The sequence below is a fragment of the Phodopus roborovskii genome, unplaced genomic scaffold (genome assembly GCF_943737965.1).
Source record: "Phodopus roborovskii unplaced genomic scaffold, PHOROB, whole genome shotgun sequence".
Lineage (NCBI taxonomy): Eukaryota > Metazoa > Chordata > Mammalia > Rodentia > Cricetidae > Phodopus > Phodopus roborovskii.
The window spans coordinates 2,665,655-2,790,801 of record NW_026125264.1 but is presented as its reverse complement, the minus strand read 5'-3'; the positions used below and the strand labels follow the sequence as shown (position 1 = coordinate 2,790,801).

Genomic DNA, 125,147 nt, shown 5'->3' with positions numbered 1-125,147 from the left:
GCACATGGCAGAAAAAGTTATAGCATACTGTGTTCGTTTTTTAAAATTTGTTCTTAGAAAGTTTACACATGGATGTGGTTCAAAGCTGTGAAGGTAGAAGGCAAAGCTTTTTTTGTCTCACCTGCTCAGTTGTCCCCTGAAGCCTCTGCACACACGTGTTCCCCCCTCTGCCTTTATCTGTCTGTCTGTCTGTCTGTCTATCTATCTATCTATCTATCATCTATCTATGTTTTTTGAGACAGTGTTTCTCTGTGTAATAGCAGGCTGGCCTTGAACTCACAGAGATCCGCTGGCCTCTGCCTCCCAGTGCTGGGATTAGTGTTGTGCGCCACCACTGCCCCACCTGCATTTATTTTTATATACAAATTGCATCACTCTGCTCTTTGCTCTTTTCAGGGTGTTGTGGCTTTGAGTGATGCAGCTCATGGACTACCTTGAGCATGTCTGGAATATGGAGCCTCAGGGGAATCTAGTGACAAGTGGCGGTCCTGAAGCACAGGGACAGATCAGCAACACCTGGTCTTGGCTTGGCTTTGTTGAGCCCTGAGGGCTTGCTTGAACCTCCTTCTCCTGTTAGAGAAATTTACTCATACAGAGCTCCTTATTAGCAGAGCTGGTTTTGACCTCACTGTGTAGCTCAGGCTGGCCTTGAACTATGATCCTTTCTTATCCTCCCAAGTGCTAGGATTACAGATGCTTACCTCTGGGCCATCTCCAGCATTTTCTGTGAGAACTACCAAGATGTATGTAATATATATATATATATATATATATATATATATATATATATATGTGTGTGTGTGTGTGTGTGTGTGTGTGTGTGTGTATGTGTATATATATGTATGTATGTATGTATATATATTTATATTAAGGGATGCTAAAGGGCAAACAGACTCATGGAGCTGGGACCAGGGAACAGGGATGGACCACATGCCATTTCAAACCACCTGAGAGCATTTGACCTCTATCTCCCTCCCTCTCTCTTTTTCTCCAAGATGCCATGCCCCAAGGCTGGTACCACAAAACTATTGGCAGAATGAATCCCCACAATACCTTCCCTTTTTGTCTAAATAAGAGGTTCTAGACGCAATACAAGACTATATACAATATACAATCAGAACAATTATCAAGTATTGTCCAGGAGAATGAAAAGTTAATAACATACACAAAATGGAACTACAACCAACAAGAACAACATCAAACAAGAAACAACATATTAAATGTCCAGGCTATAGGTAATTGGCAAATAACAGAGATTAGTCCAGTAGCTGTCCTATCCTGAAGAGTAAGATTTGTACCTAATATGCCTTAACTAAGATATGAGGATAGTAACTGTGACTAACTGATCTTCAACCTCATCAAAGACCTGAGAAGGAAAATAATGTTACCTGGGTAAGCAGGAAGTGCGAGCAAGTGACTTAAAAAAAAAAAAAAAAAATGCAAGAAATGACAGGCACAGCTGGCTACCTAGAGTGGCACCCAAAGTCTTCAAGGGAGAGAGACAGAGTTTTGACAACAGTCCCTACATTTCTGGTTTCTTTCTGCTCCACACCAAGCATCACTCTTTCCAGTCTCTGGGGAAGCTCCTCAATGCTGACAGTGGCAGTTAAAAAAGCTGTGAGCCACGTGGCTAGGCTCCTGTTTCTGCAGAGGCTGCGTGTCAGTCTGGTGGCATGGATCCTGGTAGGAGCTGGTGGACATTCTGAAGCCTGAGCTGCCATCTGCCTTGCAGCCTGCTGGGACGCTCATTTTAGACAACATATAAAGTTTCCTGGAGACAGGACAAACCCAGGCCTATGGAAAGAGCAGAAAGGTACTTTGAGTAGTGACGAAGGTGTAACCAGGGAGCCGACATGTTTGCTCCAGGGCCAGGAATTCCAGGACAATTTGTTACTCAGCTAAAGCCAATGTGGCTGCTACAAAAAACACCAGGGTAGAGCCATGGGTCCCTTGTTCCCCCTGCTTTCTTATTCACCCACTGCCTCAGTGCTGTGTGTGTGTGTGTGTGTGTGTGTGTGTGTGTGTGTGTGTGTGTGTGTGTGTGGTGGGGGGGGGCAGCTGATATTGACCAAAGCTGAGCTCAGGCCAAGCCATGACTTGAGTGTTGTGGTTCTGGGCTCCCTGAAAGAAGTGTGCAAATACTACCATTCCCTTGGAGAAAGTGTGGTTGCAGAGTCAGAGACAGCAAGCAGGCTGGAGGAGGGTTGGGTTTATTAGGAAGGAAGCCTATCCCGGAGGCAACTGCCCTCTCTTCAGAGGGAATAATAATAATACTTTACTGGGGATGTTCACCATTCCCGATTTGCAGAGCCTGGAATAGCTGCTATCCCCAGTGCTACAAGCAGGTGTGTGGGTATGCCAAGAACCATGGCCAAGGGCCGTGGCCCAGCCTATTTGGGCTCTGATGGTATTCTCGGGTCTTCTTTCAGGGGCAAAGGTCAGAGAAGAAGATCTCAGCATGTCAGACTACTAAACAGTAAACATGAGAAGCAGTTTGGGGCCACGCTGCTCATCTGTGCCTGGTGGTAAGGGAGATGGTAAGGTGTTGATGGTAAGCTTCCCAGGCTCCTGTTGCCTTCCTGCCACAGCCACATTACACAGATAGGTAAAACTTTGGTCTGTTTTTGTCTAAAATATAGTCAGTCTCTCCCCTAGCTCCCCCTCCCTCCATGTCCCTTCTTTGTTTTTATTTTTATTTTGGTTTTTTTGAGACAGGGTTTCTCTGTATTGCTTTGGAGCCTGTGCTGGAACTAGCTCTGTAGACCAGGCTAGCCTCCAACTCACAGAGATCCGCCTGCCTCTGCCTCCTGAGTGCTGGGATTAAAGGCGTGCACCAATGCTCGGCTCCCATCCCTTCGTTATTAATACCATACTCTGATCACACTCATACTTCATTAATAACAGTTTTAACAGCAGCATGCTACTCCATTCTGAGTTTGCTTCTCCCTGGTGAAAATGCTTGCTCTGTGAAGGATTGTTCTGGGCTCTATTTATAAACAGTATTGTCTCCCTTAATGTGTCATGTCTTTTTATCTACTTTGAATTGTTATCTTCTAGTCCACCTTGTGAGTAAGTTATAAGCTTAAGACAAAAGAAACAAACAAAACAACAAAAAAACACCAAAACAAAAAACACCAAAACCAAACATACCCTCTGAATGGGCTGGGGAGATAGCTCTCTTGGTAAAGAGCTTGCCTCACAAGCATGAGGATCTGAGTTTGATGCCCAGAACCCATGTGAAATAAGCCAAGTGCAATCGTGAGCCCTTGTAATCCTAGTGTTGAGATGTAGGCAGGTTTTTTAGGACTTGTGAACCAGCCAGCTTAGCCTAACTGATGAGCTCTATCTAGGTCAATTGAGAGACTGTCTCAAGAACTGTGGTGGGCTGGAGAGACAGCCCAGTGGGTAAAAGTGCTTGCTACCAAGCTCTATGACATGAGTTCAATCCCAGGGACCCACTTGATGGAAAGAGAAACTGGATGGACTTCCCCAAGTTATTCTCTGACCTCCATATGCAATGGCATGCATACATCTACGATAAGTAAATAAATGCAATATTATTTTTAGAAGGTAAGGAAAAAGATTCCTCTTATAAATAACAAGGTAGAGGGTGCCCTAAGAAATGACACCCAAAGTTGTCCCCTGGCATTCACATGCTCCCAAACACACAAATGTGTATACACAGAAACACAAGTGTCCCTAAAGGCTACCATCAGGGATAAGGTTAGACAGAGTTGATAAAGCTCTTGTTCTCTAAGCATAGGAACCTGACATTGACTTCTGGCCTTTACACACACATGCACAAGTGTACACATTAACTGACACAGACAAGTACATGCAACACTCACACCACACAAAAACACAGCCAATAACATTATTCTGGCATGCATACTTATTTGCAGGTTATTCATAGTTGCAAAATGGAAAGCTGCTTTTAGCTAACAGAGTCAGCATTTCTGACACCCGAGCCCAGCAAAAGCAAAACAAACAAACAAAAATGTATTGGCACTTAGTCAAGCCTTCCTGGAAATAATTCTAGTTATGTTGTTTTAAAGCCTTGCAACTACATTTTCACATTGATGTCCAGTGGACATGTCCCCAGGCTTTCAGGTCAGATTGGGACTTTTTTACTCTGGAGGTTGTGATGTGTCATTTGCAAAGTGGGAATAGATCTTATCTCAGTTCTGTTGCTGACAAGTGACAGTCTTCAGTACATTATTCCCCCTTCCCACCTGTCAAGTAAGGTTGAGTCAGGACAATGCATAGGGCTCCTTTGTCTTCCGAGTTTTCCCTAGGTCATTCCTTTAGATGCTGCAGTACACTCTCATGCTTATGCTCTTCCAAAGCCTGCCGCTGTGTACTGCAAGAATGCCTCTAGCTCCCAGCCCTGCTTCCCCACGTGCACGTCAATAAAGCATGCTGGAGGCCAGTATGCTATCTTGTTGAGGACTTTCCAAGGGCTGTTCTGGAAGCAGAAATCTAGCCCAGATCACTCCAGGGGACTAATCCCTGAATAATGTTGTCCTCTGACACACACATATTTTCTGATGCTTCTCTTGACCTTGGAACTGGCTAAAGACTGCACAAAATGTTCAATTACTAACGAACTCCATGAAGGTATCTCTTGCCCCATCCAAGACGTGATTTTTTTTTTTTTCTTGGATATGGTTCTTCTGTTGTTGAAGATGGTTTTAGTATATCACAGTAGAACTGATATTTCATCTTGTCCCCCCCCCCCACTGCACTTTGCTTTTTGTGGCATTGGTGGCTGAAGGGAGTAGTTGCTTTGTATTCTTATACAAAGTCCAGGAGAAGTATAAGGTAGTTAAACAAATCTGATATTAGGGAATTGGGAGTTGTTCCTCTGGCTTCATGGACTTCAATCTCATCTTAGTTGGAGCAGTAGGGGGTCGGAGTGTGTAGCTCAGTTGGTAGAGTACTTGCCTGGCATGCACAAAGCCCTGGGTTCAGTCCCAAGCTTCTTTGTTAAACCAGGCATGGTGGCAAATGCTTGTGACCCCAGAACGGGAAGTTGGGGCAGGAGAAGCAGAAGGTCATCTTTGGGCTGTATCAAGCTTGAAGCCTGCCTGGCTAGAAAGACTCTGTCTCAAAAAGGAAAAATGATGTTGAAGGTGGTTGGAACAATGTGTCCTCTCCTCCAGCTTGGTGAAGGGGAATTTTCTCCAGCTCTGAAATGATCCTAGGGACTGTGGACACCAATGGTGACTTCTAGCTTCTGTGACCATGACCATGCTTAAGTCACATATTCAGTATTAGTTGTCACCAGCAGTGGCCAGAAGCCCCTGCTGCTTACCCTTGGCTAACAGCCGGACAGGACAGGCTCAGTGGCCCCTAGTTAGCAGCCAACTAAAGGAAACCAGGAGCCTTCTCGGTAAGGGAGGAGGATCGTGAGAGCTTACACAAGTGAGCGGAGCAAGGGATGGTTGAGCTGAGCTGGTGGTAACTGTCCTGCTGGCTGGGGGCTGCTGGCTGCTGTCTTGATGGTGGGCTCACTGAGCCTGCGATGACTGTTCTCGGCTTCCTTGCACATGCACATTGGCCTTTCTTTCTCTTTCTTGAGGTTTGTAGTGATGTGATGAAAGGCTGGCGCAGGACGCAGTCAGCCAGCATGGTGGGAAGTGAGTGTGCCTGTGTTTTCTTACATGCACCAGCTCTGTTATCTCCTGCCACAAGCTTCCTGGCAAAGGGAGGCTCAGCATCCTGGCCTGAAAGCTTTCTCCATGAAGCCATAGCATGAGCATCACCCACAGCTAGAAATGCAAATTCACCATCCTCATTCTGGACCTGATGAATCAGACACCCTTGGTACAGGTCCAGGCTTATGTGTTTTTGTGAGCCCTCCAAGGGATATATTGCATGCTCAAATGTGGGGATCACTCTGCCAGGGAAAGGACCATCTGATCCTGACTCTCATTCCCATGGAGCTGGCAGCCACTCACTCATGTGACCCTAAGTGCCCAGGCTAATCAGAAACTCCCAGGATGAGTACACTTTCCTCCCTACCCAGGGCCCTGTGGAGTCCAGCCATTTCTGTTGCTATGTTCCTTGAGTGGGTGTTTATCTCTTCAGTAAGACTCCATGCCTAGGAGGAAGATATAGGACAGAGCCTTTCCACAGATTCTTCCAACAAGTCACATGACAGACCAGAGACTTTTTTAAAAATGCTGCTGGAAGTGGCAAGGTCTGTGTACCCCCAAAGTCTCTTGAGAGCCTGTGCATGGGTGTGGGTATCTTCAGAGGCTCCTGGAGGGTGAAGCTTATGAGCTGGGGATGCCCACTGAACTCAGCATTGTGTGTGTGTTGTGGAGGGGACTCCAGCTAAACCTCTCAGGCTGGGGCAGGTCCTTTCCTTTTAAACCTGCCCCCCAGAAGAACAGGCATCCCCTCAATGTGGGCCAAGTCCTGCTGGATGTACGGGCTTCTGTCAGGGACGTGGCAACTTCTGGTCATTGAAGCCATAAACCAGCAGGTCTCAATGATTGCCAGAGTGATCCAGGTGTCAGGTGGGCTCTATCTAGGAGGAGCTGCCTCGGCTGTTCACTTGGGCACCCTTACCTTCTCAGGCAGGGCCTCCTCCAGCCAGCAGCCCCTTGGAGATTGCCAGGCATCCCCTCAATCTTATGGTGACCCAGCTTAGTTAGCCAAGAGACCTGGAGCTTTAAAAATAGCACAGAGGCAGGCCAGGCCAGGAGCCGCCTGGCCACATAGCAGGACAGAACACGCATTCCCCACTTCTGGAGCCATTTCCTGGGATCATGTGTTGAGAATAATTCCCAGAACAAAGCCAGGTTACTAACTCCTGGGTCTGCACCCTGCACGGCCTGCTTCTCTGTGACACATCCATGTGTCACCCCACTGCCCCCATCTTCCCGTGCACTGTGCTCAAGCCTACTCCAGGGACATTTCCTGTTCTTGGAGCAGCTGCACCGGACTGGGGTCCCCTCCTGCTACTTGATCCTATAGGGAGGTGTCCAGTGGCTGTGGGCAATTCTCAGATGACCTTGTTCCTCTGACGTCATTAGGAAACTATTTTTAGCTTTGCTGTTTATGCCGCACAAGTTGGACTAGGGTGGGGGAAGGAGTAGAGGAGGGGCTGGGCTGGCTTCTCTTGTCCCAGAGCCATGCCAAAGAAAGAGTATTTATTCTTCCATATTAATAGAACTCCTACTGGGGCCACCAGTTGATGACAATGTCTCAATATTCTTATTTTGTTAAGTAGGGCTTCACTATGTAGCCCGCCTCTGTCTCCTGAGTGCTGGGATTAAAGGCGTGTGCCACCATCCCCGATTCTCAATTTCTTCATACAGGATTTTGCTTTGCAGTGGCCACTGCTTCTGGAGCCTGGTAGAAATATAGTCCGTGGGGGAAGTTTGTGTTAAATTCTGGCTCTGCCTCCAAAGCCTTGAGTCGGTTTCTCCTCTGCCTCAGTTTCCTCTTAGGAAGGGGAATGGTTATGACACCTACTTTATATGGTGAGGGGCGCTAACAACGACCAGCTCTGGCACAGAGTCAACACATCACAAACGTCAGTGTCTGTCACTGTCAACCACACAGCATCATGTACTGCTTGGGACACAGGGTTGATGGAGACGTGGTCCCTAACCCTGGGCTTACAGAGTTCTCAGATATGGCGATGCGCACACCCGCAACCCCTACAAGTCAAAAGTAACACCTGCCACATGTGTCACTTTATCCCAACCCTGGAGGGATTTCAAGGCAAAGGAAAAGCAGTTCCTGCCGCCAGGGAAGCCCCTGACTGCACCTCAGATTCTTCTGGGGAGATGTCCCCTTCCTCAGGCTCTGATCTAATTGGCTGAGTTCGAGGAGCAGGGACATCACAGGTTATGGAAGCCACACAGTGCTTTTGTGTGCATCTGGACAAAGAAGCATGGCCTCACAGGACAAGGATGTGTCCTCAGAGATTCCCTCTGACTGTACCAATGTGACTTACCAGGAGACAGCCTGTGTCACGGCTGGCCCTCTCTGGGCTGTCTGGCAATGCCTTCCAGTGAGCGCCTCTCTGGTGTGGTAATCTTCCAACTTGGGTTTGCATACATACCATTCGAAGCACTGCTCAAAATGACAAATTCCTGGTACCCCATCCCAAGAAGCCCTTGTCTGAGACCAACTCCAGGAGCTTAGGCATTGAGAAAGCTTGGAGCAGTGGGCCTTGTGCTTTCTGCTGAGAGCTCATCCCTGGCCACCCGGCCTCCAGACTTTACTTTCCTGTGTTTCAGACCTCAGCATCACCCTTACCATGCTTTGTCTGTGCCCTTTGTGACATGTTTTTTTTCCCACTTATTTATTCATCCAATCATAACTACAACAGGTCATTGAAAAGAAGCCACAAAATCCAAAGGAGTAAGAGACACTCAGAATGCCCGCTGATGTCTCTCTTTCACCAACCTCAGCAGGAAGGACGGGGTCTGTGGCAGGGACAGAGCTTTCTCACAGGCCTGCCGAGTGGGAGAGGGCAGGGAAAACAATGTGCTGATGACAGCCCCGGTGGCTCTCAAAGAAGACTTGGAGTGGACACAGCAAAGGAAAGGCCATTGCTCAACTGCCTGGATTTTCCATCACAGCGGAGGAAGGGTCAGGTGGGGAGCTGCTCCTGAAGCAGGTCCTTGTAAAGCCTCTTGGACAGACTGATTTCCTTTAGGGAGCCAAGAAGCAGTGTTGGGTGCAGTTAACCCCTGCATTCCCAATGAGATTGCTTGAAGATGGGCAGGACCCAGGAGCACACGCTCCTGGAAGGTAGAGCTGCCCAGGGCAAGTGGCCTAAGGAGCCGTGAACTCTGGCTAGAGAACCCTTCCCTCTGGCCTTGTTAAATCCAACAGGCATAATTGCATCCTGCTGACCTTAATTCCCCTGGCGGATTTAATTGGGCCTGGCACTGTCCCACTTCCTGCCTTAGCCCCACAGAGGCAGAGGGCATCTGCGCAGCTGGCACGGGCCGGGGAAAACCCCTTCATGAGTTAGGTGGGCAGGGGTTCTGGCAACTTCTTGCAGGGTTGAGGAGGTTCCCCCTGTGCCCCTCCTCTGCGCCTCCAAGAGAGTGCTGAGAAGCCTAGGGACTCCCTGTGAGCAGCTGACAAGAGCAGGTCATCCCACACATCAGAACCATGCCCGCCTCCCATCCGGGCAGAAGACACTCTTGGTAGAGCCGGCAAAGAAGCTGGGCTCTCTGTCTGCAGCGGTCACCACATTACCAAGTGCCAGGCCCCCTTCTCTGCGCCTAGTGCTTTACATGCACAGGCTGGGCACACATTCTCAGCCACCCTAGGTGCTCACAGGTCTCTGAGCACTTAATCAGCAGAGGAGGAGACCTCTGGGGTGCATGCCATCCTCATAGCTGGTGATTGAGAAATGCATTGTTCTGCTCCTGACCCTGACCCCGAAACCCTACAGGGCTGCTTCAAGACTAAAGCCGTTCGTTCCTGGGGCCGAGGAGACCCACTCCGAATAGAACATTGCCAGAGGCCCCAGAGAGGGTCAGCTGTGAGGCAGAAACAGTCTGTATGTATAGTGCCGGTGTCAAAAGCATGAGGACCTAAGTTCCATCCTGGGCACTCATGTAAAAGCTGGGTGTGGCTGCACTAGAGGGGCAAAATCCTGGGGGCTCTCTGACCAGTCAGCCCTCTGTGACAGACCCTGTCTAGCTTGCTCTCTATTGCTGTGATAAAACACCGTGGTCAAAAGCAACTTGGGGAGGAAAGAGTTTATTTCATTCATTTCAGCTTATTTATTTATTACAGTCCACTATGTAGGGAAAGCAGGGAAGAAACAGCAGGAACCTGGAGGCAGGAACTGAAGCTGAGGCCATGGAGGGGTGCTGGCCACTGTCACAGAGATCCGCCTGCCTCTGCCTCCTGAGTGCTGGAACTACAGGCATGCACAACCATTACCCAGCTTCAGCCTGCTTTCTTATATAACCCAGGACTCCTGTGCTCTCCCACACCCATCACTAATAAAGAAAATGTTACAGGCTAATCCTACGGAGGCATTTTCTCAATCGGGGTTCCCTCTTCTAAGATGACCCTAGCTTGACAAAGACAAACAAAACCCACATAGATCAGGTGGAGCAACTGAAGAAGACGCCCTGGCATCAGCCTCCGCTCCCACCTCCATCCCTCACAGTGCTCCTCAAGCCTGGCCGGGCTTTGTCAAGCTAGTTGTTCTTATGTGGGAACCCTAACAAGAACAACAGATTAGAATAAAAGCCTGTTGTGATGAGAGGTGACTTTGAGTTCAAATCTGACAATTCTAAAGCCACTCACTGGGCTCAGGGGCTTCGGGATAAGCTGTTTACCTCCCCCGAGCATTGGTCTCTGCATCTTATGGCAGGCATGTGATACTGGGGACACACACAAGTACCATGAAGCCACACCTATGCTGTGAGCTCACCATGGGAGTAGCCTGGGGGGGGCACCAAGGAGCATTGGGGGGTGGAGATAGCCAATATTTCAAGGCAAGCCGAACCATGCTAGAGAGATAGCCAAAGACAGAGTCATCAGTGTCCTGACACAGGTAATGGCAGGAGACATTTTCCACCTTCTGAATGCCATGGAATGTACATGGCAGAAGGGAGTGAAGAGTATCAGGCATTCTACTAACCTCTATCTCTATCTTCTCTCTGTTGAGGGCTTTAGGGAAGTCACTCATTCCTTTAGCACCCATTGCCTTCATCCAGAAAATGGGGTGAGTGTGGCCCACAGTTACTACCAATGAGTAATGAGAAGTTGGAAAACGCCAGTAGGAGGTGCTTGGTGGCTGGGACTCCCTTCCTGTCTTAGGTGGGGTTAGGTTCTTAGGCAGCCCAGCCCCTCATGGGGAAGAGCTACACGGACATTGATTAGTTTTGCATCCTGGAAGAGACATATTGTCTGCTGAACCTTGAAGAAGAGAAACAGTGAACAGGCCCCGCCCAGAGTGGAGACCAGTCAAGATGGGGAGGGACACCCCAGCACTAGCTTCTGTTAGCTCGTGTCAAATGCCCTCCATGTTTACCTGAAATTCAGTACATTCTCAAGCCCCAGGAAAACAGTAACAGTCTGAAGACGAGAGTGACCCGTCTCTGCCGCCTCAGCAGTTTGGAGGCTGAGGCAGGAGGATGGAGGATTCTAGGTTACCCTGAACCACATAGCAAGACCCTGTCTAAAAATAAAAAATAAAATAAAATAAAAATAACAGTAAGAAGCCTTGATGGCTCCCTTCCACCCAAGTTATGGGTTTCTTGTTACCTTGCCATAGAAGTTTGCCCAAGTTACAGACCCTCTGTGCTATTTTGCACCTGATTTTTCCCTCCTTCGGAGGTGACTTCATATGTGCCCCTCAGCAGCTGCCTGATCCATTTCACAACCACAAATTTCCCCTACTGCGTTCCTGGCAGCCTTCATCCTTCCTCTATAGGACAGTGGCCAGGGCTAGCCATGGGGAACCACTGGAAGGTTTGCCTCAGTTGGGATCTGGACCCAGACACCTACCTCACAACCTCTTCAACACTCAGCCTTGGCCAGTGCTCCTGGCCCCTCCCAGAAAATTGTGGGTCGATGGCGACAGCCACTGGACAGTGGGAGAGGACCCTACAGCCTGAACACCTTGAGCTTGGGTCCCCCCTCTCTGAAGAAACTTCCCATCAACCCCTTCTTGGGGGGGCATCTAATACTTCCACTGGCCTCCCTGTGCAGCTCAGCCAAAATTCCATGGCCCCCAAAGAAATTGGGAAAAAGGTTTCCCCCAGTGGAAAAAAAAAAATGGACCTAAGGACAATTAAGCAAGTGACCCTGGCATGATTTCTTACCCAGAGATGATCTGAGTAGATCCGGATACCAGGGGCACAGAGCTGAGCCCTGGGGCCACGGTGACTCTCCCCAAGTTCCTGGGAACCCCAAGAAGTGTGGCATGGAGGTGGGCAGAGCCAAACCTGGGCCTTCAGCCCCGTCGAGGGCCCCTCTTCTTGTAGCCCCTTCCCTTATTCTGGCTACAGGGGATGCCCGGCGAGGCCTGGCCGCAGCCTGCTCCCCGGGGCCCAGGTGCCCCTCCCTTTTTCTTCCTGATGGTTCCAGCGCTATTCTACCCCATGTCAGGCCGTGGGAAGAATGCCGTGTCCTCTGAACGGGGGCCAAGAGTGACAGGTGGTGGCAACCCACACTCCATGGCCCCTGGTGTCAAAGATCCTCCTCTTAGTCTCCACCTCCACTGCCCACGCCCCTGCCTCCGCCTCTGCCCACCGGGCCCAATCCCTTACAACCACCCCAGGATTGCGCCTGAGCAGCCGCTGCAGACTGCCGGCCACCAGGTTGCCCCTCTCTGTCCAGGTACATCTCTCTTCTCAGTTGCCTGGTACTGGCCTTCTCTCTACAAAGCTGGAAAAGAGGGAGGCATCTGACAGCCTGATACACTTCACTCCTCTTTCTGCAGCTAGAAAGACTTGAGTTAGACAAGCAGAAGCACACGCCTACCTACCTCATGGCTACAGAAAACGGAGCAGTTGAGCTGGGAATCCAGAGCCTGTCAGCAGGTGCCAAGCCGGGGCAGGAGACGGAGGGAGGAGCTTCAGAAGGGATGTTTTTGAAGCCAGGGTTGGGCAGGTTCCTCGCAGGGAAGTCTGTGCCCAAGGTTTTTTTGCATGGTGCATGAGGGATTTGGGAACGGGGATAATCTGTGGGTGGAGTTGGACTGGGTCCAGCGCCCGCATGAAGCCCTTGCTGGAGGGACGGGGGAGATGGGAAGCCTCCATCAGTGGCCCTTGGGGATTCACTTCGGGGCTAGTATGCAAGGAGTGGTGTGAGGGACAGCAAAGCCCATGCAGAGGGGCAGAAGCTGGCACACAGCCCCCAAGTTCCTGACAAAGTTGTTACCAAGCAGCTCCAGAGGCTTGTGGGACAGGCATTGACAGGTTGTTCCTGGGTAGTGACCCAGTGCGGGTGTCTGTCTGGCCTGGCAGGGAACAAAAGAAGGGGATATTGATTGGTGTCTCCCTCCTTTGCAGAACAGACACCTAAAGGTGCTGCAGGTGATGGATCTTCAGCAGCAGAGAAAGACCCCGGCCCCCCAGCCACAGAGAAAGACCCCGCCCCCCCAGCCACAGAGAAAGACCCCGCCCCCCCAGCCACAGAGAAAGGCCCTAGCCCCCCAGCCACAGAGAAAGACCTGGGCCCCCCTAACACCAAGAAAGACCTGGGCCCCCCAGCCACAGAGAAAGGCCCCAGCCCCCCAGCCACAGAGAAAGACCTGGGCCCCCCTAACACCAAGAAAGACCTGGGCCCCCCTAACACCAAGAAAGACCTGGGCCCCCCTAACACCAAGAAAGACCTGGGCCCCCCAGCCACAGAGAAAGGCCCCAGCCCCCCATCCACGGAGAAAGACCCCAGCCCCCTAGTCACAGAGAAAGACCTGGGCCCCCCTAACACCGGGAAAGACCCTGGTACTCCAGATCCAAAGAAAGGTCCTGATCCACCTTCCCTGAAGAAAGATGCCAAAGCCTCTGGCCCAGAGAAAAAAGATGACCCAGCTCCAGCTCCAGCCAGCAGCCAAGGCCCTTCGGGAGATGGGGAGAGGAGTGGGGGGCCTGCTGAAGGCAGTGTGGGGCCTCCTGCAGCCTTGCCCCAGCCCACTGTCACAGCTGAGGCTAGCATCCAGAATCAGGGTGCCAAGCAAGCACCCTCGGGCAACCAGGGACCCGGAGAGCCCAAGGCAGGCAAGAAGGCAGCAGAGTGTCGAGAAGCAGGAAGAAGAGGCTCACCTGCCTTCCTCCACAGCCCTAGCTGCCCTGCCATCATCTCATGGTGAATGCCCCTGTTTGGGGAGGGAGAGGGCAGGTAGCTCCCTTTTCCAGGCTTAATCTTGGCTTGAATACTGGGTACTACCACAGCTAGCGCTGCAAAGACAGTTCTGTTCCAGGCCCCCCTTCTATCATCCTGTCCCCGAAGAAACCAGGAAATTACCTTCATCCAGAGAACGGAATGTCAGACAGGAGATGTCACCAAAGGCCACCCAGGCTACATGTTGTTTTTCTCTAGTCCCCAGCTTGTTTCACGAGTGGCGAGCTGGAGGGAGTAGCCCTTCTTAATTTAATACGAAAAGGCGACTAACAGTTCATTCATAAGCTGATGCAATCAGTTCTGCACTCCGTGAACTGTAGCCACAATAGGACACTTCTCGCACCAGTCTGATAGTAACACAATAATGGCACTTACACGCAACAGTTTTTTTATGAATCAGGAGCCTTAGAGCTTCCTGTCGGCCGGTAGGATTAGCCACATCATGGCAGTCAGATTCTGTCAATGTGTTGTGAGTTGGCCTTTGAAGGGGATGTAGATGTATTTGGGGCATGGGAGTGTGTGTGGGGCACACAAGGTTGTCTTAGTTCTAAATGGCAAGTGAGGTTTGGAAGCCTCTAACCTGTGTGAGGTGTCTCACTTTTTTTAGCTCCGAGAAGACACCGGCTGGGAAGCCCTTAAGCGAGACAACGGAACTCATCTTTACAGGGGTATCTGTGACCCCCGACTCCCGAGATCCTGGGTCAGCCAAGGCAGAAGGCGGGGCCAACACCCTGGAAGAGAACCAGAAAGCAGAGGTGGAGAAAGCCCCAGGCCAGGCTGGCCAGGCTAAGGTGCAAGGGGACACCTCCCAGAGGATTGAGTTCCAGGCTGTTCCCTCAGAGAGAGCGGAGGTGGAGCAGGGGCTCTGTCCCACTGCCAGGGAGGAAGACTGCTTCCAAATTCTGGGTAGGTAGTGGCAGGCTGGGCCTGGAGTGTGCTGGGGATGGGGGAGGGAAGGGATGGGATAGTCCCAAGTATCTTTCCTTATGCGGGGGGCCTGGACTACCCTGATCCAGGCCCCCCTGAGGCTCCCTGGTTCAAATATCACAGGACACCAGGTAGTGTTTCTTTCTGATAGAGATGGAAAAGGGAAACTAAATGTCCAAAGGTGAAGACTGGCTCAAATATCTACTTTTGGTTTTCTTTTACTTTGGCTCACATGGAATTAAAAAAAGAAAATTACACAGATGAGCGGAGCAACACAAACTTGCTGGGAAGTGGATTTGGGGTTCTGTCTGAGGAAAGGTTCCAGTCCCAGGTGCTGGGAAATGAAATGGTGGAGGGCAGGGTGTCAGAGCCTTAGTGGTTTCATGAACTGCACAGGTGTTTGTGTGGGGGGCCAGTAGCCGGGGAAGCTGGGGCAGCACTCCACAGGTACTCGGTGAGAAAGCCCTGGATGGCTGGAGAGTCAACTTGAGCAGCAGGAAGAGGGAGGGGGTCCCAGCAGGGGGTGCCATCGGGCTGGGGGGGCGGTGGAGTGACATAGGGCCATGAGAGCCCAGAGTGTCCTGATACCCCCTTCTCCAGACTGAGGTGCCCTGGGAGACCGGCCAGTCTGCCTGGCTCACGGCAGAGTGCCACCCAGACAGGGTGGGAGGACCTGGCGGCTGGGCAGTGGCCAGGGGCCCTGCCTCCTGCCCCCGCGGCGACAGAGACCTCCGCCCCGCCCAGAGATCACATCCTTGGCATGACAGGACCTGAAACACCTCCAAGGGCTGTTTGATTTATCACCAGAGTGGCTTCCCTGCCGACTCTGACTATTTTTAAAGGTTTCCATTCCGATGAGTCAGCCTGCTGGGCTTCGAAGCTGGATGTCCCCATGATGTCCACTAGGTGGCAGCATGTCACCACCGAATTGCTTCGTCCCTAGGCGCCCCACCCTGGTGTAATCTTTACCCACACCATCACCAAGGCACAGCAGTCCCACTGTCCGGGATTCCATTTCACAGCTGCTGAGGGGCTTGTTTGGGTGTTTGGGCTTTTTTTTTTTTTTTAATGGAAACAGCCCTCCCTCCCCCTTAGAGCTTGTATCTGAGTCCAATCAGCTAGCTGCCTCGTGGTTCTGCAGAGACCCTGAATTCCCCCTGATGGAGACAGATTTTTGGATGTACAAAGGACATTGTGGGTGTACACGGCAGAACTAGAATTGGAAACCCAGCCCCGTTCTGACCAGGTTCCCCGTCCCCCCAGGCATCACTTGGTAAATTCAACTTTCTGAGGGGAAGTGGGGGCAGATCAGGAGGCAGGAGGCAGTGGTGTCAAAGACATTCTCCAGAAGTCCTTCCCCAACCCTGGCTCTAACAGCTCAACTCTGTCTCCTTAGATGATTGCCCGCCACCCCCGGCCCCCTTCCCACACAGGATCGTGGAGCTGAGAACCGGAAATGTCAACAGTGAATTCAGCATGAACTCAAAGGAGGCACTGGGAGGGTGAGACAGGGACCCAAGCCTGAAACCATGCATGGGCGAGTATCCGGCTCCGGTGGCCCAGACACACCACTAGGACATGGCCCACAGATGCCCTTGCTTCCATCGCATCCTGAGGTGTAGGGACTGTGGCCTCTTTCCCGGATGTGCCGTTGGCCATCCCATAGGAAATGCACGGTCTGTTCCAACACGCGCCATGCTTGTCAGTCATCATCTTGGTAGAAGTTCCTCCACTTCAGGAGGAGTTAGGGCTGGGGGGCGGCGGTGAATGCTCCCATCTCTCCCAGCCAGAGTCACCATCAAGCCTGGGCCAAGAGGAGAATGGGGCACAGGTCCTTGCTGACCCTTGGGTCTTGGAAGTACCCTCACTCCACCCTTTTCTCTTTCCAGTGGTAAGTTTGGAGCCGTGTGCACCTGCACGGAGAAAGCCACAGGACTCAAGCTGGCAGCCAAGGTCATCAAGAAACAGACTCCCAAGGACAAGGTAATGGGAGAATGCTGGTCCTACCGCAGGGAGATGTTCTCAGAGTGGCCACCTCTTATCTACAGCTACCCACAGTGCTAGGCTGGGGCCCTGATGTGAAAAGCTTGTGGCATTAGAGATGGCCACAGCCTTTATGGGGTCCCAGCCATAGACAGCACACTTCTCAGGGGCTCTCCCTTCTGGGCCCTCTGTGATGCTCAGCACGCCTGGGGAGCATGGGTGTTGGTTTAGGCCCTGGGACAGCACTGGGGATCCCAAAGTGCAACACAGGTGGCCCCTGTCCCCAGGAAGCCTGTGTCAAAGAAAGAAAGCTCAGTGGAGAGTTTCACATCTCACTCCAATGTGGTCTGCACTTACAGCTCTAAGCAGGTCTGGTCCCAGAAGCAAGCAGCTATGTGCAGGTTTCCATGGATTGAGGGCCAGTGGGTGATGTGAGGTCTGCCTGGCAATAGGTACCAACAGAGCAGTGTCTCCAGGGAGCTGTGGGGAAGGGAGGCTATGAGGAGCAACAAGGGAGGCTCCTGCCTCAGTCCTGGCTCGAAGACGCTTCCTGGACCAGCTTCTACAGAATGAAGGTTTTGCAGGCAGAGGGTTTCAGTGGCAGGCCAGGGGAGACTTTCAGGCTGTGGAAATGAGACTCAAGTAGAGCAATTTCCTGGCATTCTGGGTTTGCTCTAACATCACAGAGATGGAAGAAGGGAGGAGGGGCCCAAGAGCCAGAGATCGCAGGAGCTGAGGTTACCGGGTGTTGTAGGCAAAGGTAGCCACATGTGTGAAAGACTGGGTCCCACCAAGACCATAGTAGCAGAACTATAGTGCTACAGAGCGGACAAGTTTTCTGTGTGGCTCTATGGTGCTCCAGTGTATGGGTCTTTTATTTATATATTTATTTATTTGAGATGGGGGGCTCAAACATCCCAGAGTGACCTTGAACTCCCTTTGGAGAAGAGGCTGGCCCTGAACTCCTGGTCTCCCTGCTTCTACCTTCTGAGTGCTGGGATTGCAAGCGTTTGCCACTACGTGGATCTGAGGATTGAACCCAGGACCCTATACATGCTAGGCAGGCACTCTCCAGACTGAGCCACACCCCCAGCCTCAGATCTATGCTTTTGACTGATCTTCACTGGCCTCTATCACAGGATCTGGTTCAGCACGAATGCTCAGTGTCCATGCGCCGTGTGAAAAAATTGGAGCCAGCTGTTGGTTAATTGATCATGGAACACTTTTTTTTCCTCTGCCTTCCACTGTACCAGGTGCCAGAGAAATGTCACAGGACTGAAAAAGCCCCCCACCTCATGGGACCAGCACATCAGAGAATAGGGACAGATAGATGACTAAAAGCTGGAACGAAATGACGAGCATGACACCAGGTGTTGAGAGGTGCAGAAAGGAAAAGAGAACCAGGATGGTGCTGGGCAGTTTGATCAGAGGGACCATGCCGGACGCGGGCCTCCCTGGATGAAGGGGGGCGGGGCGAAGGGAAAAGAGGTGAAGCTGGACAGTGTTGCACCTGTGCCTAGAGTGCATGGAGAGGCCTGAGACTAGCACCAGCCAGTTTCATCCCTACCACAGCCTGTGTCAGCCTCGCAGTGTGACCATTGGCTTGAAAGTGACAGCCTTTTAGAGTAGAAAGAGGGGATGCGGGATGGCTGAGTTTCTAATGTAGTTTAAGGCAGAACTGTGCCAAAGGTCTTAATGATGGGCTATCATCAGTGGGCAATCAGAGACCATAGCTTCTAGCTCTTTGTCCGCAGTGTTTAGGTGAAGCTTTTTTTTTTTTTTGTTCCTGATGGCTGCTAGCATGTCAATCACGGAGAAGGGTTGGTACCAAGGACTTAGCACATAGTGAATCTGGGGCTTTCTTAGATCCCTAAGGGAAATGGCAAAGATGGCCTCTGGATCGATTAGAGCCCGGAGACGAAAGCAGTGTTCACAGGCAGTGCTATGTATTTGAAATCAATCCCATTTTAGGGGTGGTGGGTGGGTGGGGGGTTGAACAGGACCTTACTGTGTGATCCAGGCTGGTCTTGAACTCTCTGGACCCTCCTGCCTCTGCCTCCTGAATTCTGGGACTACAAGTATGTGCCACCCCCACCACACATGGCTTTGGGAACTGATTACATCTGGACACAGCCTAGTTATGGATTTGATGCAGGGGCTCAGTCACGGTGAGGTTACAGGGAGAGAGTGGTGGAGGCAAGCAGACCAGAAAGGAGGAGGTTGGAGGTAGGGGCGTCGGTGCCCAGGGGCTCCCCTTGACTTTCCTGCTTCCCAGGAAATGGTGATGTTGGAGATCGAGGTCATGAACCAGCTGAACCACCGCAATCTGATCCAGCTATACTCGGCCATGGAAACCTCCCATGAGATCATCCTGTTCATGGAGTAGTGAGTGCCCACAGTGGGGGCCGGGGCTGGGCGGCAGGGCCAGCTGCCCAGGGCCAGTCTGCAGAGGGGTCTGTGCACACAGCATCGAGGGCGGAGAGCTCTTTGAGAGGATCGTGGATGAGGACTACCATCTGACCGAGGTGGACACCATGGTGTTCGTCAGGCAGATCTGTGATGGGATCCTCTTCATGCACAAGATGAGAGTCCTGCACCTGGACCTCAAGGTAGAGGTCTGCTTCCTGGGCCGGCACTGGCCACATGGTGTCGCTGTTGTCCCCACTCATATCTCCAGCTCCTCCTATCCCTCCTTCTCCATCCCTCTTTCGGTTTATTCAAGGCGACCCTGAGTGCTAGGTTCAGAGAGGCAGAGGTGGGGTGGGAGGAGCAAGCCTTAGTCGCAAAGCCCATGAGCTCACTGTCTGAACAGTAGCTACCTCCGTGTTGGCTTGTGGCGGGTACTGCCGGTGTATACTCCTTACTCGGAACGAGAGCCTGGTGTTGGGGGCCCACTTCATAGCAGCCCCATGTTCTGGGAGTCCTCTGTGGAACTTACTGAGAAACCTGATACCAGTGTCACAATGCATAGGAGGCAGATGCTAACGGAGTTCCTTGCACATAGCTGGACAGGTTCTACACAGTACACTCACTCCCATCAGCACCAGTGGCTGCCAGGAGCATAGAGACACCCGCCTAGGGCATGGAATGGGGAGGAGAGACACAAATTACCAGGTCTCTCCTGTCCCTGTGGCTGATGCTAGTGAGAACTGAGATGGAAAGTTAACGAGCTCTCTCAGTACAGGGGTGGTACCTGTGTTCATTCCCTTAACTCACAGTTGCTTAGTACCACCCTCTGGGCCTCCTTAGGCTGAGAGAATGCAGGCCTGATGGATCGCTGACTTTCACCTAAGGATCTAGTTCCCTGTGTGGGGCCTCAGAAGGGACCAGGGTGGAACTTGTGGGAAAGGAGGGTAAGCTGGGTTAGAGGCCAACCTGGGCCATCCCTGTCTCCCCAGCCAGAGAACATCCTGTGTGTGAATACCACTGGCCACTTGGTGAAGATAATTGACTTTGGCCTGGCACGGAGGTACCAGCTGGGTGGGTGGGAGGGTGGGGCCTGGAGGTGGGGTGGCCAAGGGGCTGGATGTTTCTGGTGGCAGTTGGGGACCTGAGCCCTCACTCTCTCTCCCAGGTATAATCCTAATGAGAAGCTGAAGGTGAATTTTGGGACTCCGGAGTTCCTGTCACCTGAGGTGGTCAATTATGACCAGATCTCCGACAAGACTGACATGTGGAGCCTCGGGGTGATCACATACATGCTGTGAGCCCTGGGGGAAGGGCTGGCTGAAGTCAGCAAGGGCACAGGGCGGGGGCAGGAGAGAACAAGACTGATTTTGGGGTTATGGTCCCTCAGCCAGGCTGGTTTATTTTGGGGGGATGCTAGGGAGAACCAGAAGACTTTGTACCCATTTTATACTTGGAAAAACTAAGGTCCCTTAAAAACACAGCATCCCACCCTGGCACAGACTCTGGATAGCAGATTCCCCCATGCCCTGGGGTGGGGACAGAGGGACAGTGGACATCTTTTTGCGTGTGCTCACTGTATGTTTCACACTCACTATTCCTCATCTTCACTGCAACCCTGGGAAGCTGGGGTGATTGCGCCCATTTTACAGATGAGAAGAGTGAGGCTCAGAGAGGGGAAGTGACTTGCCCAAAGTCACCCAGCCAGATTCAAACCCAGGTCTGTCCCAATCTGGAAGCGCGGGGTCTTTCCAGCACATGCTGGCTCCTAGGCTCTTTCCCACCCCGCTGCCTCACTCTCTTGCCCCCCTCTCCTTCCCTCTAGGCTGAGCGGCCTCTCCCCCTTCCTGGGAGATGATGACACAGAGACCCTAAACAATGTCCTGTCTGCCAACTGGTACTTCGATGAGGAGACCTTTGAGGCTGTGTCAGACGAGGCCAAAGATTTCGTTTCCCATCTCATCACGAAAGACCAGAGGTAAGGCTTACCCCTGCTGGGAACCTTGTACCTTCAAGGGCAGAGTGCATGTCTGGGCCACGTGGGCTGGCGTGGGCCTGCCCTCACCACACTGCCCCTCTGCGCAGTGCCCGAATGAGCGCGGAGCAATGCCTCGCCCATCCCTGGCTTAACAACCTGGCCGAGAAAGCCAAACGCTGTAACCGCCGTCTGAAGTCCCAGATCCTGCTTAAGAAATACCTCATGAAGAGACGCTGGAAGGTACCAGAGCTGGGGTAGAAGGAGGCAGAGGGCTGAGGGGTCCAGCCCTACCAGATATGCTTTGGCAGGCTCTGTTGACTGGCCTGGCCTTGTCTGGAAAACATGGAATTTTCGCTGGGCCCTGGGCTAGCTCCCATTCTGAACCTGAGCTATTCAGCTACCCTGCCCAGAAGAGCATCTCTGAGCTCTCTCCTTCATTTCCCAAATATTTATTGAACAGCTATTACTTCCAAATGCTCCTGAACGCTGCACTGCTGAGGTGGGGACCGGAGGCAGGAATCTGAACTTGACCCAATGAAAGTAGAGCGTTCTTAGGAGGAGAGGGTTGGGAGGGCCCAGTGAGGAGGAACAGGTGAATCAAGGCCTCAAGGAGACAGAGAAGGGGGAGGGATCCAGGCAGAGGTGCAGCCAGTGTGAAGCCCCATGGCAGACCCTGGATGGCAGGTGTGAACAATAGGCAGCAGGCTGTGTGACTGGAGGGGGGGGGGAGTCAGGCTACAGAGCAGGGGTAACTCCGTGACCCTTTGATACTGTTCCTCACGTTGTGGTGACCCCCAACCATAAACTTATTTTTTGTTGCTACTTCATAACTGTAATCTTGCTACTGTTATGAATTATAATGTAAACATCTGTGTTTTCTGATGGCCTTAGGTGACCCTCAGAGGGATCGAGACTCTCAGGTTGAGAACCAGTGCTTTTAGAGGGACTCAGGGATTAGTGGGGAGGGGGTGGTGACGGGGGTGGGGTGAGGGGTGGGGAGATCTCTTTTTACCTGGACAAATAATGCCATGGCACTTTTTATAGCTGGCTTGGGCACTGTGTCTCCCCGGCCCTCCCTTAATGAGGGGAGAATCTTTTAAAAGGCTTTAAAGTTTTTTTATTTAACATTTATTTACTTATTGTGTATATAGGGAGGGTATAGAGGACACACTCATGCGGTGGCCTTTGTGTGGCGGTCAGAGGATAACTCTGGGGGTCAATTCTCTCCTTCTACCATGTGGCTCCAGGGAACTGAACTCAAGCTGGCTGCAAGCACCTTTCTTTATCTGCTAAGCCCTCTCTCTGGCCCGAAGGGGGGGCTCTTAGGGATACTCCCACGGCTCTCCTTTGCTGCAGTGATGACTGGGGTTCCTCTCTTGTCCCCCAGAAAAACTTCATTGCTGTCAGCGCGGCCAATCGCTTCAAGAAGATTAGTAGCTCCGGGGCACTGATGGCTCTGGGGGTCTGAGCCCAGAGCAGCTAAGCCTGGACGCAGCTGCACAGTGGTCAAGGCTGAAGCCACACAGCTCAGAAGGCCAGAGAGAGCCGGCCAGATCTCTAGAGGAGGCTGGTCAGAGCAAAGTCGCACCAGGCCAGGAGGCTTGGGGCTCGCCGGGCCCTTATTTGATGCTGCTTCTCCTATGTGAACATGGAGTGTGGCCTGGGATCCATCTTGCTACCGCCTCTTCAGACAGGGCTGTGGCCCATCAGCCCCACCCAGACTCCAAGGACGTCCAGGCCGTTCCCTATTCTCTCCCTAGCTTCCCCCCTTTGAACTGCTGCCCTGGAGCCTCTGCTTTGCCCCACCTGGGGCACCCTTGCCTGGAGTGGGATGGCTGGGGGTCCAGCAGGTGGGCTGCTGTGGTGGTGGGTGGGAAGCTTCTAGTAGGGTAAGAATGCAGCCCAGCTGCTAGTGGAGACAGAACAGGCTTTGTGTGAGAGGACCTCCATGCCCTGCCTCACACTCCCAACGGATCATCTGACCTCCTGGCCCCCACCCACTGTTTCGGTGACCACCAACACACAGGAACTCTGTGAGAGAAAACCAGCCCAGGCCTGGAGTGGTGGTGGTGGTGGTGGGGAGTGGAGAGAGGCCTGGGAGACATGGGACTACCCCCAAGTTCACCTGAGGACCGAGTCTTCCCAGCCTGGCTACTCTGTGCCCCTCCCAGGGGCATTTACAACCCCAGATGACAGGAAGAACTGGCCCATGAGGAGTATGAAGCCACCAGGAAGTCCCCAACCTGCTCCCAGCTTGTGCCTTGTAAATAAATACACAGGTTGGAGGCAGCCTCCTTCCCTCTGCACGTGTACATAACCCGTGTGAGATCACTGCATTAATCGTGCACCTACTATGTGCCAGACACTGAGTTCACACATCTACACATAGTGTGGTGTTCGCAGATGCAGGCTCAGGAGCTTGACTTCCAAATGTGTGCAGTGTTCAACTGACTGCCTTGCTATGTGTCACTTTCCTCCCCATGAGAGGGTTGTTACAAGAGCTGAAGTACAGCCGGGCAGTGGTGGCACACGCCTTTGATCCCAGCACTCTGGAGGCAGAGGCAGGCGGATCTCTGTGAGTTCGAGACCAGCCTGGTCTACAGAGCTAGTTCCAGGACAGCCTTTAAAGCTACAGAGAAACCCTGTCTTTAAAAAAAAAAAAAAAAAAAGAGTTGAGGCACAGAATGACCTGTGCTAGACTGTAGTCATGGGCACCATGGGGATTAGATCGCTGAACTTTGGAGTAGGATGGTGAAGTAGACATGATTTGTATTTCACAGAGGGAAACTGAGTCAGGTGGTGAGACACAGGTAAGGGCTACCTCACAGAGAGGAGAGAATGACGGTATGTTGGTGAGATGGAGACAAGATGTTGGCCCAGGGAGGAAATGGGAGCGGTCCTTCTCCACACTCAATAGGAATGGAAACTGAGACTCAGAGAGAGCAAGGACGGAACTTGAAGTCTGCTCAATAAGTCTGGGCCTGGGGCTTGAAACAAACTTTTGCCATGAGCTCAACATTGATCAAAGAAGGAACAGAAGACAGGTCATCCAGGAAAGGCTACTGGGTCCCACGGCCTGTGATGTCTTTACCCTGCTACAGTAAGCCCTGCTTTCTGCTCACACAGGCCTCACCCAGGCCACCCGTACAGGCAGGGGCAGCTGCTGGAGGGGCAGCCAGGAAAGCACAGCAGAGCTTTGACTGAGAGGTGACTAAGCTCCAGGTGAGGTGGCTTAGTGTGAGGTGGCTGGCCAGAGTGGCAGAGGCACCAAGGGACAAGTGTGGAGCACCAGGGTCCCAAACCTGCAGTGACCATCGTGGAAGATGGAGAAACTGACCAGGCGATGGTTTTGTTCTGGCTGCTGTTCTGCTACCCGATCCCGAGGTTTGGGCCTCGGGTGTGACCACAGACTGAGACCTCAGTGATGAGCATACCTTTTCTGCCTCCGTGACTACAGAGTCAGGCCCCTCGCCCCTGACTGCTCTGTTTGTGCGGCAGCAGGTACCACCTGGGGTGTGAGGTCTGGGACTTGGGGGGTGGCCAGAATCTAAGCCTTAGCACTGGGAATTGAAAGTTTCAAAAACCTGGTTTGGGCCGTGAATGGCAGCTGTACTAATACTGTACTAATAGCAGGGCCCATAGAACCACATACTGCTACCTCTGCCCATTGGCACCCTGCTGCCTCCCCCAGCCCCGACCTCCGCCAGCTGATCTTGTGTTTCCATTGAGTGGTCCTTCTTGCCTCACTGGCCCCACCCTGGCTGAGCATTGGGCCACACAGAATGATGATGAGATGATGAGGGAATGAGTCACCCCTGAGAGGGGAGGAAAAGGAATGATGTTTAGCCTGAGCAGAGATCCAAGGACTGAATCTGGCCAGGGAAACCGAGGCTACAACAAGGAAGGCCCCTCACCAAAGACTTCAACAGTTGGAACTAGAACCTTGACTCCACGCAAAGCTTATTTCCTCTTTTTGTTTGTCTGTTTTTTTTTTTTTGTTTTTTTTTGAGGCATTGTTTTGTTTTGTTTTGTCTTGTCTTGTTTTTTTGAGGCAGGAGCTTTCTCTGTAGTTCTGGCTGTCCTCGAACTTGATATATAGACCAGGCTGGCTTTGAACTCATAGAGATGCTCCTGCCGCTGCCTCCTGAGTGCTGGAATTAAAGGTGTGTGTCACTACGTCTGGCTCTGTTCCTTCTCTATAACTTGATCTTTCTTCTGCAGCTCCTAGGGCCGTCATGACAGTTGAGAGAGAGGATGGGGCTCATCTATACGTTACTGGTGAGGGAACAGGTTCAGAGAGGAAAGATGACTTGCCCAAGACCACACTTGTGCAAGAAGCCCTCCGAGAACCACAGGCAGGCATGATCACTCTCCGGCCCCAAATCTACCCTGCTACCTTCATTCTCCCAGAGACATGTCTGCATGAATAATCAGACACCTTTGGTCTCCACCTAGAGGTGGAGAACATAGACTTGCCAGCACCGATGGGAGAAGGGGTTTCATAAGGACCCCTCACCCACCCAAGACAGTCTCACTATGTAGTCCCTGTCTATCCTGAACTCACCGTATAGACCAGGTTGGCTTTGAACTCAGAGATCCTCCTGGCTCTGCCTCCTAGGTGCTGAGACTAAAGGCATGCACCATTATGCCCAGCTTCATGGGACTTTCTGGTCTCTCAAAACCTTGGCCAATTGCAGAGCTGTGTCTGCCCCCCTGGAGACTAGGACCCAAGCCCCATTGCTCTCAATAGGGTTCTGTCCCTGGCTGCCACTGGGAGAAAGGAGTCAGTACCCTAGAGCTGCACTTATCAAGGCAGGAGTCCACAGCTGACTGAGGACTCCCGAGCTGGAGCCAGACCTGAGTGTAGTTCATGGCCAGGGCTCTGGGCCTGGGGCCCTGACATCCACACCATGCCAGACTATGAGCTTCCCAGACTCCAAGAAGAGCATATCCTGCTCCTCACAGTCCAGGGGCATGGCTGATCCTGCACAGAATTTGTCTCAGTGACAGCTCAGTGGCTGTCCCCTCTGTTACCGATGTGTGCCTTCCTTTGCCTGGGCCTGGGCCTAGATACTCCTTGGACCAAGAAGAGTTAAGAGCTTCCAGTGGACCCTCCTCCTAGCTGGGCCCAGCCCAGAGAGTGTTCCTCCAAGGCCATTTCCTGCCTCTGGGCCTGGGCCAGGCCCACAGTGACCACCCCCTGGGTCTGGAAGCCACCGAGGCCACATCTGGTTTGGATTACACCAGCACTGGTGACGTTGCCTTTTCCTGTCTGAGTCTAGTGGCCTTGAATTCCTCTGGCCACCTTGAACCCAACCAGGCAGTGGTGGGAAAAGATGCAGCCCTTGCTTGGCCGCCCAGAGGGAGCAAGGCCGCCAGGGTTGTTCTGCGAGGTGGGGAGGCTGGTTCCTGCCTTTGAGGCAGCTCTGCACCTGCTTTCCCCCCTCTCCTCGAGAGGAAGCACCTCCTGAAACCCAGCATTGTATTGAGAAAATCCATGTGTTGACCATCTAGCATTTCACAGCTAAGAGAACCGAGGTTTGGGGTTTTCCAGTGAACTTAGGACATGAGTGGGCAGCATGGGTGATGTTTCCTTGGGCCAGTCTCCAGGGAGGGGCCACAGCCTCTGGGACCCTAGAGGAAAGGTGGGGGGCTGGAAGAAAACTCAGGCAAGCATGGGGCCAGAAAGGGGTCACCAAGCTGAAGCCTCATCTCTCTAGGAGTAACATTCCAGGCGAAGGCACAGGAAGAACAGGGTTTTCTAGGGTAGTGGGAGGACAGCATAGAAAGCCTGGAAGCAAGCTCACCTGACCACATTCCAGAAAGGGTTTGCCTATGTTGAAGGCAAGAATTTTGGGGGAAATAGTCAGGCTGACCCAGGGTAGTAGGGAGCCACAGAAGAGCTCTGCGCAGAGGGAGAACATGGTAATATCCATGTTTCAGACTGACACCTGCTGTCAGGCAGGTGAGTGAATGGGAGAGACTGAAGGCAGGGAGAGCAGAGGAGGCTGCATCCAGTGGCATTAGCAGAGACAACAGTGAATCTAATGACCTCATACCTCAAGGTACACAGGGCAGTGATAGACATGGAATCCCAGGTTCGAGTCTACCTACTTGTTCTCTGTGAGCCTCAGGCTCCTGTCTGTAAAGTGGGCTATTGACTGCTTCCCAAGGTCAGTGCCAAAGTCACATGAGATGCCCGGGCAGAGCCTAGTGCAGGCTCCTGAGCCTGCATTTGGCTATTTCAGGAGCCCCTGCTGTGTTCCACATATGGTTGCAGTTGCAGGGGACATCAGCAAACGGACAAAGTCCCTGGTCTTCAGGGAGCTTCTAGTGGGCAAAACACACTGACCTTAACCCACACTGGCTGGGGGGAAAAGGGGACAGTCAGTGGTCAGGGAGTATTCATCTGAGGATGCTTGATGGAAGCTGGCAGAGAGGCGAGAGCCCTGTGAATAGTGGTGGAGGGCTGTGCAGACAGAAGAAAGGGTGGGCATGAAAGCTACTTTGAGTCAGTGAAGGGAGAGGTCTCAGATGCTTGCCCTTACCCAGAAGCCCTCGGGTGCCTTCAAGTGAGTTGGGGAGTCCCTGGGCTCTTTAAGACAGCACACTAGGAATGACGAATGGGTAGCTAAAGGCACCATCTACTTGGTAAACATTCACCACATCCCTACTGTGTTTTAGTCACTGAGGAAGAGAACAGGAGATGTGAACAGGGGCAGGCACAGCCCCCACGCTGTGTTCTAAGGGGAAGATACATAAGTGCAGACCCTACAGCTGTGAATGCCTCGCAGTGGGGCTTCGTGAAGGCAGCATGATGCTGTAGGAGAGGGAATGTGCAGCATCGTTAGCCGTACTCAGGCTTTGGGGGCTCCTTTGGCGTATGCTGGCCAAAATGGCAGGAACTGTATGTAGGAAGCCTCCCTGCAAGGAGGGGACACTCTGGAGGGCAGGCAGCAAGACAGAAGCTGAAAGCAGAGCTGACTGCCATCGAGGAGGACGCACCAGCTGCTCTCCCTGTACCTAAGAGACAGACACTGGGCAACCTTGGGACTGGCCCAGAGGACAGTGACCTGGGGGCATCCCTGGCCTTCCTGGCTAATGAGTGACTAATGGAGCCTCTGGTCTGCTTTTAGCCATGGAGCCACTTCCTTCTGCCCACCAACTGTCTCCCTGAGTCACCCACCCAGTTACTAACAGGGTGGGGACAGGCACCTCAGAGGAGCCTCCAGGAGCCTCTCTCTCTCTCTCTCTCTCTCTCTCTCTCTCTGTGTGTGTGTGTGTGTGTAGGGGCTGAGAGTCGGGGGACTTCCAGTGGGGATACTTTTTACTCTAATTTCATCTTTATTGACCAAATTATACACGAGGATGCAAATGGGGTTCCATATGCCAGGCCTGGGCATCAAAAGACAGCACCCCATTTTACAAAGGAGGAAACTGAGGCTCAGATAAGCGAATCCACATAGCAAGAAATTGAAAGGACAGAATTTAAGCTCATAGCACCGTTTAGTCCTCCCTCTACATTCTGTCTCCTTCTTCTGCAGCAGCTAGACTCTGTCTTGGTGGGGGATATGTCACTGTAAGGGGATATGTCAGCCCCCAAATTCATTTAACTATCATTTATATTGCAATTCTGAGTGTCAGGCCCTCCCTTAAGCACTTTGCAAATGCTAACATAATATCCTCACACCAGCCCCATGGGGATGAACACTGCATTTGTATCCTGAAGAAAACAGGGAGAGGAAGTGGCTTTTCCCAGGCCACACAACTAGGACAGCGCCGAAGGCAGCCTTGCCTCTGGCAGTCTGGGCTATGGGGTGATGGGAGCTTGGTCAGAGAAGGGATGTTGGGCCTGGATTCCTGGGCTCCTACACTCCCAACAGGCAGATGTGCCAGGCCAACACAACCTCCCCCTGCTTTCTCATCATTGTGGCAGCTGCAGGAAGCCGCCCTCTGGGGGAGAGGGTCTCTCACCAGCCAAATGCTGTCTGGGGGTGTGGGAAGCCTGAGTAGTTTGTAACTCAGGCAGGGGAATGCCTTTAGCAGGGGAGGAAGCAGCGGGGAGGAGGCAGGCCTGTGATAAGCACAGTGGGGGAGTCTGTGAGGGAGGTGGGCCCTTGGGGTGTGGTGGGGACCCCGTCCATGCCCCTCTGAAGGCAGGTAGACGCTCTGACCTTGGGCAGCCAGACCAAATGCCAGCAGGTAAAGACAGTCCAGTAGAGTCGCTGTGATTTTTTGGAACAGGCCCTCCCTGCTTCCCGGAATGTACATAATGTAAGAGGGTCAGCAGACACTGTCAACTGTGCATTCCAAGAATCTGAGCTGCTGTGATTAAGAACTCTGGGAATATTCTTAAATCCCGATTCTACCATTTTAGGATTTGATTTGGTCCCTGGACCCATTCTGCTCTAATTTTTTGAAGAGGAGGAAGTGGTCCCTGGCGTCAGGACTGGAGACAGATGAGCTTCCACTGCAGGGGTCTCCAAGGTGTCACACCCCACATGCCTGGCCCTAAGAGTTGAATGGGTGGGTTGGGTAGACAGCTCTGTTGTGCCTTGCTGTGTGACCTGGGCCTTGAGCGTCTGTATCAAGATGCTTTATCTAGGCTGACCTAGACGAGAAGCTCTTACTGGCTCTACACCCCATCTCCCAATAGGAGCAGTCAGGCAAGAGGTATCTGTTGGCCACAGAAAGAACATGAAGGGTGGATGCCCCGTGGGAAGGTCCCACTGGGTCCTGAGCAGAGGGTAACATGAGATCATGATGTCCAGGCCTCCTGGCCAAGTACCTCAATGGATGGGACTACCTCCAGCGATGGGATGTCCCTCAGGCTGCCCCCATCCCCAGGCTGGATACTCCCCCTGAGACCCAGATACAGAATCAGATTGTCCACTTCCTACCCCTTGGACAAAGAGCATAAAACCAAGGCCCAGAGGGATGGGCCTGGCCCAAGATTATATCCTGGGTAGGCCTAGACCAAGGAAAGTTCTACTTGGAAACATCACCATTTCTTGACAGACAAGTTAAAGATAGAGGGAGGTGTGGTCAGAACTGAGTTTGGCTGTCTTTTTTTTGGCTTGGTTCCCAAGGCCCAAGCATGCAAGGCCTCAGTCTGGTTGTTCACAGACTCTCTATTAGCTAGCTACTCCCTCGGGTGGAGACCAGTGGTGTGGTGGTATGGGCTGCACCAGCTAAAGGAGCGGAGAGGAAGCAGGGTCTCACGGTCCCCCCAGCACGAGCACTGGGGGGAGCAGAGGCAAGAGCCTTCTTCACACTGCCTCAGTCTTCTCTCCTGGGACATGGGCCCGGGCTCAGAGCCTGAACATCCTGCTGGCTTCCCATCTTCCTACCAACTAGGATACAGGCTGAGAAGGGACTTGGGGTCACCAGGGCTCCAGAGGAATGCAAATCAAGGAGCAGTGCCCAACCGAGGCCTCTTTCCCTGACCCAGCCGAGAAAGAATCACCAATGGGGATTGTGCCCTGTCTCTGACTGACTGTGTCTCCCCAGCATATCCACTCACACACTTCCCACATGCTGACCCCACGCCACATGAGGGTCCCCTTCCTCTGTGTATCTGTGCCCCTCGCTACACAGGATCCTGCTATCTTCCCTCCCAACAACCCACTGTTTTGCTGGTTGGGGTGCAGCAGGTATGGCTGGGAGGGAAAAATGGGAGGGGAGGAGGGAGCAGTCCACTTCCCCCAGCTGGTCAGGCATTTTCCCACCAATCATGGCAAGCTTGTACCCCTCAGGTCCCCCTCCACCTCAGTTCTGGAGTCTGTGGGAACCAGACAGTTCAGTCAGGCCAGCCAACTCGGCTTCCTCCAAAGCCTCAGGGGACCTGTGAAGGGAGGAGGGAGCCACAGAGGCTGAAGTTGCTGGTTAAGCTGCCCAGGGAAGGACTTGGGGAGGAGACTAGGCCACCTGCCTGAGAAAGGGCAGCTACTGGGTACCACCTCTTGGGACATAGGACTTATGAGCTCTCTGTAGAAGACGAAAATGGGGGCACACTAGCACTTTGGCCCTCTGCCTCAGCCCATAACCATGATGTAGAAGAGGAGACAAGACAAAGCCTTTTGCTTCTGTTCCTTGCAGTTGCTGGGGCAACAATGAGGTCTCAAGTTTCTGTCTGTTCCTCTGGTGGGTACCATACAAACAGCCATGCCATTCTTCCTCTTCTACCCAAGGGAAGAGTTAGTTCATGGCAAAGCTTGGAGTTCAGTTGCCTCTGCTCAGTACCTAGGGCAGCCATGATAAATGTGTTCATAACAAGTCATGGGAGGGTGGTGAGATGGCTTAAGTGGGTAATGGCTCCCGAGAATCAACTCCCACAAGTTGCCTCTGAGCCCTGGGTGTACACACATGGCACACACACACTCACAAATAAATGTAACATGATTTTGTCAAAAAGTCACCAGGAGACCTCAGAGACCTAGGGATCCTGGAGAGGTCCCATTACTGTGGAGAGTTCAAATAAAGATGGGTGCTGCCTTTAAATCTTGGATTCCTTGTCTGCACAAGGATGAAGGGGGTCTCATCTGCCCTGGTGTTCAGAAAGGCTCAGCTCCTCCTCTGGGGCCACCCTATGCTATCTGGAGCCAGCTCTCTACCCTGCACCTTCCCTCAGTTTGAGTCACAGTTACCCAGACCTGGGTACCCTTTGTTCTCTGCCAGTCCTTTGGACTTCCCCTGGAGCTGGGGTGAGCTCTGAGCCTCAGCTCCTACTGTTGTAAATGGGGCTGATAGTCCATAGAACCCGGGCAAAAGGGCAGAAACGAGTCTGGAAGGGTATGGCAGTGGGCATGATGAGGCTTTATAAAGGGTGTCCAGCTAAAATTCAAGGACGGAAAGCAGCCTCTTAGGCCAGCCCAGCTTTCTCATACTCCGTGGATCCTGGCTGTACCTTCCCTCTGCCTGACTTCATGCCCTACTTTCCCTTCCTGGGAAACTCCCCAAGAAAGTTCCCAACAGGAGAAAGTCTCAGGCAGGACCTTTTCACACCCCACCCCTGCTGCGCACCCAGTATCACAGTGCCCCACCCCGTAGAACCCAGAATCCTGGTCCTTAGCCCCAGCCATTCAGCAGACAGACCCTCACCATCACACTGGCTTTATTAGCCCTGAGGAACACAGAGTACCCCGAGGGCCCCACACCCCTTCATCCCAAGTTTGTCAGGAGGCCCCCTGGACCTGGCTGACTGCTCACTTCTGCCTTCCGGTCTTCACAGTCCTTGGCCTGCCAGGGCTAGGTCCTTGAAGAGTGCCCTAGGTTCCACAGCTAGACTGAGTCTGCAGAGAATAGTTAACAGAGGCCGTGCAAAGCGACTGCTGCAGTCAATCACTCGAAGAAGAACATTCCTGGTGTCCGGTAAAGGCAAGGGGGTAACGCCAGGGGGTACCCGGAACCTCCCTGGACAGGGAAGTTCCCAGTCACCCAGGGTTCCTTGGAGTCAGCTGGCAGGGGCAGTGGGGCCCTGTGAGAGGAAGGAGTCGAGGGTGCAGGGGTGGGTACTGCAGAGGCCAAGAGGTGTTCGAGGCCCGAGTCAGTTCCCATACAGAAATTCAATGCTTGCATCCGGCACTGGTAGCTGCTCCCGATGCCCTCAGGGGCCACACCAGGTGTGGGGGCCTTGCTGAGACTCTCGGCTTCAGAAAAGGCAGCTGAAAAGCCGAATGCTGGGCACGGAGAGGGCGAGGCGGCTTCGGTGAGCTCCCTTGGGCCTGTAGACTTGGGCGAGCACATCTCTTTGGGTCCAGTGGGCAGCAGGGGCCTGGCGTCACTGGTTGCAGGGCATATGCTGGCTGGCAACGACCCCATCAGACCCCCAAAGTTTAGGCCCTTGGGGTTTGGCACCTCCGGTTGGAATGGACACAGCCTGCCAGTAGTGGTGTTGGGGGCTCCTGGGTCTGGGCTGGCAGCTCTGAGGAGTCTGTGGCCTGCCTTGACAGGGCCCTTGGTGCCCTGGGCACCTGTGCGCTTGGTGAAGCGTCTGCGGCGGCGGAGGAAGCTGCCATGTTGGAACATGTCGTGGCAATCCGGGTCCAGGGTCCAGTAGCTGCCCTTGCCTGGCTTGCGGTCATCACGGGGCACCTTGACGAAGCACTCATTGAGAGACAGGTTATGGCGGATGCTGTTTTGCCAGCCCGGCCGGTTGTGCCGGTAAAAGGCGAAGCGGCCCATGATGTAGCCGTAGATGCCACTGAGAGTGGCCCGCTGACCCGGTGAACTCTGGATAGCCATGGCAATCAGGGCTATGTAGCTGTAAGGGGGCTTGGTGGGCTCTGCAGAAGGAGCCAAGGATCCTGGGGACGGTTGCTGCTGCATGCTGACTGTTGCTGATACTCCAGAGCCAGGCACGGCATTCAGGGCTGGCGATCTGCACAGGCTGCCCAGGCCGTTAAAAGAGCCACTGGTCCAGCCTCCCAGCCTAGAAAGGCAAAAGGAGGTGGGCCCACCACACTCCCTTCCCTCCTCTCTCAACGCCCTTGTCAAGTCTAAGGAGGCGGGCAAGACAGGCCAGCAGTGAGCAGCTGCAGGGTGAAGAGGAGGGAGGGCAGAGACAGGCTCTGGCGGTGAGTGAGACAGGGGTAGAGAGACAGACGGTGGGATGGACACACACACACACACACACACACACACACACACACGACAGACATTCAGAGACAGAGAGACAATAAGCACACACAGAGTGCCAGTCACAGTAAAGAAAAAGAATGAAGGAACCTGTAGACAGACAGAAGGACTGCAGAGACACAGGTATGACCAGAAGTGGAGAAGGGTAGAATCTAAGCAGTGTTCTTGTGGAATGGGAAAAGCCACATGGGCTTCTCAAGTACCTTAGTGTCTGCCACCTTCTTCCCATACTGTGGAGCCCTTGGGCTACACTATTCCAGACCCTGGTCATAGGCCTGTGGACTTTGGAGGACTGCAAGGACCGTAAGGTTGCTCAACACCGTTCCCCTGAGCCTTGGCGCCCTCTAGTGGCTGGTGTCAGGAGAATAGCCTTGTGGGCCGAGTTCTCAATCTCCCATCTCTAATTTTTTTTTTTTTTTTTTTTTTTTTAAGATTATTTGTTATGTATACAGCATTCTGCCTGCATGGATGCCTGCAGGCTAGAAGAGGGCGCCAGATCTCATTACAGATGGTTGTGAGCCACCATGCGGTTTTTGAGAATTGCACTCAGGACCCGTGGAAGAGCAGCCAGTGCTCTTAACCTCTGAGCCATCTCTCCAGCCGGTCCCATCTCTAAAATGGAACTGCCAAGTTGTCACTGTCCATGCCATGGTGAGGATGCTGGGAACCCAGGAGAGCCTAGTGCAGAGGAGGGGTTGGATGTCTTGTGAAGTCAGGCTCCCCTGACCTCAGCCTGGAGCTGGGGTACAGCAAGGACCAGGACAAAGTCAGCTTTCTCAATGTTTTCTCTGCCTCCCCTTCCTCCCAGTCAGATGCCACCTGTTGTGGGCCTGGCTAGCTCATGCACCCCATCCACAGTCACATCTTACACCAAGCCTGCTGCAGAGATCTTCACAGGTGAGGGATGTCCTGAGGTTGCACATTTAGTGAACGATAAACTTGGTTTTAAAATCAGGTATTGTGCAACTCCTTAACATCATCCAGCCATAGGGCCTCAGCTGGAAACAGGCCATGAGTCCCAAGCACCTAAAGACCATGCTGGCTTGCTCTGTCCCCCATATGCAACACTCTGCACTGGAGTACAGCAGCAACTCAATAAATATTCCTGGGATGACTGGGGGAAAATGCAGTGAGCTTCGGTCCTCTGTCAAATCACATCGTTTTCTCTGCACAGAAGTGACTTATTGGCTGGGGGGTATAGTTCAGTGGCAGAGCATATGCTTAGCATGCACAAGGCCCAGAGTTTGATTTCCAGTATTAAAAAATAGAAAAAGAAACAGGCTCATCGATGTGTTATTTAAAGAGATTTATTATGTTGGATTCTGCTTTAGAGCTGTGTTCATTTTCCAAAGACAGAATCCCACAGGTACTGGTGCTTTAGCTCCAGGCATTCAAAGCCTGGAGCTAAAGATTCAGGGCAAGTGCTCTGCTTGAGGGAACCCTTGGAATGTAAATGACAGCTGGGACAAAGGGCCTGAAACCCAGAGCACCTGGGCAGTAGGGCTCTTTTTGCTGTTGGCTGACCCTACTCTAAACAGTTCTTAGGGTCTAATCACTGGGAAGCAGTGCTTTAAACAAGCCAGAAGAGCTCTATGGCAGGGTAAGGCTGGCTCTAAGAAATGAGCTGTAGTCACATGGGACCGCTGACAAGTCATTTTGTCCCACATCTGCTCCAAATTCAAGTTCCAGCTGACCCCTACGCCCAGCTGCCAGTCACTTCCTGCATTCCAAGGCTCTAGCCTCAAGGTGGGGTGGGGGAGGCTATCTTGGACTTTGCTGTCCAGTGACTGGGGCAGGTGGACTGCTTTTAGTAGATGTGAGGGAGGAAGCAGCTGACTCAGGAGTCATTCTGCTGTGCCAGAAGGTGGGAGATGCTGCGGGGTGTGTGTGTGTGTGTGTGTGTGTGTGTGTGTGTGTGTGTGTGTGTGTGCTTGGCTGGGCATCCTGTGAGGCCTCAAGGTACAGATGCTTCCAGTGCCGGAAGAGCTCGTGAGCCAAGCCTGGCTCCCCCTGGGGTAACATCTGATCACAAGGCAGCCCATTCCCCACATTCTGGGTTGGACTCATGCTCACTTTTGAGTCACACAGACCAGAGAGTGGTATGGCGTGGAGGCGGGAGCTGGGAATAGGGGGAGCTAGGTTGAGGGACCATCAGTGAGAGGCCATTTGGAAGGGGTTGGAGAAGAGGGAATGACTCACAGGAGCCATGGTAAGCCTCTCCTCTGGCAGGTCTGGAGGACCTGGGTACTCCTCACCAAAGCACAGACTGATCTGGTATTCAGGCTTGGGGTGGCTGTTTTAAAGGTGAAGCTCTGGGGGGCGCAGAGACTATGAGAGTGGGGCAAAGAACTTTGCACTTTGTGCTCATATTCCACACCTACACCCCCTGTGTGCCTGTGCCCTGTGCCCACTTCCATGCCCCTATCCCCACCTACTCCAGGACTGTCTACTCCACACTGCAGTGTCTATGTCCCTTGCCTCCTACTCCTATAGGATCACTCCATGCCTTTGTACCTATCCCTTGCCCGTTGCTATTCTCCAATGCCTGTCATGTGCCCACTGTCCCTAATGCCCAGTGCCCAAGTCCTGTGCTCTTTTCACCTCCAAGGACCAAAGCTGCTCCTGTCTAAGCTCCCTATATGCCCAAAAGAAAGCCTGATACCCACGTTTTTCCCCTCATCTTTGGTGCCTCTATGTGGTCTCTAGTTTCCAAGTGAAAATCACTCAGAGACTGCCCCTCCCGCCTGTGGCCATGATCACGAGTGAGCTCTCTCCACTCCAGGCCATTGTGCTCACATCGCCGCGGCACATTGTGAACGCTTACCCTGGAGGAGGCTGTGCGCCTCCAGATGCTGGCAGGCGTGCTCACTCTTCATTTGGGCCGCACTAGCACAGATGCTGGGCAAATTCGGGCGCCACCTACAGGAGCTCTCGGGTGCGCCCGGGCTGCTGCCTGCTCCAGGATGAGAATTTGCTGGAAGCTAGCGGGCACCCCAGCAGTTGTCCTTGCACATGGTGGAAGAGCTGCATGTGCAGCCAGAAGTCTGTGGGGACAGAGAGACAAGGGACTGGGGAGCCCTGGCCCGATATTCACAGCACCCTCCTTCTTTGCCCTCAGGCTCAGCAACATTGACAAGTCTGTCAGTAGGAGTAACAATAGATCCCATTGTAGAAACATCAGTAGTCTGGGGACTCATTTGGTACAGGGTTCCTCTTGTGGGCATGAGGCCCTGGGTTTCATCCCCAGCACCACAGACAAACCAGGTGAGGTCTCAACTCTTCACAAAGACCTATAGGCAACTAAGGAATGCTGACAACCGGAGAAATAGCCCTCCACAGGGAAGAGCACACCAATTAACTATCCAATACCAAATGATAAGCCCTGAAAACATATACTTACAAGTATACATTATACAGATTGAGCAGGTTGTACTTATGTATTAGTAATATACGCACCACCACCACCACCACCACCACCATCACCACCACCACCACCACCACCATCACCACCACCACCACCACCATCACCGCCACCGCCATCGCCATTGCAAAGGGCCTGGCATAGGGAGGCTTCTGGCACCCTGCAGAGACACTCCTTGTCCTGTGTGGTGGTGGTGGTGACGAGTGCAGATGTATTGAAGACAGGTGATGACCAATGTCTAGAATTCTCTGTTCAGTGCTTTGCATATTGATTCTGGACATGAATAAAGATTTCTCAACTTGAAAAAAAAAACAGTAAGATGACAGGATATAAAATAGGGGCAAATTTGATGTATGCAGAACCAGGAGGCCACATCTCTTCCAGTTGCCAGGATGGTGTTTGCAGCAGCCACCACCACAGACAATACCACTGGGAATTCCCTTAACCAATTCCACATGTACACAAAGCACCTAGCACAGACGCTGGCACACAGTTACAGCCTCCTTTAACATTTATTCATGCACAGAGGGTCCTCCAACTCACAGGCAATTTGGGCTCACACAGGGTACCTGCGACATGACCAGAGCAACTATTGTTTTCTTCACCACTGTGGCCGCAGCGACTAAACTTGCCTGACATGGAGGGTGCTCAGCCAGCATGAGTCGGATGAGTCAAGCTTGACTTTAAAGGTAAGTAGAAGGCCGTGAGGTAGAGTGATGTTCCTGGACCAGCCCTGGCAAAGTCCTGCTGCTGTGGAACGGCATGGTACATTCAGGGAACAGCTGGGCATGTGTGTGAGCTGGTTCTCTTACTCAACATTGTTTTGTTGTAGGGAGTCCTGTTAGGTTCATGTGAGGTTTCGGGTACCATTGTCACCAACCCATCACTCCATACTCTTGTTTTGTGTTGCTGGTTAGAATACCGCTGCACATAAACTGTGGATTCACGAACCAGTGTTAACTCCTGCAAAAGCCTGTCTAGTACAAGTTCACCCAGTGAGGTATGACATGGCCTTCCTGCATCAGAAGCATGAGCCATCACTTCACACTATGCTCAGGGCCATTCTAGATGACGCAACCCCCCCCCCCCAAAGATACCTGTTTAAAATGTGGCCTTGCAATAGACACCTGTTTGTAGTATGAGAGCTAAAGTGAAGGTGGTGTTTCTTTGTTTATGCTTAACTCACAGGATTCAAATTCCTTGTCAAGAGCTGGGGTCCAGCATATGCAGCTCGGGGATAACACCCATGCCTACTATGCCCAAGGTCCTAGGTTCAACCTCCAGCACCACCAGAATAAAAACCACCAGCCAATCTATTTTTTCCCATTATGCACATGCCTAAAACTGGCATTGTGAAGAAGGAAGCATTTAAAAACTTCCCCAACCTTTCCCCTGAGACACGAATAACCAACTGCACATCAAGCCCTCCATCACCCTAAAACCTAGCCTCCTTCTCCTAAGCAGCACTATTCAGTGCCCCCTTCATGAACTCCTTCCCAGACCCTCCAGTCCTGGCCCCTTCTGACTCCTGCCTTTTTCGCCTGGTTTAAGGGTTACAAACACATTATAGGTATCAGGGAAATATGCAGATCCAAGAGGGAATCCGTGTGGTGGGAAAAGGAGAACAGAGATTAAGGAAGAAGAGATAATTAAAGGCCCATCATGACTGTCCTTGAAGGTCAAGCTTTATCCATGGGTGGTGGGACAGCGTGAGGATTGAGTGAAGGTCATGTGTGCCCTGATGAGTGGAGAGGCAGGGGGCTGATAGGATGCCTCTAGAACACTCTTCTCCAAATAGCAGCATGTAACGTTTAAGGGGCAGGTCATGCGATCACCCATTCAACACTTACTGGATGCCGAGTGCATGCCAGGCTATGTGCTCAATGTCATCCCTCTCAGGCAGATCATGCTGTGGCAGAGGAAGATGACAGGCTCATTCTAGGATGGTGGGGTAAAGCAGAGGCACAACTTGGGAGAAGCAGGGAGTTAGCGCTTGGTGAGTTCCCTGCACCAGAGAAAGCTGTCTCCAGGAAGAGATGGCTAAGCAGAGAAGCAGAGGAGTCTCTACTGGTGAGATGAGAGTGAGGAAGCACTTAGAAATGGAGAGAAATCCAGTTGGAGATGAGAGAGAGGCCAGAGATAAGGCCTGGGAGAGGTACTTCCTGTGGCTTCTGTGGCCAGGGTGAGTAAGGGACTATAGCAACTGGACTACGAGGAGCCATAGACAAGTCCAAAGAGAGGCAGGTTTTGACCATCTCATCACTAGAAAGAACCTTCTAAGGGCATGAGGGGATTGCTAAGGGTGTGTGTGTGTGTGTGTGTGTGTGTGTGTGTGTGTGTGTGTGTGTAGTGACCTAAAGAGAGATGCTGGACTTAGATAGGCAGGGAAGTGTGATGGTCTTGATACTTGGATGAGATTCTGGTCAGCCAGTGAGAATATTTGGAGTAAGATGGATCCACCACATGGGGGACCATCCTGGTGAAGGCTAGCATGCCTCCTTCTTTGAACTTGGAAGCTAGTGACAGTATTAGCAGTAGGGATAGAAGCCAGATGGAATGGGGACTAAAGAAGTCGGGAGGAAGGAATTAATAGGGGACACTGTTTAAGTGCCTCAGGAGAGGGGAGCTGGAGATGACCTGGGTATTTGTGGTAATGACAGTGGCCTGATGTATGCAGTTGGATGGTTGTGGCTCATGGGAGAGATTTCAGAGAGTTTTAACTGCCCCTTCAAAGCAGCTAATTTCAGAGAGTTCATGATGCCTGAGCAAGAGGTATCACTTGCAGTAAGTCCCTGAAAAGGTATTTCCCAAGACACGGAGGTTGGCTGTTTTGGGGTGAGGGTTCCAAGAGGGGGTGCCTTCTCATTTCTTTGTGGGGTGGGAGGAGAGTTCTCCAAAGGATGGAGAGGTCACAGGTAGCTTCAGGCTATTTATGTTATTTATGTTATTTTAAGAGGGTGTGGAAATCTCTCCTCTATATATTGGGGAACACTACACACAGCCTTGAGGCCACGTGGATGGTTCAAGGCCAAGGCTTATGGGCCAGTGCCTATGCTCCAGCAGGGTACTGAGGCTTTGTGAGTTCATGCCTGCCTGGCCAGGCTTTTCCAGGACCCTGCACCTTACCCAGAAAATCTCTGCATCCTGCTGTGTCTGGTAGGTAACCTTGCTGAGCTGTGGCCTTCCAGGGGATACAGGAGAGGGTATCCTCTACATCCTTCCAGCACCAAACCCTCTGTGTGTACCGCCACCCAGTCCTGGATCCCCTGTTCTTGCCATAGATTTATAGATTTCCCATGGACCAAATCTTTCCTAGGCAAAATGCTAGAGACAGTGCACTGGCTGTTTGAGCTTGAGGAAATTAATTACCAGGTCTGGATGGAATACAGACCCCACGGCCCTTTCCTTTCACGGATCCAGGTCCTGGAGAGTGAGGGATGAGAACAAGCTCCCAGAGTGCAGTGGGGATGGAGGTTCGGGGGGGGTAGGGGTGGGAGGTTGGGTGGGGCTCTGGCCAGGATTCTGTGGACGGAGGAAGTCCCCAGCAGAGGGGCAATCTTGCTCCAGCCCAGCACCTAGCCTCTGCTTCTCTTAGCCCACCTATTTTTGTTTCCTTTTTCTGGGACATCTTGTTATGTTACACACTGGACTACGAATCCTGAACTCCAGAATCCTCCAGCCTCAGCAACCCCTACAGAGTGGGGCCACACCAGGACCAGCTGTCAGTCTTTCATCAGGACCTGTGGACGTTGGAAAGGCAAAGTGCTTCTCAAACCTGTTCCTTTGACAAAAGGAGGCGATGACTGGCTTCAAAGGTACACCGGTGACCTCCATGCAACCTTAGAGAGGCCCAGAGATCAGGATGCTAGCCAGCTTCCCACCCTCATTCCCATGCGGGCAATCCATGGATTGTACTTGTCCCCTCACATTTTGGAATTGCTCATCCTCCTGCCGGCCTGGCTGAATCCTTCCCCAACAGGTCTTTGGGCCTTTGGTAACTTAGGACTTAGGTTAGGAAGTTCTGTGGCGCCATCAGGGATAGCTGAGATCCAAAGCTCTGTGCCTGTGCCTCCTTGCCACCTCCTAAGAACTACATCTAGAATTCACAGGTTCCTGGTGGGGTCCAAGAGCCACTGAAATTGTATGGAGACATTTTCACATTGATATATTTTTTGGAGGAGGGTTGGTGTCTTTAGGAAGAGGAGAGGTTGAAACAGGGTCTCACTATTTAGCTCAGGCTAGTTTTGAATAAAAATCCTCTGCTTTTGCCTCCCGAGTGTTAGATTGTAGACATGTACCACCACACCTTGTTCTAGAATTTGTCTTTTATTATCAAGAAATATTTGCAATTCGAAAGATGTTGGGTAGCTCAGGCTGACCCAACCTTTGTGTATGTGGCAGAACTGGGGCTTTGAAGGAAAAAAATCCCTAGTGCAGTGGCTAGTGCAGCATGAACAGAGGTGAGGAGTGAGGTCTCCCCTTCATACGCACCCCTGTGACGCTGTTTGTGCTCACTCTCCTCTGCACCCCACCCACCAGCAGCTCCCATGAGACTTATGCAGCCACAGTCCACAGTCCACTTCAGACCTGTCAATTCCAGAGGGGCACAAAGCATTTCCTGTGATTAACATGAGTAGCAATTAATTGTCCTTTTATATTGGAGAGGGCTTGGTTCCAGGACCCCACTGAATGCCAAAACGAATAGCAAATCCCTTAAACCAAGTGGTGGACTATTTACACAGAACCTGCAAGAATCCTCCTACATACTGTCTCTGACTACGAAGAATGCTTAATCCAAAGCAAATGTTAGAAGTTAGATTGTTTAGGGAATAATGATAAGGAAAAAAAGTCTGTAGCTGTTTAGTATTGGTGGGATAATTTTCTCAACTATACTCCAACCGAGCCTGGAGTTTAGAAGCCAACCTGAGTTGTCCTGTCCATCCAAGCAGCCTCCTTGGTGTCAAAGGAGCCCTTGACTCTTTCCAGATCACAAAGGGTAAATAATGAAGGGTGGGGTCTACAGCCAGGCTGCCCGAGTTCACATCCTGGCACCATCCCTTGCTCATGATCTGGGGCACCAGCCTTCATTTTCTCCTCTGATAAATGGAGCACCTGTTAGGGAGGGTGGAACGTAGATCAGCCAAGCTGCAGTATTTAGGACGGTGACGGTCCTCAGTGGAGAGCCCTGCACTGCTGAGGAATGTATAGAGGTGACACTCTGGTCAGAGAGCCTCGGGAGGGGTCTGAAACCCTGCACCAAAGGGCCTGGTTTTGTCTGTGGATGGTGGAATGAGGCTGTCCGGGACAGAGAAAACAGGTGGACTATGGTGCTCTGGCCCATTAGGAGGATACAGGCTCCTGCCCTCTGGGGAGTCCCACCTCTTTTCTCCTCACCCTGACCTAGCTCAGGGCCTTTTCAACCTGGCACTCCCACTTGCCCCTCCCCACTCCTGCCAGATGGCAAAATGGTCCCCTTCTTTCAGCTGGTGTCTTCCCCTAGAATGTCAGCCATGCGCACACAGACATTTGCTCTCCGCTATAGTCCCAGAGCCCAGCACAATGCCAGGCACACTCTGCTCGATGAACACCTGAGTGGGTGAGGAATTGGGGGCGGTGTGGGCAGTTCACCCTTCCTTCAGCTCCGTGCCAGGGCATGAAAGCCACAAGAGTCTGAGTGATGACACCTTCAGCTCCCACAGGTAACCAGCTCTTGACACTCTTTCCTCTGTTCATCCGCGGGGTCACTCTCTGCTTTATTGGATGTCCTGCCACCCCCTGCACCCCAGTTGGTGCTGGGTCTTCCTCTCCAGGAACCTCCACACCAGGAGTTACTTCCTCCCTATGGTCGCAACTGCTCTAGCTGTGTGTGCTTGGGCCAGCTGCCTGACCTCTCTGAGTGTTCTCCTTGAGTATAAAGCTATCTCAGACAGAAAAAGATGATGTGAAGGCAATACCCATAACTGAAGTACACTGGCCAGTTATTTGTGTACAGAGACGGAGGGGGAACTGGAGAAGAGAAAGGGGCCTCAGAGAGGTGACGGATCAAAAAAAAAAAAAAAAAAAAAAAAAAAAAAAGCTTAGGGACTGTTCAGGGCTCTGGGAGAGATGGGGGTTGGAGGGGCCTCACAGAAGGACATGGTCTTGGAATGCAGCTATTCAGCTTTGCAGACTGATAGAGAACGGCTCCCCCCCCCCCCGCTTCCCCCTGGGGGACCCTGGAAGCTGCTCCCGCTCTGCCTCCTGCAGGCTACAGAACCCAGTTTCTGCGGAATGACCAGAGGCACCAGGCCAGGCAACGTCCGCATCTCTTTAATCTCCTCCAGGCTGGTCCGCCCCACCCGACCCTCCCTCCTGCTCCCCGCCTGTCGGAGTGGAGGCCTGTCGGGGTGGAGGCCTAGGACTCCTCTCCCGGGCCCCAGGACTAAGGCACCAGGTGGCGTGAAGCAGGCCGGCGGGACACGGACTCACAGAGGGGCATTGAGGACGGACGCAGACAAGCATGGTAGGCATTGGGCATAGGCGAAGTTCCCAGGGGCTGAGTGCGTCCCGGATGCTGGAGGCCCCGGCCGCCAGTGAAGGGCTGCGGCATGTGGACGGGCGCTCACTTGCCGCCCTTGCGCGACAGGCACCGCGGGAGGCAGGAGAAAGTCTGCTTGATGCGCGCTAGCAGCGGCAGCGGCCGGTGGGCATCCCGCGGCGATCGTGGCACCAGGCGCTGCAAGGTCCCCTCGGAAGCCGAGGAGGATGCTGTGGCCGACTTGGCGGAGGTCGCCGCACCCTGGCGATAGCGCCTGCAGAGAGGCAGCAGCGTGCGCAATTCCTCCTCGTCTCGAAACTGGCTCTCCCCGAAGCGCTCCTCAAGCTGCCGGCGAAGCTGGGGCGGGGAGGGGACATAGGTCTAGTGGCTACCAGTTTGCCACCTTCGCCCTCGCGCCCTGCCCACATCTAGCTCTTCTAAGCTTCCTCTGTCTTCATTCTAAGACTTTCCGACACTCACAGAGGCGCCTGGCCTTGCCTTTAGGGTCCTAACCTCTCCCTAAACTCCACTTATCCTTGACCTCCATCGTCCAGACTTGCCCGCTGCAAACCGCATTAAACCACCTCCCTTGATGCTCTGTCCCCATCCCTGAACTCAAAGACACCATGCACCCAGGGTCTCTTTCTTGTGGGCTCTTGGCCTAGGGCAGCCCTGGAGCCCCTTGTGCCACCTTCTGAGTACCTTCCAGCCACTCCATTCCTTTCTCTCACGTTCCTAGTTGGCCATGTCGTGGTCTCAAGCCGATATGTCCATGTGTTTTCGCCCCAGTAGTAATAGAGGGGACTTCTTTGGCCCCAGAAAGACTCTGGGTGGAATAGGACACAGACCCCAAGTGGACAAACTCTGGACTGCCTTGTGTTGGGGACACCTGTGTTGGCTACAGTCTGGTCTATAAACATCTGAAAACCCAGGCCAGGTTGTGCTGCTATGGTACAATACCAGTGTTTGGGAGTTTGAGGCAGGAGGATTGTGAGTTTGTGACCAAAGTGAGAATGGAGGGAGGGAAAGGCACAGGGTGGATACCCTCCAATGGGTGCTAAGATCAAGGATGCTTGCCAGGCCTTGCACAGCCCCAGCCCTGCACAGCCCCGGCCCTGCACAGCCCCAGCCCTGCAAGGTCCCAGTCCTGCACATCCCCAGCCCTGTACAGTCCCAGCCCTGCACAGCCCCTACCTTCTGGGAGTTTCCCCAGCCAAACTCCTCAAGCTGCTGCCTAAAGCCTGGGTTTGGGTTGGCGATGGGCCTGGTGGCCTTGATGGCTTCAAGTACTTCCCGCCAGCCTAGTCCAGTCACCGTCATCACATAGGCAACCACGATGGTGGTACTTCGAGATATACCTGCAAAGCTGGATCCCAGACCACCCCAGGCTTCAGGAAAGTCCCACTCCTTTTATATGTCCTCCCTGCTAGGTCCCTTGCCTCACTGGAGCTTCTCCATGCTTGCCCCTTGAGCTCCAACCATGGGGAGCCTGCCTGGCTCTAGCTCTAAGGTTTGGCTTTGACATCTTCCTTCCCTCTGACCAGTACTCTCTCCCCCACTCCAAGGGATTGGCTGAAACATCACTCATTCATTCAGCAAACTCCCACCGATGGTGTTTTCATTCAGGCACTGGGGGTATGGTAAGGAACAAAACTCATGGCCTTTGCTGCCCTGGAGCTTACAGCATAGTTTGGAGAAACAACTATTAACTAAAGTAGCAATTTCAGATACTGCTGATCGCCTGAAGACAAGATGAGTCTGGGGCTTGAAGAGCCACATAAACAGAGAGGTTTCTTTAGTGGGTGCAGGAGAGGTGTAGGGGAGAGGCTCCTTAGGACGTGACATCAAGCCAAGTCTTGAAAGATAGGATTAGACAAGAATGTTGTGGGGCTGGGGCAATGGGTGAATTGTGGAGTGTTTGTTTGGTGTGTATGAGGTTGAGTTCAACTGCCCACACCATGAGATAAAGCAGAACAAAATATTCGAAGTAGTATGGACAACAATCACGAGGTAGAAGGTAGGCTGTGGATTTGAAGATGGAGAGGTTAGGATGGCTGAATATAAGAAGAGCTAGGACCTCTTTTTCTTCCTTCTTTCTCTATTCATTTCTTCTGAGACAGGGTTTCTCTGTGTAGCCCTGGCTGTTCTGGAACTCACTCTGTAGACCCAGAAATCTATCTGTCCTGTGTCTTCCAGTTGCTGGAATTAAAGGTATGCACTACCACCATCTGGCTGGAGAGCTAGGTCTTAAGAGAGCTATTCCCTAGGCCCCAGCCAGAACCCTTGGTGAGATGTCCTGGGATGAATGGTATCCTTTGGGCCAGTGACACCAGAGAAGACTCAGTCCAAAGCCCTGGCCATGCACTCCTGCCTCAAAGTAAAGAGAAGCGAGGCTAGAATGAGTGGGTTACCTATGTGACCCACCTAGCTCCCACAATAGCCCTGTCAGCATGCATTTGTCCCTTCACTTTATAGATAAAGAAACTGAGTGTCAGTTATAGAAAAATGCAGCTGCTGGGCTACGGCCATCCAGCTGTCAGGAGTGATGAACCTCTGAATGGTCTGTCCGGATGAGTGATGGACTGTCAGCACTGTGACAGTCAGGAGGGAACCTGCCCCACAGGATAGGCATGCGGGTGGGGAGGACACCCTTCAGAACTCACCAGTGTACAAGGCAGTTACCCCCGTTGAGGCGGCAACTGTGGATAAAGTTGATGCATTCTTTGAAGTGCTTTTTGCTAGAGAAGAAAGCAACAGGGAAAGGAGTTGGGGACAGGACTCTCAGGAGCTGCCTCCTCACTTACAGACACCAAGGGACCAGAACCCTAGGTCCTCAGTGCAGCCAGCGTGCACAACCAATGGAGACACTGCCCAGGAGGAGGCAGCATAGCGGGCAGGAGAGGCTGGCCCTACCATCTAGGTGGGCGCCTCCCCAGTAGGTGTGAACACGCTTCCACCATGGGAGTATTCTGATTGTTCAAGGACATGGGTGTCGGGAGAGCAAGATGCTATTTCTCTGGGGTCTGCAACTGGAGGATCTGGAACAATAGTTAGCAGTGGGTTGGGAGAAGAGCCCCAAAGGGCCAGGCTTCAGTCTGAGTCCCTCCTAAGCTTTGCCATATCAGTGCGAGCAAACCAAACTCCTGTTTTCCAGAGTCCCTGCCATCACCGGGTCCAGTCCCACATCCTCAACTTGGGTCACCTCATTTTTGCAAACCTTGACTCATCACATCCTGCCGTTATGGAGCTGAAGCTCTGACAGGACAAGTGATTTTGCCAAGGTCACACAGCAATAAATGGCAAAGCCTGGCTGTGAACCAGGTGTCTTAACTGCAAGCCAGGATGGATGCAGGTCAAGTCTGACCCTCAAATCTGCTGTGCACCTGGTCCCAAGAGACAGGACACTGTCTCCACATCACAGGGGAGTAGGCTGAGGCTCTGGAGAGAGCTGAGTAGGTACATACTGCAAGGGCATGGCAGAAACAGGCTCAGTCTGGCTCTGGGTGCCCTTTGACAGCTTTCTGACCTGAGTGCTCTATGCCCTCACCCCCACCCCCACCCCAGGGGCAGCTCTCCGTCAGCTGTCGGCCCATCCAGGGGAACTTACATGGGTACCTCAGGAGTATCGGCCACTGAGATTCGAAGGTACGTGATATCCTGCAGGGATGAAACATATACTCAGATGGTGGGGGCCTTGCCTGTACTCCTCCCCCAGCCTGAACTGCCAAGGTCAGTGTGACCCCAGCACATTCCTGCCCCTCTCTGGGCCACCATTGTTTTCCTGTCCACAGAGAACAGGTTCTATCTGTATGGACTGCCAGCTATCTCTGTGAAGATGGTGTCCTCACCCACATGTGACATGGACATGAGGACTTGGGAACTGGCATGGCGCCTCTTCCAGGACTTGCCTCCAGGCAGGCATTGCAAAGTTATACAGTGAAAAGGGTGGAGCTCATTTGTCTCGAAGAGAATGAACTACGAAAAGAACAGTCAGGCGTAGTGACCACACATTTGTAATCCTAGTACTAAGGAGGCTGAGGCAGGATGACTATGAGTTAGAGGCCAGCCTGGGCTACCACAGTAAGTCCTGTCTCAAAAGACGAACAACCAAACAACACACACCCAGCAGCAGCAGCAGCAGCAGACAACATCAACAACAGCTTCAGGAACTGGTCTGATAGGCTTTACTTTCTGCTGAAGCTCAACACAAGGGTATTAAGGATATTTCTGTCCATATCCCAAACCCTTTACTGTCATTTCGCGGGTAAAGATTTTTCTCGATATTTTGTTACTTCACAGAGGCCTATTCAGGTGCCTTGTCTGCTGCTGGCTGTGGCTGTCCTTTTGTGTCCAGGGAGATTTGTCCCATCTCTTTCTAACACTTCCAAGGTCATGGAATCCCATGTTGTTTGCCAGATCTGCAGTTTCACTGAGCAGTGTGTTTGGCTGTAGGTTTGCCTGGAAGCATCAAACCCTGCCTGCTGAATTCCCTGATGGAAGGGACAGCTGCTGGTGAGGTGTAGGGCAGGGCTCTTTTCCTAAGCACTCATTTCTTTAATAAACACATTAATAACTTGGAAAGCCTGCCAGTGCAATCTGTTCAGACTACATACTCCACTGCGCTAGAATGAGGCTGCCCTAGAATGCAAAATCAGATTGCACTGACCTGTAAATTTCTTCATAGACAATGAAAGTCATAGATTATTGTCAGATTTCCTTAGAGAGCATTAAATTTAATAGGCAAACAAACAAGCCCAAGGCCCAGAGAGGGTAAAAGACCCTGTCCAAGGTCATCGAAGCAAGTTTGTGGTGGATTAGATTCTGTCTTAATTTAAAAGATTGATTTTATGTGTACAAGTGTTCTGTTTGCGTGTATGTGTGTATACTGTTTGTGTGCCCAGTGCCAATCAGAGCTCTCTGGTTGTGGAATTTACAGTGTGAGCTGTCATGTAGGTGCTGGGAACCAAGCTTGGGTCTTTTACAAGAACAAGTGCTCTTAATCTCTGATCCTCTCTCCAGCCCCCTAGAGCCTGTTTTTTGTTTTGTTTTGTTTTGTTTTTTGTTTTTAAATCTCAGATCTCCAGAACCTTTTCCACCTACCACGCCTTCTCTGTAATAGATGTAGTGGATACAGACTCTAAGACAAAGGGCTCTTTTTATGGGAGTGTGTGTGCGTGTGTGTACCTATGAATACACTTATGGTATGTATGTATAGGGAGGTGACTATCCACATTTGTGTGTATGCATGCCGAGGCCAGGTGTCAGCTCTGTCATCCTCCGCATTACCCCTCCCCCCAAGACAGGCTCTCTTACAGAACCTGGAGATGTTTTTCACCATGCTGACAGCCAGCTGTCCCCAGAGATTCTCCTACTTCCACACCCTCTATCTCCAGCGCCAGGGTTATAGGCACATATGGGCATGCTTGGTTTTTATATGGGAGCTGGGCATCTGTAGAACATGCTCTTAGACACCAAGCCATCTCCCTAGCCCGGGATAAGAGTATTAAAAAAACCAAACATCTTTTTTCAGTTATGCTTTGTTGAGCATCTCTATGTAGCTCAAAGAAACTCCTCAGTGATGTCAGCACGATTGTAACATTTCCATTTAATAGATGGTGACTGGGGCTCAGCTTGTCTCATGCACAGGGTCACAAAGAGAATAAATGGTCACCTGACTCCAGCACCAGTTGTCTTAGTTTCTTCCTTTGGATCCTAACTCCTTCACCTCTTCCTTAGGATTCCATGAGAGCAGAAGCCATCCTCCAATGAGACTGTGCATTACAGCATACAGAAATGTCTTCCTTATCTGGCAGACCCCCTGTACCCCCACAACAGTCCTCTGGGGCAGTCTGGATCAAAGACCCAAGGAGCCGACATCATGGCTCAAGGTTACACATCAAGACACAGAACCTGGGATCTTCTGTTTGGAATGATCCGGACAACTTGGCAATTGAAAGGATGCCCAGGTAGGTGCAAAAAGGATTACTATGAGACCTGCATTAAGGTCTTAATATTAAGGATTGATATGGGATCTTCAGGGTCAGATGGCCTATGTTCAAATCCTAGTTGGCCAGCTTCCTCTCTGTATGACCTTACATGAAATTCATTTACCTCTGCTGCCTCAGTTGCCAAACAGGGATGATAAAACATTCCAGTGAAGCTAGATGAGTCAGCTGGTGTCAAGATGGCAGTTCAAGGACTGTGGCTCAAGAATAGAGCATTTGCCTAGCATGCTTGACACGCTGGGCTCCATTTCCAGTACGAGAAAGTAGGCGGGGTGGGGAGCAGCCCTGGACCTACAGCTTTCTCTCCCTACCTATCAGCCTGGAATGGAGAGCTTGGAGTACCTGCAGCAGAGGCTGGGGTGATTCATGGATAGAGATGATATGTGTGATCTTATTCCGGCCCAACTGATCCGGGTCTTTGGCATCTGAAAGAAACAAGATATTTGAGCCAAATTGGCAGGTATGATGAGTCTGTTCCTAATGACCAAGTTCAGAGAAAGCCAGTGCTAAGCTTGCCTCCTCATTCCTCCCTTCCAGCTTGGCCCACCCTCTGCTGGCTTGCCCGTTCCTTCTCTGGGGTACCCATCAGAGACAGGCTGGTGTGCCCCAGCCTTATGCTGTTCTTCCCATCCCAGACACCTGCCTCCCTAGCTCATCCTTGGAGTCAGCGATTCCACTTCTAGGAATCTGTGGAAAGCTGCACATGGAGGCCGAAGTTCTCGGCAAAGCCGTTTATTGCAGAAACAGCCGGATGTTTGGAACAACCTAATGTCCACCAAAAAGGGACAGAACAAAAAGTATAGTACAACTGTACTTTAGACTCCTGTGCAGCAATTAAAATGATCCCTGCGAGCTGATAGATGGATGTCCCCAATATATGCTCTAAGTGGGACATACCAATTCCTGAACAGCATGCAGAGTGAGGTTCCACTTGCTTTAAATATTACATCTGTATCTACACTGTATGACAAAATGCCCAGGACTACACCCCGTAGGACTGTCAAAGGTCATCTCTGGGAAGTGAGATATACCAGCATGTACCTTTTATAAGCAGGGTAAATAATGCATAGCCCTTCTTATTTCCATATACCTATTTCCTCATTTGACAAATATTCCCCATCTGCCTGTTATATGCCAGCTTTGGCTGGGCACTGAGTCTGGGATCAACTTCATGGCTCTAGTCCTTGTGGAACTAACATACACCTAAGCTGAATCCTCTCAGAAATCAATGTGGTAGGAGCTGCTGAGGAGGCTCTTAGGGAGGCAGGAGCCAGGGCTGTTGGGTGGGTCACCTGAGTCTTCTCTGTGACATTGCCACCTTGAGTCCCCAGACCTTGAGCCAGCCTGTCTCAGCACATTTTCTACCACAAAGTCAAAGGTCTATGTTCCAATCTGGCTCCCTACCTCCAGCCTGGAGGCCTGTGAAGGCATCGATGGGGACAGCACTGCCTCTACCCCCATAGGAGGTTGTGAAAGGGAGAGAGAGAGAGAGAGAGAGAGAGAGAGAGAGAGAGAGAGAGAGAGAGAGAGAGAGAGAGAGAGAGAAACTGCAGGCTGGCCACTCCCTGGCTTGAGGCTACCTGGTGGTTCCACTCAACTTAGACTCTACTTAGAGGAGCCGGTCCAGCTTCCTCTTCAGAGGAGGCTGTGGGAGAATCCCCAGCTTCCCCAGGGAAGCCATACCCCCAGGCAGACCTCAACAAAAACCTTATGGAAGAGCCCTTGGGGGCTGGTGGGCTATATGCTGAGGAGGGGGACGAGGCTTAGATCCTGAGCCCTTCGTGCAGGTCTTTAACCTGTTGGTAAACCTTGGGGGGAGGCTGAATTAGGAGACAATGTCAGTGATCTTCCAGCCTGGGGGCTGCCTGCCCTTGCACCCCCTAAACCCGCAAGAGTTTTCTCCTCTCAGCCTGGCTTCCTTCCCTTCCCCACTCTCTCCTCTTGAAAGCATCTAAGTTGTGTGGGCCTGAGTGTGAATAGCGGACACAGGCCTGGGACGGACAGGCAGAGTGCCATGGCCTTGGTGCAGAGTGGAAAGTGCTCACCAATGAAGTTTCCAAGGTAGAGTCCAGGAAGTACCTGGAGGAAGGACAGCAGGGGTCAGGGGGCAGGCTGCACCCCTTCCCACCCATGGTAGCTGGGGCCCGCAGCTCTTCTCTATTGGTGATGGGACCTCAGGAAGCCATCTTCCTGTTAGGTCTGGGTGCTGCATGAGGGGTCTGGGGCTCTGGCAAGGATGCAAGAACAGGCAATCAAATTAGCCACAGGAGGGGCGAAGGAGCTCAACCTGGGGACAGGTAGAAGAGGAGGGATGGGTAGAAATTCCCAGGTAGAGATCCGGAAGGGGTACCGAGTGAGTCCCGGACAGAGGGGACTGAGGCGGGCACAGGTGGAAGGCCATGCGGAGCAGAGCTGGGGGGATAGAGAGAGACACCAGAGTCCCGGAATCTCAGACCCATACAGACATAGAGAGGCAGAGGGAAAAGGCGCTCCGGGAGATGTCAGCGAAAGACAAGAGTCAGAGTCGCACAGAGGACAGACAGGCACAGGCAAACACAGAGAAAGGCAGATGCAGTCTCCGAGGGCAGCGTGACAGAGATGTGGAGCGGAAGGTCAGCGACCTTGTCCAGGGTCCGGGCGCGGGGCGGGGACGGCCAGGCGCGGCGGGGGGTCCCCCTACCTTGGTCATGCCATTCCCCATGATCCCGAGGCCGGGTGCCCGGGCGCACCCCCAGCTCGGCGCCTGGAAAGCGCTAGGTTCACAGCTGCCCGGGGAGCCCAGGCCCAGAGCCTGCAGCCTGATTGGGAACCAGGGGCCCGGCGTCCGCGGCCCTGCCCAGCCCTGTCCAGCCGCCGCCGCCACCGCCCGCCGACCCCCGGCCCCGGAGGGAAGTGATGGAGCCGCCGCCGCTGCCGCCGCCGCCGCCACCGCCGCAGGCTCCTCCTACCCCTCGGTCATGTGGGGGCCCCCCTCCCCCGTGGGTCGTGGCGGGGGGCCGGACAAAGCCCCAGTGTGCGGGGCCCACGGCCCGCGGGACAACGGCAGCTTGTTGCGGCCGCGTGGGACGCCACCTCCGGAGGTGGGGGCGGGGCGCTCCCCCCACCCTGGCACTGTCAGGCGCGGCAATGGGGGAGGATGTGGTGGGGAGCCCCCAACGGAGCCCAGACATTCAGCTTGCCGCTGTGCTTGCACCTGCCCGGGGCAAAGCAGATAGCTTTTCCAGCCTGGGTTTCTTTAGTATGGAGGCTGGACTAAGAGCTCTGCTATTTAGTTTGGGTTTGGGACAAGAAATTAGAAAAAAGAAAAAAAAAATACCTTCCATTATAGAATCCTCCCCCCTTTCCCACTCATCCCACTATCCACATCTACTCATCCGTTCTATCCATTTACCCATCCATTCACCTTCCATTCATCCATCATCCATCTGCCCTCCCTTCTACCCATTTATGCCTCAGTCTACCCATTCACTCATCTCTCATCTTCTTTCTCTCCTTCCCATCCGTCTTCTCATCATTCATCCATCATTCATCCATCAGTCCACTGTCTCTCAACTTTCCTCCCTGCTATCTATCCTTCCACGTACTCTGGTCCCCAGGAGATAGTGCCACGTGGGTAATTCTACTAGGACTAGGCTTAACTGCCATTAGAGGTCTGAAGAAACCAGGGGTAAATGTGGAGGAGAGGGAGATGTAGAAACGTTCTCCAGCCACCAGGGTCCTGGCTCTGAAAATTGCAACAAGATGTCCACAGTTCAAGCCTGTGTTCTCATTTGACTTGTTGAATGATCTGAGAAAGTTCCTTGTGACTCCAGCTGACACTATCTGCATACGCATGTTAAAAATAAATGAGTTCCTACGGGAACTGCTTTGTTCCCATGGCCATCATCCCTATCCTTCTAAGTGACTACAGGGGAATATCCACATAGGCAGGAACAGAGTCTGTTTCAACTACAGTTGGAGAAAAAGAAACCCATTCTTTAGGTCTCTCCCTTCCTTGAGTTCACAGTGTATGTGGGGTATCTGGCTCAGCATCCTCTGTTTTCATAAAACCCAAATTATTAGGCAAATATTTATCGAGCAGTAGATACTAGGGACACAGTCATAGGCTAAGATAGAGGCAGCTCTTACCTTCCTTAGCTAGCAGTCTGGACCTCAGTTTCCTAAGCTGTGGGTTTGGCCCAAACTGAATGTGTGATGGTTGTGAAAATTTTGGCAACAGTGAAAGGTTCTAAATATGTAATGGCTAAAAATTCAAAATTAAACATAGTGAGTCTGGGGTGTTCCAGGCAGCAGTCACCTGTGTCACACCATGTGACATGGCTGCAGCTTTGTTTTTGAATCTGCAATATGAATACACCACGAATGAACGAGACCTGAAACACCTCAGGCCAGAATTGAGACTCTATTATGTTATGAGCTGCAGTGTCTTTACTGTACAAACTACTTGTAATATGTGTGTGGGGGAGACACAATATTTTCCTGCCATCATTCCTCAGCATGTGTCAAACTAAAATATCTTCAGATTATGTTATGTTGAAATGTTTTTTTTTAAAAATGCTGATTGAGTTGCTGGATCCAATCTCCTAAAAAATTATTACATGAACTTTGGGTTGGGACTAGGACAGACTTTTCAACAACTCCTGACATTTGGGCTACATATTTATACAAAGTGACATTTTAAGCATTGATGATTATAAAATTAAAATATCAACCCTGAAAAAAGTCCTACAGTATCAAATATCCAGCCAAGATTTAGTTCTTTATGCAGAAATTAAACAAGTATATCATCTCATTAGAATGCATATTTACTACAGGCCTTTCTATATGATAAAATTACATGTAGATGAAATTATTTTAAATAAGTTCTTTTGTGACTTATTATCAGTAAATGTTTGATTTGTAAACCTGCTTTATACACATTTATGCCCAGGCAGGGGTTGTTTCTTAGGGGAAAAAGGGCTAGATAATGCTCAGCTGGTAGTGTTTGTCTAGCATGCATGAACCCTGGGGTTTGAACCCTAGCATTCTTGTAACCTCCTGCAATCTAGCACTTGGAAGGCAGAGGTGTCAGGATCAGAATAGCAAGTTTGAGGACAGTCTGGGCTATGAGAAATCTTGTCTCAGAAACAAAGAAGCCCAAACCAAAAAGGGGTGGGGACAAATGGAAAAAAAAAAAAATCAAATGTAAGAGGCCCTGGCCTAGTACAAAATGTGTATGCACACATTGAATTTTTTCTAGTGGATGCAAATTAATTGTTGATTGTAGCACTGACCACGCCCATTGGGGGTGGAGCGATGGGCGGAGGTGACCTGAGGAAGGAGGTGGGGGGGGGGGCAGGAAGGCGCTCTCTCGCTTTCTGGTGTGACCCAGACAGGAGAGGATCGGGTTGAATTTCCTGGTGTTCATCTGTCTAGGTTGTAAGTTATTTCTCCCTGAATAAACATCTATTCGGCCTATTTGTTTATCCTGATCCTTATTTACCGCAATAGTTGATAATGTTTTGGTTTAATTCAGTACTTTTAGACACTATCATTTTAGCATTTGGTCAGTGTTTAGAAATTATTGATGATGTGTTAAGTCTTCAAAACGTGATGTGTGGCTTCCACTTCGGGCTCATCTCAACTCAGACAATCTATATGGCAGATGCTGGTAGCCTTATGTTATTAGTATCAAGAAAACATATGTCCCAGATCTAGGTGAGAAGGCAAATAGACATATAATGCACTTAACAAAGGTCACAGTTGACTGTGATGGAAACAAAGCAGATTGGATGGCTAAGAGAACCTATTTGAAAGGTGGCATTTGAGCTGAGACCTGACATGGCTATTTTCAGAGTGGAGAAGGACAGAAAGACGGAGGCACTGCAGAGGCCTGTGCTGGGGAGAGTGTAGCCTGTGGGCAGAGCAGGGACAGATGGAGCAGAGGGAACTGAGGCAGGAGCATGGCATGGGCTGAGAGTCCCTACACAAAGAACCCTCCAGGGTACAACTGCGATTAACATTGTCTTCTCCGTGGGACAGAGATCCAAAGGGAAACTTAAACAAGGGCCCATGACATCTGGCTTAAGGGTTTAAGTCCCTCACTGTGTCCCCCACTGACCCTCCTCTTAGGAAAGTCATCAAGGAGGCCACTGCAGCTGTGCAGGTGGGAGATGAAGACAACTTGGGAAGGGGCAGACAAAGATCTTGGCTGCAAAGAAGGGGAGGCACTCACTATGTATGAATATCTAAGGGTATGGCTGACAGGATATGCAGACAGAGGCGGGTAGGGAACGAAGGGATTACCAGGTTCCCTGACTTGAAAAATCACTCTGCCACAGAAAGGAAAACATCAATAATTCAACCACGTGGTTATTGGATGTCAAGTTGTAGGTGGAAGATTACACCAAAGATATGCTGATGTTGAGTCGAGTCTCCCAGAAGGTCTGGCCTTCTGGGAGTGGGGTGTGGAGATGTGCATTTGTAATTACAGCATCCAGAAGATAGATGCAGGTGAATCAGGAGTTCAGATCCAACTTTGGCTACTATATGAAATCTTGTCTCAAATATACACATCCTGGGGTGGGGGTGGGGAATTATAAAAGGTCCTGGAGACAAGGTCCCATGTCAGAGTCCTAGGTGCGAGAGCCGATTTTCTCAGGTTATTTCATCATTAAAGGGCAAGCCCCAGTAGCCCTTTGTGTCTCTGCTTGTTAATTAAAGGGAATGATCACCCCCCCCCAACCCTCTGCAGAAGAGGGAGGAGAAAAGAAGTTATTAGACATCACACATTTAATAGCTATGAACTATTTGCTCTGCAAGTGAGAGCTATTGAAAAGCTCAACTTCTTAAAATGAAATGACCGTTATACAAAAATTCTGCTAAAACACATGTCTCCCTGGAAACCAGTCCATGGCTCATCATGGTAAGCAAAATGATGGCTCTCAAAGACGTCCACATGCTAATTGCTGTCAACTCTGAGTGTGCTGTGTTATACAGGAAAGGGACAGGGCAAGGGTGGATTAAACTCATTAATCAGCTGTCACGAGGTGGAATGTTGCTTCATAGACAGTGAAATCCCCAGTAGTGTCCTCACAGGTGGCAGGGAGGGATCTAATGACAGAATAAGAGAGCACAAGAGGTTCTGGTTTTAAAGGCAGAGGGCAACTGTGGTGAGGGAACTGTACTTCTGAGCTATTTTTTTACATCAAGTCAGTAGAGCATCTATCTCTAGGCTGGCAAGATTCCTTGAAAAGAATCAAAACACACTTAAAAGATAGCCAATGTCTTTGGAAATGTATAGCTGAGCTTGGAAGGTGGCTAAAAGGGGGAGGCAGAGTCTCTACTCAAATAAGAATGGGGAAGGACCCCAGTTTGTCACTAACGACTCCTCAGGGTGGAGACTGCTCATTTTATAAACAAGAGACTTCAGGAACTGCTGGTGGAAATTTTAAGGCAACAGAATTATTACTTTTTTAATAGCTAGTAGTAAGAACTCAGTTGTGTGGGTACCTTAATTCATCCAGTGAGACCCATTCCAGGCTTCTTCCCAGAACCTTGAGATAACACAGTCATGATATTTTTAAGTCACAAAGTTTGTGGAAATTACTAGTGGCAATCAGAAACTCTCTGTTGTCCTTAGGAGAAACCATCTCGTAATCTTATGGCAGCTAATGTGCTATTGAGTAAGTTGCTTAAAGTCTATGAACCTCACCCTTATCATCTATGAATGGGAGGGAGGACAAGACCCTGCAGGTTTGTAGTGTGACTAAAGTGCCCAGTGGAGACCTGGCATGCAGGGTATCATCATACCCTCGTCACGGAGCCATCCACAGGTGCTAGGTATTTTCCACACTCTTCTTACCTGAATAAACAGGCCACACCTCCTTGCTATCTCACCCCCCCTGCAAAGGTGCAGCTGGCAACACTGGCTGGGACCCTGCATTTGAGTGTGTTCACTAATCTTGTAGAGGACCCTGGTTTGGTTCCCAGCACCCACATGGCAGCTCACAGCCACTTGTAACTCTCGTTCCAGGAAATCTAATGCCTTCTTCTGGACTTGAAGGTTGCCTACATTCACATGTGCACATACCCCTACCACATATATGAATAATTAAAAAAATAACATGGCAGATTTCATGAGTACCTTGTGACCAACACAGGCCGTGCAATGCAGCTTCACAGAGCTTGGAAGTGCAAAAGAATCAGAAACCCTTGCTTCGGAAATGTCCCAGACAGCAGCAGCCTCGGTTAGTCTCCAGATGACAAATCTTTTGTATGGCCTTGACCTTGAATGTACACAGGATCCAGGGCATGGAGCCATGAGGCTACAGTGGTTCCTTCCTGGCTTCGGTTATCTCGGAGCCAGGATGGAGACTGCTTTTATTTTGTGCAACTGATGTATTTAAAATCCTAATTTATGATTGTCTTTATTTACATTCCTCAGAAGGTTTGCTGTTAGTTTCTAGGGTTTTTTTTTTTTTTCTTTCTGTCGTTCCCCTTTCTTTCCCTTCTCGCCTTACCTGCTCTCTTCTATCTCTGTCCCCCTCCTCTTTTTCAGACGAGTTCTTACCATGTAGCCCTAGATGGCCTGGAGCTCAATATATAGTCAGGCTGTACTCCACCTTGCAACAATCCTCTTGCTCCATTCCTCAAATGCTAGGATCACAGGTGTGCGCTCCCATCCCCTGTTCATTTGAATTTCTTCTGCAGAAAATTCCCTGCCTGGGATATGTAATATTGTCTGCTTGACAGGCTCTAGAACCACTTGGGGGACACCTGTTCTTTTTTCCTTTTAGATACTATGGGAGGAGTTCGTGAGGATTTAGAGGAATTTTTCCAGAATGGAGTAACAAATGGTTAGAGAAGCCCTGAGATAGAGATAAAGTGCAAGTTGAGGTTAGGACAGAGGAAGAGAAAGTGCCTTCAGTAAGGGTGGACTTCAGAGTGTGGGGATGGGGAATAAAGGTCAAACCACCAACTGGAAACAGGTTGGAGACTGCATGGGAGGAACAGGGCCATGGAGGAGGTGGAATGAACTTGGGAGGTCTGCCCATGGGTATGGAGATGACGGAATGTGTGTTCCACGTGCTCAGGCAGAGAATGACTTGAGATGGACAGTAGGAGAAGTGGGCATCAGAGCACGACGCTACAGCAGGCATGGTGGTTAGCTCTGGCACACGAGTGGCGCTTATGAACTATGATTATAGCATGGCTTGTGGCTGACACCTTTGATCCCAGTCCTTAGGAGGTGAAGACAGAGACAAACAGACCTGTGAGTTTGGGGCCAGCCTGGCAACATAGTGCATTCTAGGACAGCCGACACTACACATTGAGACCCTGTCTTTAAAAGCAAATATATATATATATATATATATATATATATATATATATATATATTTTCTGTTTGGTGTATTTCTCAGTTGTAGAGTGCTTGTCTTTTATACAGGGGGCCCTAGGCTCAATCAATATCTAGTGCCACACACACAAAACAGAATTTTAATGATAAATAATGGTGGTAATAATAATAATAATAATAATAATAATAGCTCATTTTTTGAGGCTGAATTTTATGTCACAGTGGCTGACTTTAAACTCACTTTCTAACTAAGGATGTCTTTGAAGCCTCCTGTCTTTGCTTCCCAGGCAAATGCCACTGTGCTGGGGTGCTTAAGAGTTAGAGATAGTAGCCCACTGGTGGTGGTGAACACCTTTAATCCCAGCACTCTGGGGGCAGAAGCAGATGGGTCTCATTGAGTTCGAGGCCAGCCTGGTCTACAGAGTAAGTTCCAGCACAGCTAGGGCTGTTACACAGAAAAACCCTGCCTCGAAAAACCAGAGGTGGAGGGGGGAAGGGAGGGAAGGAGAGAGAGAGAGAGAGAGGGAGGGAGGGAGGGGGGAGAGAGATGTACAGGTGTGATTGAGGCAAGAGTTGCGGAGTTCAAGGTCATTTTTGGTTATGAAGTGAGTTTGAGGCTAGCCTGGGCAACGCGAGACCTTGTTTCAAACAACAAATTCAAACCCAAATTTAAAAGCAAAAACAAAAACCTGACAACCAGGCGACCTGGTGAGGAAACTTCCTTCAGTAAGATCAAAGTACTGCATTTTCTGAAACGTGACCATTTTTCAAATGCAGCACTTTCGGATCGAGGGAAGTGTAGCTGTACAGCTGGACAATAAGTGCGGCGGGCGGGCGAGCGGCCAGCCTCTTTCAAAGCAAAAAGGTCGGGTATCACTTCCAAGAGCCCAGGTACTAGAGAACTTCCACTATCTAGAGGTGTGGCCTGATACCATCCAATCAGAGTGGCGAATCTGGACACCTCCCTTTGTTGCCGTGGTAACGAGACGCACACGCTCTCGAGGGCGCCTGTGGCGGTTTGGTTTGGGCCCATGTCATGTCGCGACAGAAGGTAGGAGTGACACCAATTCGATGCTTTTGATGCCCTTAGAGGAAGGAAAACCGCGGAGGGATTCAGAACGGGAAGGTCGGGGGCAGTTATTAGAGAAAAAAAGAATACGCTCATCTCTCTAAGGACTACAAGTCCCTACATACCGTGCACCACACAAACTGCGGCACATGCTCCGCGAGACTGGAGAGCTGGCGGGAAATATTGAGTCTAGAATCTAAACTACACTCAACGATTTCTGTCGCTCCTAGATACTTTCCTGACTTAAAGAAATCTCTAGAGACTCTTTCATCCCCCGTTTGCCTGTCTGTCCTTCAGTCCGTTTATCCATCTATCCATCTCCCCCCCAAAAAAAATCTCCGTTAGTGGCTTTTCCAACCCCTTTGCTGATCCTCAAATCAAACAAGCTCTTGCGCCCTAGGAACTGACAAGACAACTTTGATTTTAAAATCAAGAAAAATGAGATCGCAAGAAGGGAAATGAGTCGCCCTAGAACCCAACCTTCTGGCCCCAACACGCTTCTTACCTCTTGTTTCAACTTCTCAGAATGCCATCTCTGTTTCTTTCCCTCAGAATAGAAAGTGAGTCTGCCTACCAGCAGAGTGCTATGAATTTACTCCTCCCAGGATTCATTATCCCGTCTAGCGTTTGCTTAGCATCCATCTTTCCTTCTAGACTCCAGGATGGACTTGTTCCCTGCATCCCTGTACCCCAGCGCCGAGCAGAGGCGGAACATAGCTATCACTATTGGGTGACGGCTGTTGATCAAGTTAGAGAAACTGAGGCACTATTCTGACTCCTCTGTTTTCGTTTCCTATGTCCAATAAAGTCTCCTCTTTGAACTCTGTGGGTTTATAATGAATTTATTCCTCCACTACCATTATGTTAAGTCATCACGATTCACTTCTTAAAGTAACACTCTTTTAACACTCAAGTTGGGAGACATCTTACTATTAAAGTGTTATTAACAAAACAAAACAAAGGTCTACTGCAGTAGCCCTTTCCATTTAGCCTGTTTTCCTTTGATGCTGAAATAATTAAGGCAACATCATCTTGTTCTGACAATATTTTGTGTTTGCCTAGATGGTTCTCAGGCCCTCTACCCCTGTCCTCCACAGTGGTCATGTCTACCTTGGCAGCACATTTGAAATTTCCATGGCCTTGACCATGATTTAGTTGTATTAAACAAAATAATTAAAGTAAACTAAAATTACTACTAGAAACTATATAAGTCAAAAATAATTGGCACTTTATAGCTAAAATAATTACTGCACTGTTCCAGGAATGAACGTTTCAAGGTTACTTTGACCCTCATCTAACTTTGATGTGAATTATGTCTGAGGTTTTTGCCTTTAAAAACTATGCACCCTGGATCTTTAGCCACAAGAATCTCAAGCTCTTTCTTAGTCTGGCTATTAATAAAAAAGGACTTAAAATTTTTAACTGGTTTAATCAGAGTGGTTGTCAATAACTATCTTACATGGATCATTTTAATACCAACTAGCAGATGGGATCATTTTCTTCAAGAATTAAAGAATTACAACACAGAAAGTGGTCTCAAGCAAAGCGAAAGAAAAGTTTATTGGCAAGCATTATAGAGTCCTGGGGTGGAGGAGGAGGTCCCAGAGCTGGGAAGGCCATCAATTCCTAAGGGGGTTTGGGTTTTTATTTGGGCTTAAGATGTTTCACCTGGTGATCTTCCCACACTCCCTCTTTATCAGTGTGAAAGTGTCTCTGTGGCCTTTCTATAGCAGGATTGAGTATCTTTGTTCATGATCACAAAAACAAATACAGTAAGACCCTGCAACTGTAATAAGGTTCCTTATCCCATTGGACCAGGACAGAGATGCTTGTTGGCTGGCTGGGATAAGAATTGGTTCCCCAGCCAGACACACACATACACACACACACACACACACACACACACACACACACACACACACACACACAAACGCACGCACGCACGCAGAGGAAGTTGGTAGAATAGAAATCCATAAAGATTTTTTTTCAAAGGGGAGGGAAAGAAATTTCCCTGTGCCATTTTTCTTTGTGTCTCTTGGGGCAGAGGTAGTTTGTACTGCAGATTGACTGGGGCCAATAATTGGAACTGAGAACTGAGGGTTCTTCCTGAATCCCAGACCCTTCAGAGGGTCCTACCCCTGGCAAAGGTACTCATTAGACTAGATTTACCTTTGATAGATGAGAGCCACCTAGCTACTCGCCCTCAGCTGAGACCCTAGGTGTGTCTGTGTGCCATGGGAAATCCAAGCTTCCAAGTTGCCGGACACAGAGAAAGACTGGGGGAATGGTGTGCCTGAGCACTTCCTGTAGCTCCACAAGCCTTGCATGCTTCTCCTTCTGCTCGTTTGTCGCTTGTATACGTTGTCATATACAAATGATGCAGTAGTTCCGATAAACCATTTGATACTCCAAAAAAGACAGAAAAGACAATTTCTTCTGAGAACCTGTAACCTTGGATGGGTCCTCAAGACCTCTGGGAAAGGCTAAGCAAGGATGCTGACATCGCATTTATAGTTAGTGCCCAGCAGAGAGCTTTCTGTGAAATGGTGAGGACCTGAGTCAGAATGCCAGGAACCAAGATGAAGCCATGGCAGCACCTTTCCTAATCCCAGTGCCCCTGCAGGGAGATGGGAGGTGGGAGCCTGAAGGCCAGCTTGTCTCGCGTACAGAGCAGTGAACAACAAGATGGATGGCAGCGACTGATACTCAGGGCTGCTCTCTGACCTCTACATATGCCGCAAGGCCATGCACTCTTACATGGAAAAATGCATGCATCCACCACACACACACACACACACTGTGTGTGTATTTGACACACACAGTTCTTGTGGTGTCAGGCAGAAGTAAATGTCAAACATCTCTGAAGAACCAGAACTTGATGGCTGTGATTGGTTAGTAACATAATAATTATCAGTGAAAGATGTTTTCAGTGAATTTCATAGTATTTTCATAGTGACATAAAAAGATACCCCAAGTTAAAAAACATTAAATGAAATATTTATCCTTGAAAAAGTAGGGAATAGCAGAAAATTTACCCCTTTTAGTACAGGACAATTATAAGAACTTATAGTAACACCATTCTTTAAAAACACATTCTTATTACATTTTTAAATTTATGTGAGTGTTCATATGTGCTCCATAGCCCATGTGTGGAGGTCAGAGGACAAATTGTAGGAATCCATCCTCTCTTTCCACAATGTGGGTCTCCAGGTTGAACTCATAGAGTGAGGCTTGGTTGCAAGCACCTTTACCCACTGAGCCATCTTGCTGGCCTCAGCAATATCATTTTTAAAAGTTGAAACAGGAAATGCCTTAACTTAGGGCCAGATGTAAGTTAAGGGCACTTGCACTAAAAACTTACAGGTACTATAGTAGGGTATAGTCACTGCAACAAAAATAAACAGAATACAGAAAAGGAAAAGTAAATTTGCCTTTGTTTATAGATAACATGTATACACATAGAAAATATGAGGGAATCTATAATCTGCTTCCATTGATGGTTCAGCAAGGGTGCTGACTATAGGTACTACACATTAATCAATTTTGCTTCTGTATGTGTCTGTTTCCAGTTATTATTGTAGTAAGCTACCATAAGTCTATTGGCCTAGAAAGTTTGTTATCTAACAGGCCTACTGGTTAGAAGTGTGAAGTGAGGTGTTGAGCACTGTGGAAAGCTGTATTCCTATGACTGGCTATTCATGCCTGTTCTGGTATCTAGTGGCTGTCCTCTCGCACTGGCTTCTGATCTCCCTTTGGTGTCAAAGCCCATCTTCCTCACAGTCATCATTCTGACACTTCCACCTACTTCATCCATAGTTGCAGACCATCGTGATAACATTGGATCTATTCAGATAGAGTGATCTCTCCATGTAAGGTCACTGGAGTAGCCATGGAAGCAACTCTTATAAAGGAAAAACACTTAATTGGAGTGGGTGGCTTACATTTTCTGAGGTTTAGTCCATAATCTTTATGGCAGGACATGGTGGTGCAGGCAGACATGGTGCTGGCTACATCTTGATCAGAAGGTAACAGGAAGTGGACTGAGATATTGGGAATGGCTTGAGCATATATGAGATTTCAAAGCTTACCACCACCGTGACACTTCCTTCAAGATGGCCACACCTACTTCAACAAGGCCATTCCTCCAAATAGTGCCATTCCCTATGAGTTTATGGGGGTCAATTACATTCAAACTACCATAATCTACTCCCTGACCTCCATAAGCTTGTAACAATATCATAATGCAAAATGCATTTAGTCCAATTTCAAAAGTCCCCATAGTCTAACACAGCCTTAACAATGTTTTAAAGTCCAAAGTTCAAAGTCTTTTCTGAGATTCATGCAATCTCTTAACTGTAATTCCCTATAATATCAAAATCAAAAAACATATCACATACTTCCAACATATAATGGCACAGCAGGATATGCATTACCATTCCAAAATATTGGGCAGAGAGCATAGTGAGGAAATACTGGACCAAAGCTGAAAACCAGCTGGGCAAACTCCAAGCTCTGTGTTCTACAACAGACACTCATGTCTCTAGAACCTTGGGAGCAAATCCCAAGTCATGAAGGACCTCTGTCCTATGACCCCAAGAAGCTGGCTTGTCCCAGCAATGTGATTGAGAGTGGAAGAAACCCCCTACTACAAAAGAGAACTATCTCTTGTGAGGCACTTGATGTGGTCATGTAAGACTTGTGCAGACAGTTCAGTTAAGCTATAAACAGACCATCCACCCATGGAAACAAGGTGACAATGGATGCGTAGCCACTACATCTGTGGTACTGTGTTAAAGGGCAGCAGAAAGGCCCATCTACCCTGAAGATGTCATCCTGAACAGGAGCAGTTTCTTCCCTATTCATGCATGCCTCGGGGAGCAATCCAGCCAGGATTGGGGCCAATCTTTTTGGAACTTAATTGGAACCAAGCAACACCCCTACCCATAGAGGACTGAGTAGGTCTTTTGGGGTGTAAGGAAATCACTCTAAGAAATGGACACAGTCTGAAGTGGAATATTAGTTGAACATGTGTTACATTTCATTTATGCTGTGGAATATTTGTTTGATGATGCAAAAGTGTATTGCATTCTTTTATGGTGCATTTGTTTAACTTTATAAAGCTGTGTTACTTTGCCTGCCTAAAACTCCTGATTGGTTTAATGAAGAGCTGATCATCCAATAGCTGGGCAGGAGAGGGATAGGCAGGCCTTGCAGGCAGAGAGAATAAATAGAAGAAGAAAGAAGGAGGAGAGAGAAAAGGAGAAGAGGAGGAAGACACCAGGGGCCAGCCACCCAGCCATAGAGCCAGCAACAGAGTAAGAAATAAGAAAGACATATAGAACAGAGAAAAGTAAAAGCTCAGTGGCAAAAGGTGTATGGTATAATTTAAATTAAGAAAAGTTGTCTAGAATCAAGCCAAGCTAAGGCCAGGCATTCAAAAATGAGAACAAGTCTCTGGGTATTTATTTGGGAGCTAGGTGGCAGGTCCCAAAGAACAAAGATTAAAAACAAAACAAAATACCAACTACAACAGTCCCTTCCTAGATCTTGTGTACAATCAACTCTCAAAGTTAGAATGGAAGGTCCAGACTCCTCTCTTAGAGCCAGAGGTTCTCTCAGCCTGGGCTTTGGGTTGGCATTTGAAGCACTGACGAGCAGACCTTCATATAGCAATCTTGCCTGTGGTACAATTCTCCAGTGATGAAGAAATGATTCCTTGGTAAGCAGTTAAGCTCTGCCCTGATTTCTGGTGATGATGAAGGCGAACACAGCCAAGCTGGATGTTCATGCCTGAGGACGTACACCCCACTGAGTGTAGTGGGTTGAGCAGCTCACTCCCTGAACCAGGTGGAGCAGAGAAGGTGTGTAAAACCAATTACATCATTTTTCTTTTCTCCCTACAGAATCAAAGTTACAAGGCCCATGGATTGTCAAAAGGAAAAGAGCGGTGAGTGGTCTCACTCAATCCATACCTACATGATTGGCCCTTCTTCCTGCCCTCTTTCCCTCCCCCACTTTGCTCTATCCCTGCCCTACGCTTTCTGTCTTTACCCTCCCCACATTTGTCTTTTTGAGTTAGGGTTCTCCATTTGTGGCATAGGCTGGCCTTGAACTCACAATGGGATCACAGATGAACTCCTTGATATCAGCCGTCTCTCCATTACTTAGTTTATAATTGTGACTGTAACCATAGTAACCATAGTAACAGTCTGCTGTGCAAAGTCAGGCCCCGGGCCACCCCGCCACTCCCTGTGCTGTGTCATCAAATCCCTACCACCACCCTTGATGCAGATCTGCTAACATGTTCACTATCGAGATGGAGAGACCAGACTCAGAAGAGCCAAGTGCCTGCCTTGCTGGAAACCCTGCACTCATAGGGCAGGACTGGTTGGACTTGGGAACCAGTCTTGTAAACCCAATGCTTGTAGTGTACACAATTCCTCCTCTCTGGCACTCTGCATCCATAACAGCCTGGGCTCTGAGTTCAGCACCTACTAAGCACAACCCACCTGGACCAAGCAGGAGAGCCACACTCTTTACTGGAGACTTCTGGAGTGTTTGCACTGCACACATTATATCGAGCATTTGATTTTTACTGTTCACTGATGTTCCTGGGGCTGGTGTGCTGACTTCAGCCAACTCTCGGGGCTCCTCCAGCCTCTCTGTCCATATGGTTGGTACCATCTCATCAGTGTCAAGTCTCTCTCTCTCTCTCTCTCTCTCTCTCTCTCTCTCTCTCTTACACACAGAGCTCCTTAACACAGCCCCGGGTCTTGACCCTGAACTTTCATCCCTACCCTAGTGAAGTCAAGAGCGCTTCAGTCAACAGGACCCACCTGGCTCTTCGTACCAGGGCACCTGCCAATTAAAAACCCTGTTTTATTTGGCTACAATTAACACAACAGCAAATTGCATTTCTTTCCCTAGTGGGATGAAATCGCCACAGTGTGGCTGCAGAGGTTTGAGACCAACCCTTTATGATTGTGTTCATTCCTCATGGGCACTCAGTGGCTGCTGCAGCTCCAGCCTTGGAGTCACAATCCAGTTGGCCTTGGTGGTTCACATCTGTCATCTCAGGCCTACTGAATACTGAAGCCTAGTCAGGAGGATTGCGAGTTAACATCTGCCTGTGCTACATGAGGGCCTATCGCATAAAAGCAAAACAACAATAACAACAAAGACAGAAAGGGGGTGGGGTTCAGGGCACACCCCTCCAAAATTTTCCCAGAAACTCAGCCTTCCTTGTCTTTTTATCTTATTGATCATAACCATGTCACAGGGTCATCCCTGACTGCTCAGGAGTTGGGGACATAAGTAGCCTGTTGGTTTCATTTCTCCTCTGCATCCTGCTTTTGTCATATAAAATTGCATTTTCAAAAAAACAGTTTAAAAAAAATGGCTGGGTTCTCATACCTTTAATCCCAGCACTCAGGAGGCTGAGGCAGACAGGCTTATCCCTGTGAGTTCGAGGCCAGCCTGGTCTACAGTGCGAGTTCAGGACAACCACCATGTAGTTTTAGTGTTGACTAGTGGGGCTCTGAACAAGTGGAACTTTGTTCCAGGCTGTTCCATAGCAGATCCTAGACACGTGGCTTATCTGGTTCCCCGTGAAAGCCTTGGGTGTGTCCCCCAGAAGCACACTCCAGATAATGACCCAGAGAACGATATTTGGAAGGTGGTTCCAGGAAGTGGGGAGAGCAGGTAACCAGGGGGAGGAAACTGGTGTTGCTGAGGCTGGTGGGCTCCATCTGCCCAGAGAGTGTAGCCTCTGAAAGCAGATCTGGAGAGTGGCTCCAAGTCCAGCCACTGGCTGTGCTCTGGTAGGGGATGGAGACTGTCTCCTCATAGCTTCAGATCTGCTCTGGGCCCTAGTGAGCCTGGGGGAAAGTTCAGGGGCTGAGGAGGAAGGCCCTCTGGTTGGCATTCACAGAGTGGAGAATGCCCGGGGAAGATGGGCAGGCTGCCACAGTGCTGTTTCCACAGCAAACGTCAGCAATCAGTCCCTGACAGAGGTTCTTGCACATGTTTCTGAGGACACCCAGGAGCGTACTTGGCCGAAGCACTGAATTCAGAGGTTTTGAATTCAGAGGTTTTGCAGGTTCAAGGGCTGCCTCTGCCAGCACAATGGCTGCTTCCTCCCAGTGTTTAAGGGCTTGCCAGTTTCATGTGCACAACACAATAGTGGGTGTTTTGTTTTGTTTTTGTTTTTGTTTAGTTGTTTGGTTGTTGTTGTTTTTTTTTTTTTTTTGAGATAAGATTTCTGTGTGTAGCCCTGCTGTCCTGGAACTCGCTCTGTAGACCAGTCTGGCCTTGAACTCACAGACATTCACCTGCCTCTGCTTCCCTAGCACTGAGACTAAGGGCATGCACTATCGGCTCCACTACTACCACTGCCTGCCTTGCTGGTGGTTTTAATAGGCTCAATGCTGCCCGTTCACTTGCCCATCAGCCTCCTGTGATAATTACCATCCCTCCCCACCTTCATGAGAACACTTGGTAACTGCTGCTTAATATTTTCGCTAGTCTGATGGATATGACTCTCTTTCTTGTTTAGGATGAGGTACTCCTTTGTAATGTTTTACATGGTCTCTATTGCTTTTTAGCCAAACTTTCTTATTCCGTTTTTCAAGTTATTTGAGAGCAGTTCTCCTCAAGGCCAACCTCACATGCTTGAGACCCTGTTTCAAGGAAAACATTTTTTTTTTTTTTTTTTTGAGACAGGGTCTCTTTTTCTCTCTAAGTATCCCTGGATGTCCTGGAACTCACTATGTAGAACAGGTTGACCTCAAATTTACAGAGTCTCCTGCTTCTGCCTCCTAAGTGCTGGGATCAAAGGCAGGCACCACCGTGCATGTCTAGAAAAAATATTTTTTTATTCAGTCTGTTGTTCTGTTAGAGGATTAGAAGAAAATCCATCCATAAAGATATATGGCTGAAAAGGGAAGATCATGTCCCTGAAAGAGCTGGAAGGTAACTCCCAGGGACATTCACGACCTGTGACCCTGTGGGGTCACAGTATACATGTTATGGTTTGTCTATCTGTCTATCTGCTCCCTGTCCCCCCAAACTGTAAGTTTAATCCCAGAAGTCTAGTGTTGATGATATTAATTTGGTTATTTAGAGGGAGACTATTGGGAATGCCTTTTCTGCTTTAACTGATATGATCACGTGACTTTGCTTCTTGAGTCTGTTACTGTGATAAATTACATCAATTAGATTTCCTAACACTGAGCCAGCTTTGCCTCCTGGAAATGTTCCACTTGGTTACGAGGTATAAGTTCTCTTCTCCTCCTCCTCCTCCTTCTCCTTCTACTGTATTGTCGAATATCCTCTGCAGGTGTATGTTTATGAACATACATGTGTGCACCTGTATGCACAGTGATGGAAATGTAACCAGGGTCTCCCACATGCTAAGCAAGTGCTCTGTGGCTAGCCATACCCTAACCCCTCACCTGTAGCTTTGTTTGATACATTAACTGTCTGCTTCTAATTTCACTATCAGGTTATACTACAGGTTCTCTTCCTTTTCCTGGAAGACAGTGTAGAACCGAGGCTACCTCTTTAGACATTTCAGGGAATTCATTCTCCAGTGAAACCCATGGGCCCAGGTACATATTTGGGGAATATTTTCATACTATGGATTCAGTTTTTTTGTTAGATATACAGCTACTCAAATGTGTGCCACACCGGGAGAGCTGCGGTGGTCTGGGCTTTTCAATGACTGTGTCATCTTGGCTGCCACGCTTAGGTGTGCAGAGACACTACTGTACTACATGCTCTTACTGTAGTCTTGGTGTCTGCAGGGTCTGTAGTAGCTGCTCCCCCCTCCCCGCCCTTCTCAATCCACATCTAGGTAACAGTGTCTTCTCTTTGCCAGTCTTGCTGATAGATTTGTGAACTTTATTGATCTTTCAAGAACTTTAATTTTATTGATTCAGTTGATTCTTTTCAGTGGTATTGATTGGTAATCAGCGCAGAGTTGGAGGGACAACCTCATGCCTGCATAGGGGAAATTCAGGCTCCCCATCCTTTGGCCTCCTAAGATAAGAGACAATGGGAACTCCTTACTGCCTGAGGCAGATGAAAGCCTCTGCCTTGTATTCCTCCTTCTCTGCACCATCCAGTGGGGAGCCAGTGTTGGGTTACATTGATGCAACCTCATGAGAAGTGAGGACTCCCCACTTGGCCTCTGCTGTTCCCTTGATGCCTCACCAGAGTGCAGCCCTTGCTATATATTCTGCTCTGGAAGGCTATTCTGCCTTGGGCTTCCCCATGCTGGAGAAAGCAGGCTGCTTTTAGAGGTTGTTTAGGGTGGATGGCCATTAGCATTTCTGGGTGCCCATTGGCTGGCTTTTTCATTTCCACATCAGGGACATAGAGAGGCAGAAAGGAAGCTGGGGAAGTCACTAGTGCTAACTAACCCTTTGGTTCAGGGTCCCTAGGCAGCCTCCTGTGTGCCATTCAGTCTTCTTACATTTGTTTTCTACATAATGTCTTGGGTTTTTAGTTGCATTAGTAGGAAGAATAGGGAAAAGAGCATCTGCTCCATCTTTCCAGCTGAATGCCAGGGGAGGGTTTCTGCAAGTACTTACCATGTGATATAAGAATTAGCATATGTGAGACAGCCAGACCTTGCCTAGCACATAGTAGGGATGTGAGAAATGTTTGCTTTTTGTTTTATCATTTGATTTTTATCTTTTGATAAGGTCTTCCGTAGCCTAGTTTGGCCTTAACCTATTTAGTCAAAGATGACCTTCACCTGATCCTCCTTCCTCCACCTCCCAAGCACTAGGATCACAAGCATGAACTACCATGCCTGACCTACTATCTCTATTATTTATTTTGTGTGCATGGGTATTATGTCTGTATGCATGTTTGTGTACCCTGTGCATGCCTGGCACCCACAAAGGGCAAGAAAGAACACTAGGACCCCCCTGGTAATGGAATTATAGAAGGTTGTGAGCTGCCATGTGGGTGCTGGGAGTTGAACCTGGGTCCCCTGAAAGAGCAGTCAGTGCTCTTAATCACCGAGCCATCTTTCCAGCCATCTTTATTATTGTTACTGTCATTTTGAGATAATGTGTCACTTTGTGGTCCAGGCTATTCTGGAACTCACTCAGAAATCCAGGCGGTCTTGAACTCATGGCATCCCTCCTACCTCAGCTTCCTGCATCACAGGCATGCACTATATGGAGTTTGCTATTTTTCAATAGCTCCAAGATGCTGAGAGTCTCGGTTTGGCTAGTCTAAGTGTTGGCAGGCTATGGTACCGAGCTCTGAGATGCAGTACTTCTGGGAATGGCATCTGTGGGTAGAACCTAGCTTTTCTTCCTGCCCTTTGTCCTGATCCCTGGGGACATCCTAGGAAAGTCACGATCCTGAGCATGTTTTTTGCTGTCTTATGTTTCAGAGAGCCGAGAACATTAATCCGTTTCAAGACCACACTCATGAACACTCTCATGGACGTCCTGCGCCACAGGCCTGGATGGGTAGAAGTGAAAGAGTAAGGCCCTCTCCTCCCTCCTCTCAGCTTCTCTTTCTTGGTGTCCCAGGGCCGGGCTCAATTCATCTTCCTCTCAGTAGCTCCTTGGTAGCTCCTGGGACTTGCCCTAAAGCGGATGTGAGGTTTCTTTAGCACCACAGTGTGTTGCATGCTTTGTTAACATCACTGCTATTGCATTTAAGCCCTACAAGCATCTAGTATGATGTGATATCTAGCCAATTGAGTAAGACACTATGGCGTGTGCAATGGTTATCAACTGGCAACTTGACAAGACCTAGAATCATTTACTGGGACAAGCCACTAGGTATGTTTGTGAGGGCGTTTGTAGATTAGGTTAATTAAGGTGGGCAGATCCATTTTAACAGTAGGAGGAACCATCCCATGGGCTTTGGGGTTGTCACTAGTTGAATGTAAAGAGGAGAAAGACAGCCTGGCACTGGTATTCATCACTTCCTGCTTTCTGACTGTGGGGGAGGGGGGAATTGACCAGCATGCTCCTGCCACTCTGATGGGCTGTACCCCTCCAACTCCTTCCTCCCTTAAATTGCTTCTTGTTCAGTGTTTTGGGTGTAGCAATGAGAAAACGAACACAGCATGCCAAGTGTCCGCCCCGTAGGATTCCAGCCCAGTTCTGGGTGATTTCTGCACCGTCAGTGTTTTATTGCTCTCAGCAGAAACGTGGAATGTGATCCCACAGACCTGCTGACAAGCTTACCAGGGACCAGCCAACCCTTACTAATCTGTGGCCTAGAGTGAGTGACCTGACCGGCAGGCCTGCATTTCTTCTTTTTGTGTTAGACTCTGGGGACAGTGACAGAGGCATGTGTCAGTAGGTGCAGTTACCAAGGGCTGAGGCTGGAGTGTGCATCACTGTACTGCCTGTGCTACAATCTGTTCCACTAATCGGTCAAAGGCCTAGAGATTTAAATAAAAAGGCAAGACAGCAGGTAATTCGTGCAACAGGAATGCTGGAATGCTGAATGCCATTTATTGAGGGGAAGGAGCAGGGTTATACACTGACTCACAGCACAGTGGAAAACAATCTAGGGTCAAGCATGCAAGTTCTCAGGATTAGTTCCTCCCCAGAAGATGGGTGTTAGCAAATCAAGAAGAGTACCAAGAACTACTCTGGTGCAAGATGTTCCAGCCAACAGCTTCAGGCTTGCTCAAGGTGCATCGGGAGTCCATGCAGAGCCCTACACATCACAGAAACCCACAAGAGTCTTTGGCAGGCAGAAGTTCCTGACATGAAAGTTCAAAGCCCCCTCCCCATCCCCACTCCCACAATGTGAAGCCCATCTCCTTCTGTTTTCCCATTCTTCTCTCCTCTGAGTGAATTCTCATCTTAATGATGAGGCAGAACTTCAGTGTTGCCTTTAAATAGCAGTAGCGAGATAAATGGGATTACCCCACACAGCTGTCCTGGCAGAATTTAAACCATGTGCCATAATACCTTACCATAAGGAAGTCTGGAGAATGTACGCCACATGTTCCCAGATAAATGCAGATAATTCCAGCTGGGTATGGCGGTGCATGCCTTTAATTTTAGCCCTTGGGAGGCAGAGGCAGGCAGATCTCAGTGAGTTCAAGACTAGCCTGGTCTCATAGCAACAGTCAGAGTTACATGGTGAGATTCTGTTTTACCTGTTGCTGGTGTAGTTTCTGTTATTGTGGAGAAAGAAAAGCATAGATTTAAGAAATAGGGACCAATAGCTAACCATGCCAAGACACCCAAAAAGCAGCCCACTGTGTCCTGATCACTAAGCTGCCTACATACCCTGTAGAACTTAACACAAACCAAACCACAGACCTTCCACCTCAGATCTTCCAGAAAAGTGCTATTATGATCCCCATTTCACTTACAGGAAACCAGGGCTCAGAGTAATGAAAATGCCATTCTGAAAGCACTCTGCATGGAAAGCCATTGAGCAGGCAGGGTGTGTACCTAATGCCTTGTCTTCAGAATGTCTGCTTGTCTCCACCCACTCCCAGCAGCCTTCCCATGAGCGAGGGAAGAGAGGAGCAAGGGCTGTGAAGCCCAGAGCTTCCGTGCAGCAGAGGATGGACTCTGACTAAACCAGCCCACTGGAAATGATCACCTGCCCATGGCAGGCTGCACCCAGGTGGCCCTCTCATTATTATTCAGTGCTAATGGTGCAGACGGTGGCAGCTGCCCTGGGTTTGCCATGGTCATCATGATCACCCTGGGGACAGAATGGCTTCTGGACCTATGGGCACTGGCGTATTGTAGGATGAGTCAGGGAGTTATGGGACAAGCTAGAGGGGAGTGAAGAGCCTGGAAGGTGATTCGGAGAAAAGGGCACTGTCCCCATTTGCTGTGTGTCCTTGGGTCCCTCCTTGTCCCTCCCAGCCTGATCAGGTGGCAGGGGATCTGAAGATGATACTGTGGGAGTCAATGGCTGGTCTTGGACTGGCTGCCTTAAGAGTTGTCAAATCAGGCCGGGTGGTGGTGGCACATGCCTTTAATCTCAGCACTGGGGAGGCAGAGATCTCCATGAATTTGAGGACAGCCTGGTCTACAAAGTGAGTTTCAGGACAGCCATGGCTGTTACACAGAGAAACCCTGTCTCAAAAAAAAAAATTTTTTTAAAACTAGTATCCCAAATAGTAAGTTTCATGATGGTGTTTTCACAGGCGTATGCCATTGTATTTGCTCATCTCCACGTTACTTCTCTTCTTCCTGCATCCTGCTGGCCCTCCTCCCTAAGTGGAGATGGGTAGTTCCTAACAGTGCTGCTCCATCCCACAGGCCATTTATTCTAGCCCATGTGATTTATTTGGAATTTCCCCAGAGACTCACTTGTTCCTACTTAAACACCAGCCTTTCGTATCATGTGGCAGTGATTACCAGTTTGTCTCAGTACGTATTATTTTCCCACTTAACATTCAAGTAAAAGCAGGGATTTGGCTATTGAACTTTTTAAAAGTCATTTGGAGCTTGTTGGAAATATCGGGCCCACATGCTCAGAGACATTCCCACACAGTGACCCTTGCAATGGACAGAAGAATTCCACGCCACCCCACACCGCTGAAGGCCAAGTTCCTATGTGTGACTGGCATACGGGAGAAATGCCCATCCCCCAGTCTTTAGCTGCTGGAAACCGCAACACCCAGAAGAACTTGTTAGCCACTGTTGTCCTTGCTCTATAGAAATTTCAGCCCTCAGCCTCTGGGACATTTGGCCAGCAGCTCCTGTGTGCAGGCCAGGGTTTGCCGTGGCCACAGCAAAGTGTCTTGTCTGTGTGATGCTGGGGCGTCAGCCCGAAGCATCCATGTCAAGGTCACTGTGTCAGCAGTCAGCTTCCGTCATTTTTGCCCGCACATTGAGAACTCATTGTGCCATCTGCCAAAGAAGGTTCTCGTGGCTTCTCCCTGTCCTTGCAGCCTGCAGCCGCTGGGATGAAAGAGACAGTGTAGGCCTGTGGGAAGTACAAAGGACCATGACATTCTTCCTGGCTTGGTCAGGGTCAGGACTGGTTCAGTTCCTCACTCCAGGTAGCCACCTCCTCACCTCACTGCTGTTTCAAGTTCAGATCCCTCAAGGTATCTTCCAAGACTGAGCCTACTCGGCCACAATAGAAAAGAAAAAAAAAAAAAAAAAAAAAAGCAGGGGGTGGAGGGTATTTGAGGAAGTTTCCATTGTTTTTGCAAAATATCTTCTAAGACATCTACTTAAAAATGGAAAAGGATACTAGGAGTAGTGGCAAACATCTTTAATTTCAGCATTAGGGAGGTGGCGGCAAGTGGATCTTTGTGAATTCAAGGCCCCCTTTTTAAAGTAAAAGTTTATTTGGTTCTGGAGGTCTTGGCCCATGATCAGTTGGCCATTTCCTCTTAGGCCTATAGCAAGGCGGAACAACATGGTGGGACTTCGTGGTAGCCAGGAAGCAAAGTCAGAAGCCAGAGAGGCGATAGAGCCAGTCCAATATCACCTTCAAGGACATGCCCCTCAGCATCCTCTGGACCACATCCCATAAGGGCTCCCCCACCTCCTAGTATTGCCACAGGCTGATGGTTAAGCTTTCAACACCCCAGTCTTTGGGGGACAACCAAAATCCAAAGTAACGCAGCAGGGTGGGGGCAGAGAGGGTGGATTTATTGTTCTAGCACCCTACAGTGCAGCCTGCAGAAGCAGCAGTGAGTGCCTGATGGATGGGCTGCAGGGTGTTCAAGCAGGGAGCATCCTGAACCTCAGAAATGGTTGGGACTGGAGTAGGTGTGACCAGTCTGTTGAGAAGTACTAGAAGGCATTCTGGGCTGGGGGTGGCTGCATTTGCTGGTACCTCATGGAAGCCAGCTGCTGCGGCCAGCACACAGACACACACAGACACAGACACACAGACACACACACACACACAGACACACACACACAGACACACACAGACACACACACACACATACACACACACACAGACACACAGACATAGACACAGATACACAGACACACAGCCACACACACACACACACACACACACACACCACGGCTCATGTTGTGTTCTGGTAGACCCTGGCAATGCCTCAGTCCTCAGGTCTGACCCTTGTCTTCTCCACTGCAGTGAAGGTGAATGGGATTTCTACTGGTGTGATGTCAGCTGGCTTCGTGAGAACTTTGACCACACCTACATGGATGAGCATGTGCGGATCAGCCACTTCCGAAACCACTATGAGGTGAGCCCCAGCTTCCAGGCCTGAGAAATGGGAATGGTTCTAGACTAGCAGGCTGGCTGTTGGAGTCCTTTTGACTGTTCCTGCTACTCTGAGGGCCTGAGGACAGAGGCTGGGATCAAGAGGTGGGCGGAGAGCCAGCAAGATGGCACAACAGATAAAGGCTTTTATGGCCAAGTCTGAGGACATGAGTTCATTCCCCAAGACCCATAGAGTAGAAGGACAGACTGACACCCAGAAGTTGCTCTCTGACCTCTGATACTAGTGGGTTATATCAGTTAAATAGTCACAGTACTGGAAAAGGGCTCAAAAGGAAACCAAAGCTTATTGGCAAGTGTTAGAACTTTCTAGACAGAGAGGGGCCCAGAGCTGGGTACTGCTGACTTTAAGGGAGCCTGGGGATTTCTCTAGGGTTCAGGTATTCCTATCTTGATAACCCTCCTTACTTGTCCACTGGTTTTTTGTTTTGTTTTTTTGTTTTTGTTTTGTTTTTTTTGTTTTTGTTTTGTTTTTGATACAGGGTCTCTCTATATAGCCCCTGCTGTCCTGGAACTCACTATGTAGTCCAGGCTGGCCTAGAACTCTCAGAGATCCACCTGCCTCTAAGATTAAAGGTGTGGGCCACTATGCCAGGCCTTCAATTGGTCTTAAGGTGTCTGTGTGTCCTTTCTGTTGTAGAGGTCGGGTGATTTTCTGTCCACAAACACGGAATCTGTAATTGGACCACCAGCCTTGGTGCATGAGTAGGAAAGCAACCACTAACAGGGATCTTGCCTTAGTGCACAGTTACAGAAACAGCTTTGGTTGACTAGGGCCAGAGTGGTCCCCCATATGGGGGAAAGAAACACACTGCTGGTGAGGCTCACCATCTGCCCTGTCCCCTGATGCCCAGCTTACCAGAAAGAACTACATGGTAAAGAACCTCAAGCGCTTCCGGAAGCAGCTGGAGCGCGAAGCGGGAAAGGTAGAGGCAGCCAAATGTGACTTCTTCCCCAAAACTTTTGAGATGCCCTGCGAGTACCATCTGTTTGTGGAGGAGTTCCGCAAGAACCCCGGAATCACCTGGATCATGAAGCCTGTGAGTGCCTGTGCAGAGAGAGTCAGGGTGGGCAGGGGCAGGGTTGGGGGTTGAGGGTGGGCATCTGGGATTCTGGGAATAAATTCCTTCTGTCCTGTGAGGTTCCATGAAAAAGAAGCAACTCTGTCCCGTAACTATGCTATAGGTGTCCTGCCTGAGCGCCCAGGCTGGGGAGCCTGGTATGGGGCAGTCCCTCCACACCCACACCCCCAGGCTTTGGCTCCCATAGAGAACCCTGGGACATGGCAGAAAAGTGCCTTTGCTGGCCTCCTGAACTAGACACGTGGGGAGTTCCGTACCCGGCCCTTGCCAGATGCAGTGTGTTTGGCGGCCACTGCTTTATACTCTTTAATTTAAAAAAAAAAAGTGTTAGATTTATTTTTATTTTATGTGCTTGCATGTGTTTGCCTGCATGTGTGTCTACACACCACTTGTGTGCAATACCCACAGGGGCCAGAAGAGGGCATCGGACTCTCTGGAACTGGAGTTTCACACAGATGTGAGCTGCCATGTAGGTGCTGGGAATTGAACCTGGATCATCTGGAAGAGCAGCAAGTGCTCTTAGTTGTTGAGCCATCTCCCCAGGCCCTGACTTCCAATCTTGCCAAAGTCACCTAAGACCAGCAGTAAGAGCAAGGGAGCCCCCCCCCCATGTCAATTAGACCAGAGCACTCAGGCTCACCCCATCTGCCCAGTGATTCTACCTTTGAGCCCACTACTGGCTCAAATTTGCTTATTTTGTCCTGGCTGTCCTAGAACTTGCTATGTAGACAAGCTCCCTCAAACTCAGAGAGATCCCCTGCCCCTGCCTTCTGAGTGTCACACAGGTTTGTGATACTGTCCTGGGGAAGGCAGGGTAAAGGGAAGGAACTTCTTGGACTCTTGGAAATGATAAGAAAAATAGCCTAGAGTTGTGCATGTGATGCTGAGCTTTTCACCTAACCGATGTGCTGTGTGTCTAATATGCACAGCTTCAGGGAAACCAAGTCCTGTGACAGTCGTGGGTCAGTTCTGCCCCAGTTTACCTGTGAAGCAGTAGCTGGCCCAGTGGGCCTTAGCTCAGGGCAACACAGCTCTCACTCAGGTGGAAGAGACAGAATTAAAATCCAGGAACTTATGAGGCAAGGCAGGAGGAGTTTTACACGTTTACAGCCAGCCTAAGCTGCACAGTGAGTTGCAGGACGGCTTGGGCAATCCAGTAAGACCCTATCTCAGGAAGGAGAAAGAAAAACAGACAGATAAACAAAACCCTGGGTCCAGCTGAGTAGAAGCAGCACCTGTTGTCATTCGCCAGCCAGCATGCCTCAGCTGTGGGATGCATGCCTAGCACTACCCACAGCTGTCATGGTATTGCCACTGACAAAGGCAGAGGTCTGGGAAAGGAAGCGACTTAACATGCAATTGCTGGTTCCCAGTTAGCAGAAAGTCCCGCCTGGTGCAGCTGGGGCTGCCTGCAGCTCTCTGCTCATCCTTACCTTCACCAGATTGCCTCACCAGCCTGTTGAGGACTCTGGGGGCCACCTTCCTGGGGGACATTGTGGACCAGAATGTTTTCCTCTGCACTACCTTTCCCAAGTCCATCCCCCTCCAGGCACCTGTGCTAAGTGGCTACACCTTCATCAGCCAATCCCAAACCCCTTCACTTCCCAACAGAAGGCTATGCCCTGCCGCTCGACCTCTCCCTCTTCTTAGGCACAGAAAATATAAGGGGGCTTTGGCTGTTCCCCATCCCACCCCACCACAGTACCACTCTGTAGACTCTTGGGGCCCTAGGACCATCCATCTCTCAGCCTTACTCTGTTAGGAATAATAAGAATAGGCCTTCAGCCACTGGACACAGTAGTACACACTTGCAATCCCAGCACTTGGGAGGTAGAGGTAGGTGGATTAGAAATTCAAAGTTATCCTTGGCTACAGAGCGAGGGCTGTGGTTTAGCCTTGCCAATCATGTGAACACCAGATGTGGTGGCTTGTGCCGACAATACTGAGGAGTTGGAAACCTCTGGGGCTCAGTGACCAGCCAGTCTGGCTGAATTGCTGAGCCTCAGATCCCAATGAAAACTCCTGCCTCAAAAAGCAAAGTGAATGTGCTGGGCACCTCGCCTTTAATCCCAGCACTTAGAACACAGAGGCAGCTGGATTACTGTGACTTTGAAGCCAGCATGGTCTTCATAGTTCTAGGACAATCAGAGCTACACAGAGAGACCCTATCTCAAAATGAAGAGCTAAGGTGAATAGTTTCTGAGGAATGACATCTAAGGTTGACCTTTGGCTTCTACAAACACATGCAGATAACTGGTACTCGAACCACACACCTGTGTGTGCCCCAACACGTATAAATGTGCACGCACAAATAAAACTTAAAAACAAAACAAAAAAAAAAAAAAAAAAAAGATTGAGCAGACAAATAAATAGGTCTTTGGGTTTGGCCATGAAAAGTCCAGTCTAAGGGCTGAGGACATAGCTCAGAGGGGCCCTGAAATAAAGGTAACACAAAAACAGAATTTAAGTTCTGTCTAGTATAAAAGAAATCACACACTTCCAACTTCTACCCTGTGTGCCCTAGCATCCCAGCTCCTCTGCCAGGATAGAGGGCCTGGGCCACTGCAGCTCTTCTAGTCACTCTCAGGGCACAAGGCGGCGCATGTGTGGGTCAGGACTGTACCGGTCCATCAGTCTGTGTGTCCATGAAGCTGCTCTAAGCCCAGGTTGTGATAGTGTGGACAACCTCAGCTGTCCCCGACTCTAAGGCACTTTGTTATTCTGCTGAGTCTGAACGGAGGGTGTTGAGGCTGTCACTGAAGCTTCTTGAGAGGTGTCCTACATGGTTGGTAAAGAGCAGAAAAGCCACCTCCAGGGGTTTAAGCAAGAGTGTGTGACTGCTGAACTGTCTGTCTATCCAGGAGTCACAAAATAGTGCTTCATTTAAATCCACTTTTTTGGAGACAAGTTAGACATGAAAACCAAGTCACAGAACAGTGCTTTATTTAAATCCGCTTTTTTGGAGACAAGTTAGACATGAAGTCTGAACAATGTCTTCAAGGTAGAGAGGGGCGTATACCCATGGCAGAACAGTGGCTTTCAGCCAGGGTGATGGGACATGTCTGTAATCTCAGCACACAAGAGGCCGAGGAAGGAAACTGTTTTGGAGGCTAGCCTGGTCTATCAGGGAGTTACAGACCAGCCAGGGCTGTGTAGCAGGATAATCTCACAAACCTCCTAAAAACCTCAATGAAGAATGGGGGTTTTCAAAGCATAAGGTTTGAAAAGTACAAAAGAAAGCAGCTATGCTCAAATGCACTTATTAAAACCACATTAGTCTGGGCCCTCCAGGAAGCAGATGTCAAGAAAGACTAAGTATGCCAGAGCCCTGCCTCTTAGAGAAAGTGAGCAGGGCCCAGCAGGGCCAGCTGAAAGATCTGGAGGGAGGGAAGAGGTGGGGAGGGAGAAATCAGGAAAGTGTGAGAGAGAGATTCCTATTGCTGCACCTGCCCCTCCCCCCTTCACGGGCACTGTAGAGCACCAAGCAGGGTAGGGTGAAGGGCAGGGTGAGGGGTGGGGGAGAAGTGTGGTGGGGGAGGGGGAGGGGAGAGGTGTGGTGGGGGAGGGGGAGGGGAGGGGGCGGGGGCGGGGTGAGGGGGAGGGGGATAAGATGTGGAACTATTGCAATCCTCTCTCCTCCTCATTACATATTAAAGGGTTTAACAGCGGGTCCCTTCCCTTCAGTGGTTTCAGTCGTAAGTCACACAATTACTCTTTGACATCTATGAAACCATTGTCACACGATATAAAGACTTCTTCTCGTGATAAAGTCACAGGTGTGACTAATACACCCAAGGTGTGTCGCCAGCACACATCACAGAAAGAAATCACAAATCTGCTAGTTATTAATAAAACTAAAGATTAAAAAATGTCTTCTCACTCAAGTCCCTAAACCCTTGGTGACATTATTTGTCAAGAACAGTCGAGCCAAGGGTGGTTTATTGGGTAGCTCAACGGTGCCTTTAATTCCCACCCGGCAGGCAAGCTGCTCCTCCTGGTCTCAACCTGGTTCCTGTAGCTAACCTTCGCCTCCTCACACCTCCACTGCCACCAGATTGAGGACTACCTTGTCCTTGCTTCTCCCTTGAAGAAGACAAAGACTCCCCCCAGAAGTCCCTGCAGCAGACTCCCTGGCAACCTGAAGGCCAGTGTCTGAGCCAATCACATGGCATTAGCATGGAGCCACCAAGAGGACTCAGACACAGCCAGGACAGAGCCCCTAGGAAGAGCTGATCAAATGCAGTCTGTTGGGTGGGAGGAAGCCGGAGAGGCTTTGTGGGAGCCATGAAATTTCCAGACTTGAGAGGGAGTCACAGAAGCTCTCATCGAGGTTCCAGAAAGTCCATTAGACCAGTCAGTGTATAGCAGGGTAGTGCTGACCGCAAAAGGCCCGGAGGAGCCCCTGTGCGAAGTTGTGAAAAGGACACCAGATTGTAATGGAGACTGTAGTGAATGGAGACTTCCCTATACTGAGCATTCCCTTGCCATGCCAGGGGGAGACGTGAGCGTGGAGTGCTGCTGGTCTAAGAGAGACTGTGGTAGAGCCGGAGGGCGGAGCTACGCAAGGCTACTCAGCTGCCTTGCAGTGGCATTTCAGTCTTGCTATGGCCTTACATTTCCTTGCTGTCCCTATTCCTCCCCTTTGAAATGGTCATTTTTCCCCCCTAGGGCATTGTGTGTTAGAAGTATGTAACTTGTGTTTTTATTTTTTAGAACTTTTTTTTTCTTTTTTGGCAGGGAGGGTCTCACTAGCTCTGGCTGTCCTGGAGCTCACTATGTATATCAGGCTGGCCTTGAACTCACAGAGATCCACCTGCCTCTGCCTCCTGTGGGTTGGGGTTAAAATGTGAGCCACCACGCCTGGCCTGGATTTAGGAGTTTTGAACAGTATTGAAACTGTTAAGGCAGTGAAGAGGCTTTTGAAGTCAGAATGAATGCATTTCACATTGGGATGGCCACGGCCCTATGGGGCCAGGGGCAGAGTACTGTGGTTTAAAGTAATGTGTTTGTGTGTCAAGTTGGCAAAGCTTAGACTTGTTATGATAGCACGCTGTCAGCTTGATTGGATTAATAAACCCCTACAAAATTAATGAGGTGCATCCTTAGGGGTGTCTGGGGGTTTTCCAGAAGAGGCTTAATTGACTGAATAAAAGGGGAGAAAGGAGGATGCATTCGCCTTTCTCTGCTTCCAGCTCTGTCCAGATGTGAGCAAACCACCTGCTGTCAGGCCTTCTGAAGCCTGGGTGGGCTTAGCGGGCCAGCAGCCTACTGCTCAGAGAACAGAGGGAAGGAGGCCTAGCACCCACTGGGTGCATTCATGCCAGAGAAAAGATGCCTCAGGGGGTCCTGCTCAGTAGCTCAGACAACTAAAGGACTGAGCTGGCACCAGAAGCCAGAGTTCGTCTCACAGGCAGCAGAAGCTAGGCCAGATAGTAAGTCTAAACTCTGTACAGGTTCTGCTGGGAAACATCAATCTCTGGGGATGATGGTTTGTAGCTCAGTGGTACAGTGCTTACTTAGCAAAAGCCAAGATCCTGGGTTTGAGTCTCAGCAAAACACAGACATATAGTCACATTCATGTGCGCGCACACACACACACCATGCATGCTTTGTGCACACAAGCACCCACATAGCAACATGCCTCACATACATCTGCCAACATTACTTTTAGTGATTGCTTAACAAAACTATCCTGCAGTACCAATGAGCTGTGGGGTGTGGAGAGGGTAGTGAGCATGCTGGCAATGTTCCTATGCGAAGCCCAGGCATGTGAACATCTCAGAATGCAGGAACACCACAAGATACCAAGGACTCCCCCAGCCCCCTCGCCTCTGGGAGGCCGTGAATTACCTATGGCAGGGTGCAGTAAATGTGGAGCGATTCCAGTATTAGCTGAAGCAAAACCTAATTAGGAAGGCAAATTGATTTCCAAAAAAAGAATTGGATGATACGTTCCAGGACTGGCCGAGATGGTTTTTTAATTGTCTGTCCTTCTGCATTATTCATGCAAATGTATGTCTTTGTAGCAAAGCACAGCTCACTTTCCTCCACTGGCCTCATGGGGGTTGAAAAGCCATTCCTCTGGGCAGAGACAAGAGCCCACAGGGAGGTGGGCACAGAGATAAGCTGGCAAAGGCCCTGGGAATAGGGGCCAGGGAGGGGCCCTGAGTTGAGCTCTGCCTTTTCCCACCCTCACCCCATTCCCCACACACCCCACTCAGGTTGCCCGATCTCAGGGGAAGGGCATCTTTCTCTTCCGGAGACTGAAGGACATCATGGACTGGAGGAAGGTGAGCTTCCTTCTTCTTCTCCTCCCAAGTCTCAGCCTCCAGGAGGCCATACCTTCCTTCCCCCAGAACTCACAGGGGGGCCTGCCAAGTTTGCCCATAAGAGTGTCAGTTCTGGGTTCAAATCCTGACCTTGTCCCACACTTTCTCATGCTGGCTGAGGATCTGATGTGAGGACGAGCAGGATCCCAGTTAGCAACTGTGCTCTCAAAAATGGGACCAGGGCCTTCTGAAGCCTGGGGGGGGGGGTGACAGCAGTGTTGGGGGCGGGGAGCAGGAAGACTCAACTCCCAGCGGCTACAAGCAAGTGCTCAGTAAATATCTCTCCCATTACACCCCTGCCCGCATATCCGTGTACCCGTCAGGGTACTGTGGGAAAGAAGCTCACCATTGTGGAGACGCAGCCTGCCCGTGCCAACATGAACCCCTCAGGAAGCCATGTGAGTAGATGTGGTGAGGAGGGGCCTGGGAAGGAGAGGCCTGGCTGCCCAGGTGGGTGCATGGCTGGGTGGGACGGGGGAGTGCCCTGATAGCCCGAAGTCCCTGGTCCAAGTGCTTACCACTGGGTAGCTTGTGAGCCCGGAGAGGGTGTGGTCATTGAGATAGGGTGGGGGTGGGGGTCACAGGGAGGGTTATACCTGTGAGTATTACGGTCCCGAGTAAGAGGAGAAAGGGACAACCCCACTCTGATATCCTCTAGGCACCACTGTGCTAAAAACTGCAGCCACAGCACGGGTGATTTCTCTTTCCAGGCTAAGCACCGGGCTCCCAAAGGGGATCGATCCTCCCTCCCTCCTCCTCTCTCTCCCTCCCCCTCCCTCCCTCTCCATCCCATCCCCTTCTCCCCTCCCTCCCCCCTTCCCCTCTCCAGGCTTTCCCTCTCCCTTCCTTGTTCCCTTCTCCCTACACCCTCTCTGACGAAACCTAGAGCCTTTGCACACTAGGCAAGTGATCTGCCACTAAACTCATCAAAGGGCTAAAATTTTGAAATTTCATTTCCTCTGAGAATTAGAGGGGCAGGAGGGCATGGCTGAGTGGTAGCTGCTTGGCTTTCAGCCACACACGCCCCCCTTCTCTCCAGCAGTACCCTCTCCCTCGATGAATTAAACTGTATAGAACGCATGGTTTAGCATTTTGACTATTTGCATGCATGTTGGGAAGCAGAGACTGAGGGTCTTCCTAACTTAGAGCCTCTCATTGAATCTGGAGCTCACATATTCAGTTAGACTAGGTGGCCAGTGAGCCCTAGTGATCCTTCTGTCTGAGCCCCAGTGCAAGGATTACGTGCCTGCTTTTATGCAGGTGTTTGGGATCCGAACTCAGGTCCCCGTGTTTGTGAGTCCAGCAGCTTGCTGACTGAGCCCTCTTGGACCATTTTTGGTGTTCAGTTCTGAAGTACTGAGAACGTTCATTTCGCGCACTTGTCATGAAGCCCCATGGCCAGAGCAAGCATTTGCAAGACCTCAAGTCAAAACTCTGCCCTTCCCATCCTGCCCTCCACTGCCCTCCTGCTTTCTGCTTTCCCCTGCTTTTTGACTACTCTGGTGACTCAGAGAAGTGGATCCTCTGTTGCTGGTTTATTTCATGCCGACACTGGCATTGGGGTTTGTCCATGCCTTTTGTAAACATGGATGTAAATGTCAGTCCCCACGTGTCCAGCAGCTGCCTTCTGGGGCAGCACAGGTCTGGAGAGTAATTCAGACTCTGGGCTCAAGCTACATATGGCTCCATACCCTGGAAAGTGGGAGGGTCGGCATAAAGATCCAATCAGGATCAATACCCCAGCTATAGTGCCCGGCGAGGCACCCAGCACTCAGGGCACACTTGATGTGTGCTCCTCATCAATATTGTCACAACCAGGACACAAAGAGCTCTGACGACCAGAAAGATGAGATACCAGTGGAGAACTATGTGGCTCAGCGTTATGTGGAAAACCCCTACTTGATAGGAGGTAAGATGGCTGGGCTGCGTCTGACCCCTGACCTCTGACCATCCAGTCAGAAAAGACCTGGCCTGTCATCAGGCCTGAAAGGGGACATAGACAGAGACCTGTCCTGTACACTCCTACTTCCTAGCTGTGGACTGTGCAACCCCCCAGCCTGGCATGCTCTTCCCACTCCCATAGGGGTCAGGGAAATTCTCCTCAGAAGCCAGTTCATCCATTCATCTTTCAACAGTGAAGCGCTTACAAAGCCTCCTTGGGGCCAGCCGCTGTCCTGGACCCTGCTCTGAGAGCTTATACTCATATGAACAGGCAGCAACAAGCCTGATGAGTGCTGTGGAGAACAGGGCAAGGGGACAGAGGATGACGTGGGGATCAGGACAGGTCACCTCTGGGATTGCCTACGAGTAGGCATGAAGGAAGGCGGCTCCTGGGAGAGGCCATTCCCGGGGCAGAGGCTGCTGGGAAAAAGTTGCCTTCCTGAAGCCCAGGCAGCTGTCCTGGGCTTTCTCCATGTGTTTATGAATTACCTAGGAGGAGTGACTACAGCCATGCTAATGCCACTTACCTCTCCGCAACCCCTTCCCTGTCCCCTGGCAATGACCCTTGGAGTGGAGCAGCCTCTGGGTCTCTTCTCTTTTTCCCTCTCCCAGTGACTTCAGCTCTCTGTCCTCAGCCAAGAACCCTAAATCACTCGGGACTGTCCCAGCAATTCCATACCAATGTGCCTCAGATTCAAAACTGCCCCCTAGTCTGGCTCGCTCTTCTTCTTCTTTTTTTTTTTTTTTTTTTTTTTTTTTTTTTCCGTGCCCTGGCTTCTCCCACAAATTGCTAACATGGCTGGAGTCTGGGATGTGGGCAGAGCCTCTGGTCCTTCTTTGCCACTGCGCTCTCGCTTTAATTTGTTTCTTATTTTAATTATGTGTAGGTGCTTGTGTCTGTGTGTGGGTATGTGCAGGTGTGTGCAGGTGCCAGCAGAGGCGGGATGTATCAGTTCTCTTGGAGCTGCAGATAAAGGAGGCGTGAGGCCCCCTACCCCCACCCCCTCCCTCACCCCTGCAATGTGTGTGCCCATGAACTCAGGTCCTCTGGGGAGCAGCACACACACTCAACCCCCCAGCCGTGTCTCCAGCCGCCTTCCTCCCGTTCTTCACCAGGCTCTACAGTTCTAAAGCTGCCTGTCTGGCCACCTCCCTTCTCACTGTCCCAGTCTTAGCTGCTGTAGTCTCCCTCCTGGATGGCTGTACTGCCCCCCTGGTGCCCCTCTGCCCTGGTCCCGTAGCTTCTACACCAACACAGTCGTCAGGAGCCATCCCTCAGGACCTGTCAGCATCATGCATGGTGGCAGACCCATCATTTTGTCTCCTTTGCACCCCTAGGGAAGGAAGGGGTGGAGCCACAGGTGGGAGTGAAGGGAGAGAACGCAGGGCCCTCTGGGTAGAAGGAAGACAGGTGAGAAACCAGGTGGCCTGGGAACTCTCTAGCCAGTGGCTCCTTGTGGTTTGTAGAACAAACCTCAAAGACTGCATGGAGATTTGGCCCTGTCTGCATTCCTGTCCTCATCCCCACATAGCCTGGCCCTTAGGTCCAACCAGAAGGTCTTACCCAGCCTGGGCTGGGCCTACACCTGTCTGTGTGTCTGTCAGTCAGTCTACACCTCTCATAGAACCTTCCTTGACCACTAAGTCTTCTGCCTTGTCCCAACACTGCCCCACCCAACCTCTCCCTGGGCCCTGTGTAGATGTGGGTGGAGCCTCAAAAAGACAGATCCCATCTGTTGTCTGTCTGATATGATCTGAAGCCTAGACCACAGTCTGACAGCCAGGTAGTGTCTGTTCCACCAACCAATTCTTTCCCACAGGCCGGAAGTTTGACCTGCGAGTCTATGTTCTGGTGATGTCGGTGAGTCAAAGGATGGCAGTGGAGGGGATGATTGAAGGCTGCTATGGAGAGAAGGCAGGGCCTTCTGGGTAAAAGGAAGACGGTGAGAAACTGGGTGGCATGGGAACTCTCTGAGCATCATTCCCCTTCTCTGCCCTCATCCCTACCAGTACATCCCTCTGCGGGCTTGGCTGTACCGCGATGGCTTCGCCAGGTTCTCCAACACCCGCTTCACACTGAACAGCATCGATGACCATTGTATCCTTCCAATGGCATTCCTTCCAGTCCCCTCCTCCAGCCAGCCTCCCTCCTCCTCCCCACACCCTGGAAACTTTTCCACCCCAAGGATACATGCCAGGTTCCCTGGAATCTGAGCACAAGGGTCCCTACTCAAGACCAGCCCAGTTCTTTCTCTCTGGGGGTTCCCAGGCTCTCAGGAGAAGGATCTTCTCAGAGCAGCACCCCTCAAATGTCTCTGCTGGGCGGTGGTCTCCATGGGTGTCCAGCACTCAGGTTTACCCGTATTCAGTGAACAGGTTGAGCTTCTCAGAACCACTGCATCCTTCATGCATCTTCACACTGCTCATCTCAATCGCTCACATAAACGTGGTTCCTTCTTCACCATCTTATTGGTAGATACCACACCATCCTGCAAAGCTAGGGGAGAAGGAGGATGAGTGTGTAGCTGGTGGGTATGTAAAGAATGAGCTGGTAAGCAGCTGCCAAAATAGATGCACAGACTCTGTGAGCCAGCAAGCCTCTTTGCTGTGTATACCACTGATACACCCACAACATGGGAACAGATAGGCTCAAAGGCTGCACGTGGCATATCCTAGATGGAAAGCAAAACCTAGGAAACAAGAAAAGTGGTGCATTTTTGCAGTGGAATACTACACAACTGTTAAGTGGAATGCGGGGGGGGGGGGGATAGGACAGCAAAAAGTTTACTCCCAGTCAGGTCAAACCATGTGTGTGGTTTGTTTGTTTGTTTTGGATATAGACATCTCTGAATGATAGACAAGAAACTGGAAACAGGGCTGGGGATATGGCTCATTGGTAGACCCCTTGCCTTATATAAAAGGCTGTAGGTTTAATACCAGCATGGCAAAAAAAAAAAAAAAAAAAAAAGAAGGAAGAAAGGAATGGAGGGAAAAAAACAGAAATTGTCTTGGGGAGGAAAATGAGTGGAAAGTAGATTATCTACACACGTGTGCATGTATATATGATATGTTATCTATCATATATATATATAAAATTTTTACTTTTGAGCCATGTGAATGTTTTACCTACAATTCATAAGTACAATTGATAAATAAAAAGACTTTGCTGGGTATTATGATACATGCATGGCACATGTCTGTAATCTCAACATGTGGGAGGTTGAGACAGGAGGATTTTGAGTTTGAGGTCATTCGAAGCTGTAAAGTGAGACCCCATGTTAAAAAAACAAAATCAGGACTGGGCTGTGGCTCAGCTAGTAGGGATCTTTTCTGGCACACACAAAGCCTTGGGTTCCATCCCACACCCAATAAACAGGCTGTAATGACACAAGCCTGTAATCCTGGCACTTGGAAGTAGGAGGCAGGAAGCTCAGAAGTTCAAGGTCTTTCTAAACTATAGAGTGAGTTGGGGCCAGCCTGGGCTACATAAGAACCAGCATCAATAGCAAAACCATTAGGCAGTTTTTGTTTTATTTTTAAATTTTTAGGACTGAGCTTCAAAAGAGAATTGAGGGACAACCCGGAGCTACTGGGGGGAAGGGGGCTAACAGGCATGACTGCACACAGGGGCAGCACACTGATTGGAGGATTCCAGCCTATGCTTTGAGTCAGCCTCCTCTCTCTGTCCTGAGTTGTCTTTCAGTCTAAGTGTGTGCCTTAAGTAACACATTTGCATTGCCTGCCCATTGCTTGGGCCCTCCTGTACATATCTGTGCATGCTTTATGATTTGTTTTCTTTGTTTTGCTGACTCCATTTCCAATATGTTAATATTATCCTGTAATTCCAATAGGCATTTGTCACATGCATGTTATCAACTCGGTTTAGTTTGTTTGTGTTGCTGCTTTATTTTTATTAAAATTAAGTAACACATACAAAACATACGGAGCACTGTCTGCCAGAGAGGCCCTTTGGTAAGTGCCATATCAGAGTGTTGGTGTGGCCCGGTGCACCCTGAGGATATACTGAAAAAGCAGGGCCCTTCCTGGGGGCCGTTTCCATTGGACCAGGCTTTACTCACTCAATATTCACACGAGAGACTGCACAGCACTTTCCACAATTCTTTTAAATTCTTTAGTCTGGAAATTAAAATATACAGAAAACTGCAGAAAAGATTACAAAGGAGTGTCAGGGTCCCTTACTGGCTTGGAGCTCACCTGTCCTGAGCTCACCTGTCCTGAGCTCACCTGTCCTGAGCTCACCTGTCCTGAGCTCACCTGTCCTGAGCTCACACGATCTGCTGGGCTGGCCTGCTGGCTCTAGTGATCCTGTCTCTCCTCTCAGTGCTGGGACGATAAGCGCATGCCACCATATTCAGAGCTGGTTGGTTGGTTTTTGAGACAGGGTTTCACCATGTATCCCTGGCTGACCTGATACTCAATTTGTAGACCAGGCTGACCCTGAACTCACCGAGATGCACTTGCCTGTGCCCCCTGAGTGCTGGTATTAAATATGTGAGCCACCATGCCTGGCCATTCTCAGAATTTTTTTTTTTTTTTTTTTTTGCTGTGGCATCTGGGAACCAAATTCCTCATGCTCAGGAGGCAAGCTCTTTATGATGGGGCTGTCTCCCCAACCCTAAACACACCAACCTTTAAAATAATAAATTTTGAATCACAAAATAAGAAATGTCAATCTTAACTTTGGTAAATATAACATATAGTATGCATACAATAATTCACACATACACATACAGACATAAATGCAACACAACTCAGCCTGAGCGCTGGGAGTGGGTCACGTGAAAATACCGAGGTATCAGAACGCCCTGACAAGGACATGTGTGAATGACACAAGTGCCATGTGGGTAATTAGTTTGTTAACAATCCCATTTCTACTTTCTTTTCCCAAGAGAGACAACAACATTTACATTTATTGTTAGATCTATTAACATATACTGTCCCCCTTGGATTTATTTATGGGAGGGTTGGGGGGAGGAAAAAAGAGGGAAATGTCATAATTATATTACAGATTATAATGACATTTCCCCCTTCCCCTTCCTCCTCCCCAGCTCATTTTGGAACTCATGGCTCCTTTTTTCATAGGCCTGGGGGAAGGACGCCGAGGAGGGGTTTTGAAGGGTGGGCAGTGACCTTTGAGCCTCTAAAGTGTCACCCATGAGATGGAGATTGTTCAGGGGCAAACGAGATGGCCCTTGAGGAGTGTTTTGTGGGTCACAGTGTCACACTGGAGGTGGCCATGGTGGTGATAGAAATGGCAGACTCTCAGGCCTGGGTCCCTCAGCACCTTGCCTCCCCCCCCCCATATCCCTACAAAGGGGCCACTAGTCCAGTCCCCTATATGTATGATCTCTGTACTTGTTAGGCAGTGTCTTGTGAATTTGTGTGGTTTTCATACTCCCAGTCCATGGGCTGGTGTCTTAGGTTTCTATGATGAAGCACCATGACTAAAAGAAAGTTGGGGAGGAAAGGGCTTATGTGGCTTACTCTTCCACATGTAGTCCATCACTGAAAGAAGTCAGGATGGAACCTGGAGGCAGGAACTGATGCAGAAACCACAGGGGAGGGGGCATTGCTTACTGGCTTTATCTCCAAGGCTTGCTCAACCTGCTTTTTAAAAAATAGAACCCAGGACCACCAGCCCAAAGATGACACTGCCCACAATGGGCCCTACTACCTCAATCACTAATTAAGAAAATGCTCTACAGCTCATCTTATAGAGGCATTTTTTCAATTGAGATTCTCTCCTTTCAGATAATTCTAGCTTGTATCAAGTTGACATGAGTCAACACAGATGGTAAACAGGCTCAGAGAGGTCACCCAGATTGTTCAGGAATTCACATCCCCTGAGATGTACCCAGGACTTTCACCCAGGCCCATCTGACTCCAAAGCTCATACACATAAACTTTCAGCTGTTTTTTGTTTGTTTGGTTGTTTGGGTTTTTGTTGTTGTTGTTGTTGTTGTTTTGTTTTTTGTTGTTGTTTTTGTTTTGCTTTGTTTTTAAGCTTTTCTTGTCAACTTCCCAACCAGGGTCAGGGTCTCAGTTCAGTCCCTGGGGCTGTGGCAGGGAATATGGCTGCCCTCTCTGTCTGTGCTAGCCCTTGACCATCAACTTCTGCCAGATGTTCACCTCACCAATGTTGCCGTGCAGAAGACATCTCCCGACTACCACCCAAAAAAGGCAAGGAAGCTAGGCATCTGCGCTTCTTCTGGGCCAAGTGGGTGGGACAAGCAGAGTGACATGGAGCCCAAGATGGGCCACAGTTTACCAGAGAAGGCAGGATCACCCTTCCCATCCACAGAGATGAGTTCATCCAGCATGAAGCCCAATATTTCATTGTCAAACTACTATGCTCCTAAACAAAATGTATTCTGTCCTCATATCTTAGGTATCTCTTATTGATCAACCAACCCATCAATTGGCATATCATACACATAATCTGCCTATCAATCATCAATATCTATCATCTATTTGTCATCCAATGGGATGGATATATCATCATATCCACCTACCAGTTTACTACCAATCCATATGATAGCCTGAAAGTTGATACAATTATAGAATTCTCAGATTTCTCAGAATTAAGGGCCAAATCAAGGGGCATGGATGAGTGAGCTCCCAAACCACACTTACTCTTGTTTTTCCCTCCCCTGGTTTATCTCACATCATATAATCCTAGGAGCAGAAACTATTTGGTTGCCTTTCAGCTCTAAGAGGCTACCAGTGTAGTTACCAAGAGAAGCCACCTGTGTAGGTCATGGGCCAGAGACACATCCCATCCTCTTGGCTATATAGGCTTTCACACCTTAGTGAGGAGCACATCCAAACTTCCTAATCCCAGGACTAGATGAGCACCTCCCACCAGGCTTGAGGGGCCCTGCACATGGGCTCATTCAATGGTTATCAGGTGGGCTCTAATGAACTCCCATCCCAATTGCCTGGGCCTCAGGGTTGCAAATGGATGCTCCAGCGCTTCCGACAGTACCTGGCATCCAAACATGGTCCAGAGGCTGTAGAGACACTCTTCAGTGACATGGACAACATCTTCATCAAGAGCCTGCAGAGCGTGCAAAAAGTGATCATCAGTGATAAGCACTGCTTTGAGCTGTATGGCTATGACATCCTCATTGACCAGGACCTCAAGCCGTAAGTGGGCAGTGGCCCAGAGAGCCAGGGGAGGAGGGTCACGATGGGCTACCCATTCTAGTGCAGACACCATAGTTTGAATCCCAGTTCTGCTGATTCCTCACTGTGCAAACTTGGACATGCTTCCTTTTACTGTGCCTCAGTTTGCTAGTCCGGAAATTAGGGATGATCAGAGTATTTGTCCTTATGGGATTGTTAAAAGGATAAATGATATTTAATCAGTGCTGGTTCTAAAGGGACCTCTACCTATTATTTGCTGAATTCATGTTGCATGGTCTTTCATGAGGAGACTATTTCTATTCACATATAAAGAGCCCATGATGAATCAACAAAAAGAGAAAACAATTCTACCTAAGTCTAGTTGGGGAAACCACTGAGTTTAAGTGGGATTACTTTACTCTCAGGAGTATGGCTAAGCATACTCCTGAGCATACTCTCAATTTCTTGAGAATTGGAACTCCCAGGCAGTGACTCCACTGAGGAAGAGAGAGCCCCCATCTCAGGCGAGGCTATGTGCGTCCTTGTCACCTTTCACAAGGACTGAGTGGGCCTAGTCTTGTGAGGGTGTGATTTAGTACATGGACCTTAATATTTGAGTGTCAAACTAACATGCCCCTAAACAAAATGCATTCTATTCTCATATCTTAGGTATCAAGAGATAGCTAAGAAGTGATCAACCAACCCATCAATTGGTATATCACACATATACTTTTCCTATCAACCATCTATTTATTCTATCTATCTATCTATCTATCTATCTATCTATCTATCGATCTATCAATCTATCGATCTATCGATCTATCTATCTATCTGTCATCACAGCTGTGAATTATAGCCTCTCTGATTTGGAGACAGACCCTGCCAGGGGACAGTATTTCACAGCACTCCTCCTGTTGCTCTGGGCCTTACATTTTTTTCTGCCTACTCTCCTACCTGAGCCTCAGAGGGTGTGAAAGGGCTGGGTGCTAGGCTGCAATGCCAGTATAATCATTGCTATTTCTTTGCACCCACAAGTCTCTGCAGTAACTGCAGCCATCTGCAGAAAGAGGCTTCCCAGGCCAGGGCCGAAGCAGCAACAATCAGGGTGTATATGCATCTCGATTTAGAAGGCATTTCATGGGTGTCATGTCCTTTTAGCAAAACAACAGCAGTAGCTCCCCCACCAGGACCTATGCCCTCCCAGATCCAGTGGCGCACATGGATTCCCTCCTGCAGAACAGGCCTTAGATCCAATTGGAAAATAGTTGTGTTCCAGCTGGGTCACTGTGCACCAGTGGGCATATCTTACCTGGCATGCTGATGGTACCAGCAGTTTGTACTTACAGCTGAGCCAAATTGTTAACTCCCCTCCACCAACTCACACAGTGCCTTCAGCCCCACAAGTGCTAACTAACCAGCAAAGATGGTGCATGCAGTCCCAGTGTAGTGAGGTAGTCCTTCTGTAGCACTGACCACGCCCATTGGGGGGTGGAGCGATGGGCGGAGGTGACCTGAGGAAGGAGGTCGGAGGGGGCCAGGAAGGCGCTCTCTTTCTGGCGTGACTCGGACAGGAGAGGATCGGGTTGAATTTCCTGGTGTTCATCTGTCTAGGTTGTAAGTTATTTCTCCCTGAATAAACATCTATTCGGCCTATTTGTTTATCCTGACCCTTATTTACCGCAATATCCCAGTCCAGCCTCTCCATGTCCTGTAACCAGAGTGCAGTGTCTTCAGCAGTAGGGTCTCACCACCTAGTCCTGGCATGCAACAAAAGCAGTGTGATACCACCAGAATTCTTATTCAATGACCTAATAGCTTCCAGGAGTATCTTTTCTGTCCACATGGGGTAACTTAATTCCAACACCTTATAAGCACTGTTTTAACATTTCCAGACATGAGCTGTTGGAGGATTTTTATCCATCACCTTGTTGGGTATCCTCTTTACTCAACAGTAGAACTTAGACTTGTGCTGGGCACTTGTATCTTGTGTGGATTCATTTTCTATGACTTTCCTATCCTCACCTGGGAGTGTTTGTCCATCTTTTGAACACTTTTTAAAGCTGTAAGGCACTCAGAGGTTTGTTTGTATTACATCATGAAACCTTTTGGCAGAAGGTGGGCAGGATCTCTGACACTCACCCCACACACAGTTATCCCCTGCCCTCCCCAGGTGGCTCCTAGAAGTAAATGCATCTCCTTCGCTGACAGCCAGCAGCCAGGAGGACTATGAACTCAAGACCTGCCTGCTGGAAGACACCCTGCATGTGGTGGACATGGAGGCCAGGTGGGTTCCTGTCCTTTGTACCCTATCCATGGCTGATGGGCTCCTGTCCAGGGAGAGGGGACTCGGAACCTTGAGACACTTACATCATAGCTGGAGGAACTGAGATGTCCATAGGCCCAAGAACTCAGTGTAGCTGGATTCACTCAAATCTTCCTGACTGTGGGACCCTGGGCTGGTCACTTCACCTCTCTGAGCCACTGTTTCCTTGTGTGTAAAGTAGGGAGCACTGTAACTCCCCTTGGGGTTGTTAGATTAACTCACTGAGGTAATTCATTGTTAAGTATCTGACTCACAGCGTCCACCAAGAAGCTACTTACCGCTCTTTGTTTTTTTGAGACAGGGTTTCTCTGTGGCTTTGGAAGCTGTCCCAGAACTAGCTCTTGTAGACCAGGCTGGCCTCAAACTCACAGAGATCCACCTGCCTCTACCTCCTGACTGCTGGGATTAAAGGTGTGCGCCACCACCTCCCAGCCGGCTACTTACCACTCTTAACACCTTGTCTCTGGTGGAAAGAATACAGGACCAGTGTCCTGGATTGAGGAGGGGAGTAGATTTCAAACTAGAAACTACAAATTGGGAGCACATAATCATTGCCGAATAGGGCCTAGGAGGAAATGAGGGTGGCCTTGTTGGAGAGATGCCTGGCACCTGGCTCACGTGGGATGGGTCGGTCCTCTCTTAAAGCCTTGATGATTGCATGTTCTTTCGCCCTCTGCATCCCCAGACTCACAGGAAGGGAGAAGAGAGTTGGGGGCTTCGACCTCATGTGGAATGATGGCCCTGTGAGCAGAGAGGAGGGGCCTTCTGACCTCACAGGGATGGGAAACTTTGTGACCAACACACACTTAGGTATGCTGAACCAGACAGAAAGTGAGTGGGACAGAAACATCTTAGGAGGTGCGGGTGGACTGGGGGCGGCTTGGCATGGCAGTGAGATCCAATCTGCAGCATACCAGCAAGCGGCTTGCCCTCTCTGTTCTTCATAACGTACAGATGAGTAGTGTATTACAGGGGGTGTGCCCAACCTGTAACCTGGTGACCCTATGAACTGAATGCAGCTATGGGTAGCAATGACTGTGGCCCAACACAAAATCGTATATTCAAAATATTGATGAGATTTTTCTTCGAGTGTGTGTGTGTGTGTGTGTGTGTGTTTGTGTGTGTGTGTGTAACTTTTTGCACAGTTATCAAGTGTGAACTTTGTAGATGACAATGTCAAGAGGTTGACACTCCTGGTGAGAGATTACGGAGATCCCCTCAGAAGGGGATCTCAAGACTCAGGCAGAGAACAAATTATTATTAGAAAAGTTAAAGACTGCGATAAAGTTAGTATATAAAATATGAAAAAATTTCCAATTATAGCAATTCACACTCATTGTAGAATATTTGAAAACTAAAGAAGGAAATTTTAAAACACATCCAGACATAACCATCATTAACAATCTGGTGTTTCCTTCCAGTTTTAAAAAATGCATATATTCATATTTTTATAAATCTGGCACCAGACTGGCATTTGGAGTCCCGCTTTCCATGTGGCATCCCTCCATTCAGGAATACAAAGGCCCTCCCATGGGAAGCATGTGTTAGCCAGGGCTGGGCTAAATGCTTACGTGCATTACCACATTTCATGTGGTAGTTTCTGGGATCACCCCACAGAGGAGGAAATGGTCTCCAAGGGTTGCACAGGCTACAGAAGGCTGTTGTCGGGGTGATGGGCCAGCCTGAAGCCTAACCCCTGAACCCTGCCCTCTAGATTCTCCTAGTCCCAGAAGAGTTAAAAAGTAATTTCCTGCAAGAACTTGGTTCATGTTTTTTTCATGAAAGTGCTTAGTCTATTATTAAAATTAGAAAGGAAAACCATGAAAAGCCAGCACAGCTCACAAAAGAAGAAACACAAAAACTGAAGCCCCCTCAGAAAACAGTGGAATTCCCATAAAATAAGAATTCACTAAGGGGTGAAAGCTTGGATTCCTTTCTAGTTAGTCCAGTAAGTCTGTCCCTTTGGCCCAGTGGCTCTGCTTCCAGGGATCTAGAAGCAAATAGTTTCAGTGGGTTTCACGGGAGAGGATGGTCACCCTGATGTTGTCTGGAATTGTGCCGAATGCCCAGTGATAAGAAATCAGCTTGGTAAACGCTGGCACACAAGAAATGCTCTTGGTGGACGCTGTGAGTCAGATACTTAACAATGTGTGTGGCTAAGACAGTTTCTCATGTAGCCAGGCTGTCATTCAACTCACCATGCAACCAAGATCTTGAACTTCTGGTTTACCGGTCTCTACTCCTAGAGTAGAGTGCCAGGACTATAGGTGTGTGCTAACATGCCAGGTGTTCACAGTACTAGGACTTAAACTCAGGACCTCATGTATGTCAGGCAAACACTCCACCAACTGAGCCACACATAGGCCAAGCTGGCCTTGAATTCACTATGGAGCTAATGCTGGTCTTGAAGTCCTTTCTAATCCTCCTGCCTTAGCCTATAAAGTCCTGGGGGTTGTAGGTATGTGCCAACATGCCAGGCCCCTCTGTTTCTTTTTTTTTTCTTTCTTTCTTTCTTTTCTTTTCTTTTTCTTTCTTTTTTTTTTTTTTTTTTTTTTTTGAGACAAAGTCTCTCTATGCAGCTTTGGCTGGCCTAGAACTCAATATATAGATCAGTTTGGCCTCAAACTCACAGAAATTCCCAACTCTTCCGTCAAAGCACTGGGGTTAAATGTGTGTCCAGCTATGCCCAGACTGTATGTTTTTCTCTGGGTTGCCTGTAATTTTCCACATTTGTAAAGACATGACATTGATGGCTGAAGATACTGCCCATACCACCTGGCTCCACCAAATGTACAGTAAACATTTTCTGGAGTTGTTGTTCTAAATTTTGTTTTATGGCTCCTTTTTAAAAATTTTGTTTTGTTTTGTGACAGGGTCTCATTTTGTGGCTCTAGATGGTCTGGAACTTACTATGTAGACCTGGCTAACTCTAAACTCAGGGATCCACCTGCCTTTAGCTCTTGCGCTCTGAATTCCTATTTCTTTTATGATGGGAAATTTTATATCTTTTAAAGAGTTTAGTATGATTTAGGACTGGGCTTGGCTGCACACAACAAAATCCAACTAATAGTTAAGTAGAAAGGGGCTGACCTAGCCAGACCTAGTGCCACATACTTGTAAACCCAGCCACTAGGAAGGATGAGGTAGGATCAGACGTCATGGCCTGCCTGCACTACTGAATGGGTTCAAGGCTAGTCTAACTAACTTAGTGAAAATTGTGCCAAAGAGGGGCTATAGAAAAATGGTAGAATGCTTGCCTAATATTCCCTAGAGGTGGGGAGGGGTGAGGGGAGGCATGGGAGAGATGTCTCAGGTCACAGAAGTGTTAGGTATGGCGTAGGAACTGACACAATGGTTTTGCCATGCCTGGGTGACCCCTTTCTCCCCTTTCTTGCCACACTCAGCAGTTTGGCTGAACGCTCAGGTTGTCTTCTGGTTGCAAATGGTTGCTCCAACAGCAGACACTGCACTTCAACAATGCACACACTTAATGGAAATGAAGATATGGTTGATTTTTTGCAGGCACTCAGAGAACAATATCTGTAGAAGTCTCTAGAATTACTTTCAGATTTTTAGCTGAGTGTTTGGTGGTAAAAAGGAGGAACTGTTTGGGGAGCAGGCAGAGAAAGAACAGGCTGATGGTTGAGGACAAGTTAGGAATGTGACATTAGGTGAAAAGGTTACCAAAGATAAATAAATAGACAACAAACAAACAAAAATCCAGGGACGAGGCTAGAACTCCCAAGAAAGGGTTTGCACTGAACCTGAAGACTTGGCATGAGCGAGCCAAAAACATTAAAGCAGGTTCCCTGGAATCACTTTGGAAAATGACAAGGATGCACAGGTTGTGTGCTGTAGCCTTGACAGCTGGGACAGCCTTGGAGGGAAGGGAGGGATTGGAGTTACTATGTAGGAAGCAGGCATCGCCAGGTCAATTCTTGCGGCCATGGTGTGTCAGGTCATTCAAGCATTTGTGAGTATTACAAGTGTGCCTGGCTAAGATTAAAGACTGGTATTGCCTTCAGAACCAGCTCTGAGATCAAGCAGGGAACAGGATGCCTGGTGAGTGTGTGGGGAGAGGCAGGGACTGCCTGGGACACACCTCCAGGATGTGCTGAGTAAGAGATGTAAGTTAGCTTCAGGCACTGCTGGCTTTTGTGTTTTCATCAAGCAAAGACGAGGGCACTGTAGTCTGGAGAAGCAGTTGAATGTGACTCTGGCACCACATAGCCTAGAATCAACTCCCAGTTCTGCTACTCATGCAACTTGGGGTAAATGACAACCTCTCTTGAGTTTCCTGGCTACACACTATTCCTGTGAGGACTTAACAAGCCATCTGGAGTCAGTGTCTGAAGCAGCAGCTGAACCCCCAGTCAGCTTAAAAAGCCTTTGCTGACCATTGAACTCAGGTGGTGTCATTCTGGGAAAGGTGAGCTGAGGGCCACTTATGTCCACACAATTCCTGCTGCCTGCTCCCTGTACCAACACCTCATGTTCTTTCTAGGCTGCATCAATGACCGGAAGGAGCAGTTGAGGCAGTTGTTCCGATCCCTTCAAGTGCAGAAGAAAGCTCCTGGCTGACCTCAGCCAGGAATGAGGCCCTGGCAGGTGCCACCCTGGCCTCTCACAGCAGGATTCCAGCAGTGCACCCTCCACCTCCCCACAGCCTTACAGCTATATTACCGGCTAGGGAGCCTCTGCTTCCTACTTGGACCAAACACCCTATACTCCCCACTCCAGCCCCACCCCCACCCTGCATCTTTGAACCAACAGCCAATCCTTGGGACTGGGTGGGCTTATCCTTGACAGATTGGCGACTGGGCCCAAAGGGGCCAAGCAGCAAGCTCTTCCACTCTGAGAACATGTCAATAAAGCACAGGCTTTGAGTCACTCAGCACTGGGCCTGGTTAAGGATGCCACAGCCATTTTGATGTCTCTGGTCATGGTGAAGGATCCCTTGAGCTAGGAAACTTGTCTTTAAGTTATGCTTACAAACTATGATTTTAGATTGTCTACTGGAAGCCTGGGAGTGTACAAGCCTTAGACATACCATCCTCTGCAATGCCCTGATTCATATGGACCCACAGACTGGGCCACGTGAAAACCACAGAACTGGAGCCTCCAGTGTCTCAGATGAAGGTGGGACCTGGGAAGGCGACACTGCCTAGCCAGGGGCTCTGGGAAAACCCACCTCTCATCTGGGGCTGGGTTTTAAAATCAGAAAGTGAGGCTACAGGTGACAGGCATGATCACATGAGGAGTCATGTGCCATGACTGCATTCAGCTCAGAAGCCTCCTCCTGGTCTAGGAGGTGGTAGTAAGCCTGAGCTGGGAGGCACCATGCTCCACTGAGAAGGGGCCTCCAGGGGGCCAGGTAGCTCTACCTACCTTCTGGGCAGTTTTTGCCTACAAATTCAAACCGAATGCCTAAAGTAAGCCCAAAGGACAGCCTAGCCTGGGAAAGAAACATCCAGCAAAGCATGAAGTGAACCAACTGGCCTTGGCTGAGGGGGTGGGGTGGGTGTGGGGTAGACACACACACACACACACACACACACACACACAGAGGACTGAGAGCTGACTCACCCTGGACTTTCTGCTTCCAGAGCCCATGGGTTTCCCAAGCCCACAATCCCTGGGCATGGACTCTAGGTTCTCACTTCCTGAATACAGAACTGATGGGCTCTTTGGCCTAGCACCCACCCTGGCAGGCAGGCAGGCAGAAGCAGTATTCCAGGGCAGAAATTGTATGCCAGGTAGACCTACTAGGCAGCTGCCATCAAAGTGAATTCTGCTGTTTGATTTATTCATATGGCTCGAAGCTCATGAATCACAGGGTGTATACTAATATCCTCCCTTTGGCCCTATAGTTTGTCCTGAGGGGGCCACATAGCATCTATAGGCAGTAGATCACACACTGCTCAGCACTTACTTTGCTCAACCCATTTCATGATTCAAGAACCTCCCTCGGCCTGGGCTAAGCCAGTGCCTGCCTCTGAAACTGTGTTCTTCTAACTAGACCCCATTGCACAGACTTGCAGCTTGTCTAGGTCTATCACAGGAGTGTCTATCACAGGAGTGTCTGTAAGAACAAAAACAAACCAAACAACCACAAGTATGGGCTTAATCTGCCTTATATTAGGTGTTTTTTCTTAGGTTTTTAAATATTCTCTGAAGTCATCAGCAATATTTAACATATTGGCTTAATTCTAATTTTTAGTTCCCCTATTTATTTATTTATTTATTTATTTATTTATTTATTGAGGCAGGGTCTCTCTGCATAGCTTTGGCTACCCTGGAACTCAGAGATCCATCTGCCTCTGCCTCCTGAGTACTGGAATTAAAGGCATATACCACCACACCTGACTAGTTAATTTTTAAAAAATGGTTTTTGAGTGTTTTGCTTGTATGTACATATATGTGTACATGTACTTTGTGTGCCTGTTAGAAGAAGCATCAAATCCTCTAGAACTGGAGTTTGGGATGATTATAAGCCACCATGTGGAACTGGAAACTGAACTTGGTTTTCTTTCATCTTGGAAGAAACTTGGGATCTAGTTATGCCAGCTTATTTCTGATGTAACTATGGATCAAAGTTCAGAGAGAGTGGTCTCTACCTGTCTACTCTTGATGCTACGCATTTTAAGGCTCCTTTCTTAAGTAGCACTCTAATAAAAAGGGTTGGGCCTTGGTGAAGAACTGAATGAGGTGACAACTCAGAGCTGTGGTTTGTTCAGTTAATGTTTATTGAACCTCAGGGAACAGAGGCCAGTTTAGATCTCACAGCACACTCACACTATGAAGTCAGGCTGGCCAGCCTATCCCTGCTGTCAGAGGTCGTGGAGTATGTTCCATGTTGAGTCACCTTAGGAAGGATACTGCTTGGCTGCCCTGGGCCAATCCTCTGTAAGGCCTCTCATCTCAAGGGCAACCAGAGGGCGATTGACAGCACCTACTACGGAAAGCCAGCAGGAAGACAGACAGGACTGGGGGCTCTGCGGAAATGTGTCTACCCTGCAGCTGGTGTGAGGCACTAAGGGTCTGTCTGCTTCACACAGAAGCAAACTGTGTCACACACATTGCCTAGAAATGCCTCACCATGCAGAAAGCTAGAATGAAGCTCCCAGTCCGCCCTCTCTCCATTGCTGGCCAGGCCCATCTAAACAGCAGGCTACTGTTGAGAAGTGTCGGCCACAGTCATTCTCCCACCCCCCACACACCTACAGATGGCTGCCAGGGTCTGTCAATAGGTCTTGTGTCCACCAAGCTCTGGCAGCCAGGCCAAGCACACAGAACAGGCTAAGGGTTCTCTCTCGTCACAAAGCAGCCAAGCACAACAGAAAAAAAAAAAAAGATTTGGTACAGAAGCCACATTCCTGAGCCTGTCCCCTTAAAGAGACAATCCTGTCCTTGCAGGTCTTAAGGCTGAGGGAGCGGGGACCTGCTCACAGGTCCCTCACCTGCTGTTTGAGCCTCATCCTTTCAGGATGACCTTGAGGGCTTTAAGCTCATCCTGGTTGAGGGGGTTCAGGTTAAAACCCTTCAGCTCCGGTTTTCCTGCAAGAAGAAGGTAGTTATGATCAAATTGGGCCCCCTGCTGTCCAACCTACTGCTGACTCTGGAGCCAGGCCCAGGAAAGTAGCTAACACTGCATTAACATTGCCAACTGGGCCTGAGAGGTGCAGGGCTGGGCCTTGGATTCTGCAGTGCACAGGCTGATATATGTCAACACTGCCCCTGGCCAAGAACTACCAAAGTCGTTAACTGTTGCATACAGATCTGCAGATTCTGATCAGACCTGCGATCGGATGTGCTTAAGTTTACCCCTATTTAAGATCTGACCTGTGACTAAAGTCTTCTGGGTTTCTCCTGTCCTAGCTACCCTGGTACCCACACCATGTAAAAAAGATCACCCTGGGCAGCTCCTGGTGCCTGGAAAAGGACCTGTGACAAAAATAAGCCTCACAAGACTCCGTGTCCTACCTCTGAGCAGCTACAGACAACCACTGCTTATCCCACTGCCCACCTGCGTGGCTTTCCACACCTGCTCGCTAACATTCTTTCAATGGTTTCCTCCCACCCTGCTCCCAGCCTGCCAGGCCAATACCTTGGGCTTCAAAGAGGCGGTTAACTTTCACTTTAAGTTGATTGCGGAGTCTTTCTATTTCTTTATCCAGGTGCTCCTGATCTGAAAAAGTGCAGTAGGCAGAGAGGACAAGGTTATATTGCAGAGAGGGACCCCAGTCTCCACCTAACACCCCTGAGAGCCAAGGCTTGTAGCACACAGGAAGGAAAAGGTGACCTCAAAGACTGGCTGAAAAAGGATTAACACCAGAGTAAGTAGCACTCATACTTAACTCACAGTATGCTAGGTGGCTGGCTGGCTGGTGGCCAAGAAACTTTACAAACCCAAGTTCCATCAAGGTCCTGATAAAATGTGACCTAAAGTAGCCAAGGGGAGAGTCTACTGCTCCAGCATAACCTGGATATGGTCAGCTGTGGTGGATAGGAAAAACCAGTCTACCATCACCATCGTTTGCACCTGAGAAATGGTAGTATAACAACATAGGAACCTATCAAAGCATCATCAATCAACTGCTGGGAGGGACATTCTACTCAATAAGTTCACTGCCTAGACTCATTTCCCAAAGAGGAAAAGCCCTGACTAGCCATGCTTCATGGTGTTGGTAATGGTTTTGTTTCTCACTGTAAATAAGGAAGTGTCCTATGAACTTGTTCAGCCTATATTGAGTTGGGGGAAGCCTGATCACTTCCTAGAACCTCCACAGACAAGAGATTAGACAACACTTGTGGGTCAGAAGGACCACTGAGATTTCAGCTGCGTAGTCTCTGGCCCATTACCTATGCACAGTATCGTTTTCCACCTTACTGCCTTGAAGTAGAGTCTACCAACCTCTTTGGCTAAGCTGGCTGACATGGCTGAATGTGCTTGTAACCCAGCACTAGAGGACGGAGACAGGCAGACCCAGAGAGCTTGCTGGCCAAATGGCCTAGCCAAAGAGATTGGCAGACCCTGCTTGAAGGCAGTAAGGTAGAAAATGACTGATGGGAGATGTCATTCTGTAAATATGTTTCTCATACTGATTAATGAATAAAGCACTGTGGGCCAATAGGAAAGCAAGAGAGGAGGGACTAGGAGACAAGGAGGAAAGAGGAAGTAGGGGGGAGGAGTCAAGATGGAAGATGGAGAGAGCAGAACGCTGGTGGCCTCTCTCTCCGGTAAGATAAAACCACGTGGAAATATTTAGATTAACAGAAATGGGTTAATAATTAAGACAGAGCTAGCCGATAAGAAACTAGTACCTGGCCAAAAGCATTATATCAAATACAGAGTCTTGGTGTGTTAACTGGGGCTGGCGTGGCGGTGGACAAGACCAGAGGCGGGAGGAAAAACCTACTCTTTACAAATGATAAAGGAAGACATTCTGTTCTGACCTCCGTATGCACACACCTAATGTAACACACACACCCACACACACACCCACACACCCACACACACACAGAGGCTCATGCAAAAGCTCATGTATCCAGGCCCCTTTACAGGTATGGTTGGCCTTGACCAATAACATTTTGGCAAATGACCTTATTTTCAACCAGAAAACAAAGCCCTTTGCCTTTCCCCAGCCTGCTATATAGATATAAAGCCTATAGCAGTACAGTGATACTCAATGACCAAGGGCCTATACTGTGGGACCACTGCTGAGCATCAGGGAAACTGCTTTTGTTGTTCTTGACTTTATTTTGTGTGAATGCATCTGTATGGCTGGAGCACAGAGGCCAAGTTGAGTTGGTTCCTCCTTCTATCATGTGTGGGTCCTGAGGACTGAACTTAGGTCATCATCAGGTACATGTACCTGCTGAGCCAACTAAACAGTACTCTAGGGGGGAAAAAAATCATTGTTGGTTTTCTTCCCTGCTTCTGGACAATTTTTTAATGAGGAAAAGAGAATGGACAGTATTCAGTATTTTAAGCTCAATTTGTCAAATATTTGTAACCCAACTGACTTTCCCTTAGTAAACAAGAATAATGCTAGCCATTCTGGTTTATCTTAGCTTCACAACTGTGCTGTGTAGATGCTCCATTCACAGATGAAGAAGGCAGAGCAAGAACCAAAACCACTTCGACTCTACAGCACAGCTGCCTCTCAAACTGGCAAAGCGTGACTCTCAGTCCTGGACAATGACTGGTGGGGAGGGTGACCACGCCCTTGACCATCCCCAGGACACCTTACCTTTCTGGATCATTTCCTTTGTCTTAGGGTGAGGCATTTTGATGAACATGTTCCCAAAGCAAACCATCACATCTTCTGAAATAGCAAACAGACATTTCTTCAACATGTTTTATTTCTTCTTTTTGAAGCACCAGCTATCTGGCAGGCATTGTTTGGATGCTAAAACAAAATCCAACAAGACAATTCCTGCCCTTGTGGAAGTCACATCAGAGCAAAAGATGGGGAATAAATGAGCTGTTCTCCCTCATACTGCTAAGTGATGGGAAGCATCAGAGAGGCACAAGGGCTCTTTGCAGATGTGACATCCAGGCAAAGAACTGAGGAAAGGGAGGACATCTCCTTAGACACCTGGGAAGACAGAGCTAGGCAGAGGAATGGCAACGGCCAGAACTGGCCGTGCTTTGCTGTCAGAGCAACCAAGAGACCAGTGAGTCAATGAGTGGCTGAGAGAGTGGGGGCTAACATGGTGGAGTTTGTGTGGGGCTGGGTCATGCGGGTCCTGCAGGACAACTCTGGGTGTTACTCTGGTGAAATAAGCAGCCAGTGGAATGCATGTCAGTACCCTTCATTATGGCCTGAATGTTGCCCATCCTTACAGAACTTACAGATCATTACGGCCTTTCATGTCCCCCACTTGCTCACACTGCCACAGCCACAGCCACCTGGCCTCATCTCCTCCCTCCTCGACAGACTCAACATCCACTCACGGCCAACTCCATCTTCAGCTTTCCACAATTTTCAGTTATGTGTTTATGCTGCTTTTCCTCATGTGGAACATAAGGGCAGAACTACTATTGCTTTTATGTGCTGCGAGCACTCTCAGTATCTGCCATTGATGAGTGATAAGCTAATGGCCTGTCACTGAAGTGAGCAGCTCAAATCTTGAGTCACAGCATATGTCTGACCTGCAACGTTTGCCTCTTCTTCTCCACAAGCTGTTTTAGTTTCCTGTGAGGCTGAGTCACACAGTCCCAGTCTCCTGCCTGCTCTCTATTAGGGACAACAAAGGCTTTCAGAAGACAACTGCATCCGTTTCCAAGGCTTCAGTGAGGATGTTACAACTTACCAGAGATGCTCAGATCCTTCTGTAGGGCCCTCAGGCCCTCTCGGTTCTGATTCCTCTTGGTGTCCAGGTCCACAATCTGAAAACAGAAGCAGATAGAAATCCAGCTGCCTCCTGCCCCAACCTGAAGAGACAAGGTGTCCTTCCTGGCTAGCTCCCAATGTCTTGCCTAACATGGATGGACTGAAATGGGAATGTATTTCTTCCCCCACTCAGTTCCCAGCTCCTCGGCTTGTACAGGAGCATCCTTCCTCCAGAGCAGGTGCTAGGAAAAAGTTTACCAATTAGGAAGCATTTATATCGTCCATTCAAACCTGAACATGTACCAGGGTCATCAGTGAGTTTAGTGTCTCCAGGACAATTATTATTGACAGGCCATTGTAGGAAAATCTGATAGTCTCACCAGACATGGATGTACACCACTATGACAGCTACTCAGGCAGTGACTCTGGGACCGGAGTACACAGGAATCCTGCTGCTTGTGAACCACTGGGCCTTCTCACTATAGACCATAAGGAGTAATTATGACAGCGTTTGGAGACCATTTCCAAAGTGTGTTTCTCACCCCATTACTTCTCCATCAGGACTGTCTGGTCCAAATCCAGATCATCTGGATAACCAAATATGTGGTTCTCAATCTGTGGGGTCTTGACCCTTAGGGTCACTAAGACCATTGCAAAACATTACAATTCATAACAACATAAAAATTACAGCTATGGTGCCAGGCGGTGGTGGCACACACATTTAATCCCAGCAATTGGGAGGCAGAGGCAGGCAGATCTCTTGAGTTCTAGGCCAGCCTGGTCTACAACGCTACACAGAGAAACCCTGTCTCAAAAAACAATGGCCCCCCTCAAAAAATTACAACTATGAAGTATCAACTAAAATGATTTTATGGTGAGGGGGGTCACCATAACAAGAGGAACTGTACTAAAGGGTTGGAGCATTAAGAAGATTGAGGACCACTGGTCTAAATGATTTTTTGCACGCTAGTTAGCAGCCAGAGAAGACTTTTAAAACCTAAATCCCGTACCGTGCATGCATGCCTATAATCCCAGAACCCAGGAAGCTTACAAGGGCGGATAGTTCAAGGCTATCCGAGACTACACGAGTGAGTTCGAGGCCAGCCCCAAGACACGAGTCTCTCTATAGTTTAGAGTCTAAACCAACCTATCAACCAACCAATCAATCAAAAATCCAATGATAACATTCTCAGCACGAACTCCCTTTGGAGACCCACTACTTACCATAGATCCAGAGCCAAGCTCCCCTTTCGGGTCTACGAGGCCCTCTAACCTTCCCCCGCCCCGCTGCACGTCACCCTACCGTCCAGCCAAATACAGCTGGGGTCTCAGCAACCTGATTCACGATGGGGGTCGGGACTGCGTTAGGAAACCGGTGTCGGGGAAGCCGCATGCAGAGGGTAAGGATCCGGGGGACCCGCAGGGGCAGGGTTTTGGAAGGCTACTGCCCAGCGCAGAGTCCCGCGCGCTTGCGTACTGAGCTAGCCGCCGCGGCGTCTCTCACCTGGCGCTTGTCCGATAGTACCGCCTCGGCCAGCTCCTCCACTTCGACCAGGTACCGCAGCACCCGCTCCGCTTCGGGGGACAGCATGGCGTTACACCGCTCTCAAGAGCTTTCACAGGGCTTCAACGCCACATCTGCTCCATCCGCGCAGGCGCCGCTCTGAGGACTTCCGGCACGCCTGCGCAGTGGAAAAAAAAAAAACCCAGGGCCTTAGAGGGGTGGCGCATGCGCGTCAGCGGGGCGCCAGAGGGGCGGGTCTAGCACTGGGAGCGGGGCAGGAGCGCCCCCTTCAGTCTCTGAGGGAGCAGCACAGTGACCTGCCTCTTTCCTCTCCTTCAAAGGGTATTTTAACATCCACCGTGTGTCAGGTTGGGTGTGGAGAATATAGCAGTGAGTAAAATCTCTAGAAACGTCATCCTAGTGGGAAACAACGAACACCGGTGGAAAAGTAGTTACATATATTATGGATGGCAGAGATAAGAGCTTTGGAGACACAGAAATCCTAAATCCTGTTTAACAACTCCGAGAAACCGAGTGTGGCAGACAGACATATTTAACCGGTGTTACTTTCAGCTTCTAGTTTGTAAATAATGGGTGGTAAAAATTCCCCCCACTCTCCGGAGGATGAATCATTTTAATTTTCACCTGGCCGCTGCATTTGTTGAATTCAGTGTCCGCAGTAGCAAGCCGAGACCCACAGAAGGAGCTGGAAATTGTCCAAAGTGAGCAGTGAAGTGTCAGTAAGAGCTGGAGTGAATTAGGATCCAAGACTTCCCAGAGGAGGGAGGAGGATGGCTGCTCAGCAGAACCTGAGGGGTCCCCCAACCTTTTATTGTACAGTTGCAAAGCTCAGAGGTGAGGTCTGGAAGTTTTGGCCTCACCAAAGCCCTTTTGCTTATCTGTGTGTATAACTGGAGTTAACCCAGTGCCTCTCACACACTCAGCTCTACCACTGAGCTGTATCCCTTCTCGTTTTACTTAGTGTGGGTGCATGTGCTGTGTGGTGCATGCATGTAAGCGTGAGGGAGCATGCATGTAAACATAGGGGTACATGTGTCCATGCAAACACATGCAGAGGCCAGAGTAGGATGTCAGGTGTCTTCCTGTCAGTCAACCATCTTCCTGTCTTGAAATGGGGCCTCTCACTGAACCAGAAGTTCACTTTTGGGCTAGGCTGGCTAGCCAGTGAGCTCTCTGTATCTACCCATTGCTGAGGTAACAGTCCCACACAATGTGTCTGGATTTTTATTTATGTGAGTGCTTGGGATTCGAACCCAGGTCCTTATTCTTTCAGAGTGCACACTTACTGAACGACCTCCCCAGTCCTAAGGCCCAACTCTGAAGTTCAGTTTTTAGTCTCCCTTATTGACTCCTGGCAATTTAGGCCTTTAATACTCCACCTCACTTGAATTTCATGGCCCCTTTCATATAGATGGGATCATTACTATTTAGTTTTATAGCTGCAGGATGAAGCTGGGAGAAGGGCAGGTCAGAAACATATTTGAGAATGCCTTCCGACATTCTCAAAATGTGGCTCATGAAGCCCAGAAGCACCTCCGCTTTGTCTGGCTTTGGGCTGCCTTAATTTCCCACAGACGGAGCCAGTTGACTCTACAGCTGCCTGGAGTGGGGAAGGAGGAAGCTTCATTAAGGATTCCTCATGGAGGGTGAATTTGTCGCCAAACCCAGGATGTTTTGTGTAAACACCTTCTGGTTCAGAAATGCAGGCACAAGCCCCGGGAAGGAAGCAGGGATATTTGCCAGAGGAGAAATGAGCCTTTCCAAGAATCCCAGGGGCCTGGACCCTAGCCTTTAGGGTCCACCTTAGGGCCAAAGATGGCTGGACAGGCTGACACATCTGACCCCTGCCAGGTGGGCTTGCATGGAGAGGCTTAGGGTAGACCCCATGTTAACAGTTTCTTGGCCCTGATTGTCCCCCAGAGGCTACATCTGTCTGGTCATTGGACATTGGAAAGGAGGTCACAATCATTTCCAAGAATCAAGATGAACAGATTGTGGACTCTGGGACATCACTGATACTTCCTCACTATTCATTTCATAAAAATGTAGCAATTTCCCAGGCTCAGAGATTCACCAATTTACTATGAGCAAAGCCAGGTGTGGTGCCTGTCTTCGGGCTGGGGGAGGGAGTGGACAATCAACAGGGAAGCAAGCAAATGGACCCTGTATCGAGTGCAGGTAAGTCTTGTCAGGTGCCCCACCAATGCGAAGAGGAGAGGGGGTAATGCAGGAGCTGTCTGGGATAAAGCAGTCAGGGAGAGCTTCTCTGAGGAGGGGACACTGGAACAGAAGTGTATGGGGGGTGAGAGAGTGAGCCATGTGGCTATCTGGGTGAGACGAGACAGCATTGCAAGCAGAGGACACCGCAAGCGCAAAGACCGTGAAGTGAGCATTTGGCAAGAGGCATTAATGCAAGTGGGATAGAGTGGGTGAGGGAGATGAGGCCAGATGAAGGAGGCGCTGGATATATATGGCTGGAGAAAAGAGGTGTCAATGCCATATCCTCATCCATAAGGCTCTTACTGGGCATCATCTGCACTCCCTGCTGCCAAGACCTGTGACTTGTCTCTGCTTACTGATGCAAGGTGAGTGGCAAGTACCAGGTGAGGCCTGATGGGAGATGCCATTCTGTAAATATGTCTCTCATATTGGTTAATGAATAAAGCACTGTTGGCCAATAGGAAAGCAAGATAGGCAGGACTAAGAGACAAGGAGGATTCGGGAAGTAGTAGGGAGGAAAATCAACATGTAGGACCAAGAGAGCAGGACTCCCGATCCTCTCTCCAGTAAGATGAGACCACGTGGAAATACTTAGATTAATAGAAATGGGTTAATATTTAAGACAGAGCTAGTTGATAAGAAACTAGTAACTGGTCACTAGCATTATATCTAATACATAGTCTCTGTGTGTTATTTGGGGCTGGCACAGCAACTGGGCCCAGGCTGGTGGGAAAATATGCTCATAACAAAATGGTGCCCAATGTGGACCTGAGAACTTTCACTTAAAACTTGATAAAAGCTTAAAGAGGGGTTTTAGAAACAAAAGAACAGAGAGAAGCAAGGCTTCTCGGTAGCATCATTTTTCTCGGTTGGGCTCTGTTTTGCTAGAGACAACCAAAGATTATGCGGCTCCTTTAAGGGAGGTTTCCTGACTCATCATAAGCAGCAAAAAAAACAAAAAACAAAAAAAAAAACCAAAAAACAAAAAACAAACTGCACAGCTTTTAAGAAGTGATGCTAACAATTCAATGGTGTATATGAACAGCTGGTTTTAAAAAAACAGAAAGAAAGTAGCTAGGACATTGGTGGCACACACCTTTAATTCCAACACTCGGGAGGCAGAGGCAAGCGGATCTCTGTGATTTCAAAGTACACCTGGTGTACAGAATAAATTCCATGCAAAGTCTCAAAACATGAAAAAATAAAAGTAAAAGGAATAAAGTAATAAAAAGGCCACGTAAAGATGGGAATCACAGAGATTTTGGTATGGTATTGTGTTGTCTTTGTATTGTTTAACTGCTAAGGAAATAGCAACAATTGTTAAAAGAAATGCTACTGAATTATTCCAATTTATATATTTTAAAAATGCTTTGACTTCAAATTTTAAGTACAAGGATAGGTTACTGGGGAAAAGGATTTCTATTTTTTTTTTTTTCAACAGAAAAAAAAAAGCTATGGATTCCTTCCAGACTAACATGGTTTTTGATCAGGCCAGACCTCCTGAAACAGTGTACCAGGTGATCCAACATTCAAAACAGTTGGGGCAAGGCAGCCTTGCAGACTACTACAGCCAGGATTTCTGCATCTTCTTAGGATCCCCATGACAGTACCCCCTATCAGCATGAAGCAGTTTTGGAAAACCGACGCTCAAATTCCCAAATATTGTCTATAAATGTTTATTTTCACTTAAATGGGGTTAGTTACAAGTGGTTAATGACCACAATCAATCTCTTTAAAGGTAAAAAGGATTATGGTCTAGAAATAAATACTTTGTTTTAGAATAGATTTTCATTTATTGATACAAATTTAAGGTCAATTTTGTGATATATATATTTCTCCTTTTGTTGAGGTATTGTGTTTATATAGCTCATTTAAAAATATATAATTTAGTGCAGATTTTAGATAGTTACCTATAATAGTCAACACTTATACTTAAGTTAGTTAGGATTTCTAGATGTATAGAGACATATTTAAGATGGATAGGCATTCTTCAAACCTTTCAAAGACCTACAGAATATGGCATTTCAAATGGTTTAGGGTTTTTCTTGATAGTGAGACATAACTGCTCCTGGCAACACCACCTGTGTCAGAAAGGAAGATGGACATCGAAGAAACTCATTATGGAGTTTACTCCCGCTATGGCAAAACTAGCCACTTGGGCAAGATACTGTTCTTATCTGGACTGTTTGACTTTATGCTGGAAATGCAGGACCCACAGGAAAGTGACTGCTGATACAAGATGGACATTGCTACAGGGTTCCTGCTTCATGGAAGAGTCTGCCAGACAGTATGCAGGACACAGAGAAAAGTGACTGACAAACTTCCAATACAGTTTAAAGTTTAAAGTGGACAGTTTAAAGTTTCCTGCTTTGCTGAGGAGTCTCCCAGACACACTTTGGCCTATAGGCTGAAGATGGAACATTACAAAAGAACTTCTGGTGACTAACCAGGCAGTGAGTTGTCTCTGTCATTTCTAGAGTTTATATATTATCCTTCTATGGTCTTTGATGGAGTTGAAGATGGATAGTTATGGTTATAATTTTCCTTAGTTAGGATTAAAGATAAGTTACATATAGGGCTTTAGACTCACAAAGATAGGATAGATGATAAAATATTTTCTTTGAATCTTGCTAAATGTTAATGGACTAAATATTGTTAACTGTGTTCTTATTTGATAATTGTTATATATTTTACTATGTTATAGTTAAAACCCTTCTTTATATTTTAGACAGAAAAGAGGAGATGGTGGGAGTTGTCATTCTGTAAATATGTTACTCTTATTGGTTAATGAATAAAGCACTGTTGGCCAATAGGAAAGCAAGATAGGTGGGACTAGAAGAGAAGGAGGTCTCGGGGAGAGGGAGGAGGAGAGTCAACATGTAAGACCAAGAGAGCAGAGGTCCTAGGCCCTCTCTCTGGTAAGATGAGACCATGTGGAAATACTTAGATTGATAGAAATGGGTTAATATTTAAGAGAGGACTAGCCAATAAGAAACACTAGTAACAGGTCAACAGCTTTATATCTAATACAGCATCTGTGTGTGTTATTTGAGGCTGGTGCGGCTGTGGGACCAGGCTGGCGGGAAAAACGGCTCCTAACAGAGCAGTTATGCAGGAATGGAGCCTAGGAAGAGGAGGGAGGGAGGAGTGCTGGCAGCCACAGTGTCCATCCAGAGAGTGAAGGCTCACTGGACCAAGGGGCGGTAGGGGAGTCAAGGCCAATGGAGGGATTCTCAGGACAATTTGCACACACTTGCCATTAGCCTGGTTTCATTTCCTCCTACCCCTAGCTCCTGCACAGACATGACATGTCTCAACGTATCAAGTACCCTTTTGGCTCGCTCATCCTCACCTCTGCACTTACCACACCATTTCCCCCTCTCCCTAAACATCTCCCTTTCTGAGACTCTTGAAACGGAGACTGTGAATGAAAGTTACTAGAGAGAAGCCACACAGATCTGGAAGACTCTACAAGACTGGTTGACTGGTTCAAAATTTGTGGTTTTGGGGAGTTGGATGGTTGTAGCTTCAGAGCTGAATTACCTCACACTGTCTTAATTCTCCTTACTAGCCATTCATTGCCCACCTCTGTGATCTATAGTCTTTTTTGGTATCCAGTAAAAACTTTTGGAATATGCTTTAAGTAGGCCACTAGATCCCACACCACCCAAACACTGACGATGCCAACAGTTAAAAAAACCTGTAACAGCCTCCTCATTTTGCTGTACTTTGTCTAACTGTAGTCCCTACCAATGTACTTAATAAATGGGTTGAATTTTGCCTTTGTCTTTGTCTAAATTAACTAATATGTGCTCATGTACCCTGGACTGGACTTGGTGGCTTTAATTTCAGCACTTAGGAGACAGAGGCACCTCTGTGAGTTCAAGCCCATCCTGGCTTATATAGGGTTTTCCAGTACAGCCAGGCCAACATAGTGAGTCCCTGTCTCAAAAGCAAACAACCAACAACAGTCACCTGAGGTAAGCTGAGTCTGCATTTGGGACCATGGGCTCTCATATTGGTGGTCAGAATGAACTGTGTTCTTCCCTTTGAGATGACAGCTGGGTTTGTCTCAGAAGGCTCTTAGCTGCCCAATTCATGGCTGTATCTCTGGACCACGAATGTGCATGGTGCAGTCATGCTCAGTCAGTGATTGTGGCACAGCCAGCGCAGGCGGGCAGCAGGTAACTCCAGACTGGGTGCGCGTAGCTTTGGGTGCGCGTAGCTGGTACACTGCAGGGACAGTTTAAGTTCTAGGACGGTGACCTTTTGCTTCTCCTCCTGTTCCTTTCTTCCCTTTTTGTTGTTTTTGAGACAGGTTTCTCTGTGTAGCCCTGGCTGTTCTGGAACTTTCTTTGTATACCAGGCTGACCTCAAACTCAGATCTTCCTGCCTCTGTCTCCTGAATGCTGGGATTGAAGGTGTGAGCCACCACCACATCACCAGCCTTCTTTAGTTCCTTTGTTTGTTTTTGTTTTTCCAAGATGGTGTGTGTGTGTGTGTGTGTGTGTGTGTGTGTGTGTGTGTGTGTGTGTGTGTGTATGTGTAGCCCTGGATGTCCTGGAACTAGCTCTGTAGACCAGACTGGCCTTGAACTCACAGAGATCTGTCCGCCTCTGCTTCAGAGTGCTAGGGTTAAAGGCATGTGCCGCCACTGTCTGGCCCCTTAGTTCCTTCTTAATCTAAAATAATTCTACCTGGTTACACTTTGGTCTGTCTACAACTGTAATCACATCAATTTAGGGGTATGGCTCTTGGATATTGGTGTTTGGAGATTTCAGGCAATAGCAATCATGTTCTGCCCATCCCCTGGAGCCCTTGCCTGCCATTGCTGTGTGTTCAGTGATAGCACCCACAACTCTCCATGAGAAACATGGCCCTCAGGTAAAGACAAACTTTCCTTCCTAGCTTTAGCCATCAGCTTTGGACTTGGAGTCCTGTCTTTTTGGATGAAGTGATGGGTGGGGGTCAATGCCTCCACGTCTAACCTAAATATGAAGTCCCCTAAGCATGAGACAGATGAAGCCACCATCTTTGCCTCTGGCTGAGCTCAGAGTCAAACTGACTTTTATGTCTGCCTCCCTGGTTCCTTAATGTTTTAAAACCCTCCATGACTCTCACCTCATTCCCTAGCTTACCCTAGATAACCCATCTACCACCACTGTAACAGAGAAGGTAAGAGGGTACTTTTTGTTTTGTTTTGATTTTTAAGATGGTGCATGTAATCCCAACACTCAGGAGATTGAGGCAGGAGGATCATGAAGAATTCAAGGCCGGTCTGGGCTACAGAGAAGTAGGGAAACCATGCTTCCCGGAACTCTTTTGCCCTACTCCTTTGCCCTGTATGCTATGTACTTAACTTAGGATGTCACCTGTCAATATCCCTGAGCCATAAAAGAGACTGTGCGGACACGAATCTGTCTCGCCTGCACACTGATATGTCCCAGAACAGTGTATGGCCCAGAGTAGGTGCTCAGCAATGTCTCTGATGAAAAAGTGAGACGATGAACCAATTGTAACCAAGGCAGTGTCTTCACTAAGGCTGGGCTCCCAACCCTGTGCTAAGATGCTGGGGTGGGGACAGGAAGAGGCACAGCCCACCAGGCTCCGCTGATGAAGGGGTGATTGACGAGAAACTGTGGAAGGTTTTGAGCAAGTGTGAGTGTAATGGGGTCTGCCTGGGAGAGACCCTCTGACTCTGGTGGGATGATAGGCTGAGAGGGGCAAGTGTGCCGCCCTCATCTGGGCTGTGACGGGTGTATTGTTACGGGTGGGAGGTTGATGCCTAGTGCTCGAAGAAGTGGCCAGCTGCAGCTGCAGCAGCTGCTGCTGCTGTACCGGAGGTGGAGAGTACAGCAAAGCACTTATCAGTGTCCCAGTGCTCCAGACGGCTTGGGTGGCGGCCTCACCAGCTCTGGCCCGTGACTAGTCCAGGTGCCACACCCCTGCTCTTGTCTTGAGTATGGCTGCACGATGGCCTGGGTGGTCCCCAGATCCTCCCTCTGCTTCCTTTGTGGCCTTGGAAAGTGGAAGGGAGGCCTCCATTCCTCTCCTCCCATGACCCAGAGCATAATCCCCCCTATTCATGGGATTCTCCTGCGTCCTTGCTTCATCCTCCCACATCCCTGGATGATGCAAAAAATATGATTCCCATTGGGCAGATGAGGACATTAAGGTCAGGAAAGGGGGCAGAATCCTCCCAAGATCATGCAGCCAGATGGGGACACCAGGTGGGGACATGTCTCCAATTCCCCATGCCTAGATTTTCACCAGGCAACAGATGGCCTGACTTGAAACATCTTCAATGACCCTCAAAGAGCACAAGTCGAGAATATTCCAGGCCTCTAGGAGCAAATCTTTATTACTACCTCGATCCTAAATTTATTCATGTAAAATTCTATGATTGGAACCAACCTGCTTTCCCCCCCAGGACTGAAAGTTGCAAGTTGAGCAAGCACTCTACCATTGACCTATAGTTTCATTTGTTTGTTTGTTTTTGGATTTTCCAGACAGGATTTCTCTGTGTAGCTTTGAAGACCAGGCTGGCCTTGAACTCACAGAGATCCATCTTCTTCTGACTCCCCAGTCTTACTCTCAGGGGTTGAGGACCTCAGAGTGAGCTCTAGAAAGGTCTGTTGAATGACTGAGCATGACCACACCTAAGAATCTTGGAGGAAGTTAAGGATCCGGCTTGTTGCTTTATTTTGGGATAGGGTCTCATGTAGCTTAAGTTGACCTCAGACTTGATACATAGCCAAGGATAACCTTGAACTTCTGACCTTGCCTTCATCACTAGAGTTCTGGGATTGCAGGCATGCCTGGTTTTACAGAGTGCTAGTGACTGAGCCCAAGGCCTTTGCATGCTAGAGAAGTGTTTTAAAACTGGGCTCAACCCCAGGATCCTGTTACTTTTCTCTCCCTCTTCTCCAGATTTTTCTCCTCCATCTTTTACTCTTACAGGTAAATTAAGGGATAAGAATGGAATGGAGAGGTCAAAATGTCCCTGCTCTTGGATAGGAATGTGTGGATCAATCTTCTGTGAAATGGATGTTGGCATTACCACCCTGGACTCCAGGGACCCAGTGGTATACAGGCCAGGCCTAGTCCTTGGCTGTATGGGCTTTCAGCCATGAGCATCATGTGACTGACATTTATTCATGTACCCTTTCCTAATTGTGATAATGCTCAGACAAAATCTCACAGTCCTGTGAGATTGTGTGGAGGGTCCTAAATTAAATCTTGGGGTGGAGGAAGGCTTCTTGAGAAAGTGACATTTAAGCTGAGATCCAAGGATAACTAGAAATAAACCAAGCAAAGGAAAAATGTGGAGATGGGCTGTGTGGTGCTCTAGGCTGTGTGAATGGGTTTAGGCTGTGCCTTGCCCTGGGAGACTTCACTTTAAAAGTAGCATTTGGCTGCACTTGCAAGTATCAAAAGAAGGGTGACTCTGCATCTTGGTTATTTACATAGACACCACTGCTGTGTAGCACCAGCCATAAGGCAAGTACCCCACTGCCATGAAGAACCAGCTGTGAGGCAGAGAGTGACAAAGTACTCCTCCAAAGAAAAAAGGTGCCACCTATAAACTTACAAAGTAGACTGAGAACATATGGGTATGTGGGTGTACCAAAACCATATCAGAAAAACCAAGCCTGAGGACTCAGTGAATATACCAAAGAATGAAGGATGCAGCACCCTCGCTGAACCCCATAGGAAAAGGATTACTAACACTGGGAATGTGACTGCTCACTATTCCACCTACCGGTCATCTGACCACCTGATGTATGGTGTGTGTGTGTGTGTGTGTGTGTGTGTGTGTGTGTGTGTCTGTGTCTGTGTGAAGGGACCAACAGGCAGAGACTCCTAGCTCTCCCTGGGTTTCAGCTCAATACAGTGATCCCTGTTGCTCGATTCCACTGGAATTGACCTCCCATCTGTCCATCTATACATCTGCCTAATATCTGAAATTCCAACTGGACTGGCCCTGTGCTTCTTCTCAATCTGCTGGAGCCCCGCATGCCTCCATCAGTGTCTACCCAGATGCCCTGCTGCCTTGTCTAGTCTCTTCTTTTGCCTCCAGAGATATCTCTTTGAACTCTGCATCCCTTTAACCCTTTATAGTCATCTTATAACACCTGTATAAAGTGTAACGTGTGATCTGAGAATTAATATTAGCAATTAAGATAGGACCAAAAGAATTTATGTGCCAGGTGGTGGTGGTACATGCATGCCTTTAATCCCAGTACTTGGGAGGCAGAGACAGGTGGTTCTCTGTAAGTTCGAGGCCAGCCTATTCTACAGAGTGAGTTTTAAAACAGAGCAATGCAGAAAAACCCTGTCTGGAAAACACACACACACACACACACACACACACACCACACACACACACACACACACACACACACACACACACACACACACACACGAGATTATTTATGGTTGCCAGATAGCAAGAAAAATTGGAATGACCTGGTAACAAAGCTGACAAATTTATTGTTAGTCAATAAATTCTGATATTATGTAAACTCACACACATGTCCATCTATGTTTATGAAACAACACACTCATAACAGAGGTTGTGGGTAGGAATGGAGTGACAAAAGTCACTCTGGCAGGAGGGAACTTGGATGAGGCTAGTGTGGCTGGAGACGATGGGGGTAACAGGCTAGGCCATGATGAAGGGCCTGGTGGACAGAGAAATTATCAAGTGGACACACCCACTGATCATTACCTATTGAACACTTACTGTTAACCAAGGCCTATGCTCTATCACCAGCCAAGACAGCCATGTCCCTGATGGGAGTGTGGTGTGTACACCAAGCAGATGAGGAATCAGAGAAGGAGCACTTTTCACCACCGAGTCCTTAGATCCTCACAGCCACATGAAGTAGGGTATCCTTGCAATTGAAATGGGAGCTGAGACCTAGCACCATGGAGTGATTATCCACCTGCAAGGATTCTGAAGTGTTACCCATGACCAGCCACCTTATCAAAGGAAAACCGGGAAACAAAAACTGGGGAAGGAAATGGGTGCAATGGCACATGGGCCTAGTGCTTGGGAGGCAGAGGTGGGACACTCTGCATGAGTTCGAGGCTAGCCTGATCTACATAGAGAGTTCAAAGCCAGCTAGGACTACATAATGAGATCCTGTTTAAAGAAAACAAATAAAACAAAACAGATGAAGGAAGAGAAATTATCTAGTTTTATTCATCCATTTATTTATTTTGACAAAGAGCAACAGAGAGAAAAAACTAGTTCCATTCTTCTTTCCTGTGGTAGTGTTACAACTTCACTGAACAATGAAACAAGGGCGGGGCTGGAAAGATGGCTCAGCAGTTAAGAGCGCTGGCTGCTCTTTCTGAGGACCTGGGCTTGATTCCCAGTACCTGCATGGAGGTTTACAACTATCTGGAACTCCAAATCTAGAATATTTGATGCCCTCTTCTGGCCTCCTCAGGCACCAGGCACACACACACGGTACACTGACATACATGTGGGGAAATCTCCTACACATGTACAATAAAATAATAAAGTAAAATAAATAATTTTTAAGAAGATGGAACAAGGGCATCAGGATAGCTCACACCTATAATCCCAGCATTTGGGAAGCTGAGGCAGGAGGATCACTTAAGAATTGGAGGCCAGCTCGGACCACAAAGTGAGACTGTTTCAGACAAAGCAAAACTGAGCAAACAAAAGCCAGGAAATCCACATGGAGGGTCATCTGGGAGTCTGCTATGTGGACTCTCTCTGCTCTGATACCAGGTTTCAGCCCATTCCTTCTTGGCATGGGGCCTCCTGGAGACCTTTCTACCCTATAGGGTCCTTGCTTTTAGGCTCCCCACAGCAGGACTACAAGAAGACTCACTGCAGTCCCCTTTAAAGGGCCTTTTGTAAGCAAGCTCTTTAACACTGTTGTCTAGAGGACAGACTGGAGCACTCCCCAAGGAGAGCATATATCAAAATCATAAGCATTCATATCATTCAATCAACAGGCCTATAACTAGAAGCTTATTCTAACAGATATCTAAAATGGTGTGCCCATCAAGTTTCTGGCATATTGTCCCAGGCTGGAGGTTACTCAGTTGCCCAGCATTTAAGGGGTGAAATTAATGGATGAAATAGATTACAGGACATCCATGCAGTGGAATGCTTGATACCATGACAGAGAATGCTGTAGAATATTTGTTTAAGATGTGTTACATCAGACTTTAAAGATTTCCCATGGAAGGCCTCACCCTCCCTGAGGAGCAGAGAAGGGATGGGATGGGGGTTGGTTGGAGGAGGGACAGGGGAGGATGGGAGGGTGAGGGAACTGGGATTGAGGTGTGAAACAAGCTTGTTTCAAATTTAAATTTAAAAAATTATCAAAAAAAAAAAAAGATGTGTTACATTTGTTTACATTGTGGAACATTTGTTTAATGATGCAAAGATGCCTTGCGTTCTTCTGTTACATTTGTTTAACTCTGTGAAGCTGAGTTACTTTGCCTGTCTAAAACATCTGATTGGTCTAATAAAGAGCTGAATGGTCAATAGCAAGGTAGGAGAAAGGATAGGCAGGGCTAGCAGGTAGAGAGTAGGAAGAGAAATCTGGAAAGAAAGATCAAGGAACAAGCAAAGGAGGATGCCAGGAGCCAGCCACCCAGCTACACAGCTAGCCACAGAGTATGAAGTAAAGAAAGGAATATAGAATAGAGAAAGATAAAAGTCGAGAGGCAAAAGGTAGATGGGATAGTTTAAGTTAAGGAAAGCTGGCTAAAAATAAGCCAAGCTAAGTAATTCATAAGTAATAATAAGTCTCTGTGTGTATTTTCTGGGAGCTGGGTGGCAGGCCCCCGAAAGAGCAAAGAGCAAAAAAAAAAAGAAAAAAAAAAAAAAGGGGGGGGGGAGGAAGGAGGAAGGAAGGAGGAGGAAGAATGATGCACTCTCTATGCACTGAAACAGAGCAGATTCTGAAAATACTGTTATGTATGGGAAAGGTCAGACATGGTACTGGATACAGTTCAGTGTCTGGTTTTAAATGGTGTGGATGGATTTGGAGGAAGGTAGATGAGCTATTGAAGAGACAAATAACAAAACTTTAATCCCTACCCTTGGGAGACAGAGGCAGGTGGATCTCTGTGAGTTCAAGGCCAGTCTGGTCTACAAAGCAAGTTCCAGGTCAGCCAAGGTAGCATAGTAAGACCCTGTCTCAAAAGGGGAAGGTGGATGGATGGAGTTCTGTTGACAGAGTGCATGCCTAGCATGCATGAAACCCTAGGTTCAATCGCCCAAAATAGGGAGGTGGAAGCGGGAGGATCAGAAATTCAAGGTCATCTGAGGCTACAGAGTGAGTCTGATGTTAGCCTGGGTTCCTTGAGACCCTGTCAAAAACAAAACAAATGAAACACTCTTGTACCATTGGTTGTCTCTGGGAAGGAGTTGGTGGCTGTAAGACAGGACAGGAGAAACCTTTCCCAAAGTGCCTTCTTTGTATCATTCAGTTTTTTATCCTGAGGACATTCTGAGAATTCAATGAATGAATAATGACACCTGTGTTTATCCGAGTGACTCTCAGAGCCTACAGAGAGAACAAGAAATTGAAAGGAGGAAGGCACTTTAGGATTGTTAATCTGAGGACCTGGCAGTCACTAGAATAACAGGCCCCTGCCCTTTCCTGCTGCAGCTGAACCTGCTGGCTCCCCTAAGTCTTGAAGACTCAATGGCGTAACCCAGGCACACAGGCCTTCCACTCTGTACCAGAAATAATTACATGTGTATCATAGTCAGGTAGTAACAAAAACAATGAAAGAAAACACAAGGCAAGAGAAGGGGCCAGTGTCTTGGGCATGGTGAGTAACAAAATGCCCCACAAGACCCGCCTGGCCCCAATTAATCTCAGCACTAGGCTAAAGATAGGGAAACCATCTGAATGGGCCATATCTTAGAGAAAAAACAAACACTTGTAACCTGGGAGAAGAGCAGGAACAAAAGCCCTGGAAAGAGAGATCATAAGCTTGTTAAGAACCGGGAAGTCTGCGGAGCAGCTCAGGGGTTCATAACCCACCTAGCATGCATGAGGCTCTGTGTTCAATTTTCAGCACCAAATTAAAAAAAAAAATTTAAGTGACTCTGGAACAGGGTGAGTGAAAGAAAGCCGGTAAGCTGGTAAGAGAGGAGGCTGATGATGGACAGGACAGACATTTGCAAGGCTGAGCTGAAGCGAGGTAGGGAGAAGTCAGAGAGTACTCAGTGGACATGAGTCCTGATCACGTTTTTCTGTTAAGAGCTTTCTCTGACTGAGGGTAGAGACTGGACCTCAGAAAGAGACAGGAGATCTACAGAGAGCTCAGGGAGGATGCTGGGTCATCCAGGCAGCCAGGGAAAAGGTAACAAGGTCTTGAGGTGGGAAGTGGGGCTAGGAGCAGTCTGCCTCCCTGTCTGTTAAAGGGACTTGAACAAGACGATCCGTAAAGGTTGTTCTGGGATTGGGATTTGGTAACCTCAGCATTTGGAATTTGGTGAGTTACCTCAATACTCAGCGAGTGAGTATTTTCTTTTCTGACAGGCTCTCAGGTTTCCCCTTTGGATCTGATCCTTACACAATTGACCAGAGCCCTGTGGTGTGAGCATTACTGGGAAGCCCTTTCCATCCCCTTACTGCCAGCCTCACTCCTGTCCCCACTTCCAAGGGACAGATGGATGTACAGCAGGAGGCAAGTGGGCTTTGATGCCGACAGCATCCCAGGAGAGGGAATTATCTAAGAGTTCACAGCCTCTCTCTGCCTTCTAGATCTTGAGTTAAAAGCCCTCAGTGTCACAGCCCCAAGGGACAGGGATTGAAGGGTGTCAAGAGAGGGGCAGAAGGAGTCACTTTTCAGCCTGCAGCTGCCCACATAAGAAGGACAACCTGGAGTGCTGACAGCTCTAGGCCAGGGTCAGGACGTCATCGGGGCTGAAGCCAAAGATCAGGCCACATCTGCCCCACTGGCTTATTTACAAATCAGAAAAGCGTTTGAAGAAACCTGGAGCTGGTGTCTAAAATTCAGGTAATTTTACAGTGAAATTGAGGTTTCTGTCTTCTCTTGAATAATTAGAAAATCCAGCCACACTGACAGCTTATTCCTGCAATATAACAGCCTGACAGACTTACATAGCAGCTGTCCCCATTGTAATTTTTATTGTATTAACAAGCAAATGCATTCACGTGACTGCAAAAATATACACAGAGGCAAATAACACATTTTCCCGCCCATCCTTATCTCCAATTCCCAGTGGCCTCTTAAAGCAATCTTTATTTTGTAATTCCAAAGTTCCTTTTTTTAAAAAAAATTATTATAGTTTTCTTTATTTATTTTGTGTGCACATGGAGGAGGGTGCATTGCCAGGGTTCGTGTGGAGGTCAGAGGACAACTTGCAGGAGTTGTTTCCCTCTTTCCACCATGTGGATTCTGGGAACTGAACTCAGGTCCTCAGGCTTGTTGCCCCCTGAGCCATCACACCAGCCCCAGTGTTTCTTTATGCTTATATAAACGTATAGGAGCAAAGGTTGTCATTTCCCATTTTCACACAGATTCACCTCCCTTCTGTCCTTGTTTTTCCTTCACGAGGACTTCTCCATATTAGGACAGATCATTCACTGTTCCAGGCCACTCCATTGCCACAAGTCCCATGGCTTATTTAGCAGACTCATGATCAGCATTTGGGTCATGCACAATACTTGCATTAACTAACAACGTAGTAGCCATTATCCCATGCATAGCTTGCACACATGCAAATATTTAAGTAAGAACTAAAGGAAAACCAACAGGAATTGCCCAAGCACAGAGTTCAGTAGATGGGGTGGAGCCCTCGTTCAGTAGCATCCTGAGGCCAAGTAACAAAAGATGACAAAGATGATTCCTAAGAGTGATTCCTCATGTGACTTAGAGACCATCATGTCTCCAGAAGCTAGAGCAAGGCTCCAGATTTACCTTTGCCACTGGCTAATTTAGGCTGTCTGTCTCTGGGTCCCATAGCATCTATCCATCTGTAAAGTGAGAGAGGCTTAGGGAAATGGAGGCGATCTCAAAGGGCCTGCCTAGCTCTGAACAGCTGTGTGTGGTCCATCTCTCTCCACAACAGCCAGACTCGGTCAAGTCCTTCCTTTGTGTCATTTCACCTTGTCTAGTCACTCAAACTCTATATAGGGCTCTTGAATGCCAGTGTTGTTACTTCCTAAAAAATGGCCTTGAGGCAGCATTTCCCAGTAGCTCAATTTCTATCCCCAATGTTGCTAGTTTGTAGATAACAACTAGTAACATTGTAAACATCTTAGAGCTGCTAATACTACATGAAGGAGTTTAGAAGCCATCATCTCTGAATAAGTCATCTTTATAAACTGGGGAGAAGAAGGCCACTTGTGTCACCAAGTTCATCACTTATTTGTTCATTAACTTGTCAGATGTTCTGGAGGATTTTTATAGTTGTTCTTTTCTTTCTTTTCCTTTCTTTTTTTTCTTTTCTTCCTTTTCCTTTCTTTTTTTTCTTTCTTTCTTTCTCTTTTTTCTTTTCTTTCTTTTTTTTTTTTTTGATACAGGGTCTTGTTATATAGCTCAGGCTGGTCTGGTACTCACTATGAAACCCAGACTAGGCTTTGATTCACAATTCTCTTGTCTTAACCCCTACCCCTTACCCCAAGTGCTGGAATTACAGGTGCTTGTCATGACACATAGTTTTCATTGGGTGATTATTTATTTATCTATTTTTCCTTTCTTTTAAAAATTTATCATATAGATTATAAAAGGCTATCTTCATATTTCCATCGGATACCTACTAAGTACCAGATCCAGTACTGGACACTAGAAGTCCAGAAGCTTTGGGAAAAATGGGTGAGTTTCCCAAAGCTTCTGGAAGATCCCAGACAACTCTA

The 125,147-nt window shown here is 49.1% G+C and overlaps 5 protein-coding genes across 7 annotated transcripts; 2 read left to right on the top strand and 3 right to left on the bottom strand.

Annotated features, from left to right (window-relative positions):
* Positions 1–12,269: 12,269 nt before the first annotated feature.
* Positions 12,270–23,456, top strand: Mylk2 (myosin light chain kinase 2). Its single transcript, XM_051193569.1, has 13 exons — positions 12,270–12,542; positions 13,014–13,096; positions 13,412–13,809; positions 14,453–14,751; positions 16,169–16,274; positions 16,662–16,755; positions 19,031–19,140; positions 19,223–19,364; positions 20,154–20,224; positions 20,330–20,458; positions 20,987–21,139; positions 21,247–21,379; positions 22,527–23,456. Exons 1-13 carry the CDS (start codon positions 12,491–12,493, stop codon positions 22,605–22,607), a joined length of 1,851 nt encoding a protein of 616 aa, XP_051049526.1. The 5' UTR covers positions 12,270–12,490; the 3' UTR covers positions 22,608–23,456.
* An 8,779-nt stretch (positions 23,457–32,235) lies between these two features.
* Positions 32,236–33,507, bottom strand: Foxs1 (forkhead box S1). The gene has a single exon (XM_051193340.1). The coding sequence runs from the start codon at positions 33,464–33,466 to the stop codon at positions 32,480–32,482; it is 987 nt and encodes a 328-aa protein (XP_051049297.1). The 5' UTR covers positions 33,467–33,507; the 3' UTR covers positions 32,236–32,479.
* Positions 33,508–43,793: 10,286 nt separating this feature from the next.
* Positions 43,794–52,731, bottom strand: Dusp15 (dual specificity phosphatase 15). Its single transcript, XM_051193581.1, has 7 exons — positions 52,399–52,731; positions 51,764–51,797; positions 50,061–50,143; positions 47,321–47,370; positions 46,377–46,451; positions 44,908–45,079; positions 43,794–44,070 (listed from the first exon to the last, which is right to left on the bottom strand). The coding sequence occupies exons 1-7, from the start codon at positions 52,417–52,419 to the stop codon at positions 43,798–43,800; spliced, it is 708 nt and encodes a 235-aa protein (XP_051049538.1). The 5' UTR covers positions 52,420–52,731; the 3' UTR covers positions 43,794–43,797.
* A 7,279-nt stretch (positions 52,732–60,010) lies between these two features.
* On the top strand, positions 60,011–100,093 carry Ttll9 (tubulin tyrosine ligase like 9). Of its 3 annotated transcripts, XM_051193239.1 has the most exons (15): positions 60,011–60,106; positions 66,028–66,071; positions 71,535–71,627; positions 76,205–76,316; positions 77,206–77,391; positions 83,655–83,723; positions 84,086–84,160; positions 85,581–85,671; positions 87,524–87,564; positions 87,714–87,801; positions 91,846–91,904; positions 92,674–92,870; positions 95,020–95,133; positions 95,858–95,982; positions 99,677–100,093. In XM_051193239.1, exons 1-15 carry the CDS (start codon positions 60,092–60,094, stop codon positions 99,751–99,753), a joined length of 1,386 nt encoding a protein of 461 aa, XP_051049196.1. In that variant the 5' UTR covers positions 60,011–60,091; the 3' UTR covers positions 99,754–100,093. The 3 variants fall into 3 exon arrangements, 2 of the variants coding, with proteins under 2 accessions (XP_051049196.1, XP_051049187.1); XR_007835030.1 differs by lacking the exons at positions 60,011–60,106; positions 66,028–66,071 and adding an exon at positions 69,790–69,872 and having other exon boundaries at positions 95,020–95,150; positions 99,677–99,759; XM_051193230.1 differs by lacking the exons at positions 60,011–60,106; positions 66,028–66,071 and adding an exon at positions 69,790–69,872.
* A 2,434-nt stretch (positions 100,094–102,527) lies between these two features.
* On the bottom strand, positions 102,528–108,132 carry Pdrg1 (p53 and DNA damage regulated 1). The gene is made up of 5 exons (XM_051193520.1): positions 108,016–108,132; positions 106,492–106,567; positions 105,426–105,500; positions 103,280–103,360; positions 102,528–102,729 (listed from the first exon to the last, which is right to left on the bottom strand). Exons 1-5 carry the CDS (start codon positions 108,100–108,102, stop codon positions 102,647–102,649), a joined length of 402 nt encoding a protein of 133 aa, XP_051049477.1. The 5' UTR covers positions 108,103–108,132; the 3' UTR covers positions 102,528–102,646.
* Between the last annotated feature and the right edge of the window lie 17,015 nt (positions 108,133–125,147).

Coding starts and splice junctions, on each gene's coding strand:
- Mylk2 (XM_051193569.1), top strand. CDS start 12,491: ATGGCTACAGAAAACGGAGCAGTTGAGCTGGGAATCCAGAGCCTGTCA. Junction 16,275..16,661: donor TCAAAGGAGGCACTGGGAGG/GTGAGACAGGGA, acceptor TTCTCTTTCCAG/TGGTAAGTTTGGAGCCGTGT. Junction 19,365..20,153: donor TCCTGCACCTGGACCTCAAG/GTAGAGGTCTGC, acceptor CTGTCTCCCCAG/CCAGAGAACATCCTGTGTGT.
- Ttll9 (XM_051193230.1), top strand. CDS start 69,799: ATGTGTGCCACACCGGGAGAGCTGCGGTGGTCTGGGCTTTTCAATGAC. Junction 87,565..87,713: donor TCTATGTTCTGGTGATGTCG/GTGAGTCAAAGG, acceptor CATCCCTACCAG/TACATCCCTCTGCGGGCTTG. Junction 95,134..95,857: donor GTGGTGGACATGGAGGCCAG/GTGGGTTCCTGT, acceptor CTGCATCCCCAG/ACTCACAGGAAGGGAGAAGA.
- Dusp15 (XM_051193581.1), bottom strand. CDS start 52,419: ATGGGGAATGGCATGACCAAG. Junction 46,452..47,320: donor GATACTCCTGAGGTACCCAT/GTAAGTTCCCCT, acceptor TTTCTTCTCTAG/CAAAAAGCACTTCAAAGAAT. Junction 44,071..44,907: donor GCTGGGGAAACTCCCAGAAG/GTAGGGGCTGTG, acceptor TCCCCGCCCCAG/CTTCGCCGGCAGCTTGAGGA.
- Foxs1 (XM_051193340.1), bottom strand. CDS start 33,466: ATGCAGCAGCAACCGTCCCCAGGATCCTTGGCTCCTTCTGCAGAGCCC.
- Pdrg1 (XM_051193520.1), bottom strand. CDS start 108,102: ATGCTGTCCCCCGAAGCGGAGCGGGTGCTGCGGTACCTGGTCGAAGTG. Junction 105,501..106,491: donor GAAGGATCTGAGCATCTCTG/GTAAGTTGTAAC, acceptor TTGCTATTTCAG/AAGATGTGATGGTTTGCTTT. Junction 102,730..103,279: donor CCGCCTCTTTGAAGCCCAAG/GTATTGGCCTGG, acceptor TTCTTCTTGCAG/GAAAACCGGAGCTGAAGGGT.